Here is a 144,179-nt window from a genome sequence, read left to right as displayed (position 1 = left end):
ACGAGGAAAATTGAAAGACAAATACATCTCGATCTCGAATAGAAAGATTTTTGAGCAAGGGAGAAAGAGAGCTGAGATAGGAAACAAAGATAAGGCTGAAAGAAAGCCTCCTACGTATATATAAGCCTCCCTAACGGCTCTATCATCGCTATCGAGAAAGGCAATTATAACCTAGTCTACGCCCTAGCGGCGACTAAAGTAGCCGTTACCGATTAAAATAATAATAAAAGAAAGCGTGCCGACAAACGGTTCTTTTCGAAAATGATCATTAAAATCGAACCCGAATGATTTCAACTATTTAACCACAAAATCCAGACCAAAGGATAACCGCCCCTTTTTCCTTATCGATCAAATCAAAAAAGGCTGGGGGACAAATGTTGGACCCAATTTTGGTTAAGACCAAAATGGGCCCCGATCAGAGACATGGGCCGAGACATGCCGAGGCCCACAACCAGAATCGAGCTCGTAGAAGGAGTCACAGAGGTCGCAATGATCGCACAACAAGAAGCTGAGATCGCGGAGCTGGCACGGAGATCTCGGAGTCGACTCTCTATAATGGAAGGAAAAGAAACAAGGAGGAAGAGACGTTGAAAACCCTAGAGAGAGCCTTACATTCATATAAATGTTATTGTCTTGCCACTTTTAGATTCTTTCTTGATCGAACTTGTGTGTATCATTCGATCTAGTTCAACTCATTGTATTTGATCCCATATATCAATAAAGTCTATTTTTGCCTACTGGAAACTATTTAACATCGTTGTGTTCTGAAGATATCGTTGTCCACATCATTTATCTTCCCTAGATCAACCCCGATCACTATCAAATACTTTGTGTCGAATTTAGGTTCTACACTTCTTTTTGTCGGAATCCTTGAACTACAAGCCTAGATTTGTATTTTCCACCAGGTTTTCATGCCATTATCCATCTATTCCCTAATGCTTTGCAGCCAGGTGGTAAATCCGTTATGTACCATGTATAATTTTGTATGATAGAATCAAATTCACTTCTGACATCTTCGTTCCAAGATGGAGCTTCTGGTGAAGCCATGGCTTCTGCCAAAGTTTTTGGAATATTTTCTACTAAAAATGCCATTAGGAAATCTTCACCAAAAGATTTTTCCTTTCAAGCTCTTTTGCTACTTCGAGGTTCATTTTTTTTTTAATTTTCTTAAATATCATTTATAGAAATCTCGACGTTTGTCTCAGTTTCTGAGTCCTTGTCGTTGTCTCTTTCTTCTCGAGTTTGTTTTGAACCTTGTTTTTCCTTACATGGAAAAATATTTTCGAAGAAAAATGCATTCTTAATTCCATGACTGTATTGACATGAATGTCTGATATTTCAGATTTATGTACCAGAAATCGATAAGCACTACTGTTATGTGCATATCCGATGAAGGTCCAATCCACTATTTTAGGTCCAATAGTGACCTTCTTTGATGACGGTACCGCAACTTTTGCTAAGCACCCCCACACTTTGAGGTATTTATACGAAAGTTAAATTACCTTTCCATAATTCATATGAAGTTTTGCGAGTTACTTTGTGTGGACTTTTGTTGAGGATATAATTAGTGGTAAGCAACGCTTTCCCCCCTCCCCCCCTCCCCCCTCCACATGTTCTGGGGGGTAACCCAGATTCCTGCAACATTGCATTAATCATCTCTTTAAGAGTTCAGTTTTTGCGTTCAACAACTCCATTAGATTCTGGTGAGTAAGAAGTTGTAGTTTGATGGATTATTCCATGTTCTTTATAGAATGCATTAAATGAACCATCATACTCGCCTCCTCAGTCGTTTCTAACTACTTTAATAGTTGTTTTAAGATGATTTTCGACCTCGAGTTTAAGGTTTCATCTTTGCTATGTAATAAATATACATAACAATATTTTGTGCAGTCATTATGAAGGGCACAAAGTACTTTTTCCCCCCTCAAGTTTGTATGTATTTTAAATCACATAAATCAGTGTGAATTAAATCTAGTGGTTTATTAATTCTTTCAACATGAGGTGAAGGCGTTTTTGTGAGCTTAATCTGTACACATACTTCGCATTTTTGTTTACATGTTTTGCATTTAGGACTTAGATTTAAATTCATTAATCTTTGTATCGATTTGTAGTTTATATGGCCTAATCTTTCATACCATATATTAAAAGACTCAACCAAATAAACAACTAGCTCTTTCTTATTCATTGAAACTTTTGGAGCTACAACTTTCGGATTGATTGTCATTACATTCATCTAGACAAGTCCATCTTTAACATACCCTTTTTTCCAAATACATCCCATTCTTCTTAATCACGAGTTTGTCCGCCTCAAGACTTGTGGTGAATCCATTCTTGTTGAGCAAGGTTCCCAAGACCAGGTTCTTCTTCATGTCAGGCACATGCTTCACATTCGTCAAAGTGACTCCACGTCCAGATGTCATCTTCAAAACCACATTGCCGCGGCCTTCAATCTTGGAGACTTCAGTGTTCCCCATGAACAGCTTCTCCTGAGTCTTAATTTTCTGATAAGTGTAGCGTCTTCGTAGCTCTCTCCTTCAAGATCGGATCGAACTTGCTCTTGTTTCATCTCGGTCATAGTCACCATTGGAATTTTACGATTTAAAAACCGCAAGAACTTGTTATCTCGTATGAAATTCGAATTGATCGTATAAAACGACAACGGTTAACTAAACACATTGAACTGCCTCCACTATACAAGAAATTCAAACTTTCTTCGGAATCGACGTCGTTTCGGAAGCGCTCTTTCGATAAATCGTAAAAACGGTTATGTCGGAAACGGCCTGAAAGGGTCCAGAACGCGGCTAAAAGCCCACTCACTATTTTATACGAAATCAAGCCCAATAGTTATGACGGTTTATCTTTTATTTTGCTGGAGAAGATAAATGTCAAGTTCGGAGGATAATTGTGAAGTTTCCAAAGATAAACACGAAGATCGAAGGAAAATGGAATATTTCCGTGAAGCAATAAACTCGACCGAAAGCAGAAAGGGAAAGAGCAAATCGCCTCTAGGATGAGTATATAAGGACGTCGAGGTTGAAGAGGAAGGAAGACAAATCTTTTTACTCTTAGAACTCTCTGCACTTAGAAACTCTAGGCATTATTCTCGACATGTTCTGTTTCGATGACTGGCACTCGATTACTAGACGAACTCGCAAAGGCGGTTCGATCTCTTGTTCTACTCTTTCAATCGAACTACGTTCGGCTTGATCCTCAAAATGGGTACGTAGGTAGCCTTTCATAAGGTTCAGTCCAAAATCAATTAAACTTTTTCGTATCTTTTTTGTTTTATGTTATCGAGCTGCAACTCAACTTGGTTTAAGGTTTTAGGTTGCTAGAACTAGGTAATTCGCTGACAAGTCTTGCGGACGAAGCTTTTATAATCTCTTGTAATGATCGTAACGCTCTTACGCGGATTCGAAATAAGATCTATTTTTTCTATAAATTCGTTTTGTTATCTTTTTATATTTTCCGCATTTATTCGGTCACTTGTCGTTGTCTCTCGCATAGAATTCGGGACCTTAGGGAAAGTTAGAATTTCTTGACTTTCTTCCAATTACGGAAATCGACGGTGCGAATTTTGGTTCGCACAAAAATTAATTTATCAAACAAAGTTTATGATAAAATTAACACAAACTAGAATAAGTATTTTAGTTAAATTATGAAAATAAGAAAATGTGCTGTTGTCAAAAAAAAAAAAAGTGCTATTCATTTCAAATGTGTCTCTTTTTATAGGTAAATTATTTTACAATAGTTTATATTTATCTTTTGTGATGATTACAGATAGTGTAATATAATTATCTTTTCAAAGAAATTGTGCTATTTTTCGAGAAGTTTTCTGTCCCTAAATTTACAAACTGTTTTCAAATTTTTTTAAAACTCTGCTAATACGTTACAGTTTATCAAACTTTTTCATAAAATCTCATAATCATGAATTTCCCTTACATTCCTAAAACTTTTTTAAGAGAGACTGTTAGTGCATAATTTCTTGGTAGATGTCTTAACGAAGTCTCTTACATCTAAACTCGGAAATTAGTTAATTGAACTATATAACAATAAATATTTTATTAAACATATAATCAACTAATAAAATGATTAATATATACAAAAGTTCACACTTGTATATCAATTTATAGTTTTTTTTAAAATTATTCAAAATTCCAAAATCTAACTATGAAATACTAAAATTACTTGAATAGATGTTTCCAAATCCTAACTTAATAGACAAGCAAGACATATAACATATATTCTTTTTTTTTTTTTTTTTGACATCAAACATTTACAGACTCATATTGACTCTGTAAACCAAAGTGGTAACTCTGCATCCATGTGCACGACAAAAGACGGTTGGTTTCTAGCACTGCGTGCTAAGCTATCCGCCTTGAGGTTCGCCGTCCGAGGAACATGAATGATATCTGAATTGAGGAAACTGCTTCTGAGAAGCTTAATCTCTTCCAGGTAGCTTTCAAATGCTGGCCATTCTTCAGGTTCTGAAACCATCTTTACCAATTGAGAACAATCCGTAGCAAAAGTAACCTGAAACTGTCTTAAATTCTTCATACATTCCATTGCCCAAATTAATGCCTCAATCTCCGAATGGAGAGGGGAGAGACATGCCCGTACATTCCTTGCCCCTAGCAAACTATCAAAACCCGGGAGAGTACTACACCAGCCTTGCCCTGAAAATAGGTCTTTATCCTTCCATGAACCGTCTGTAAAACACCATCTTCCTACATTTTCCCGAGTGGGTCTGGTCTGTGCTTCTTGTATCAAACTCTGATTCCTTAATACCTGCGCTTCAGCCCAAAGTGTAGATTCCAGCTCCGCTAGTTTGAGAGTATCCCTCGGATCAGTATCAATGTTACTAAACACTTTGTTATTCCGACTTTTCCATATATACCATATTATCCATGCAAACTGATGATCCTCCATCTTAGGGTTAACTCTCCAAAAGAGATGGTCCATATTAGCAAAAAAAGAGCTTATAGGAAAGAGATTCGGATTCGATGGTATCTTTGATAGCGCCCACACTTGTCGTGCTGGGGGACATTCAAAGAAAACATGATTAATTGATTCTTACTGGTCTCCACACCGTACATAACAAGTGTCTCCTTGTATACCTCTTGCCTTTAAATTTTTCATCACCGCTATACAACCTGAAAGTAATTGCCACAAGAAATGCTTTATCTTTGGAGGACACCTTATTTTCCAGCAATAGGCTTTAAGTATATCCACTGTTGGTCCATAAAATTCCGGTGGTTTTTCCTTGTCTGGATAGACTCGTTCCACTTGATACCCAGATTGTACAGTATATTTCCCGTTGCTAGTGAAGTGCCAACCATTTCTATCTTCCATCTGATTCCTACTTAAAGGAATACTTTCAATAATTTTGACATCATCAGGGTCCACCAAAGTCCTAATTACCGATGATTTCCATGTTCGGGATTCCCAATTAATGAGAGAATCCACTGTAAGATCCGGGTAACAGTGAAGAGGGTTTTTGTTTGCTGGTCTCGGGGAGGTGGCTGGGATCCAGAGGTCATTCCACACAGAAATAGTTGACCATGTTCCCACCCTTTTAATTAGTCCTTTACAAACCAGAGATCTAGCAGAGATAATACTCCTCCAGCCATATGACGGAGAGTATGATCGGATCGGTTCCAGGGGTGAAGCATTCCTGAAGTACAGTCCTTTGAAAACTCGAGAAAAAAGAGTATTCGGCTTCTCGATCATCTGTATAAAAACCAATTGAGTTCTATTAAATTCAAATTTATACGATTTAGAATTTTTATGTGTACATGATTTCAATTTACTTTTCAGTAAAAATATTTTTCAAAATAATATAAATTAATTTAAGTTTAAATATGAGTAGATAGACTTATTTTTTGAATTGGAATTTCCAAATATGTAATGATATTATTTCAAGTTTTTTTTTGTCATAAAGAAAGATATATTTGCAGTTTAATTTCATTATTATATTAGATTATTTTTACATTTGATTGAATTTGAGGTATAATTTATTTTCAAACTTTGGATATTTTCTAGCAAAATAACTCGATATAAATGAAAATTTTAATCATATTTTTCATTATATGATTTATTATCAATATCAATGTATTAAGAAAATTTGTGGATATTTTAGTAATAGTTTTACTTGTGAAGTTTTAACGTTATCCATACATTTTTATTGGCAAAAAGTATTGATTAGATGAATTGTTATTATTTTTACCTTGAATTTTTAATTGACAAAGGATTTTAGTAAAATTATATTTTAGAGAAAAATAAAAAATCATAAAAGGGGATTCTAATTTTTTTTCTAATATATCTAATTCCTAATACTTATTTCTAATGTTATTTTCTTATTTTATTTAAATTATCAGTATTGTTGCTATATATGGGCATTTTGCAAATATGACTTAAAACTTGAAATCAAACATAAAACTAATCCATATTTTTTTTTGGAACTTTGACTTGTCTCTTTCACCCCCAAAGTTCAGATTATTCATGATAATACCAACACTTTTTTTTTCGAAAATACATATTTTACTCTATCACTCTCATCTTCCTCAAGTATTCACAATATTGTTATTGCCATCAATATACCAACCACCATGAATAACCAATTTCAAGCTCTTAATACACCTAAAAATCGATTTACACTCTTTCTTTCTCAATTCTTATGAACTAAAAACAACATCTTTTTCACTTTCTCTCCATATTCATCCAAAAAAACTCAAGATTTTGATTCTAAATTTTTTTATGGTTCATAGAGCCATTGAAACTTACGATTCTTGGTGGATCACTTTTGTTTGAGATTTTGGGTGATTGGAGAAGACTTATGTGTGCTAAACAAGTTATCTCACTGGTTGAAACTATGAAATCAGTTTTTTTTTCCCAGATCTGTTCGTCCAGACAACTTACATGTAAGTCGTCTGGCTGTAGACGACTTACATGGAAGTCTTTTGGTTAATGCAGATGTTAGTTTTGCAATTGACTTTTAAATGTGTTTTTATAGTGGACTTTCATGGAAGTCGTCCATCGTTGTTTGTTAAAAAAAAAATTCAAGACGACTTCTATGTAAGTCGTCTAGGGTAAACGAGCTAGTTTTGCATTTGACCGCATTGTGTGAGAAATTTGACTTTTTCTGGACGACTTACACGTAAGTTGTCCTGTAGTAAATTAAAAATCAATATTTTGTTATACCTAGACGACTTCCATATAAGTCGTCTCAGGTTAGTTTTGCAATTGAAAAATAAAACAAAAAAAATATTTTTTCTAGACGATTTACACGGAAGTCGGACCGACTTACATTGAAGTCGGACCGACGACTTACATTGAAGTTGTCATGATTTTATTCTGAGATTCTGGTCAAACCTTGCTTATCTTGGACGGCTTCCATGTAAGTTGTCGGACGGACGACTTCCGTGTAAGTCGTCTACAAAAAAATATTGTTTTTTGTTTTATTTTTCCATTGCAAAACTAACCCATGTAACTCGTCTAGGTAAAACAAAATATTGATTTTTTAATTTTCTATTGGACGACTTACACGTAAGTCGTCCAGGAAAAGTCAAATTTCTGACAGAGTCCAGTCAAATGCAAAACTAACATGTTTTCCCTAGACGACTTACATGTAAATCGTCTAGGTTAAAATCAATTGCAAAACTAACCTAAATGGACGACTTTTTAGAAGTCTGCCAAATGACCTCCGTGGAAGTCGTCTGCGTCAATGTTTAATAAACTTTCATTCTATTTAAAACTATAAAGAATTTTTAACATTTTTTTGTTAATTCATGTATATTAATCAATATTTTGGCTACTGAATGAAAAACCAACATATCCAAATCCAGATCTGAAAAACATGCATATCCAAAAACGTTGAAATGACTTAAAAACAAAGAAAATGAGTGGAAGATTAGATAGATCTACCTCTATAGAACATACAAAAATACATATCTAATATTAATAGATCTACCTTTAAATGAGTGGAAGATGAGAACCATGTGATGAGAACCATGTGATGAAAAACCTGCAAAACAAGATAAACTAGTGAGAAAGACATGAGACAAAAACAATAAATTGATATAAAGTTTGGTGTTTATAAGTTCAAAGAGATTACATAGAGGTTGGAGAGTTTTAAAATGAGGAACATACCATTTTTGTTGAAGCCTTTTGAGAGGAGGAGAGAGAATATGTAAATTTTTCTTTATATATGGAGACAAAAATTCCAATATGATTAAATATTTTCGATTCAGAAGACTTTCAAGTAAGTTATCTAATAAAATGCTTACTAGACGACTTACTTGTAAGTCGCCCAAAAGACTTCAATATTTTTAGCGGGAAACTAATATATTTTTAGCGGAAAATTAAAATATTTTTAGCGGGAGTTAGAAGACTTTCAGAGAAGTCTTCAAATCGCCAGACGACTTACATGTTAGTCATCGAGACCCTAAACATAACCCCTAAACTAAATTAACTAACTAAATATTTCATAAAATCAAACTAAACTTAAAAAGTGTTTACTATACACAGAAATAAACACATGTAGGTAAAAATTTAATTATTCAAAAAAAAAAACATTTAATCCAAAATCTAACTCTAAGAATACATACAATACTACAACATTTGTTGTCAAACCCTAAGCCAAAGAATATCATGATTAACTACTTTCACTCATCTATGTTGAAAACTATTCAATATTATTATATCTTAATTTATATTATTAAAAACTGTTTATAATTACATGATTTTAATTTTTCACTTGTCAAAATATTTTTTAAAAAAATTATAAATTATTTTTAAGATCGAGTACACCAGAAGACTTCACTGGAAGTCGTCTAGACGACTTACAGTATCTCAGAAGACTCATTCGACTTTTTGGGAATATATTCGTAAAAATGAGTTCTGTTTTTTTGTTTGGTCACAAGGGGCTGGCTGTAATTTCACAGTGCTTTTGGGTTAGTTTTGCATTTGATTCAAGTTTGGGTATAGTTTTGTATTTAAAATCAAGTGTTGAGTCATATTTGGAAAATCCTCATATATATATATATAAGTTATTTTTTAAAATATTTATTTAGAAACTCGGAAAAGGAATTGTAATTTTGATGAATAATTATACAACATTCTTCTATAGTTAAGTGTTCATAATAAACTATTATAATATTTTAATAGGTTAATTTGGTGAAGTTATTTTATAAATTGTTTTATTTCAAAACTCTATTTTACAAATTAAAGATTATTATATATGATTTTTTTTTTTTGCAATTCCATCCTTTTTATATATATATAAAGATTATTTAGTTTTTGCAAGTCCATCTTTTATGATTATTATATACTCCGTCCGTTCCTAAAAGTATAGATTTTCTAGAATTTTAAAGTAGTTTTAAGTAGTTAATGTTGATAAATTGTATACTTTTAAAAAACATTAATCGAAAATATTTGAATTGATTAAATACTATTGACTGATAGTTATTGGAAAATGTATAGTGAAATAAATAATAAATTTAACTATAAATATTTATTATGTTTTTAATATGCGTGAATATTCTATAAAATCTTTGTTTCGGGAACAGAGAGAGTATAATATTGAGATATTAAGTAAACATATGAAAAACATATTCTTATAAGAAAACTATAGAACATTTAAGATATTGGATCAGCGTTCTAAATAAGATGGAATGGATCAAACGGGATACAAATATTTTGTTTAATTTCTTACAAGACACAGCGTTAACACATGGGACTACAAAGAGGTACACAGCTTATAAGACAAAAGATAATTATCCAATCTATGGCTGCTAAGATTAGAGACTGTGATTAGGCCAAAAGCCAGAAATTCTTCTGCCATCGTGTGTTGATCAAATAGCCACTAACACCGTTGCTTTGTTTCCTCACACCAATCGTCAAACAATCTGCACCGTTGATGCATCGATTCACGAGCTCCTCAGATCTACTGGGTCCACGTAAGCTACGTACAAAACGACAAGAAAATGAAAGTAATTATTAGAACGAGAGTATCATGATGATGAGGAACGAGAGTATCATGATGATGAGGAAAGAGATCTGACGGTTGAGATGACGCACCAGGAGATGAATGGTGCAGATTTCTTCTGACCCAAAACAAGAACAGTGACGTCAAGTTTCTTCACTTGGCTGAGTATAGTTGCTAACTTTGGTCCTTGAACCACCAACGCCTCCACATCCACCTTAAAAGATAATTACCATAAAATCTTTGTCAAATCCACTATAATACATTTGTTGATGCAAAAAAGAGATAAGTATTAGCACTTCTTACTTCTCCAAAGTACTATAAAAATCTCAAGGAATCTTTAGGTAACTAATTACGATTAAGCCAAGGCAAATTATAAAATTAGAAATATCTCGAGAATGCAATTAAAATATCAAAATTTACGAAAAACTATACCTGATTACATGTTGGATGTTTTCGAAAAACTTTCCTTCCGAAATCCTATTTAAGATAATTTAAAATGGGTAAGTACCCTTTTTAAGTAACAACTGTTTATGTACCAACAATACCAGTCTATACTTCAACTAAGATATAAAACCATTTTCTTAACCATTAGATCTGAACTAGGAAAATAAGTTGGATCTTTAACTGAAAAAAGCTTACAATCAGAAATGATGAAAATACTTTTCACATCCATTTTCTTTTAAAAATATAAAAAAGGGGAGGAGCCAGTGGAATCAATTAGAAACTTTGCAGAGACCAGTTCTCTGCATTTTTTTCTCATCTCCAACACTAACGCATGCACTACTCAAGTAGTTCAACACATTTTTTTTGTCAGCCAACACATCTTACATTATAGTATAAAAACAAAAAATTGAAACCCAAATGTGCATTGCTAGACTTTTAATTTAAATTCTTGGCTTTTGTTATTAAAACTTACCAATCAACCAATCAAGATTTTAAGAATTTATTTATTCAAAAATCTTACAGAAAATACGTTACAGTAAGTTACCTCGGGTTTACAAGCTTTGCAAAGAGAACCAAGTGATTGAACCAAAGAAGGAGAAGCTTCATCATGAGGAGACACAACGTGGAGAAGAGTCATCAAATCTCCCTTATTAGTCAAATGCGTCAAAGCCCACATCATGGCATGTTTCGACCTCGAAGTCTCATCCACCACAACCATCACCCTCTTGCTTCTGGTTGCTGTATCTCCATTTGAGTAGACCCCATAAAGACCCTCCATTGAAGAGTAACCACCACCACAGCTTGTTGCGTCGGTGAAGGCCGTTGAACTATCTCCGGATGTCCACCTTTTAGAAGCCGACCTCCAACCTTCTTTTCTGCTTCGTTGTCTAAGTATTGAGTTTCTTGAAAATTGCATTTTGTAAGTAGTGTGGATCAAGAGCGAGAAAGTGTAGGTAGTAGGAGACTATTATAGGGTAAAAGTGAAGAGGCTTTGGTTTAAACTTGACACAGCGAAATGGAAAGAGAAAGAAGCGAGAGAGAGTAATTGCTGCTGTTAATAAATAGTGAGCGACAGGGCATTAAGGCTGAGTCACATGCCCATAATAAAATAGAGAAAATTACATTCTAAGGCAGTTTACAAGTTTCTAATAACACTTTGGATCACTTTCAGCTACTGGGGCAGTTTCTTCTAACAAGCTCTCTTTTCTCCACTTGTTTCTAACTAACTTAGTGCGTCTGTAACTACTAGTCAAAAAGACCCAACAAGTAGAAGGGCGGGAACCGCTCACCACCGCACATCTCCCTCACCATCCGACGGCCCATAATGTTTCTGCTATATATGACAAGACATATATCTATCAAAATTTTCAACCTTTAGATTAACAATTTGACTTTTCATTTGTGCGGTCCAGATTTTACCAAGTTCCCAACATCTTCATCTTCCGCTCACCACCGCACATCTTCCTCGTTTTCTTTCTATTTTTCTTCACACCAAATCAACCTAACACAAAGATCAATACGAAAGTCAGTTCATACATTAATTTTACTTTAAGTACACGTTTACAAGTTATAGTGTTCACACTAACGTCAAACGGTTCCTCCCACGCATCCACATAAAGGAGCGCTTGTGTACATGTGTACCTACGATGTACACATGTACACATATATTGTTCCCAACTCGTACGTACACCTGTACACCTCAGTCGTTTCTAACTCGCACAAATACATCCTCCGCCTCCACCTAACACACATGTCGCACATTTCAATACATTGTCCACATGTACTCTTCCGAGAGTCAGTTCATACATTAAATTTACTTTAAGTACACGTTTACAAGTTATAGTGTTCACACTAACGCCAAACGGTTCCTCCTACGCATCCACATACAAGAGCGCTTCTGTACATGCGTACATACGCCAGGTGTACATCGCATACTATAGGTGTACATGGGTGCACTCGTTTTTCATACAGCCCCAAATGTACATTCTTTAACATACAGACTTACTAAATCTAAATGTATACCAACTTGAATCGTGTACATACGCCAGGTGTACATCGCATACTATAAGTGTACATGTGTGCACTCGTTTTTCATACAATCCCAAATGTACATTCTATAACATACAGTCTTACTAAATCTAAATGTATACCAACTTGCTTGCGTTCGACAACCAAAAATGCAACAATAACTACATAAATAAGATTTGGTTTCCTAAACGTCCAACCATAGGTGATAATACAAAAAACTTGCTGACATAACATGTTTTGCAACACAGAGAGCCGATAGTAAATGAAACATCCAACACAACAAGGGCCCTAACCAAAAACAACCTCCAACCCTTTCTGCAATGTCACAACAAAATAAACCCTCCCTACGCAATCATCACAAGTACAAAGGCACTACGCAACAAAATAAACCCTCCTTTCTTCGTTAGCACCTGCCTTGTCAGCATCCCGTGTATCACTTTGCCCATCAGCACCCCACGGACAGGAAACCTAAATAGGGTTCCAAAGCAAGATCTCAGGAGCATCGCCATCTCCTCGGTGCCGTTTAGTGCGTCTCTAACGCACAGCAGAAAATCTATAGTAGAGTACATGTTGATTTTCTCGCAGGGGAAACGATCTGTTGTAAATAACCTCTCCGGTAGACTGGCCGGTACAACCTCTACCTCGTCTGTTCCAATAAAAAAAAACCACTCGTTTGAGGGACAAATCGACAGCAAAACTAAATCAAACTAAGAGGGGGGGGGGGGTGCGCATTACTAACCAACGGCAATCTCTTTACCACGCAGACTCCGCCGTCGAGACATCTTGTTTATCGTCGCCGAAACTCGCCGTCGTTTTTTTGGCTCGCTATCGCCGCTTCGGTTTCTCCCTCTCCGGTCTCGGTAAAAGCGAAGTTGAAAGTGAATAATTATCCTTACAGTTCCGTCTATAATATCCGTCCGTGGGTCCACCACCTAGATTTTAAATTTTGAAATTTGAACAATCGAACTAAGAAAAAAGAAAAGGAACGGGCCGGTTAGGATTTTCTGAGGGCAAGTTGGGTCTTTTCACATGAAAACTGCCCCAGTAGCGGGAAGTGCCTTTTTATGACATAGAAACACGTAAACTGCCCTAGAGTGAAAATAACTCAATAAAATATGTTATTTAATTTCTTCTGTGAATACTTTTTAGATTGGGTTTAGTTCTGTTTATTTTCGATATTGGAATTTACAATTCAAGAGCGTTAAGATAAACCGTTTACTTGTTTTCAAGTGTTTTGGATTCCATTGGTTTTGTTTGGGCTAAGAAACACTTGTTAGAAACTAATAAATATGCCTGTCTTCAACAATTATTGGCGTTAAAACATTTTTTAGCGACCAAATAATACAAATGTTGGGGGTTCAAATTGGGCCAATTTCGTAAAAAATTTATTGTTTTTTGATGACCCGTAGTGATTTATGATAATAATATATAACAGTTATGATATCTTCAGTCTGTCGTGACATTGTGATGTATTGCACTATATGTTCGTATTTGTATTCACTGGACCGTTTAAACTTCTTTATCGTGGGGTAACATTGTGTTATCAGGTGTTTGAACCGAGTACTATCGATAAACTAGTAAAGAAAAAAAGACGAGTTCTTGTCAGTGGATCGAGAAAAAAATGTTTTATTAGATCAAGGAATCGTTTGATTGTGTTACAAAAGAGGAAATTAACAGTGGAAACAAGCCGGCGAAAGCTGGTTCGTCGCAGAGCCGTGCTTACAGCTTATTGAAAAATGCATTTGCCTAAGACCTCCAAATTTTGTAAAATTTTAAGGATCGCTAATTACAAAAAAAATTTATATAGTAGTTAATGTATTCTTTTAGTTAGATTTTTATTTGATTCTAAATTCGACTTCTGTTTAAAAAAAAACCTAATTTATGATCAATTTTACTATATTTTATGTAAACTAAAAAGATTCTACTTCTAATTAACTGTAAATATTTGATCCACATTTTTCATCTTTGTATATGTTATGATTTAGATTTAATTTATATATTTATAGAATTTGATTAACAAATTATAATATTTTGAATATATAATGTATTGTATTTAATTTAAACGCTAGGATTTAGGTTTTTAACAGCAACCAACATTTCAATTCAAAATTTGTATTTTTGTTTTTATATTACTAATTCCTACTTTTGATCATTATTTTATTTTTTAGTTTATAAAAGTCTGGTGCAGAAAATTTAGAAAATGTTTAGGTAATAAATCAAAACTTTTTAGTGTTATATTTATATGTTTTTTCAAAAAAAAAATATTTTATATAATTTGAATTTAAATAGAGCTATTTTCAAAAAAGATATCATGTAAAAATTTTTTAACTCGCCTCGGGCACCCAAAAACCTTCGCACGGCACTGGTTCGCCGGAGGGTACAAGTCGGCGAGAATAAATATGTAAAACCCTAGTTTCTAGCCAAAAGTAAGTGTGTAGTGATTTGCGGCTTTCCCTTTTATAGGCGGTTAACCTAATTTGTCTTGACTTAATGGGCATTTTGTCAATTGGGCCGAGCTGTCGGGCTACTGTTTCGAGTCGACTGCTTTCAGTCGCTCGATCGGTCGGCTAAAAGCAGTCTCGAGTCGAGCCGATTAATCGCTCACGAGTCGGCGAGCCGAGTCTCTACTACATAGTCATGTGTTAGGACAACTATCATGTGGGCTTTTTGGGAGGATCAGGCCCATACTCAACATTAGATTCTATGCGAATCTAAAGTAGACGATTTTGCAGCAGGACAGTGAGCCTAACTTGGTAATTCACTCGGTACATTTCGGTCCTCTCATGCGGATGCCTGCTGAAAATGCTTCTTTCTAAGACAATAACATGGTCAAAATGACATCTCAAAATACAAGAATGGATTTGTAGATTTCGATGATTCTCTGATACACAAATCTGAAACTAATTCTTTAATGGATAGACGTCCTTCATGGTATGAAAGCATCTACATGATCGGATTTTAAGGGATGGTGACTGTGAATCACATATCATGAACAAAGAAATTTGTACACTGTGATCAAAGTCTATTTATAAGCGCAAGGAGCCCTTGGTTTTTCACTACACTTCTATGTTCGACATTTACAACTTTTAGAGGTGCTAAAATAATTTAGAAGTCACCGATTCTTGTATAACAAGACAAAAGAGTTATTGTCACCACCAATCGTCATAGTTAATGTTTGATGAGCTCTCTATAGAGAGAGCATACCCTCCAAGATTTCAAAGAGAAACACGCGCAACCATATAAGTTTTTAGATAGAGAAATTGGTTTATCATATTTTAGACTTTTGCAGTTGCAGTGTAGTTAAAATCAAGAACTCTGCGTTTTACAGTCACCTTTCTTTTCCACTCGACTGATCTCTTGATATCACACTTATCCTCACCAACGTATTATGAATGCAATTATTAATTGGTACACTGTGTGATATATTTTCTTAAATGTTATTGCAGTTTATTTATATGGTAAAGAAACACTAGTACCATCTTTAGTCTATACTAGGTTAAGATCCGCGCCTTGCGCGGAATAAACATTATATATATAAATTATTTTATATATTATATGTTTATAATATATTATGAAATAATAAATTTAGATTGAATAATTAAAAAGTTATTATCTACTACTTATATAGTTAAATTGGTGCAAGCATATAAATAAATTTTATAAATCAAAAAAATATTTTTTCTATTTGATATGATATATAATTAAATTTAAATGATAGTAACATATATATGGTATATTTTAATATTAATATTTATTAGATGATGCTTTTTGCTCATATTTTTTTTTTATCATTTGTATCTGTTATAGTAAAAAGTCTAAATTAGTGATAACAAAATTTTCACTGTGAAATTAATGGTTTAAGTAATATATAATATTTTAAAAAATTAAGTTGTTAATATTTTTTCAAATTTTTTATCAAAAAATTGTTCAAAGTAAATTTCAAAATTAAGATATTTTTATATTTTTATATGGCATATAGTTTAATTTAAAATGATACATATATTTATATATCTTTTATTTTTGGTATTTATTAAATGAGACTTTCAACTTATATTATTTTTTAATTATTTGTGTCATGTCATAACAAAAGTTTTAAATCATAGATCACAAAATTTGAATGTGAAACTTTTAACAGTTTTAGTAATTTATACTCGTTTTTAAAAATTCAAAACATTATATAAATAATTTTTTTAATTTTTATTATATAGTTACTAATGATTGTTTAATTTATTTTAATAGCTTAAAATTAAACAAATATAATTATAATACACACTTATTTTTATCAAATCTTTATTATTCAAAATCATTAATTGTCATATATACTTTAGCCACGTTAGGCAATTCTGTAATCTTATTTAAGGAAATAATGATGCACATTTAATAATGTATTTATTGTGGTTTAATAAAAAGCTTATTATATATTTAGATGGACCAACCTATTTTTCTAAGGATTCTAAAAATCATTCTAGTGATGACATGTGGCTACAAAAAAAAGTTGTAATGCTTCTCAAATAATATATAGGGGATATCACATTAAAGCATTCATATACAGACAGCTAATTCATATCTTTAGTCTACTGTGGTCCATACAATGTGAAAAAAAAGAAACGTATTTATCTCTTCCCCCTTTCATTCTAAATTAGAATTTAGAGTAAAAATATTCCAATGATACTATATTTTTCACTTTATAATAGAATGAAAAATAAGTTTATTTCAAATATAGAGTAACTTATTTATTTTTTGTTTATCACTCTATTTTTTACTCTAAAATAAAATACTATTAGAACAAACTCTAACTCTATTATAGAATTACTCTATTCTAGAATAAAAAATAGAGTAAATCATTGGAGATAGTGTCAAACAAACTTATGGGTTTCATATGTGTCAGGTGATCTCATTCATATTTGCTTTCATATCTTCCCTTGTCCTCTTCTCCCCTATCATTTCCACACAGTTTCTTTTTGTTTTGGAATTTTTTGCCGTTGTTGTATCCTCAAATTTATAGTGTTTAAACAAGCTAAGCACACATAGACAGACAGATAAGATCGAAGGGCTCAAAGATTACATTAATAACCTTCTTATGAAAACAAACGAGGGGCTAACTGTATGTATACATATGAGCATCATGATACAAAACTAGAAGATTGGACAGCAATGTATTTGAATAATAAAGATTCAACCATGTAATGAGATGGTCAAATAATTAATCCAATTAAAACACGCGGACTTCTATGAAATTCCTTTGACACAAGGGTTTTCTTCTAAACTACTTCAGGAAATCGTATGTTCAGTCCTTTAAACATTAAACGACTAATTAATTTAATAATGATCAGAAATGTTTTAGGGGAAAACAGAAAATGGTGAAAAGAAAAGGAAAATAGATTTGTAACATGGACACATCGTGAAGGGTAAAAATTCCTTCATTCAATTGTCAGAATAAGAAAACAGTAAAGAATCATTTATCCTGACACAACTTCCCACTGCACAAAATTTCTTCATTGATTTTATAACATTTTGAAAAATGTTAGATAAAACACAAACTGTACAATCAGTACATGTACACAATCTCATCACATTCGTCTCTGAATGGGGGGAGGTGTGCATTACTATATGAACTTATATAAATTTTAAAACCAAATTTCACTTGAAGAATAATATTTTTGCTAATGTTAATCAGTTACCTTTACGTATTTAAAAAATAATAATGTACCCGAAAGTTGTATATATAGTTTCTATGTGTCTAAAATAGAAAGGCCTTTGTGTATCTTTATATTTATATACCTTTTATTACTTCAAATTTAAAATGTTTTATATTTATATACCTTTTATTACTTAAAATTTTAAAATATTTTTCGAAAAACATCAACAAAGTTTTTTTATTATGTTATGTAATTTTATTATTTTACTATAACAATTTTGTTTTGTAGATTCAAAAAATATGGAAAAGAGACGTTCACTAAGAAATTTGTCGGTTCTATTTCATCGGGAAAAATAATTGTGAGAATTTTCTCAGGCTATTTGATGAATTTAACACACAAAAAGCTAAAATAAATAAATATAGTGAAAAATGAAGTATTACCGATTTTGGTAATCTACAATGAAGTATGCTAATAAAATGTGATATATGTCCACAGATCTGAAAGCATGTATATACGACAACGTAAAATATCTTCAAACTAAAGAAAAAAAAATTAAAAATAGAGATTTTACCGCTAAAATAATAAGAAAACAATTAGATTCAGTTCAAGCTATAGTTTTATTGAATCTATGAGACAAATAACTAAAATAAACATCTAAAATCTATGAGAAATTGTCAAAACTACCACATTCCTAATACCACTTTTCATGTTTAATTTAACCACATTTACTTTCAATTTTAAAGAGGTCAATAGATACTTATAACCCTATAGTTAACTAATCTAGATTTAGGGTTTAAAGTTAAGGGGTAGGGTTTAGAATTTTAATTAATATATAAATAAATACCTAAACATTTTTTAAAAATAGATTCAAAAGGAACTTTAAAATTTCGAAAATAATTTTTTTTTTAAGTTCAAAAAATTATAAAAAAGTTTGAACTTGAAAAGGTATAACGCGAAAAATATAAAAAGAAATTTTAAATTTATCTTTTTTATTTTTTATTTAAATAATTATTTATATTTATATCAATACAATACTAAAAGGCAAATATAAGCCATGGAGATGGTGTCCACGTAGGATAGGAAAATCAACCAATCAGAGAGTCCGAAGTTGCCACATCATCTCATTTAACTTTTCATAAAAAATTAAAAAAATAAATGCGAAAGAAAGGATCGAACCGAGGTTAGTATGACATACATATAAGGCAGTTACCACTAAGCCATTGAAACTTTCTTGGACACATATACAAGAATCACTAAGTATGTAATCACAAACTCTTATGTACAGTTACAATAATATGAATTCAACTTTTAAGACTCCGATACTTTGTTTTGTAAAAAAAAAAAATGACTAAGCTAATATATTCTTTGAAAGTGTGAGAACATTGACAAATATGAAAAAACATATTATAAGGCAAATATAAGCCATGGATAGGGTGTCCACGTAGAATAGGAAAATGAATCAATCAGAGAGTCCGAAGTTACCACGTCATCTCATTTATTTTTCGTAAAAAAATGAAAAAAAAAAAGCGAAGGAAAGGATCTATGACATAAATATAGAGCAGTTACTACTAAGCCATTAAAAATTTATTGGACACATATACAAGAATCACTAAGTATGTAATCACAAACTCTTATGTACAGTTACAATAATATGAATTTAACTTTTAAGACTCTGATACTTTGTTTTGTAAAAAAAATAAGTAAGTGACTAAGCTAATATATTCTTTGAAAGTGTGAGAACATTGACAAATATAGAAAATCATAGATTTTTGTTTTCGTGACAAAGTTAATAATTTTGTAAAAGTAAGTTTAATATATAAATTTTCGTGACAAATATGAGAAAACATAGATTTTTGTACAATTTTGACAAAACAACTCAAAACATAGTTCTCTAATGTCTTAATAAAATATTATTTAAGGGTGCAATAATTAAATATATCAATTCAATAAATTTTTTAATTTATAGACAAAACAATAACACAACAAATTTTGAAACATTTGTTTAACCTATCGATTTCTTTTCATGAGAATCCAACTAAACAAGATAAAAAAATAATTAGATTTACAAATATTTAATTACCATTTTCTTCAATTCTGATTAATTTCATATTGTAATAATGTATCTTTTTGAAGTTACAAAAAATAATGTTTTTTCTTTATTACACTAGCATTATATATATATATATATATATATATTCTATATACATAAATAAATATAATATAACAACATAAGCTTGGTTTCCTCGATTCATATGAAACTTTTAAGTTATCCACCAAAGCAAATTAATTAAATCAATCAAATTGTTAGAATACAGCAAGTTAATATATAATTTTATTTTAAATTAAATTATTTAAAAATTGTATTTTCATTAAAAACAAAATAATAAATAAGCAAAACTGATTTGATGGTAATTTTTATGACATATATATATATTAATTCTGAGAAAGAAATAGAAGCTTAATATGAAAAAAATCTTAAATACAAAAAACACTAAAAATTAACAAAACAAACTAATAAAAATTAAACTATGATATCACTTGAAATCTTCTTAGAGAATATTAATAAAATATATAAGTGATAATTTGACAAATTTGATTTTTTTTGGCCAGCCAAAAGTTTATTATTAATTAGCATCAGTTATTTTAAGATGTTTAAAAAAGGATGGACAAAAAAATAGGATGAACATAAATGATATATGAACTATGAATAGTACTTTGTAAAGCTGACTTAGATAACACATCTGCACATTCATTTCCAGTCTTTTTTTATGCCTAAATTCAATTTCTTCAGAGCAGTTATTCCACAAAGAGATCGTATGAGATATTGTTTTGATATTCAGATTTATTTCTTGACTGTTAAAAAGATTGATAACTGCAAAAATGTCTCATTCGAATATGATATGTCTATAACCGAGTCCCCAACATGAGACAGATTTATTTAAAAAATAAATAATTTCATTTTTCTTATATTATATAATAAATATATATTATTTACTGATAATAAAAATATAGTTATTCATCTATCACAAATATCAATGTAAATATGTGAATCAAGTACAACAATCAAACAACATAATGATTTTTACAAAGAAAATTTAAAAAATATATTTATGTTATGTAGTCTTATTTTATATTATTTAAATAATGTAATACAATATTATACATTAATTTTATAGAATTGAGAAATACATATAATATCTTATCCGCACGTAGCGCGGTTAAAAAATCTAGTATATATAGAGCAAGAGTATAAGAATTGTTTGCCTCTTTAATGAATAAAGTAGTTTTGAAAATATATTTTTTAAAAGGTAAACATGAATAATAGTATTAATAATGAGGTAAAAGTAAATCTTCCCCAAAATCTATAGATCTACCTAGGAAGGAAATATGAAAATTCTATAATGAAAATTTTTCAAAAATAAGATATAATCGTAAGAAAGAAACTACAGAGTTTTCTAGAAAAAACATTAGACTTTTGTTGTAGCAACTAGTGATACATGATATGTAAATGTTTTTATATATAACTAGATAAAAAATTCGGATGAATAAATTTCTTAAGTAAATTTCACATGAAGTCTTCGGCATCATAAAGGAGAGTTGCTCCACAGCCCTCTACATCATATCTTAGCATGAGGCTTTTTTTTTGACAAGTGGCACTATATATTTAATTTATAAACGTTTTTAGTTATGTTTCGATCCTGCAGAGTTTTATTTTCAATCGCCACCTCCTCTCTTGAAATGGGCCCTAAATGATTCTTATGTATAGATTTAGCTCAATTCTCTTAGTCCAACAACTCCAATCATCCAGCTTCATCCTAAACCCTAATTTCCACCGTGTACCATAGCCAGCAACGTTACGTCTCACATCAACATTAAACCATATCATAAAGCTTCACCATTACTTTCTTCAACTCATTCCTCCCACGACGTCATATTTAATTTTCCGTTCCTATATCTCCTTTAAACTTCTGAGGAATTTATACTATTAATTAATAGTGAGTATACACCAGTTCAAAATGTTCTTTGTAAACCCGTTCATTATCTTACAACAACTCTGAAAAAGAACAAAAGTAGTTTGAAGTGTGTTTTCCTTTCCAATTCATTTGCTACTCTCTGATTAATTTCAGTTTTACATTGTAGGCAAGTGGTTCAGACGAGGCTCCCCCGTAATTAGGAGGCTCAGAATGTCAAGAAAGGGGATCAATTGATGGGGTAGATATGGTGCTGCTTGATGCAAAGGTATTTTGATTACATGTTTTTTAAAAAAATTGTTCTTTATTAATAAGTTGATATCATAAGTGATGATGATGATAGGTACCTGTTTTCCATTAATTTCTACCTATTGCAGTTGCAGTTCATTTTTTGTGCTTTAAATTTGGCTAAAGATTATTTGCTAGCGGTGTACTCAAGGCTTTTCATCAGGCCATGGGTTTTGGGAATATGCAATTGCTTCGGTGCTATCCTTTTGGAGAGTTTTTGATGACCTATGTCAACTGAGAGTCATAATTCCCTTCAAGTCATCTTACGACCTGGTTGTCTTTGTTAGTGATGTTGAAAGTGACGATGATGAGTGTTGGGGTCAAAATCGGTTACGACGGAATCAATGTCTGAAAGTCCGTAAAAAATCAGCATAAACGTTTTTACGAAAAAGTAATCTTCGTAAGGATATCTTTACGAAGAGCCTTGCGGTAAAATCTCGTCCAAATCTCAATCGAACCACTAAATACCGATTGTCCGAAGGCAACGGACATGTATCCAAATCGGCCGCGGACAAGCTCGAGTATGGAAATCAGACCGCGGACAAGCCAAGCTCGATCGATACGCGGCGACCCAGCATGCACACAGCTCAATCGCTACGTAGCGACCGAGCTCGAGCTAAGCTCGGTCGCTACATAGCAACCGAGCGTCCGTCCCGCTCGGTCGCTACGTAGCGACCGAGCTCGAAGCCAAGCTCGGTCGCTACGTAGCGACCGAGCGTCCATCCCGCTCGGTCGCTACGTAGCGATCGAGCTCGATCCAAGCTCGGTCGCTACGTAGCGACCGAGCGTCCGTCCCGCTCGGTCGCTACGTAGCGACCGAGCGTGCGTTCTGTTCGGTCGTTACGTAGCGACCGAACTCTTCCGAAACGTCGATACGACACCAGTTCATGCATTATCCTACGATGCTATCTCCCGAAGACCGTAGCAAACTCAGTTCATGTCTTTCGACCATTCTAAAGACATCTATCAAAGTTTGCAGTAAAAACCGCGGAAAGTTCCTTCTTTATCGAAAGAAGTCGTAGTAAACGTTTCGAGTCGTAAGACGGTCTAAAGGGACCTAAGACACGACTCGAGGCCCAACTTACGATTTCTTAACCAAAGCCCATAAACCGTATGACGGTTTACGCTTGGCGCGCAAGAAAGGATAAATGTCAAGTTTCCGCGGATAAATACTTAATTTTGAGGATAATTATGAAGATCGGAAAAAATGGAATATCTCCATTTTATGCTATGACGGCTTAAGGGCAGAAGAGTAAAAGCGTAAACCGACCTTGGAGCTAGTATATAAGGAGTCCTAGGCGAGAGGCATGAAAAAGAACTTTTTAGACTCGGAATTCTCTGCACTTAGAAACTTTAGGCTTTATTCTCGACAAGTTAGGTTTCTATGACTGGCACTCAATTACTAGACGAACTCGCCCAGGCAGTTCGGTCTCTTGTCCAGCTCTATCAATTGAACTACGTTCGGCTTGATCCTCGAAAGGGGTACATAGGCAGCCTTTAACAAGGTTCAGTCCGAAATCAATCAAAAACTTTTTATGTATCTTTTTCGTCTTTTGTTATCGAGCTGCGACTCAACTAGGTTTGAGCTTTTAGGCCGCTACAACTAAGTAACTCGCTGACAGCCTTTGCGGCCAAAGCTTTTATGATCTCTTGTAATGATCGCAACGCTCTTATGCGGACTCGAAATAAGATCTACTGTTTTCTCTAAACTCGTTTGTTATCTTTTTATGATTTCCGCATATATGCGGTCACTTGTCGTTGGCTCTCGCATAGATCCGGGACCTCTGAGAAATTAGGGTTTTCCTAGTTTCCTTATTTAAACGAAAATCGACAGTGCGAATTTCGGTTCCCACAATGAGGATGACACTGAAGCTCTTAGGCTGAACTCGACCAGATAAAAAAAAAAAGAAAGAGTGGAGGAGAGGCTCAAGAAGGTATGTGTTCTTGTCTGTGTTTTTGTTAGACGGCGTCATCTTATTGAAGCGTTTTTCTCTCATTCTACAATGATTCAGGCTTCACTTAGTGTGCACCGTCCCAACACGTTCAAAAAGTTATTGAGTGAAGACTCGGTTTATGAGCATAATACTCGGGATTACAAACAACGTATGGTATTATCCAACACGACTACTGATTTACCAGGTTTGAATTCAATTCCCTCTTAAAACTTTTGCATATATTTATTTCACATATCACACTTGCTAGCTTAGCACATGTATTCATTTTGTAGATGTTGTTCGGCAAGTAAGGGGATTAGAACTACTTACAGACATAAAGTACACAATGCAAGATGATCACCATAAGCATTGAAAGGTATATATATCTACTCAAAAAAGATCATTTTGGTTTAAAGGTGAGCACACATAAGGTTTTACAGTCTGGACATGTCTAATCGTTAGCCTTCCTGTCTTTGCAGTCACTCAAATTTTTGCCTAAATTTTTTTGCCGATCTAGATAGGCTCATTGATGCAAATTTGCTTTGGAGTTGTGATGAACCAAAGGTGGTTATTAGAGAAAGTGGATAATCTCTTAATTTCTCATTAAAAGTAATGATTACATTAATCACACCTCTTATAGAGCTGAGTGTGTGTAACAAACTATTAAACCAGATAACATAACATTAAACCGGTCGGTTCAGCATACTAAACCGACTAATCTATTTACATACTCTGTTATTCCCCCTCAAGATGAGCCATATATCGAAAGTAGACTCATCTTGCCAATAAGAAAGTTGAACTGAGTCGGGAACAAAGCCTTTGTGAAGACGTCTGCAACTTGAGCCGAAGTCCGTACGTGCATTGTCTTGATCATGCCAGATTCAATCTTTTCTCGTGTAGTATGACAATCATTCTCGACGTGTTTAGTACGCTCGTGAAACACATCATTATTCGCAATTTGTATTGCTGCAGTGGAATCACAGAACAATGGAACCGGCTGAGAAGAAGGTACTTGAAACTCTGCAAGTAACTTGACTAACCAAGCAATCTCACAGGTTGCAAGAGCCATGGCGCGGTACTCAGATTCAGCAGAAGAACGAGACACAACATCCTGTTTCTTAGATTTCCAGGAAATAACAGACCCACCTAGAAATGTACACAAACCAGATGTTGAACGCCTTGTATCTTGACATGAATTCCAATCAGCATCAGTGAAAACCTTAAGACGCAGGTCGGAGTTAGAAGGATAAAACAAACCCAATCCGACTGTCCCTTTAAGATACTGAAGAACCTTGTGAGCAGCCTTAAGATGAGACTTTGTTGGTGCAGAAGAAAACTGACGAAGTTTATTGACCGCAAAAGTAATGTCCAGACGAGTAATAGTCAAGTACATTAATTTCCCAACCAAGCGTCTGTAGACCTCAGGACGATCAAGTACCGGTTCACCATTATGAAGAGCTAGCTTGATACTAGGTTCCATAGGAATGCTAGAAGGCCTGCAACCAATGAAACTAGTCTCTTCAAGCAACTCCAAAACATATTTGCGTTGGCAAACCGAGATTCCCTTTTGTGATCTTGCGATTTCCAAACCAAGAAAATACTTCAGAGGACCCAAATCCCTGAGTTTAAAAGCCGCTGATAAATCTTTCTTTAACTGAATCACTGCGTCATCGTTGTTAGAAGCAATGACAATGTCATCAACATAAACGATCAATGCCACATAAACACCACCAGACATTCGAATGAAAAGAGCTTGATCAGAATGAGATTTTCTGAAACCGAGACCAACCAGTGTAGAGCTGAACTTCAAGAACCATTGCCTAGATTCTTGTTTAAGACCATAAAGAGATTTTTGAAGCTTAAGAACAGCATTAGGAGGCAATGTTTCCCCCTTTCTGGCAGCGTATCCTGGTGGTAAGATCATGTAAATCTCCTCATCCAAGTCCCCATTAAGGAAAGCATTGGAAATATCAAGTTGATGTAAACTCCAATTCTTGGCTGCAGAGACTGAGAGTAAAGTTCGTACTGTCGTCATCTTAGCCACAGGAGAAAAAGTGTCAACAAAATCCAAGCCTTCTCTTTGAGTATAACCCTTGGCTACCAAGCGTGCCTTGAAGCGCTCAACAGTGCCGTCAGCATTAAGCTTGACCTTGAACACCCAACGACAGCCAATAGGAGTTTTACCAGGTGGTAAAGAACAGATAATCCAAGTTCCGGTACTCTCCAAAGCAACCTCTTCTACCTCCATTGCATCATTCCAGCTTTTGAGCTTCTTAGCCTGAGAATAAGACTGTGGCTCTGGATATTTATCAATGGTACCAATGAAAGCTTGATGTTCATCAGATAATCTTGTAAGATTGATGTAAGCAGAGATAGGATAACGTTCATCAACCAAGGTATTACAATAATAATCTTAAAGATGTTCAGGTTGTTTATGTTTTCGTTTTGAAGACTCTGCAACCTTAAGGTTTACAACAGGGGGCCTCTGAGAAGAAACATCATCGTTGATAATATCAGGAGACTTCTGAACACTAATGTCTGGAGCAGGGGCTTCAAATATATCATCAGTAGTAGAGTCAGCCGTAGCAAATGGAAATATCGTTTCAAAGAAAACGACATGTCTTGAAATAGAGATTGCATTAGTTTCCAAATCAAGAAGCTTATATCCTTTGTAGCCAGCAGGATAACCCAAAAACACAAGCTTTGGATCGAGGTTGAAACTTGTGACGTTGATGTGGTGATGTAGACTGATAACATAAGCAGCCGAAGGACCTAAGCATTGAGTAATCTGGAGCTTTAGAATGTAACAACTCAAATGGTGACTTGTTATCAAGAACCGGAGATGGTAATCTGTTGATCAAGAATACCGCAGAAAGAATACAATCTCCCCAATAATTAATGGGAACTTTAGACTGAAACATCAAAGATCTTGCAACATTCAAAATATGTTGATGTTTTCTCTTCACTACTGAGTTTTGTTCAGGTGTTTCTGGACAAGAGTGATAAGAAAGAATCCCTTTAGCCTTGAAAAGATCACTGAACTTAAGCTCTGGAGCGTTGTCTGATCTCACAGACTTGACTGGTAACTGAAATTGTGTAGCTACCATCTTGACAAAGTTTGGAAAGATCTGTATAGCTTCATCTTTACGCTTCATCAAGAATGTCCAAGTGGCTCTAGAGTAATCATCCACCACAGTTAAGAAATACTTGTAGCCTTCATTAGTAGGGATAGAAAATGGTCCCCATGTGTCGGTATGGACTAACTCAAAAGCCACTAAGGATCGGTTCTGTTGTGGGTTAAAGGGGAGATGCTTTTGTTTAGCTAAATGACAAGTAGAACAATGTAAGGAATCATCTTTATTTCTTTTATTGAAACCAAGTACATTTTTCAAAAGGTCCACTCTATCATAAGAGGGATGACCAAGTCTACTATGCCATAAAGCAGCATCAACCACAACAGAAGAACAGGAAGGAATCATATTAAAAGAAACAGTAGATGACATAGAGGTTGAATCAAGTACATAAAGCCCAGCCACTTGTCTACCCTGTCCAATCATCTTCCCCTTGGTACGATCCTGAATCACACAAGAAACAGCATCAAATACTACTTGTGAATTCAAATCCTTCATTAAATGACTGATACTGAGAAGATTCAGTCGAAAGTCAGGAATGTATAACACATTCTTGATGATAATATCATCATTTAATCGAATACTCCCAACACCGGCAATCTTGACTGTAATTCCTGTAGGAAGAGTGACAGAACTACCAAGATCATAAGACAATTGCACAAATAACTATTTGTCATGAGAGACATGGTGAGTAGCACCACCATCAATAATCCATGTCTGTGCAGTTAAAGCAGTTTTAGTAGATGTCAAGACGCCAATGAAACAAAGTGTTGAAAAAGAAAAGGATATACCATTCAACACTGAGTCTACCACCTCATCTGGTGAAAGAGATTCAACGGAATGATTCATTGTGGAAGGTATTTGAAGCTGCGTACTGAAATAAGCAATCACATCTTGTATCTGGTTCTTAGACAATCCTCCAATCAATGTTGCGATGTCTTTAGATTCAATACCAGATTTTGATGTAGAAGCAGAGCTAGCTTTTTCCATAGAAAGATTGGCAACTACTGGCTTAGGAGAAGCAGACGCCTTTTCTGAAGTAGATGGCTTATCAGTAGCAGTCTTGTATTTATGCTTGAATCCAGGAGGATAACCATGGCTTTTGTAACATCCATCAACTGAGTGTCCCAAATAGCCGCAATGAGAACATTGAACCTTTTTCTGTTTAGGATTGTTGTTATAGGATGAACGAGAAGCGTTGATAGATGGTTGATCTGATGAGGAAACATTGAACGCTGAAGCATTGTTGTTAGGCACAGGAGCGAAGCTGCGTTGATTGTGGTCTTGATCCAAGAGATTGTAGATCTCTGCAAGGTCTGGAAAGTCTTCTTCATGATGATTTGACTACGAATGGTCGCGTAAGACTCATTCAAACCTGCGAGAAACTTGATGACCTTAGTCTGTTCAGCCTTCGTATCTGTAGCCTTGCAACAATCACAATTGTGACAAATATTAACACAATCAGCACCATCAAGATCATCCCAAAGAGTTTTCAAAGCAGTATAATACTCAGAGAGATTCATAGTGCCCTATTGTAAAGACCAGATCTTTTAAGTAAGCTGATAAGATCGAGGAAGGTTAGTGATATGAAAGCGAACCATCAGATCTTTCCAGATCTCAGCAGCGTCATTGAAACGAAGAATGCTCTTATAGATCTGCTTTGTAACGGAGTTCAATAGCCAAGACTTTACCATACTGTTACATCGTGACCAGATCCGAAAGCTAGGATGAGATTCTGATGGTCTAGGAAGAGATCCATCAATGAAAGCTAGTTTGTTCTTCGCATCAAGAGCAACAGACATAGCAATCTTCCAGGAATTAAAATTAGTGCCATCGAGTACCTCAGAGACGATAACATGACCCGGACTATCACCATTTGTAAGAGTGTAAGGTGAGTAGTTGATATCCGAGAAATCGATCGGAGGGAACATCGAAGGTTTTGGAGCTGAAGGAAACGCCGGAGGAACGGAAGGAAACACCGGGGGCTGTTGGATCGGAACATTCGACCCGATCGGAGAAGAACCAGAAGCAGAATCTTCGCGTCGTGGAGTTTTCTCAGCTGACGCCACCGATTTACCTACGCGATGCCGTAAACGTCGTACGGAGACCATCGCGAGAGTCGATGACGAAGAACTGACGTGAAACGAAGAAGAACGATCAACCGGAGGATGATCGGAATGAGAACGCCGGAGCAAAATGCTCTGATACCATATTAGAGAAAGTGGATAATCTCTTAATTTCTAATTAAAAGTAATGATTACATTAATCACACCTCTTATAGATCTGAGTGTGTGTAACAAACTATTAAACAAGATAACAAAATATTAAACCGGTCGGTTCAGCATATTAAACCGACTAATATATTTACATACTCTGTTAGTGGTGGTTGCCACAAACATCAATCCCAAGTTAGTTAGTGGCATAAGTGGACCACCATTTCTAAAACATGTTATTCAAGTGTCTTATAACATGTTAATTGATTGTTTTAAGTATTATTTCAGGGCTGATGCCATCTCTGCTACTAATTTCTATTTTGGTATGAGTATGATGCTAGGAAAAGTTTTCTTGAGTGAAAACTTTTCGTGAATCATGGTAACTGTGTTGTTAATGGTGATGTCGTCGGTGGGGGAAGTGAGACAATTGATCCAAGTAACAGCTCTATCGCTGGAAGCACAGACGAGGATACACCTGTGAAGCAAGTTGGGTGCACTGGAAAGAAGCCACGCATTAACCAAGTCAAAAAACTGGATGACCTGTTTAATGAAATTTCCCAAATCCTTTTTTTTTTGGTCTAATTGTTAAAAGAGTACTTCAAATCTTTTCCATATTTTGTTTTGTCGCTATAATTTGTAAGATATTTGCACCGTCACAGACCTTTGAAATCAATAAATTAAAAATTCATGCTACACCACCCTTTTTCTTTTCCTAACTAAGCATCATTAATATATAAAAAAATCAAATAAATCTGGTTTACTACAATCTCGTAATAAATGAATTCACATTATAATAGATACGTGGCAGCTCACAACAATTTGATAATAAGTATGCAAATGCGTTTACACTATATTCATAAATGTTTTCACACTATATATTTTGTATTTTTTTTAATATAAAACTCACATGCATGGTTCCAATAAAACTTTGGAATTTTCTATTAGAATCAAAACAAATAACGAATTAAAAGCTAAACTATACATACATATATATATAGTTTACATATAAAGTTGGGCAAAATATTTATAAATTTTGATTTGATTCGTTATCCGTTTTGATTTGAACCAAAAAATATGGATATCCGTAACTCTACGAAGCAAATCAAATACTAAAATACAATATAAAAAAAAAGCAAATCACAAATACCAATATTTTTAGGAACGAATATCTAATTTGATCTGTTATATACACATATATACATATATGTACAGAATTATATATATATATATATATATATATATATATATTTATATGTTATATATATATTTTATAGTTTATATAAGTTTTACAATATTTTTATGAATTAAATTTATTATACTAGGTATTAAAATTTAAAATTTAAATACTATTTTATTTTTGTAATAAAATGTTATTATTAAAATTTCAATTATTTTTAAAATTTTATTTTATCTGTGGATCAAATCAGATATTCTTTAAAAATTCTAAATCATTTCGGATATCAGAGTCACCGACTATCCAGGTGGCTAAAGATAGAATCGACATGAATGTCTCCAAATACCCGGATATTCGATATGTGCCCACCTCTATTTACGAATACAATTTATTTTTCTGTATATGAAAAACATTCACTAATGTCAACGCCTTTTTAATTTTTAATTAATTTTAATTTTATCTTTCATGTATTATTTTGAATAAAATGTTATTTAATATTAATTAACAATATCTTTATATATTTGTCAACTATTTTTGTATACTTTTATATACATATACATGCGCACCTTGATGTGAGCACTTTGTAAGTAAGTATTTATCACAACTGAAGTATCAAATTTTTTTTGGAAGTTGAAATATTTTTTTCTTAATGCTTCTTTCACCGACCAAATTGTAGTGAAATGATTTGTCTTAATAATAACTTTTCTTTTTCTTATCCATTTACAAACTATGATATGAAACAATTGGTTCGACATGATGATTATCTAAAATTCATAACATGAAAATAAACAAATAATAGTATTTTTTGATTTTTACCAAAAAAACTAAAAAAATCAAACATTCTAACCGAATAAACCAACATAAATATTAGTTTAAAATAATAGTTATATTTTAAGAGACTAAAAACCAAAAAAATAACTTAACACCGAACCGATATCCAGATTAATAATGTGTTTTTATTAAAAAATAACAAAAGTAATAATCACATCCAGCGCAAAGCGCGAGTTATTACCTAATTTGCATATTAACGACTACTAACATGGTATTTCGAAACAATAACCTTGAAATAAAGAAAACAATAAACCCTATCACACACCGTCTAATTCAACCATCTACGTCTCGGGCTCTCGGTGTTGCTCTCTCTCCGCACGACAGCAAAATGTTTGAGTTACACCCAAATTATTACACTACGTTAATTTTATTCCACTACGTGATTTTTAGGAGTTAGGACTTGCGTGTTCCTTAATAAAAAAAAGGTTTTCAGGAGACTTAAGTTAATATGTTCAAACTGTTTAAAAAGAACTTCCAATACTCTTTAAGGTATTCTACCCAAAAAAATACTCTTTAATGTAATTTCACTAAATCAATATATTATTTAAGAAATTAAAGCAAAGGTTCCTCGGTGTTGTCTTCATTCAATTATATAAAAAGTCAAACTTCTCATGAAGAACATCCACCCTATTATCACTATCTAGTGGCGTCCCAAATAATTATGAGGCTTAAAACAAATTAAATATATGTGGCCTTACGGTTTTTTACCGAAATAATTTGATTTATGAGTTATATATTATAATAAACTAAATAACAAAAAATTATTTTATCCTATATTTTCAGTATTTAGAAACAGGAATTAACCTATTTTAACAGTTTTTCTCAATTATTTCAAGTTAATAAGAAAAAAATATTAGACTACTACATGGATTTTCATTGCAAGACTATTGTTTTATTTCAACAAATTATCTTAAAATCATGTAAAAATTATGAAGATTTTACAAAATGATAAAATAAAAAGTTTAAATAACCAATTTAATTAAAGATGTCTTATTATTGCAGAAATTTTTAATGATAAAATTGTAAAACAAGATAATAAATAACTAATAAACTCAACTGAAAAAAAGAAATAATTAATAAATGATTAGAATTTAAAAATAAAATAGAGCATAGACCATGATATTAACTGAAAATATAAGTGAAATTTAATAGCACTTCACTATATTTCAAAATGTGGCCCTTAAATTACTAAAAGAATTGGGGCTTAAACCACATGCTCTACGTGTTTTAAGAGTGGAACTAGTAGAACAGGCGTGTCACTAGAGATGTCACTAAAATAAAACTTCAAATGCCATTTCTTCTATATACTATTCACATGGTACTTAACAGTAGTACGTTCTCTAAATAAAACATCAACTTTACATTATGTTTAAATTCTAATTAAATTGACTTTTTGTTATGACAATCGGTTTTTATTCTACTTTTATCGAATCGATTAGTCACAACCACTTATGATATTCTACTTTGAATTAATCAACTTCAAAATAAAACAATACACTACGGTCGCTAATCACTATCAAATGGATATCATTCTCTTTCAACGTATTTTCATATTTATGAACATATTTTCTTTAGTAAGACCATAGATGAATTGTAAATTTATTTAAGATAAAACATACAAACCCGGCGCGTAGCGCCGGAATACCACTAGTATTAAGTATATTAAAGTTTGGTTAAATTTTATTGGTTTAATTTTGGTTATATTGTGGTTCAAAAAAAATCGGTTATATTTAAACAAAAGGTAAAATTCTTGGTTAAGTAAATAATTACTGATTGGCAGATTTATTAATGAAGTCTCTTTAACCTTAAAAAGTTTCTATGTTCACAAAGACTTCACATGAAACCTGCTAGTGAATAACTCTTTGACAAATTTCTTTACGAAGTCTACTAACTCTAAATTTATCTTATTACACAAATTTTTTATTTGAAGTCTATTAATTCATAATTGTTTGACAGATTTTTACGAAATATCCTAACCTAAATTGATGTAAAAAAAAAAAAAATCCTAACCTAAATTATCATATAGTACACAAAGACCTCACCTAAAGTATCTAATATTCTAATGTATAACTACTTGACATATTTCTTTACGAACTATTCTAAGTCTAACTCTAGATTTTAAGTAACTTAATTAATAGCAGAAAAAATAATTAAATATACAATTAAATTTTAAAATGCTTAGTATATACATAATTTGACACATTTATGTAAATAAACATTTCAAAAATAATTGGAGTATCTGAAATCTAATCTTAAATATATAAATGTATGTTACGGAGCATAACTAATGGGAAAATATGATTTACAATATATATTCTCTAATTTATTTCATAACAGTTTAATTTAAAAAGTCTAATAATTTTATTTCGTAACTAATGATATATTCTTTAATAAATTTTTAACTAATGAAAAATTCTTTATTGACAAAAAGTCTAATAATTTTAACCATATAGTATTAGTTATAGACGTAGTAGTAAATCACTAATCACCAATTAGGCGATAATGATATTTATAAAAGAATGAAAACTAAAACGTCAGCATTTTTTTGAATATATGTAAAATTCATTCAGAAGAAAAAGTAACTTTTGTACATAGAGTTTATCTAGTTTGATCTTACTAATTTGCTAGAAATTAAGAGATCGAGAATTTAAAAACAGAGCCTACATCCTTGAAGCCAACCAGCGTTGCAGCAGGGCTTCATAATACAAATGACCCGTAGCAGAGACCATAAAGCGCCAGTTTCGGACCCCTTTATCTACCATCTTGGCCAAAGAGCTTGCAACCATAGGTGTTGCTCCATGACGTCTACCGTTACGTTTCCTTCAAATAGAGTGAAGAGTGATCTGAAAAGTATAGCGTAACAGAAACTTAGACTTTTGGTCCAATGTTGTGTCCACCATAAGCTGAATAAGATCACCCCAAGTCGTGCTATATCGAGGACCGAGGATCCCTCTTGTCAATAGCGACCATACTGCAGAAGAAAAAAACACAATCAAAGAAGATGTGCTCTCGAGTTTCAGTCTCCTGTTGGCAGAAAATGCACAAAGAGCTTATCCAGCTATTCCATGTGGCCATACGATCACCTGTGGACAGTCGGTTGTGGATAGCTAACCAAGTGCAGAAAGAATATTTTGGAGTTGAATACTGAAACCAAATCCCAGAATACCAATACTCTGTCGGGTGCTCTTGCCTAATGAGGCTCCAGGTTCTTTTGGTACTAAATTGTGGTCGAAATGTCTCCTCCTTTTGCTTCCATAGAGGGACATCAGCCGCATCAGACATCTTAGATTTTTGATTCTCCAAGACTGCTTCAATCATATTATAAATCTCCACCCGATGAGTTTTCTTACGTCGCGCCACAGCAGATGCCACTGTTGCTGTAGCTCTAATACCCACCTCAATAGAGCCTCCTGCTCCTATCAAGTCAGATAGGCATCCCATGTCTGTCCAAGTATCATGCGAAAAAGAAGTAGATAGACCATCTCGAATCTCCATGCGGTGAATTTTTTTCGCTTTGTCTCTATACTTTAGCAGTTTGCGCCACATCCAAGACCCCAAAGATGTGGTACTATAACAGTCCAGAAGTTCCCATCTTGGATCAAGTTTAAATGAACCCACTTAACCCATAGAGACGGTTTCAGTGATGTTAATCGCCACACCAATTTGAGGCAGCTCACCATGTTTGCTTCTTTAAGTGGTTTTAGTCCCAACCCTCCTTCTTTCTTTGGCCGACAGACTATAATACCCCACGATATTTTAGCCTTCCTAGGATTTAATGCAGGGCCGGACCACAGAAAAGCTGAACAGAGGCTATCTATTTCTCTGAGACATTCGCCTTGTTATCGAAAAGAGGACATCCAAAAGTTTATTATACTCATAAGAACATAGCATATTAGTTGAAGCCGACCAGCCATTGACAAGAAAAGATTTGTCCATAGATTGATGTGTTTCCTGATCTGTTCAAGTAGAGGATGATAGTCTTGAGTTCCCATTCTTTTGGTGAGGAGTGGAAGCCCGAGATAACGGACCGGAAGTTGACCTGATTCAAACTGATACTGCGCTTGAACTACCTGGTGTGTTGAGTCCTGAACTCCCTAATAGTATATAGTTGATTTCTCCATGCTAATGCGCAGGCCTGACATCCTGGCAAAGCTATCAAAGACTTCAACAATACTATCTGTGCACCGAACATTCCCATCAGTGAAAACCAAAATATCATCAGGAAAGCGTAGATGGGTTAATCTAAGATTCTTGCACTTTGGATGGTACCCAATCTTACGTTCCTTAGCTGATTTATCCAGGAGTTGGGAAAGAACATTCATACTGATGACGAAAAGGTATGGCGAGAGAGCACAGCCTTGACGTAATCCTCTATCACTTTTGAAAAAACCTGCAAGTTCTCCATTCACCTGAACTCAGAAAGATGCAGTAGTTATGCACAGCGAGATCCAGTGAATAAATTTCGGAGGAAAGCTCATAGCCCCAAGTGTGTTAAGGAGAAAGGACCATTGCACCAGAGTCGAAAGCTTTCGAGATATCAATCTTGATCGCACATCTCTTAAAGACTGAATCTTTGTGATAATCTTTAACCAGCTCTGTTGCAAGAAGGAGATTTTCAATGAGCAATCGATCCTTAACAAAAGCATACTGGTTGAGGCTAATGAAATCTGGTAAAGTTACTTTCAGCCGATTAGCAATAATCTTCGAAATGACTTTATAGATAACATTGCAGCAGGAGATCAGTCTATAATCTTTCATGTGCCGAGCCTCCAACTTCTTTGGTATGAGTGCCAGGATGATTGTGTTCACTCCTTTTGGGAAAAAACCTTTTATGAAAAACGACTGAACTGCGGTGGTGAACTCAGTACCGATAACATCCTAAGCCGCTTTGAAGAATTCTGAAGTATACCCGTCTAGACCCGGAGATTTCTCATTTGGCATTGTGAATAAGACATTTGTGATCTCCTCTGCTGTCACTTCTCTTATCAGTTGAGTCTGCTCTGCATCACTACAACGATAAGGCAGTAACTCTCTCAGACCCTCCACTGTAATTCCAAAGTAATCTTGCGGTTTATGCTGCAAAAATTCACGAAAAAACTGTTCTGCTTCATTCTTGATATCTGCTGCATTTGATAGGATACTACCATCAGCACACTGAATCTCTTTGATAGAGTTTCTGATGTCACGGATTGTGGCTGCCCTATGAAATGATTTGTTTTTTTTATCACCCTTCTTCAACCAATGCATTTTTGATTTCTGCTTCAAAAAATCTTCCTCCAAGTCAGAAACAAAATCCCATCTCTTATAAGCTTTGTTTTCTTCTTCCATGTTCTGAGGAGTTGGATTTGCCAGATTCAAATTCTGTTTGTCACAGAGAACGGCAAGAGCTTCTTTGGATTTCAACGTTAAGTTACCTAATCCATCTTTAGCTACTTGTCGAATAATCGGCTTTAAGCCTTTCAGTTTCTTTGAGAAACAAAACAGTGATAAAGTCGAGAGATGTATTGGTTCCGAGTCTCTCCAGTACTGATCCACTGCCGGCTTAAATCCCTCTTAGCTCGTTGTGGCATTCACAAACTTGAAAGGCCGGTTAGGCCGAGGTACTACAGAGTGCAGCTGGATTCTGCACCTCGAGTGGTCAGAACATCCAACTCCCTCAAAGACAATGTATGAATGACGAAACATACTAAGCCAGTGGTCATTGAACAAGACTCGGTCTAACTTCTTTGATATCAGACCCTCATCTTGTTTATTGCTCCATGTAAACAGCGGACCATGCGAGGCTAGGTCCATCAAGGAGCAGTATTGGGCAACCTCTTGGAAATCTTTCATTCCCTGAGTTACCATTGGGGAATCCTGATAAGAGGAATGTTCCTCCATAGCAGGGTCTCATTAAAATCACCAGCTATAAGCCATGATTTGTTGCGAACTATTGGAGAATCCTGGTGTGCTTTCAGATCTCTCCATAACTATGTACGCTCAGAACTTGTGTTGTATGCATAGACGATAGAGAGAAAGAAATCATCTCCCCACATGTCTAGTTGCACTGAAACTGTGATCAGTTAATCACTCTTAAAAAGTGGAGTAAATCGCATGTCAGGTCGCCACACCAACCAAATCCTACCCAGCGTGTTGTACTCATAATTTGTTAACATCGACCAGTCCGAGAAGACCTTTGATGCAATACTCTGACTTTTTCCTTACTTGACTCTAGTTTCCAGCAAAGCTCCAAAACTAAATTCCTTCTCCATAACCTATTTCTTCACTACGGAATGCTTTTTTTGTTTTGTTAAAACCTCTAACATTCCAGAAGAAACCCGACATAATTATTTCTTCTTATGGTAACGTCTTTTACTCGCAGCGCTAGGAAAAGGTTCCTTGGTGCTTTGAGCGAAAGATTCAGCTGAATTCTTATTGATTCCCTTAGATGATCTTACAGAGGTGCGTCGAGTACTCAGCCCTTCATTGGCTTGATCATCTTCGCAAGTATCTGTACGCAAGGTAGCATGGATGGATTAGTTCTCTATGATCTCCCCCTCCTCACTCTCGCCATCATCTTTCTGAGAGATAGTGCCTGTCTCTGCCTCTGCTTTTCCAGGTGTCTCACCTTTTTCCTGAGAATAATTTATGTCCTCCTCTTTATCCTCGGACTCTTCATTCAGAACAGCAAAATGGGATGGAGAGATGACGTTGTTTTCAACCGGCTTTACCGGTGACCAGCCCCTTTTGGATGGAGACACATTTAACCAGCTTAACTCTTCGGTGACAGGTGCTGGGAGGTCCGTAGTAGTCTCTGTTACTGAGCTTGCTAAGTCAGTTCCCTCCGTCAGTTCGACTAAGACGTTTTTATCAAGCCTTACCAACCCGTCCTTCGCAAGACTTGGTTCCTCAACTCCCATCTCTGCAATGTTTCCCAATGCATCAGTCTCATTCTCATTTGCCTCGACACTAGCTGAGTTCTTATCAACAACCGTGTCAACAGCTTCCACAGCACTCTCTACGCTGGTCTCAACTTCCTTTTCTACAATGCTAGTTGTACTCTTGCCTGGAGCAGTATTATTAACTTGATCCTGCTGGTTGGCCTTTCCTTTTTTCTTCTTCTTTCCACAAGCGTTTTCCTCATGTCCCCATTTCAAGCAAAGATTGCATTTGTTTGGTAGCCATGGGTACTTGAATTGTACATCAAAATCCACTCCCAGCTTTGACTTAAAGTGATGAGATGTAGGCAGTTCTTTTGTCATATCAGCCTCGACAAATACTTTTGCTTCAACGAAACTCTTACATAACAGTGTATCTGGATGGAGGTGTTTTTGATGGCCCACAGCACTTGCGATAAACCCTAAACCCTCCCACGAGAACATCTGTTTTGGAACATTCTTCATCACTACCCACATCGGGATGAGTTTTATTTCTTGCTCCTCTTCCTCTTCCTCCTCTTCTGGTGCCCACTTAGAGACAACCATAGGGATATTGGAAATATACCACATCCCCCTACGAAGGATTTGACTCCTAGTATTTGCATCTTTAATACGGAACTTCACAGTCATCACGTCTATGACGAATACGTCAATAAGAATCATTTTGTCACCAAGCGGCCAGATCTTGTTCACAAGAGCGTGAATCTTTGCAACGTGTGGAACAGTCACAAAAACCTTCCTTCAATTAGGTCATCCCATAATTGAACTGATCGTTGGATTACCGCATCCGGAACCTCAACCATTTCCTTTCCATCAACTGTGTTAACAGCAACAATATGAGCAGAGAGCCCAGCATCGTTCTGACCAACCTGAACCCACGACGTTTTCTTTACATCCTTTCCGATCACCACCTTGCTATTCTCCTTCTCCTGCCCTGGAGGGGCCATATTCTCCGGCGCCGTAATCGGCCCCACAACCTTACCGTGCGGCAAAATCTTCAAAACCCTAATCACCAAAATAATCTCCTTGCCACGTCAGCAGAGACGTTAAATCGTCACCATTTCCAAAAGAAATGAAAAGAAAAAAAGGTCACGGGTTGGGTTATACATATTGATGTTCTTGTACGTATATTATCCTATATTTTACAAGGTTTGGCTGTAAGTCCGAAGTGTAAGAATAGAAACGAATTAAAGGTCATGTAATGGTGTTGTATTCTAATGTGTCAGCCTTCTTTGCAACCCGTGATGCTCGGAATCTAACTCATCATTGTCACTTATGCAATGTTTGTATTTCTCGATAATTATTTTTTTTTGGCCTTTTCCAAATACATATGTGTAAAGTTTTTTATTTAATACAGAATTTGTATTCTTGAAATATTAAAAGAATCGTTCTTGGGTTCACTCCCTAAGGTGAACCTCTAGGTTCACCAACCAATAGGATTTCATTATTTCAAATTCGATATCTTTAAAAAAAGGAAACCAAATATTCTCAAATTATATTATGTTTTTAAAATAAAAAAAGATAATAGTTACAGAAAAAAGAATTAAAAAAAAAATATTTTTGATGTTCTCAACAAAATACTAAACCCTAAATCCTAATCCCTAAACCCTAAATCCTAAACCCTAAACCCTTGGATAAACCCTAAACCCTTGGGTAAATCCTAAACCCTTGGATAAATCCTAAACCCTTGGGTAAACCCTAAACCATTGGGTAAACCCTAAACCCTTGGATAAATCCTAAACTCTAAATAAAAAACACTAAAACCCTAAACGTTTGAATGTTTTAGTGTATAGTAATTTTGATTTAGAGTTTTGGATTTATCCTAGAGTTTAGGGTTTATCCAAGGGTTTAGGGTTTAGGATTAAGGGTTTAGGGATTAGAATTTAGGGTTTAGGGTTTAATGTTATGCTGACGACGTAAAATATTTTTTTTTGTAATTATTACTATTTTTTTTTACTTTTTAATTTTAAAAACATAATATAATTTGACAATATTTTGTTTCCTTTTTTAAAAGATATCGAATATAAAATAAAAGAATCCTATTGGTTGGTGAACCTAGAGGTTCACCCTAAGGGGTGGACATAAGAATAAGTCATATTAAAATACATATTTTTCTTTGTGTTTAATATATTGCTAAGTATTTATATAATTAGAAAGTTGAAAATTGAAAAAGGAAAAAAGAAGGGAAAACATTTCTTATCAAATATTATCATAGTAACTTAAGTACTTTTAAACTATTATTCCTTTGATAGATTTTGAATGTTTACAAACCGCACTGCAGCGCACAACAGTTAATTGTAACCAAAAATCTCTACATATATCTATGTATTTATATATTTTGTTGCTATTAAAAATGTACCGTAATTGTTTCATAGTTTTTCTGTATGTTACCATTCGAACCTTTAGTTATACACAATTTATATTATTAATTTATTATCATATGTACTAGACTCTTCAGGAAGAAACTATTTAAATAACAATGCTATAGATTTTTTTTTGGTTGAAATGTTAAAAACAATGCTTTCGATTTTCTGTGAATGCCGTATGTTTAGTCAATGAAGTTGCTTATGATTAATATGATATTCTAGTTTTCAAAAACATGCATTGAGTTTGCTGCAAGGTAAAAGTCTTCACTTGTTTGCATTTCGTGTATAGCTTAAATTAGGCTTGCGCGTGGGGGTACCATTTGGTTTGGGTCGTGATTTTTAGGTTCAGTCGGATATTACTTTAGTTCCGATCGAGTTCGGTTAGTAACAGTTTAGATTCTAATACATTTCAAAACTTGTTTTGTAACTATACTTTTCGTGTTTGGGTAAATTTGGTTCAAGTATACTTTTAGATGTCATATGAAAACAAACAAAAATATAGATATTATATTAAAATAAACATGAAACTGAGAATATGGAATTTTGTCATGATATTTTATTAAAAATACTATAAATTACTAAAAATGGTAAAAATCCCACACTGAAAATTTTGTGATAAATTGTTGAACTTTTTTCTTTTTCAAGCAAGATACAAATGATCGTAGATCGTATGAATATGAAATCTCATTAGTAGATATTTATATATATATTAAATTATATACTATATAACAATATTTAAAAATGTTAGTTTTAAAATTTGCATTGAAAAAATTATTGAGATCTTAGTATTTTAATTTTGAAATTTGTATTGAAAAATCTCACATTAAAATTTTTTTGAGTAACAATTTAAATTTTTTCAACAGCATATATAGAAATGTTAATAAAATCATATGACTAGGAAGCGTCAATAATAAATATTTATATTAAAATATACTATATATATATGTCTATTTCAATATCACTAAATTTTAATTATATACCAGATAAAGTAAATAAAAATGATTGTTTGGATTTATTTTACCAAAAACATGATTGTAAATAAAAAAAGATATCTTTTTTTATTTATTTGCTTACTCTAATGTATATAGTTTTATGTATACAAATTATTTTTTAAATAGGTGGTTTCTAATATGTTATTAGATCTTGACAATCCTAGAAATACACTTCTTTAAATCAAAGTGATTTTTAATATTGGAAGCATTATATATATATATATATATATATATATATATATATATTATTTCATTCAGATTAAATAATTTAGTCTTGATTATTATTCCTGAAAAGCTTTTAATGAAATATCATGACAAGATTCCAATCACCTCATTTTGATTTTGTTCGAATGAGAGATTTGATCAATTGTCTAATATTTTTTTCCATAATACCATATCTACCTATTATAATTGTAAAAATGGTAGATTTAAACAATTTATTATAAGTTTTTTTGGTTTTTCATATAATAAATCAAACAGTTCTTATTTTATACATATTTTACATATACTACAATGGTAAAATAATATTATATATATATATATATATATTTTATCGGTATAAGTCTTAAGTAACTAAACATTAAAATCGTAGGTTAATAAAATAAGTAATTTGTTTTGTCGTTCTAGAAGATGATTTTTAGACCGACTGGTGAACATATACTAGACATACATTTATATTTTGAGTATGCACTTATATTCTATAACAGTTTGACATATTAGATATGAAAACTAATCTGTGAATAGTGATTTTCTTCAAAATTTTGATTTTTATATATGTATTTGGAGTGGAAATAATTTTTACAGATGCCCATCTTATTAATTTGACACTTATGTAATTTACCGAATTCACAAAAAAGTTAAAAAAAAAGAAACAAAACTCATACAAGTGAAAAAGAAACGAGAACAAAAGCACAATTTTATAGATGTAAAAAATGAAATCACTTATGTAGAGTCAATAGTAAATAAATCGAGAGAAGAAAACCTAATCCCTTTCGTCATTTTACAATCGATGTTGCCTATCTGGTTTTGGTGATTTGTTTCAGCCGCAAAACTTAATTTCTTTTTGTGCATATGAAGTCTTAGAAATAATTAAAATGAGTTGTACCATGTTAACTCTTCAAAAACGATGATATATTTAATAGACCAACATTTTTATTCGTCATTTTACAATCGATAAAGATTGTAGTGTTGCAAAATGTTAAAACCATTTAATGAACAAACATTTGTATAAAAAACTCACTCTGAGCATTTGTGCGGGTTATCATCTAGTATATTCAACTCATACCCATCACTAATGGTATAACTTTGTATAGCTTGGTAAAACTACATTGGTACAACTAATATAACTTAGTATTAGTTGAACCGTAAAAATGTAAAATTTAGTGTAATTAGGTTAGTAGAACTTGGTAAAACTATAGTGGTAAACTTTAAAACTTGTTAAAACTGTAAAACTTGGTATAACTATTGTGGTATAACTATTATTTTAACCCACCCAAATGTGTTTACCTTGTGTGCCTTTCAAGTATCTCGAGAGTCTCTCAACCATATGACAATGGTGTTTAGTTTGAACTTGCATGTGTTAGCTTACTTGATTCATAAAAAAAGATATGTCTAGTCTCGTGATAGTCAAGTAGATCAACTTCCCAACAAATCTTTAATACTACTTAACTTCCATAAGCGGATCCCTCTTAGGTAAGGCCTTGTAGCTATCTTCAATAGGAGTTTTGCAGGATTTGTCCATTCTTCCATGAATCTGATAACAAGGGTATACTTTCTTTAACCAGTCATTAAATTTACATATTTCAATCAAAAGAAAGTACTTTATGTCTTTTAGGTCATTTATCTCAGATGAGGCTTTGAAAATTCTTAATTTTCTTAACTTCATTAACATCATCACCATTGATGATATTATTATCCACATATATGTGAGCATAACGACAATCCCAGTTTCCATGGATGGTGAATAATGTGTTGTCAACTTTTTCTAATATGCAAAAACCATTTTCAATAAGATAACTACTTAGCCTATGGTACCAATCTCTTGGAGATTACTTGGAACCATAGATTGCTTTGTTAAATTTACAAAACCTTGATGCTATTGGAAATCTCATGAAAGCCCTCATAATGAACTATAGAAATTTGTTATTTCATGTCTTCTTGAAGAAAAATATTTTTGACATCTATTTGCCAAATATCCCAAGATAAATTGGTGGCAATGGAGAGAAAAATCCGTACTGAGTGAAATTTTACTATTGGGAAAATGTTGTTGTGTTATCTACTACATAATTCTTATTGTATTAGCTGGTCGCTAATCACGCCTTGTACTTTTCTATCTCTCCTGAGCTTGTATACTTGATAGTATAGATTGCTCATGGAAGTAATTTTGTACGCCATAGCTTGAACCCACACTTAAAATAAACAACCCTATTAATAGCTTGTGGGTATCATGTATTGGTGCTCTTGTGGAATATGAAAAATTGTGCAATGACTCAGAATAGGAAGATCAAATGTTAATGTCTGAATAGAAAGACCAGCTGCAATGTCTCTGAATAAGATGAGCAACAACTTGATTGTCATTAAACATGATCATCATGTACTTCTTCCTAGAAAAGTTGGAGATTCTTCATCAGACTCAGTCTCCTCTTAATCTTCCACTACAACATTCTCCAATGAACTTTTACATAACACTCATTTCTTTGCAAATTTGTCATCAATGTTGTCTCTCTCTTTTTGAGATTTAATATGCCTATAATCATTGGCTAAAGCCTATTGATATGTTTCTTCACACACAATGAGTTGATATTCCGAACCCACCAATGTACTTAACCCATATAAATAAGTAATAGATCGGAGGATCTGTTAATAGAGGATGTCAAATTGTTCAATGTGTCACTAAATAACCACGACTCGCCTTTATCAAACTTGAACTTACGGCAGAAGATTCTTTGAAGTATGGATTATAACATTTGTACCCTTTCTTAACTGATAAAATGAACATACACTTTGTACTCTTAGGTTTTAAAATTTTTATGTGTGATTTTGATGAAAAAACATAGCAAACTCAACCACAAACTCTAAGATTATCAAATTTTGGTTTTACTGTGTTCTATACTTCATATGAAAACACATTCTAAGGTCAATGGTTGTTAAAATTTTGATGAGATAACAGGAAGTCATCATCGCATCTTACCAATTTTGCTTTGGAACACTTTAACCAAACATCATTATTCTAGAAACCTCTATCATATGTCTATTGTAGATGCACAAGATGTTTGATGTACAATCCCGTGCTTCCCCAACAAATCATTAAATGCATTTCACATGTACTCTCCTCTATTATCACTCATAAAGAACTTAATATTAACCCAAACTGAGTGAGAACATACTTATAAACTTGGAAAATGCCTCAATGGCTTGACTCTTTAGTGGCATGAGACTAAGCGATGTGTATTTGGACTTCTTATCAATTAAGAAAACACAATATTTAATTGATTAGGAGTACATAAGGTGTTGTCCATACATCAAAGTGAACCATATCAAAGCAATCATCAAACAATGTTTCCTGAGAATACATTCTTCAAAATTTTGATGATGTGTTAGAGAGCTTTATGTGAGAATGCATGAGTTTAGTGCAGTGATTAGCAACAACATCTACTACAAGTTTATTTTTTTTCTAAAAACTCCAAAATATAGAGACCACCTTTGGAGCAACCTTTCCCAATGGTATTCCATACGTTATTATCCTAAAACCCCAAATCATTGGACTAACAATAGTCAAGAATCAAGGCCCTTGGTCGCTTTGTTATCATATAGTAGATTAGAAGTGAAATCTAGCATAAATAAAACTATGGTGTTCTTCTTAAACATTTCTAAATATAAAATTCCTCTAATCAACACATATGTCCATTTGCTATTATAAAATTTCCCAATTTATGTTTTAACATTTACGAACAACTTCGTATCACTAATCATGTGATATGAGGCGCTAGAGTCTACTATAACCTGCTTTTGAGTCTTAGAGATTTTAAAACTCTTTCCATATTCACCAAGTTTGACTATTTTCTTGATTAGAGCCTCAAAGTCAAATCTTCTCATGACCTTATCATTAAGAGTTGTGGGGAGACTCACAGTATATCTATCTGCTCTTCTATAGGTATGAGCCATTACTTTATGTTCCTTTACTTTAATGTGGATGGAGAATCCAACAACTGTACATAGTGTCTCTTCTCCTTGTAGTGGCCACACAACCATGCACTTCTCCTTTGTTATAGCTAAGGAAACTCATGGATTACATAAGCTATTTCATTTTTTCATTGAAAGAATTCCATTGATCCCTTTTCTTATTGGATCATTATGCATAATTCATTTAAGTTTTGCAGTTTCTCAAACCTTATAATTTTATTGAATCATTCCTTTGAATGATCTATTAATAGTGAGGAGGAGTCCAAATACATGGTTCAGCTCCCACGTTTCCATTATCTCATGCACATAAGTTGTAGGAGGTCTGAACATATCTAGCTCAAGCAACAGATTTTTGTCTCCCAAAAAGTTCTTAATTGATTCTTCTTGGAGTCATTGAAAGCCTTCTTCACATCAAAAATTCTGCTCAAATTAGAGGTGTGTTCACATACACACTCAACAGTGTGTCCCATAGCTCCTTTGCAATTTCAACATATGAGTAAGTTGCAATGATATAATGCTCCAATGAACTCTGCAGAACATAGAACCAGCTGGTCCTCGATCCGTTTGAAGTCTTATTGAGAAGTTTTGGAACCAATGGGAGACTTTACTTCTCTTTCATCAGATATTGCTTTTCTTCTGAGATCTTGAGGACCTTTTATGTGCTCCCACGACCCACATATTTTCGGAGTTATTTTGTAGTTTTTGATCACAAGATATGGCTACCTTCTTGAGACAAACCGTTGAAGTGATTTTCTTAAAAATTTAATTTTTCACCGTTAAAATTTTGAGAGAAATATAGATACAACAAAAAATAAAAACATTGTATTGTAGGAATGATTTTAATGGATCTGATCACTCTGAGACAATATAAAAGCTAAAGATAACAACTTTGAATCAAACAGAAAAACAGAAATTGCATAGCAAAGAGGATAGTTTGAGCAATTTTTCTGTCTAAATTTTTGCTATTACTTTTTCCAAAGTACAAGAGATATTTTTGTCAAATCGTGGCAAATATTATGGCCATATTTTGTTTATGACATTTCATGACCAGAAAGCCACAAACAAGCCAGTTTTTGTGGGCTTGTACTGGTCCTTTCTAGTGCTCCGTCTTCTTTTTCACTTTCAGGTGGCCTTGGCGGTCCTAGCTTTTTGGCGAGTGCGTGTTTCCGACGGCAAATATGTTTCAAGTGGAAGCTAAGGGTTTGGAGGTTAATTGATTTGGACCTTTTCATATATACAAAATAAAAAAAAATCAAATGATTATTTTCATATATACAAAAAAAATCAAAAATATTTAAATACGAAAACCTTTTAGTAAAAGAAATATCCAAATTTTGACACTAGATTCTTGGATTCTATAGGATTTGACAATTGTTTTTTGGGTAACATTTTGACAATTGTTTTTGTTTTAGGCGCAAATTTTACCAAATGATTCATTCATTATTTTCCTTGAAATTTCAAAATACAAGAAGTAAAAGCAGAGAAAACATAAAAATATGTAAAGATACTAAACTTAAGAGGGTTTGCAGGTGTGGGCTTGTACTGGTCCTTTCTAGTGCTCCGTCTTCTTTTCACTTTCAGGTGGCCTTGGCGGTCCTAGCTTTTTGGCGAGTGCGTGTTTCCGACGGCAAATATGATTCAAGTGGAAGCTAAGGGTTTGGAGGTTAATTGATTTGGACCTTTTTGTGGGTTTTCCAGTTTAGATCTGTTTTTTTTTGAGCCCATTAGAAGCTTATGAGCTTTTATATTGTTTTAAAAAAAAATAAAATTATTTTCATATATACAAAAAAATCAAAAATATTTAAATACGAAAACCTTTTAGTAAAAGAAATATCCAAATTTTGACACTAGATTCTTGGATTCTATAGGATTTGACAATTGTTTTTTGGGTAACATTTTGACAATTGTTTTTGTTTTAGGCGCAAATTTTGCCAAATGATTCATTCATTATTTTCCTTGAAATTTCAAAATACAAGAAGTAAAAGCAGAGAAAACATAAAAATATGTAAAGATACTAAAGTTAAGGGCGTTTGCAGGTGTGGGCTTGTACTGGTCCTTTCTAGTGCTCCGTCTTCTTTTTCTCTTCGGGGCTGATTTAGGTATTTGCAGACCCACCGTTAGTTGGTGCACTCGAGACATCAAGACCGTTCGGTTGAGCTCCCGAGAGATCATGACCGTGCTGTTTGACTACATTAGTGATCGGAAGCTCTTGAGCTACTATTTTCTCATCCAAGGGATTCACTGCATCTTTGCTTTTTCCCCAGACCACACTATATAGTCCAATGACGATGAAAACTGCTCCAATTATACTGCATAGTCACAACAGTACCCTCTAAAACGTTAATTACTTGTTAATTATACTTATCTTAGTTATTAACATAATAGAAAGAAATCTTAATTACCTTCCGAGGTGGATTTTCTCAGCCAAAACAAGGGCACCGAGGAATGAAGTAATAACCATACACATAGGACTAAACGACGTGGTAAACACAGGGCCACGTTGCTTTATCACAATGCTTTGTATGTAATACGCGATGCCTGAACAAACCACTCCCTGAAATATCCCACATAATAATAAGTATTTTTTAATCAAATAATAAGGTTTATTATACAGAATTGATTAAAATTAACCAGTGACTAATAGATGATTAACTTACGGAGTAAACGGCTGCGAGTGTCCCGGAATCCATGCCGATTTTCCAGGCGCTTAAGTCACGGACAAATATCATCGAAACGGCAAAATTTAGGATCGTTCCGATCCCACATATCAACGTCACTAGGGATAGCTCAGCCGGGTAAAGTTTCAACGTGAACGACTGAAAACAGAAAATTATTTTGATAATTTATAAAACCGTATAATGCATGTTTGTTGATTTCTTTTTTATTTAAACATTAATTAACTAGTTTTTTTTTTGCTAAAAAATAAAAATTAACTAGTTATACCTGTAAAATGAAGAAAGCAGCCCATGTGGAGATACTTCCCATGATGGCTAAGGTTCCGGTGACCCAGTGCTGGCCAGTGGCTGTGGTTGAGCCGCCGTGGAAGGAAGAATGTGCAGCTTTCACGATTTCGATCGCCGGACCTTTGTACAAAGTCATTACCATAGCTCCTCCCAACGTTATTACCGTTCCTACAACTTTTGCAATACTGTGTATCTTCCTAAAGTTCACTGTCTCAAGCCTGATTTATAAGGAAATTTGGCGTTAGACAATTATAAATGGTTAAAACGCCAAAACAAAAACCATAATGATTTTGACAAATTAATCTTAATCATTGTACACAGATTTTTAGACATTTTATTTTAAAACTTAATTAGATATATCAATATTTCAAAATAATAAATTGCATATTTAATCTCTCTAAGACAATTTACCGAAGTTTTAAGGTACCTGAAAATGAGGGCGAGAATGAATGTGACGGCGGGAAGTGCATTGGTAAACGCAGATGTGTACGATGCTGACGTAGACTTCAATCCTATGTAGTAGAAGTTCTGGTCCATAAGGGGTCTGGAATCATATAACCAAACATTTACTTTATTATTATGATAGCCCTTTCACATCATCTTTTGGTTTATATAATTGAGTAGTTTTATTTTCCAAAGATGAAAAAGGAAAACGTTTACGTAGGATAGCACAAATCAGTTTTAACATTAGAGATGTTTGTTGTGGATGATGATCTCATTTCCAATATCCAAGACAATACATATTTCATCACTTTCACGTTTCTACAATATCACGTTAGAAGTCTGGATTCGAATAGTAAATTTTGATACGCTTATATTTATTTCTAGTGGATATTTAAAATAAAAATGCTAATTAATTTGTTAGTCAGTTTTTGAAATAATAAAAAAGAATTGTGAGTATTTCTTCTCTCTATGTAAGTTGTAACGTGCCCGAACTAGCGGCCAGAAAAAGAATGTAACGTACCGAAACTCATGAATTTGCATCACAACTACTAATCCATAAGTATCTTCCGATTTTTCTAACCATATTTATAAGATTTATTTAAGAACTTGTATATAAATAAACAAAATAGTACTCTCTAGGCCTGATATTTCTTTTTTCAGAAACCGAACCGAACCAAAATTTTTTATTTTCGGTTAACCATTTAAAAAAAAAAAAAATTCAAAAATTGACCGAATAAAATTTCGGTTCGGTTTGGTTACCCGTTAATTTTGGTTTTCAATTTCAGAACAGAAATTAACTGGAATTCGTTTACCTCGGTTACGTTTAATTGATTATTGGTTAACATCAGTCCAATTCTGATATAAATTGATTTATTTTCTTAATAATAATTTGGATAACCACTCGGTTAATCAGAACCGAACCGGAAACCAAATTAATTTTGAAAGGACTTTCGAGCCAAATCTAAAAATGAAAAACTAAAAGTGAACCAAAAACCAAAACTTTGGGTTCGGCTTGATTCAATTCGTCCTGTTTGGTTCGGTTGGAATCCACGTAGCTCGTAATTTCTATAATGAAAGCCTTACTTGGTTGATACCATATGTTTTCGTCAGAGTGTGTGTTTTATTTGATAAAATTTAAAACACAGTTCGGTCGGAATCCACATGGCTAGTAACATATATTTTTTGTACATATGTATCTCTTAAATATATATATATATATATATATATATATATATATATATATATATATGTTAAATATCACAATCACTGGAAATATTCAAAGTTATAAACCAGACTTTCTAATTGTGGAGAAAAAGATGGCTTCTTAATGAAAGAGACTTACTCTAGTATTCCAAGAGCAAGAAGCCTATAGAAAATTGGTAGTGTCATCTTAGGCCTAATTTTCCTGAAAACACACAATGATTAAGAGAATTATTCATCTATGCAGTTATATTCGATCTGTAGTTGCCTAGATATATTCTTGTACTCATTGATACGATACCTCTCGAAAACTAGAGCAAATGGAGCCATGACTAGCGTTGCAACTATATGACGGTATGTTGCAAGGACCCAATGGTCCATGCCATGCTTGAAAGAGACCATGGTGATGATGTACATGCCTGCATACCCAAATTGCAATGATATTATCGCTAATATCGGCTTCAATTTCTCCATGCTTCCACTTCCACCTTTCATCTTTGTTTGTTGATTCGTATTTTAACACTCAATAAAACGATACTTTATCTCTAGTTATATAACATGTATAGAGGATCTCTGCCTTACTCCCTTTATATAGAGGAGAGATATAATGTTTAGTGAGTGATGAGATAAGCTCAAAATTTGCTTGAGGCAGGCAAAACCTAATGGAGAATGACTCCTTTTTATAGTCGAGCAAAAGTTGGATTAAAAGATACACTCATTATTTTGTTCACTCAATAATACGTCTACGTATCTTTTGGAATATTTTAATGCACTACAGTTAGAGATATGAATAAGTAACAGAGAAATATGTGTCTTACATATTTTACTTTTACATATGCATGTCAGCATATCGTTATGAGAATTCATTTTGGAATTTTTTTTGTATCTGTCCTTTTTCTTTAAATGACTTCAGAATTAAGAAATTTAAGCTATTTTATTTAAAGAACGATGTATATATAAATGCGCGTAGTTATTTGTATTATTCCTTTCAATGCGTAACACGTGTTTGCATTATATTAAAGTTGATATATCACATAGTTTTCTCTATGTATATATATCAGAAGTAGTAGGTGGTAGGCTGATTGTGTGTGCATAACAATAGAGTACACACAAATATTTGTAATTATCTCCTTCGGGTGATTATTTTAATTTTTGTTCATATAAATATGTAATTTACATGATTAGTGGTATATAATTTTAATATTTACTATATTACTAAGTTAAATATAATATTTTCAAATACAACAATTTTACAGTTTGCATGCAAAAATTTAATTTATTGTTTCAAATTATTAATTATGTATTTATACTATTAAAGCAGAATACCTAATAGGATTCTGCCCTTGCCTTTTCAAGTTATTTACAAGTCTCTGCCATTGCCTTTTTTCGTTTAAAAAAATTAAATGTCGACAATAATTTTAAACTAATCACAAGTCTTCGATTTTTTAAGCATATTTAATTCGTTTTAATAGTTGCGTAAATGTTGGAGTATCCTTTTGTCTTAGTATGCATATTGATCATTTAGATTAGCATTTAGGCACCATTAGTTGCATTTCCATGCATATATTCTTTCTAGGTGGTGGAGTATCCTTTTGGAGTTTTTGGAGGTGTTTGGAGCCATCTTGAGTCAAAAGAAGTGAAAGTAGAGATTGGACGAACCGCAGACACGTACGGCAGACGAAGGCAGTCCGTGGAATGCGGGCAGTGTGGTCGAATTTTTACAAGGACGAGAGCTGTCCGCAGATTCCAGGCAGATAGCTTGGATCGATTTGTGCTCGACCGCGGACCACGTCCCCGAGCCCGTCCGCGGTCGATACCGAGATTGCTTATTCATTTGTTTTTGGGTCAAACACGGGTTTGTCGGGTTGACCATGTTCGAGTTTTTAAGCTAGCATAAATAGTTTCAGTAGTCAAATTCAAACAAAGTCTTGTAAAAATTAATAAAAGATAATACTCCTCACACAATAAAGAAATGAAATGATAAAGAAAAACAAGTGAAGATATAAAGAACCCATAGATAAAAAAGCCTTCCCATATATGTTCTTAGATTAAAGTGTTCTGAGGTATTTAAAATATTCAAAATTAAAAATAACAAACAACATTAAAAAGGCCGCATACAATCTATTCTTCTGCTTCATCATTAGCAGTCGAAGGCTTTTCGACATGAGCAGCTGAATTATCATCAAAGGATAGGAGCAGAAGGTTTGAACAGAACTGATTGATAACCAAAGGTTCCTCGGTGACCGCCCCATAAACCGGCCCTTCGTCTCCAACATGATCGAATCCACAGGGAGCAGGGGCACACAATAGATTAGATGAATAATAGGATCAAGCTAGACAAATAAATATTAAGAAAATAAATATTAAATAAGCAGTAAATAAGATAGATGAGATGTGTGTTTACAGAGAAGATAAAAGCTAGACTTTCAGGTAAGGTAATCCAAATTATGATATAGTTGCTAATTGTATGTGATAATCAATCCTAGAACTCGAATACTAATATAAGATTGTCCAACTCTTGCTGCGATTCTACGTGTTGTAATTCTATGTCCATGTTCTCGGGTATCACACGGAACCGGTGTCTATCGATGCACTTATAGGGTGTCGATCAATACTCTTAGAAACAAGCTTTAAGCTTTGATCGATAAGTTAACTAAATCGGCTAGACCAGCTAGCTACAGCTTGTATCTAACAACTTAGCTCAACAGAATTGCTATTAGGTATGAGCCTAGTCTCGTAGTTGACAACTCCTAAATCACGATTCTAGTTAGCTACTCTAGAATGCAAGCAATTAATACTAACTCTGTGAAGGATGTCAATTTATCAACTTAGCAGTTTTAATATCACTATTAATTCTTCATGACCATATAAACCCTAATTATAACCAGGTAACTGAGATATAATCAAACAAGACATAAAGATAAACTTAATGAATTGCATAATTAGATAGAGATAAGAAAACCGGAGTTCCAATACAAGACTCTGAATGAGTTCTTGGATCTTCTCTCCAAAACCTTAAGCTTAGAAAACTATAAAATCTTAGTATGTATTGTTTTTGCCCAAACAATGGCACAACTTATATATTCTAGGTCAAAACTCGTCAGGGGTATTCTTTTAAATTGTGTAGACTTATGGGCTCAATTCTTGATCTTGGCCCGCAAAGCTTCTCGCATCGGGTGTCGATCGACACCAAGGATGTGTGTCGACCGACATTTCCTCTAGGTATCGACTCTGCTGCCTCTTTCTTTGCACAGTTACGGGTTTGGCTCCATTTAAGCTCCATTTAGCTGCATAAAGTCCATAATGTTCCAGAACGTACCTAAACCTGTAAATACACTAGAATAGACTCCAAACTTAACATAAAGACTATAAATAAGATATATACTATGGCATAAAAATTGGTAAAATCCATAGTATATCACTCGAGTTCTTTCATCCACCCTTTGTTTGACTTACTCAAAACCAACTGATGAGATAGATTTCAAAGTTTGTATATATTATTTATGTACTATTAAAACTTTTGATATGGATTTTTTTTTGTTTCTAGCAAAGTTTAGAAGCAACCAGTATGGCTAACACTAATATATCCAGGTAAGTTTCTTGATAGATTGAATATCAAATATCTCGACGCAAACTGCGTATTCATGTCTGTTTACTAGCAGGTCCAATTCGTACATAAAATATTTTCCAAAATAAATAGACAAAAGAAGAGATTCCCTTATCCAATATTTTTTCAACAACGAACGGCTATTCTATTACTCAAACTTGAGGTGGTCTGGATAACCAGATCGAAATAGAACAACCAATGTAACAAAGTTCTCTATGAAATAATCTCGCAATCTTACCTAAAGAGTCCGAAATTCCATTTTGTGCTCTTGGAATATGAGACATCTTGAACTCCGGGAAGCATATCTTCAATGTCTTTATCGCCTCCAACTCAGTTGCAAGACTTGGCCAAGCTTGAGACTCCTTTATCATCGTGATCAAATCCTTACAATCTGTCTTAATGCTCTGACATGACAAATATTGTAGCATTCTCTCCATTACCCGTCACAGTGCTTCCACTTCAAAATGTAAATTAGTCGTTCGCCTTCTTATATTTTGCGTTCCCATAAGTTGAATTTTTTCCATGTCATTCTTCTAAACTCAACCACAACCATTGAATTGTATTGTCGAATTTTATGAACCATCCACCATATATATATTATCCAAGCTTATGTCTTGGGGTTCCTCGCTACTATACTTCTGTAAATTGGGAGGTACCATTTCATTTGTATTAAACCAGACATGCCATTCAATTTCCGCATATAGAACTAATTCCGATGGATCCTTTCTATCCCTTGAAACACGAAACACCAACACTTATACATGTATTTTGGCTACAACTATATATATCGTCTCTTGCGAACTAGGATCCTCAATTTATTCTAGAATTACAGTTTAAAATATGTTTATGCTACAATTAAATGATTATAATAACAACTTGCTTATACGAATATATACTGTATATAAACAATTAATAAGTTAGGGACTAGGAGTAAACCTTAATTTAAGTCACCGGATTCTGCCTTAGTTTCATCAATAATTATAACTAGGTGGACCGCCCGCACGCATGCACGCATGTGCGGGCATTAACATTAATATTAAATCCCCTATATATTATTTGAAAAGCATTACAACATTTTTTTGTAGCCACATGTCATCACTAGAATGATTCTTAGAATCCTTAGAGAAATAAGTTGGTCCATCTAAATATATAATAAGCTTTTTATTAAACCACAATAAATACATTATTAATGTGCTTCATTATTTCCTTAAAAAAAATTACGAAATTGCCTAATGTGGCTAAAGTATATATGACACTTAATAATTTTGAATAATAAAGATTTGATAAAAATAAGTGTGTATTATAATTATATTTGTTTAATTTTAAGCTATTAAAATAATTAAACAATCATAGTAACCATATAATAAAAATAAAAAAAAAATTACTGATATATTATAATTTAATTTTTTAAAACGAGTATAAATTACTAAAACTGTTAAAAGTTTCACATTCAAATTTTATGATCTATCATTTAAAACTTTTGTTATGACATGATACAAATAATTAAAAAATAATATAAGTTGAAAGTCTCATTTAATAAGTATCAAAAATAAAAGATATATAAATATATGTATCATTTTAAATTAAATTATATCCCATATAAAAATACATAAAAATCTTAATTTTGAAATTTACTTTGAACATTTTTTTGATAAAAAATTTGAAAAAATATTGAAAACTTAATTTTTTAAAATATTATAAATTACTTAAACCATTAATTAATCCACAGTGAAAATTTTGTTATCACTAATTTAGACTTTTTACTATAACAGATACAAATGATAAAAAAAAATATGAGCAAAAAGCATCATCTAATAAATATTAATATTAAAATATACTATATATATGTTACTATCATTTAAATTCAATTATATATCATATCAAATAGAAAAAATATTTTTTCGATTTATAAAATTTATTTATATGTTCGCACCAATTTAATTATATAAGTAGTAGATAATAAATTTTTAATTATTCAATAGATATTTATTATTTCATAATATGTTATAAACATATAATATATAAAATAATTTATATATATAATGTTCATTTCGCGCAAGGCGCGGGTCTTAACCTAGTTGATATTATATTTACAGCTATATAATACTTATGTTACATATATATAGTTAATATGAAAGATTCGATGTTACATATTGATATTTATACTATGTTCATATGAACAAAGAATACATTAGAACGTTTAGAAAACGATCACATTTAACACTAATCTTAAAACATCAGAAAAAAATATAATTGAGAAAAAACAAATATTTCACGCATAATCCCAATAAAAAAAGCAACCATGAAATATAAAAGAGATATTTGAATTACCTGAGAGTTATTATCATTGGTCTCATTGTAACAGCAGAGATGATTTACGGTTTCCTTCTCTAAGCCTTGAGTCAGAAAAGAGGTAATTAAAACAAAAATATTTAAAGATGTAAACAATCCCAAAAGATAACAAATTACATAATTGATAGGACAACGTCAATGAGTTTCAAAGTTTTTAAAAATCTTTGAGATTACCTTTGGCTCTCAGACGTACCGAAGAGGATCACGCACATTAAATAAATTGCACTTGATTAGCGATTTAACTTTCTAAAAAAAAAGAATTATCTTTTTTTGAAATGGATGATCAGTTCCTGGATAAACAGAGTCATCTCTTTTTGTCAGTTGAATCACTACTGATGCAAAAATATAGATAGAGATACAACATGGAGAGGAAGAGAACAAAAATAAACGGAGAAGAAGAATCTCACATAAAATTACCAGTAATGGTGTTCCCGTCTATGAGTTACTTATTGACTATCATACACATGTGCAAGATCACAAAAGTAGAATTTAAATTATAACGATCAAAAACATATGAAAACTTAAAAGATAGATGCGTGAAACTAATGGGGGTGGTGTGATATTTATATAGCAAATTAGTTTAAGTTTCTAAATAACCTAGTTTTCAAGAGAAGCTATGAGATAGAATATCTTATAAAAATTTTTTAAAGATATTATGGTTATAATATATACATAATTTTGGTAACTAAAATCTTGCTATATATATATTTAAATATTAAATGCATGATATTAGGAAAGAAGATATCTCGTCAGTTGATTATAGCTGGTTTTTGATAAAACAAATACCACTATAAGGATTTAAATAATATATAATAAGGAAAGAATAAGGAATTTTAACGTTAAAACCCTCCAACTAAGTTTGTTTTGGGTAAAAAAATCTCCAAACTAAGTATTTAATGAAAATCTCCCTAAACTAACTTCATTTAATAAATTACTCTGATAGATCATAATTACTATTACTACCAGTAAATCTTTAGTTTAGGGGTTTCTACACTAAGTAAACATAGTTGAGGAATTTTACCATTAAAATGAAAAACAATTCAAAATATTGTAATAGGAGGATAAATTTTCAAAATACATTTTATAAATTAATGTATAAGCTTCTATAAATGACTTAGAATCTCTTATAATAATTTAAAAGGTCTGATTTTTATAAATGTATTTATAATTTTATTAATGATTTATAAAGCATGCACTGAATTATTAGACATTAATAGTTATTATGATAGTTTATATACAATATAATTCTTTCTATACGAATATAACATAATTATATCAATTCAAATAAACACTTTTGTTTATTATTTTATGTAATTTATAAATATATAAAAAAATTGATCGCATTATTACTCTTTCATAGTTTCAACAATTAGTTACCATAAATAATTATTTCTAATATTATGTAGATTATTTGGAAAGTGGTAATTGAATTATACTTTTCTTTTTGATATAATTATAATAAATGAAATTAAAAATCACCGGTCAATCAAATTATAACAATTTGAAGAGTTCATTTATGATCAACACGTAATAAAAAATCACTTATGTGACTTCTCAATTAATATATAGTAGGATTTATATTTTTATAAATAATTTTAAAATTCTGATAAATTTATTCCGTAAACAACGATAAATAATTTAAAAATCATATTAATAAAAATGTTTGGATTTTGTAATATTTAAAATAGTTATTATATAATTATATTCGAATATAATTCATCAAGTATAGTATAAAACTATTATAATTATCTTATATAAAAATTCGTTCATTATATTTTATAGTTTATAAATATTAAAAGTAATAAATATAACATCATTAATCTTTTTATAATTTCGAGATTTAGTTGCCATAAATTGTTATTTGTAATACTCTTTAGATTATATGGCAAGTGATGTTAAATTTTTTTAGACTTACCATAAATTTTTAAATCTAATTTAAATAAATAAAAATTAAAAACAATCGACCAATCAAATTATAACAATTTTTTTGAAACTTCACCTATGAGCGACACGTTACCAGAACTCACTAAAGTGACTTCTCTTTTAATATATAGGAATATATTTTGCTTGAGGAAGAAAATATTATAATTATACTCTATTTCGGAATTAGTCACACTTTTATTCTATAATATGCTTAAAAGGAAGGAATATAATAAAAACTTTAACAAGAGGGCGAAAGAAGACAGAGAGGGGAAGTGTTGAGTTCAAGTGGATCTCTCGCTAAACAATCATGCAAATACCCTCAAATATTTTATTGTAATTTGTGAGAGTGTGTGTTTGTTGTTATTTTCCTCTTTATAATTTGTATAAAAGAAGTGGGCTTTTGACACATTGATCACCGAATGCTTTTTAGTGCTCCTCCGTGACGCAATTAATTTCCTTTTCATTCTCATAAGAACTTTCGTTTATTATTCCAACTTTGATTTTCCTATATAATCTTTTTCAAACCATATAAAGAAAGGATATGATTTCACAAATAAAAAATAATCTAAATTTATCTTTTTATATTTGAGTGAAAACGTGAATAGGAGAACTGTGTCTAGAATTAAAGCAGAAGCCTAACTGCAAAATAATTCTACTTTAAAAAAAATATTCAGAGAGATATTTTTGATTCGGCAACTATATTATTTTAGGTTAAGCAAAAGAGTAATAGAAGACAACGTTTGGTGGTGAGAGGAGTGGATTCCATACTGTCTATGCTAAAGGGGTTTAATCATTGTCTTGTTGGACGAATTTTAAATTGATTTATATTATTTTGCTTTTTACAGTTTTAGTCACTTATTAGTTATTATTGATATATATATTACTCCCCGATAAGAATACGACAATCAAAATTCGCTAGATTTGCAGATATGCTCTACTGTAGGTGGATTTCGTTATCTACTCCAAGTTTACCAAATGACAAAAATTAGTCTGATATATTTAGTGCCCGATAACGAAGAAAAAAATCGGCTTAACGAGTAAAAGAAGACAGCGTAAAAATGAAAAAAATTATAGCTGATTTACTTTCATATAAAAATGATTGATAGATCGTAAATTTAAAAGATATTTCTAATAGACGAAACCAGCAATAAAGTTTCTTTTACGATTTTAGCAATTATCGTTTCGTAACCTAAAAATGTATTTTGACAATCTAGTGATCTTTCAGCCGATTTCAATACTTTTGTGATTGGCAATTTTTCCTGAACAAAAAATATTTTAAAGAACACATCATTGTGGTATTGAACGTTAATTTAATTTAGGATCCATACAATTTTTCTTATTTCATGGATGTTTAATTACGATCAACATCGATAAAAATAAAATAAAATTATAGATTCAGACATTCGGTACCACCCTTGTTCGGGAATGCGCTACGCGTAACGCGAACGGTCGGTCCGAACCTAGCGAGTTGAGAAAAAATCGGAGATTAATATCGGAGATTAATTATAAGGGTTTATATATATATATATATATATATATATATATATATATATTAGTATTCGTAAAAGAAAGCAATGAGTGTAACGTAGTCTAGTGGTTAGTGCGCTTGACCAAGATTTGGGGGTTGCGGGTTTGATCACCAATATGGTTGTTTTGCTTTATTTTTTTCAGTTTTGTCTTTAATGAGTATGTAATTACACAAATACCCTCTACTTCATATTCTCCAATTTCGACCTGCAAACCCTAAATTTTGAATCTCACCATTTTTTCACGATTCACCACGATTTCAACCTCTTTTCTTATGGTTTTGTTCAATTGTAATGGGATTTCAACCATAACTATGATTCTAACCTTAAAATGTTGTTAAATTTTATTTTATTTTGAAAAATCCGAGTTTTAGGACGAATTGGTCCAATCCGCCACGGTGCACAGCCGAATAACGTTTAAGCGTTGATTCAACGGCCGATTTGCCCGCGTTTTAGAACAGGGGGTACCACTAAAGATGACGGTAGTTGTATGTAACAGTTCTTTATACAATAGTATAATCAGTACCAGCCCTGGGTACAAGCTGGACAAGCACCAGCTTCCAACCCTAGATAAAATAACTAAAATTTCAGCCCTAAATTTAACAAAATCTCCAATACTTCTGGTGGTTTAACTAGAAACTGATACTCGTTGATATGAAAAATTCAAATCACTCTGAGCGGTTTTTTTATAAAAATTATTAAATTATAGACCCACAATTTTTTTTTGCTTCCAGTCTTTAATTTCTCTGGACCGGGCCTGAGTATAATTTGTATAAATCCAGAAATTCAAACTTTCACTTGCATTACATAAATTATATTTTGTTTATAGTCTATTACTTATATATATATACACACATATATATATATATATATTTGAATAATAGGATGTTCCGGACTGAAGCCCATAGTCCCCAAAGATTGAATTCACATCATGTAATATATATGAATGGTGTTGTCTATATAAAAAGATTTCACTAATATTATATAAACTATCTATTTTTTTATTATTGAAATAATATCTGTCATTGAATATCACTAGTAGATTTCACGCACGGCTCAACTTTCTCTCTCAAATATATTTTGCGTTCACCTAGGATGGAGTTGAGTCTTTGTCATGAAGTCGACATCTTTAGCTGCGGAGACGACTCTGATGGTGACTCGGAAGGCATATGGTGGCGGATCTAGGATTGGAATCGGAAACCCTAACTTATTCACAGCACCGGTCTTGACTTTCAGAAGGCTGGAAGCAAAAATATAAAAAATAGGCTGCCACCATGGTTTGAACCTAGCCCCCTACACAAATGCAATGTGACCTGTTAATGAAATCAGGGCCGATATTTATTAATAATATGGAAGGCTAGAAGCTAATGCTTCTTTGGCTTCCCCTCAAAGTCGCCGGTGACCGGAGGTTAGGAGGCTTGCCTCATTAGTCTTTTTTTTCGAGGATCAAATCTTTTCTTATGATTTATGTTTGTAGATCTAGTTTCTGAATCTGTAACCTACAACAAGTTGTTTCTCCAGTGTACCGGAAGTTATTGTTTTGATCCTCATTTTTGGGTTGAAGTAATTAATGTATTTATAATTAAAAAAATCTATTTTTTGATAAAATGAAGTAATAAATTTGTTTTAACTATGGGAATGATGTACCCACCTGCACAATTAAAACCTCTTAGGCTACTTGTCATTGGTCGTTGGCAATTTTTTTTTGTCTTAGTTAAATCTATACTATTAAAGCAGGATCCTATTGTCATAATTACTTTAGCCTGCCATTTCTTTTACTAACATTGCATGTTTCATTAAGGGCAATTAAGTAGTATTAATAACAAATCTATATTGGATCATTATTTTTGGATCCAGCCCACATTAAATCTCTCTTGGGCCATTTGGGCCTATTAAAAAATCAGATTCAATCCTCACTTTTTTTTTTCCTTTGGGCCATTGAGTCCAAGTTCAAATAATTTTTTTTTCAACTATTCTTAATTATTATTTTTTTCTTTTCTTATTATAATTTAAGCATTCATAAAAATAATTGAATTTTTTATTGAAAAGTATAAATCTTTATTAAAAGTATATAATTTTTTAATTAAAATATTAACCCCATAATAAAATTAATTTATCAGAGTTATACCAATTTAATTCATTAAAAAAATAAAGTTTAATTTTTTAAATATAAATAGTCATTTAAAATGAAATACGATAAATAAAGATAAAATTTTTAAGTCCTTTATAAAATAAAACACAAATATATCAAAATGTGACATTTACTAAATATTTGTCAATTGAAAAAAAAACAAAAATAAATCCGCGCTTTGAAAGCGCGGGTCAAAATCTAGTTTTCATTAATACTACTGTGAGGATTAAGAGTTTTAATGTAAAACATTAGTTACTACGTACATCTTGAGTATAGAAGTGAAAGCATAAAAGAACATTAAACGGTATTGAATGTTTTCATAACACTGCCGCCACCTTATTTACACCCCTACTAATCCATTCAAACTATCAGTCCCTTTATTTATGTCCAAAAGTTATACATATATATATATATATATACTTATACAACAATATGGATTTTTTACGACAAAAAGTTATTTAATTACTCATATTTGAGGTGATTTATAGAATACTATGGTTATATACTAATCACAAGCGTTTGTGTATATACTTTCAATTGAACGCAGCCATAGAATTTCGTTCATAAACTTAAAAAATTGGAATAAAAGTTGGTTACTAAAAGAGAAAACACTATCAGGGCCTTCCCTGAATTTTTTTTTTCTTTTTTTAGACGTCAAACGACCATTATATTACTCAAGCTTGAGGTGGACTGGGTAACCAAACCGGAATAGAACAACTAATAAAATGTAACATCCTATGGAAGGATTTAACAGTAGCTAAAAATTCTGAAAACTGATTGCGCGCTCGTGAAACATGAATGATGTTGAAATCCGAAAAGCAAATCAGCAGCGTCTTTATCCTTTCCAATTCTGTCGCAAAGCTAGGCCAAGGATGAGGATCCTTTATCAAGGGCCTTCCCTGGATTAAAGTGGGTAAAGCGGTTGCTTTAGGCACCAGAATATCTTATGTATTTTAGGGACAATAAATTTGTTAAAATTGATAGTTGTTTAGTAGTTTGAACCATCACTTATAACGTACGAAGTGCACTCTCAATTCCTATATATTTACCCACATTAGTTTTTGATAGATAGGTTTATAGCTTTTGGACTTTAGGCGCCAAATGGAACTGCCGGACCTGAGCACTATGATTGATTCTTAAGATATGATTAACTCTGTTATTACCAGAGGCTTCGCTTGAAGTGATGTCTCATAGTCATAGTGAGGTAAAGACACGCAACTTCTATGATGCTGTTTGAAAAGGTCAGTGGAAATATCATCACTACCAGAGGTGTGCCTATAGTGTATTAAAAAAAATATTCGCCTCAGGCCCTCGATTAATATGACTGTTTTTAAGGTCTCAAAATTTATAATAATTTTTAGTCTAGTGGTTTAGACTTATTTAAGAAAAAAACATTCCTACGAAAATTAATTAACTCACTTTCCGAATTCATGTATTTTTTTCCTATATGACATAATATAACATATTTACGTAATAAACTTATTTTTTTACAGTATTAGACTTGTGTATTTGGTGAAAATAATATATCATATTAGAAATTGTTTTTATTACAGTTGTAAATAAGTTTATTTTTAAAACTTGTCTAATGTCCCTAAAACTCTTCGCACGGCACTGGTCACTACTAGTTGCTGGAGCAGTTGCAACAAAACAGATTTAAGTAAAAATCTCTGAAGCTGATTGTATTTTCACAAAAAAATAATTATGTGTAATTATCGTTGTTTTCGCTTCTGGATTAGTTGAACGTTTGGCAACCGATTGAAAGATCCAGTAAATAAAAAAATCCAAGTAAAAAAACTCAAAGGACAAAAGATCAAGGATATTTATAAATGGGGGGTTTTATATACTCTAAGGGAATATGATCTCTAGACAGAGATATGCAGATTTGACATGTCTATTTTTCGATACATGTGTACTGAGGATACGATACGATGGCTCTTATATGTAAGATGTGATATCTCACATATTTTTGTGTCAATAATTGTTCTTATTCTAATTCTCTGCTTTGTGTAGAAGTGATTGATTATGTTGTTGTCTTACATTCCCTTTAATGTCAACTTAAATTCCGTCTTAATAAATAGACAACATTCATAAAGATACGTATTTACAAAATGCGATTAGAGTGGAAATTATGCTATTTTGCTCCTTAATTTCACATAATAGGACACAAAACCTAATACAATACATTGACTTTTAGGTGTGAATGTTGGATTAGAAAACCTATATACAAAACATTTATGATATCTCATATTTAAATAACGTATAAAAGTAAGATTCAAAAATAAATATGGTCCATTATATACATTTTCCTTTGTAGAGTTAAGTTTTAAGATACAAATATCGAATTTTTTAGGTAGCAATTAGCAAAACACGTGTGTTGGCCATAATTATTCCCTTTCATTGTTTTGGGAAGGATATAATAAAAAGGAGAGAAGAGAGGGGCATGGGAGAATTGACTAGTAGTTAGAGGAGGTGGTGCTCTCGAATTAGGATTCCAACAGAGCTAAGTGGGATACCCAAATCTGGGAACCATCTTGTTGGCTTCTTTATTTTATACTTTTCACAAAAACCTATTCCCATTTCTTTCTCTTTTAAAAAAAAAATAATTACGTAAGTGAAACTCTATTGTTCCTCAGTTGATTTTTATCAGTCACACTATGTCGGCATATCAATATGTGTGAGTTGTGATGATTTTTTTTTATATTCTCTAAGCATTGGAGCCCTTTTCATAGTGAACTTTAGCTTTAATGTCAGATCTCAATTACAACTAAAATAAGGGGTGAAAGTGAAACCAGTTAGAGAAATCATTTACCATATTTATATAATGTTGGACCCGGATCCCGAATTCATTTGGAGCGACGCATGAAGGAGCGAGATGATAAGAGCTCGGCCTCGATTTCAAACTAAACAGACTTGCAAGCCGATAGTTGTCAAGGCCGCAGAAAAATGATAATACTTGGTCAAAATAATTATGTTTTGCGAGTTCCCAACAATCGCTAAATCTACTGCCCCACGATTGTTGGGATCGCAACAAAAAATTGAGGAGAATATGTCGGAACAAACAAGAGTATAAAAGGAGAAGGAAGGCGGACCAAAAGGGATATTTACGCATGCACATTCTGGCTTACACACACATATACATCGGCCTCGATCTCTCATTCTCTAAACAGCCCGACCTTGTTTTGTACCTTGTTCTTCACTAGTTTAGTCTTATTTGTGTTCATCAACACTTGTAAATCCTTTTGATTTTAGTATATAATCCATTTTCATCAACTTGAGCCTGATTACATCATTGCTGTTCTAAAGATATTGCTGTCCACAAATTCTTTCTTCCCTAATTTACAAACAAAATATTATCAAATTCGCTCGATTCCTCGACGAGGATACGTAAGCAGCTCAAGCTCAACCACATTCACTTCTTAACATTCTAATTCCCATTTGATAATTCCCAAAAACAAAAAAAAAATCAAAAACACCTGAAAAAGCCTTACCTTTAATGTGTCTTAACATTCTCCTTGATAATCAACTCACTACCCCTATATGCCTTTGAGAATGGAGAGTCGTCATCTACATACAAAATACCCATGAGTTCATCCGGTTCTTCATCACATCCATATAACCTTATGATCGAGACACCCAAGCCTCTGGCTTCACCGTCTCTCACGCTACCACCTCCTCTTCCACTTATTGATTTCAACGGTCTATTGACTGCTGAAGAGAAAAAGACATATGACAAATTGCCACCTTGTGTGAAGATAATATCAGACTACATTCTCTATTTGCATAGGTGACGGCCTCGGGCTATAAGAGCCCCTTATGGATCAAATTCACGACTACCTCAACAATAAACCGGAGGTTGTGAAACCTTTCTTCTCACCTGAGACGTTTTGATGTAACCCGAATCAACAGCATTAACAAATGAAATGACGGCTGGGCTTATGGGTTGTATGCTGAAAATTTGGGCTTTTAAATGAGGATTTGGGCTCGTGTTTGATCAGGATAATGGGCTAAGAAGAGTGAAGAAGAAGTCTGGTAGAAATTTATGAAGAGAATGCGGCAACCACCATTGTATCAACCACCACCTACTTTATTTAAGTCTTTTCTTTTATGTTTTAATATATTTCCAAGGTTGTCATACAAGCCTTGTGTTGTTTCCAAGGTAGACATGCAAGCCTTATTTGTTTCCTATTTAAATCCATTGTATGTTTCATTTCAGATTATTCAACCTTTTTAAATAAAATCATCTTTTATATTGTTAAATACTTTGTTCGTATGAACATCGTATTTCTGTTACGAGGTGTGTGAACCCGAGCAACAAATCCTCATAGGTCTTTTGGTGCGGCATATCCTCGGGCTTAGAAGCGGGTAAATCAAAGGCATTCTGCAACCTTTGCGTGACCCTTCGTTCCACCTTCCTTTGATCGAGTATTCGATTTTAAAGCCTATCCATTTTCCAACCTTCAAGTGTCGATTCCAGGAGGGGTTTCACGTCACTGATATACCATGGATTTTACCACATTAAGACTACTGTATATTTTCTTTATTGAGTCTATTATATGTTTTTAGAGTCTGTTTTAGAGAATTTCTAGGTCCATATACTTTGGTGAATATAGAGCTTTTTAAGGTGCATAACTGCACATATGCGTCAAAATTTTAGCTATGGATGGAGTCCTTTAAACGGTGATATTGAGCACATATTTTGACACATAATAGAGCTTTGAGTTAGATTTCCAATTCCACCGGTTTGAGGTCAATCAGCATCCTATAGAAGACGTTATGCTCATTCTATTGAAGAGTGGTACGTCTACCTTGCTAGAGGAAGCTGTCAAAGATAAGAAGGAGTGTCGATCGACAACATGACCTTGGTGTCGCTCAACACTGATGCCAGAAGAAGGGCCGAGCCTATTTAATGACCGACTTGGGCCCAAAAGTCACCACATATTATCAGAATGCCACTGGCCAACCTAAAATCCTATTTATGTGTTTACTAAGCCATTGTTGAGGAATACGCTTTCTTTACTTTATTTTATTTATATATTTTAGGTTAGGAGAGAAAAGAGGAACTCCTTCAGAGTCCTCTTGGAATTCCTTGGGTTTAATTATTGATTTCTATTTATTCTTGGCATATATTAATTCTATGATTTTCTGTGACGACAATCATGTTTGAGTAGATCCCCTGCTAGGTTTAGGGACTAATTAGGATTTGATAGATTAGCCAAAACTATAGAAATGCTAGGGTGAATTCATAATATATCTTTCGTTAGAATTGTTACTAATGCTTGTATTCTAAAGTAGCTAACTAGAACCCTGAACTTAGGATCGTGGACAACTACGACGATAGTTATGCACCAAAATAAATTCTTTTAAGCAAGGATTCTAGAAATAAGTGAAAGCTGATTTAGTAAGACTAGTGAACAAATCAATAAGATCGATAACACTTGCCTAAGGCAGTGTCGATCGACGCTCATATCATCACATCGATCGACACTCAAACTGTGTTGACATGCGACAGCTGAAATACTGGACTAGGTAACGATAAGACTCGCATGTGAAAGCTGGATATCTTGGTATTAGACATCCAATTATAGGATTGTCATTCACATACCCTTAGCATCTATATCTCTATAATCTTGATTGCCTGAAACCTTAGATCTAGCTATTTTTTCATTTTGCTTACAACAACCCAATCAATCAAACTGCTTTACTTGTTTACGGCTGTATAATCTATTTGTCTAGCTTAATCATTGACTGCATTTGTGTTCATTGTGTGCCTACGCTCCACGTGGATTCAATCCCTAAGTACTACAACTGAACCTCTTATTTGAGAAAGTAAAGCTACTCATAGGATAATGTGAGTGATATCATCTACTAGACGAAAGACGTTCAATAACAATGTCGACATCTTGATAATAACTTGAAATTTAATAAAATTTCCCTATTCACAAAATATTCTTCTACAAAACAACACGATTTTCTACTAAACCGGGACCCTGATCAAGCCTACCTATGTATTCAATCTCATAAAATTGCGATAAGCATGTCAAATAGCTTTCTATCAAAACCAACTTTGACCTTATATCAGGATAGTATCAACTAAAATGCTAAACTAAGATATAAACATCGTGCTTAATATAGACCACGTCAAACAATGTTTGTTAAGCATCAACCTCTTATCAAAATAGTATTAACTACATAAATTAAATACCCGAATGTACATATCATACTTGATTAATGGAACACTTCAAATGAGGATAATAAGCGACCTTTTACTATGATGATCTCAGATAAAGATAGTAACGAGTCAGGGCAGATCCCCAAACGAAACAAATGATTAATATAAATAAAAAATTCAACAAAACATAAATTCAGTATATAATGGCTAAATGCATTTATTCATTAAAAAACGTGGCCGCCTTCATCGTGCCTCAGCCGCCCGAGCCTGCCCTTGCTCTAGTGCCATCCCAAAAATTTTTGAGGCTTAAAGCATGTAAAAAGTAGTTTGGCCTTTATAGTAAGTTAGCAAAACAATTATAGCAAAATGAGTTATGGCCTAGCTCGAACCATAGGAAAGAAGATCATTAACTTCTTCTATGTAACCATTAGAGCTACGTTTAATTTTGAAAAATGTGGCATATATTTTATTTTTCTAATATGTGGCCTAAAGCCATTGCTTCACCTGCTTTGATGTAGGGACGGGCCTGCCTTGCTCTCTGAATTAATCATCGATTTCTACCTGTAGCACCATCTCCAAGGAACCGATGAACCGAGGTTGCTTCCAAAATTTTCAACTCCGAAAGGCACCTTCAGCAAAGAATCTTCAAGAGAAAACTCCTCAGGAAGATCGAGCTTCCCAATAGAAAGATCTGACACTACAGAGATATCCCGCTCAGACCCAAGCTCGATTTATTTTTCTCAAATGTGAAAGAACTTGTCTGATAGCAGCAGATAATTTCACATAATTTCTTTGGTGAGATCGATGTTGGAAAACGTTTTGTTGAAGACGAACTTTGCAATCTAATTTAAGATTTCTCTTCTCCCATATCTCCTTTAAGGAGCTGAACAAGTTCAAGTAGCTGGTGGCAAGAATCATCTTGGTCTCGTTAAAGGCTGGGCGCAAACCTATGGCGTTTTTTGTCGTTCAACCCTCAATACGTGCCTCCATTTTAGAAACCCTCTCGGGATTAGCCTTCCTTTTATTTCCAACCACCAGAAGTTGGGCCTCGAGAGCTGTCTTGTTCCCCTAGATTTTCTACAGATGCCAATTGAACCATGTTAGCACACTCTTTTTTCCTAAGCTACTTTCAAACTGAGGATCAGCTTCCTAACAACCTTTTTGACCTCATTATGCTCGGCAGCGCAGGAGATTTCCCTCAAATACTGGTCTAACATTGCAGCGATTTTTTATTCGCCTCCATAGCTTGAAACTGAATTCTTTTGGAAAGATAAAAAGCAACAATGAGTCTGTAAGATAGTTTCTCATACTTCAGCATGCACGACCGTCATATTTACGTACATGCTCGGCATATTAAAAAGAGACGGAACTTACCCTGCCGGTTTGAAGTGCCCTATCAGGTGGGCGACATTGTATGGATCCTCAGAGATCGGGAAGCCTTTGGCATGGGTGAACCACCAGTGGAAGGGTTTACTCCTAGAACCTAGCTCGATGAGCTCGAACGCAAGTCGGCAACCCTCGGTCTTGGCCTTTTTGGCGGTAGATTTTGTTTGTTAGAACCTGCCATACTTAAAAGTTCCGCGCCATGAATTTTGGTTGATAGAATCTCCTTACGAATAACAGCATTGACGCGGTTACTAGTTGTTTGAGAGTCGACAGGAACACAAGTCTCCTCTCGGAGGACTTTGGAAGCATCACTAACGTCAACAGAAAAGATTCTGTCCCCCCTGCCCCCCCCCCCCCCCCCCCCCCCCCCCCCCCCCCCCCCCCCCCCCCACCTTCCCCCCGGTGCTACTATTCCGACTCTTCGCGAAATTGTGGAACATAGGTGTTATCCTAGTAGATATTGTTCGCGAATTAACTGAAGAAATAAGGGGAGAGGTGATAAAACTGAGTCTTCGACGTCCGAATTTATAGTCAAGGCTTAAAAGACAACATACAAAGGCTTTCACACACTACTACAGGCCTCAAACCTAGCTTTCACAAAATATAGGTTATGAGGGTTATTGAAAGCACACTAAATAAGGCTCCTAAACTAAGGATCAGCCATGCTTAGCCTCTTAACATGACAGCTTATACTCTCTCACATTTTAAGCGTTTTTTTCCTAAATATCCGGAAGGGAAACTCTAAGAACGAAGGAGAGAAGACATTAGAGAGTGGAATGGTATAAAATGTTCATCCTTAAAGTTCTATTTATAACCATAGTTTTCATGGATACCCTTTGACATGTATCTGACGAGGTGTTTTCACTGAATACTCTCAAATCATTCAGTAACGGACATGAGTATGGACAACATCATTTTGCTTTATATTATGATCTCAGACTCAGCAACTCTAGTAAGTTAAGTGCATAAAGTTTGGTTAAATAACTTGCATGGTAAGTAACTTTTCCACCTAACCCCATTTAAAGCCTTTGAACCAATCATGCTAAAGACAAGTGTTGAAGTAGACTCTAGGCTTCCTCTCCTAGTTCGTTGTAGATTCCCAAAAGTGTAGAATGTGGTTTCACTTATTCGTAACCTTGCATGACATGTTTCCACCAAATCTCTTATGCATTTCCCTACCTTCACTATGGCTCCACACTAACAAAAGAGTGTATACAGGATGTAATTTAGCCATAAAATTTGTGTGTTACTTAGTGGAAAACTTCTACTTAATCATTATGTTTTATATCACATATGCTTCCCATTAGGTAAACCAAAATAATTTTAATTTCCAAGCTATACTTACACCTTGTCCTCTTCATTTATCAAACCTTAATAATCCTTATTATATTCCACATACTATCCTGGTTAGAATGGATTTGTCGCTCAATCTGAACCATTGACTATAGTTGAAGTTTTCTACACTTGTGTTGACTTACTTCCTTCAGCCAATTATTGTGTAAAACAATTCTTTATTCTTTAGAACACGATTGCACATTTTCATTTGGCCATCAACTCATCCGATAAGCCAATTTCACCCATATCAACCAAAATCTGGTTCCTACACACCATCCTTATTTTACATTGGGAAATTTGTATAGGTTGATATCCATACTCATTTCTTTTTTTTTGAATGAATGTTAAATTTTATTCAAACAAAAAACTCCTTTGGTTTACATTTACATGCTTCATATGAAAGAAATATTTCTCCTATACATTTCTATAGACTTCCTATGTACTTTGACCATTATAGTTAACTTCCATTGAACATTTCTCATTCTGCTTGTCCAGTCATAATTCTTCTTCGACCATTCCTATTTAATTTCTCTATCACGATGACCCTTAATGATTTCCCTCTGGACCTGATGTCTTTGATTTACCTTCATTCCTTTACCTGGCCCATTCTATTCTATATCGCTCGTTATCAAACAACTCCCAATTTACTCAAGCCAATTGGATTCTGGCTTGACTAAAAGTCTTCTTTTAAACAATAATATTGGTTTGGATTGAATCTTACTTGATTTTGGTGATTTTGAATATCCTTACATGCTCGAACTTAACCATACTACGTCTTCAGGTCCTCATCTTGACCAAATAGACTTCCAGTCGTTTCATAGTAAATATTTTTCGACCGAGTCTTCATTCTTCTCCTCTAGTAGTATTTTTCTCCCAATGTTGATCATTCCTCAATTGTTCACTTGTCGTTGATTTCCTACTCAAGGTCAGCGGTATTACATTATTCTCTCCTTAAAATGAATTCCTCTTAAAGTCATGCACCATGATTCTGCAGTGTTACTCTGGCATCACAATTTACTTATGCCTTACATCTAACTAACCATTTTGCTAACCACTTTGCCTTCTCCATAACTGCTTGAACTCAAACTCTCATTGTATAGTCTACAACCTCCAACTTTCTTCTTTGCTGAATACTTCAGCACATTATTCTGCTTATCATTATTCTGCACATTATTTACGATCTTTTCTCGTTAAGCTTATTTTTGTTTCTAAATTTTGCAGTGTTTCTCTCCTCCCTAAAGTTATACTTATTGATTTCCCCAGATATATCTTTACTTCGCTACTCCTCTTGCAAGCCCTCCTTTCCAAGCACTTCTTCTTTACTTATCCAATTTTTATTAATCTGTTTACCTACTTCCCACCACCATTTCTTATCATCATTTTACAGCGTCACAAAAAAAAATTCACCCAATCAAAACTCCTTTTTATCATCCTATGATCTTCATGAAATGTATATACCCTTTTTGAAAAAAACCTCTACTCATATTTCATAGACTACTAAGATACCACCATTTTCTAGTTGACTTAATCATGTTGTGACATCTCTTTGTCCTCAACTCAAACTTGCATTTTCATCACACCATTTTCGATTTCATTAACATCCTCCTGATGTATTTGACTGGTCTCACACTTTCCTTGCCTCTTCATTTACTTCTTCAGTATGTGCATTCTCTTTGAAATCTTCAAAGATGCTAACAAGTATTCTCCTTGCTTTCCTTGAAAATTAATCCCTACTCCTTTGAGTATCACAAGTCAATTTCCACACAAAAAATGCCTCTAACTCCTCTGACTTCTGCACTCACATCCTTGAAAACCACTAATGTCTCTGACACTTCACACACTTCTTCACTCACAACCACTGATAACCACTGAATCTTCATGTTTCTCCACTCAAACCAATGATGACCACTAACTCTGAACACTTCTTCATTCACTTCCAACCTACCATAACCAATGCATTTTCACTATGAAGGACTAAATCTTGCTCGATTTCGGGAGCCAGCTATGTCAACAAATCGCGAGTACTTGCATTTTGTAGCTGATCGGCTCCTATAGCTGATGCCATGTTCGCTAAGATCGATGGCCCATTTTGATAATCGGTGGAACTGGTTCGTGTTTTTCATGACAGTGCGTAGGGGCTGGTTGTTCAGGATGAGGACACTGCTTATAGAGAGCTATGAGACTGCAGTGTAGAGGTAGATCGTATCCCCTTTGTTGGGTTTAACTATTACTGGTGGTGTTGTATGATACTGTTTGACCTGGCCGAAAGCTTCCTCACATTTTTTGTCCCAGGTAAATTTGCGTTGCCCTGAAGGAAGTCACAGAAGGAGAGACATTTATCCATGTACCTTGAGATGAATCGGTTAAGGGGTGCGACTCGGCCTGTCAAACATTGTACTTCTTGGCTGTTCTTTTTTTTTCAGAAGGTCAAGGATTCATATATAAGATCTGTTTCGGATTTGCCTCAATTCCCCTTTAACTGATGATATATCCTAGGAATTCGCTAGACCAACCCAAAATATGCACTTTGTCGGGTTCAACTACATGTCGTATTCACTTAGGGTGCAAAAACATTCCTTCAAACGTTTGAGATGATAGGCGGCGATCAATGATTTGACCAACATATCGTCGATATATACTTCCATTGCAACGCCGAGCTTATCGGTAAACATTCACAATTCTTTGTCAGGTTTCTCCCGCATCTTTAATTTTGGGTTTTCAGTTTTTAATTGTATATTTACTTATTCTAATTTTCTTGCTTTTAAATATCAAATTATAATATTATGATAGATGTTTAATTTAATATTTATATTTCATATATTGTATATTTACTTATTATTTATTTATCTTTATATTGTATATTTACTTATTATTGTTTAATATAATATTTTTATTTCTTATATTGTATATTTACTTATTATTTATTTTTCCTTATATTGTATATTTACTTATTATTTATTATTTATTTTTTAGTAACAATGTCACATGGCTTCTTTCAGAAAAAAATATTTTTTCGTAGGAATTTCATGTTTACCACTTTCATGGTACCATTATTCATCTTTACCACTACTAAATAGACATTTTTCAAAAATATTTTCTTCATTACGTGGCAAAAGACTATTATTTCCTTGTTATCTATATATATAATAAATAAATACTTAAATTAAAAACAATAATAAAAAAAATTATGTTTCTGAATTATATTTTTTTCAAATTCGAAATTTTTTATAATTTTTTTTTAAAATGTTTTTTCTAATTCTTGTTTTTTCAAAATTTCTTTTCGAAAATAAAAAATTATGGTTGAAACTATTTTTTTAATTTTTTATTTATTTTTTAAGTATTTATTTATATATTTATTAGAATCCTAAATTTCACATTCCAAAAACCATACCTCACCTCTCAACTCTATACCCTAAGTCTAGATTTGTTAACCCTAGGGGTATAAATATATTTTATCATTCATTAAAAGTGAGGGTTAACATGAAAAGTAGTATTATGAATGTGGTATTTGTGGCAATTTTCATATTTTTTTCTCTGATGTGAATGCTTTATGGAGTCTTAAAAGGTTCTTTTTATTAGTATATACTAGGGTTAAACCCGCCCTACGGGTGGGTGAGCAATTTCAAAAACAAACAAAAATATTTCAAATTTATTATATATTTGAATATAGTTTTTGTATATAAGTGTTTTGTAATCTTTTGCATTAATATTTAATGCTGCAAAATATTATAATAATTAGATATTATGTTTTACATTGTGTAAGGAGATACAAATGAATATTTGATAGTGATATCTCATTCAATTCATTATACACTTTTCAAAACTAAAAAGTGATTTTTTTGTTACTTTAAATCTCTAAATAGATAATAAACCAAATGATTATTAAAGATATAATTAAATTAAGTTCGGGTTTATAACTCTAATTTTTATTAATGATTAATTTGATTGCTAAATTATAAATATTTAATGAAGTTACATAATTTTTGTGTTTGTGAAAATATAATTTTAATCTACTTTGTTTATATTTAAAATCACACATTTGAAAAATGTAACTGTAACTATCATAATTACCAGAGTCTAAAAAATAAGAATGAAAGGTTAAACTCAACGAAACACCAGATCATTGGAGCTTAATATAGAAAATAACATAATATCATGTTTTACTGATAAATTTTATTGGATAAATTTCAAAATGTGATAAATTTCTTCACTTGATGATGTGTTTTCATGAAAACAAAAACAAAATTCTACTTTATTAATAGAAATTTATTTATTATATTTTATTATTTTTGATACGATAGAGATAAACAAAAGTTTGTCACTGAGATTTAAACGTATATAGTAATCAAGAGAAAGAAGCTAAGGCATGGGTAAATCAACTCCATGTGATACATATGTAAAACCATGAGAACGAGACACAAACTACATAGTGCATTTCAGAGTTGATTGTTTGCGCTATGGTGTAGTAATTCTACTTTTCCAAGTCATCCCTCGGTATTTGTCTGTCCTGAACCGAGAAAATGTAAAAACTCATGTTGTAATGCTGAGATCAACTTCTAGATCTATGTAGATGTAAAATTTTAAGGATTGTATGGATTCAGAAGTGGTTAGATAGCTGTCTGGCAGTAGTTCACACTTATAAAGATGATAAAGGCAGTGATCATAGCCTACTTATCTTACGAAGAGAAAAACCAACCCTTACTTGCAGCTGTACTGGTGGTTTTTGTACGATGATGGGTGGAGGATTTCACCTTGATTGGCACTAGGACCCAACATTGTTTTCTGTTTAGAAAGCTAAATGGAAAAAATCAAGAAAGATGATATGATTCAAAGCGAGAAATGTAAGAGGGGACAATTGACTTAAGAGTTAGATTTATAGTGAGGCCCTGTTCGTTTATTAAACGCAGCGACTTAGATGAGATTTGGTATTACTTAGAACCGCGTATTTCAAATTTCTCTCTCAGGCACGAAACCCAATGACCGGCTACCTACCCCAGAAACATTAACTTTCCTCCGCAACCACCCTTTTCCCACCGTAGAAAAAGAAGAATCCCGCCGCAGCTTCTCCGTCCGATGTCAGAAACTCAGTAGATTCATCTTCTCTTCGGTCAAGTTGTAGATCTCCACATGGCTAGCCGATCCCTGAGACCCTGTATCCGAGGAAACCACTCCTTCTATGCTCTCTCAGGATCTAAAAAAACCGGCAGCCAGGTCAAATCTATAGAGATCTAAAGCTTCGAGCCTCAACGCCTTTACCTCCTAGTGAGGATAGTCACCTATTTACCTTTGTTTTAAGGAGTCCTGCAAACCAGAAGAAGAAAGGCTAACGAAAAATGTCTCATAGATACACAAGGGAGGAGAAAGGGAAAGGAAAAAAAGAGAAGTCAAGAGCTGAGCGCCGTCGTCCGATTCAGATACCCCAGAGCGACAACTCCGCTTTGATTGAAGAAAACAAACTTACCCTTATTGGGAGAGTGACTAACCCAACAATCCAAAAGACGCAATGGGTGGTAGAATGGCCTCTACAGTACTGGAATGTGGATGGAGAACTCACGGGAAGAGAGTTCGGCCCAGAACTCTTCCAGATCCGGTTCTCTTCGGAGGAAGCCCTTCAATCAGTTCTCAGGAAAGGGCCCTATCATTACAAGAGATGGATGATTCTACTACAGAGGTGGGAACCTGTAGTTTCTAACTCTTTCCCAAGAATGATCGACTTCTGGATCAGAATTCATGGACTACCTCTACATTACTGGACAGAAGATACCCTGGAAGCAATAGGAAAGGAGTTAGGTCCTCGCTTGGGTAAGGACGTGACTCACGGGAGAATCAGGGTACTCATAGATGGGCTAAAAAATCTGGAGATGCAGCTCCCTCTCCAACTACCCTCAGGGGAGGTTATATCAGTTAATCTGGAGTATGAAAAGTTAGAGAAACACTGTTTTCTCTGCTATTCTCTTTGTCATGAAAAAGATAACTGCCCACAATACAAGGATGACACAGGAGAGCGGTCTCCGCAAGGAATCAGCCAGAAGAATACGCTGCGTAAGTTGGAAGAACATCGCCGTATTCACGATAACAAACGTTCAATCTCGCTGAGCTCGAGAGACAGGGTCTCAGACCCTAGGGAGCAAAGATCCAGCCAGAGGTCAGTCTACTCAAGACTGCAGGAACCCGTAAGAGGTCGCACCTACCAGACAGAACTCTCAAGACCTCACATTGCCAGAGAAAGAGATAGAAGAAGGTATGGAGAGAACATGGAAGAAAGGACTAGATCTTTTGACCGAGAAATATCCTCTCACCACAGCTATCCAACTCAGCGCAATCAGTCACCATCCAAAAGGGTATGGAGAGAAAGATCTCCAGGGAACAGAAGCAAGGAACATAGGAGACCTATATCTTCAGGACACAATACACAAAGCTCAAGAACCCCGCCGTCTAGACCTGCTAGAGAACCAATGAACTTACCGGCTGCTCCGGACCAAGAGGAAGTCATTAGTGGGTCGAGATACCGAGTCCCTACATTGGAAAGAAGAGAGGAAGAACTTATCCAAGGGGCAGAAAGAATCTCTGCCCTCGAAAGGTTGGAAGAACCCCCCTTGCATCAAGAGAGGATCTCGGCCTTAGAGAGAATTGAAGAAGTCCCTAATCAGACACCGGAGAGGATCTCAGCGTTAGAGAGGATCGAGGACCCAATGGAAGTAGAACCTCGACCATCAGGCCTGTCAAGCTCCCTGCTAGCACGTCTTCAGGATGTTGAAATCACCTATGAAGCTGAAGAGAATCAAAGCCCACAGGTAGGAGTTGGAGGGGAAAGAAGAATCGGAAGCACCTCCAGCCCCCAAACTCACCAGGAAAGTCCAAGAATCCCGGCTAGCCTCAGGTTGGGATCATCGTCGGGCTCCAGGAAGAGGAGTAATACACAGGCCACAGCCCCAGCAAAGAAGGCCACTAGAGCAAAGCAACCTCCTAAAAAGAAACCACCAGGGAGGATAACGGGAGCTACAAACACTCGAGCTATCAGAAGCCCCATTCAAGGAACCCGACTCTCTAAGCAACTTACAGCAAAAGCAAGGCCTGCGGCTCGCAAGAAGCTTTGTGTGGACAAAAATGGGCAGGGTCAGAATTTACCTTTGAATAAGGATAATATTGTAGCAGGAACCAGTGGGACTAGGGTGGATTTTCAAAATCCGCCTCCCCAAATTCCTTAGCTGTTCTGAGTTGGAACTGTCAGGGTCTAGGGGGTGACCTGACAGTTCCAAGAATCCGGGAGCTGAAACGTGTTCATGCACCGGATATTTTGTATTTCATGGAGACTAAAAATCATGATGATTTCGTTTTAAAAACTCTTCAATCTCCAGAATATCAGCACCACTTCCTAGTTCCACCAGCGGGTCTCAGCGGAGGCCTTGCTCTCTTGTGGAAAAAAGATTTAGATCTCGAGGTGTTGAGAGCCACGACAAATTACATAGACACAAGAATTATATTCCAGAGGAACAATTTCTTTGTCACCTTCATCTACGGCTCCCCTCAGCAAGAGAATCGAGCGGCTTTTTGGGAAGAAATCTCGCTTCTGGGCCAAGGAAGAGACTCAGCTTGGGCTCTAACTGGTGATTTTAATGATATCTTGGACAACTCAGAGAAGAGTGGAGGCCCGCCACGTGCTGAAGGCTCATTCATAGCGTTTCGAAGCTTTGTATCTATCAACGGTCTATGGGACGTAAAACATACGGGAAACCAACTGTCTTGGAGGGGAAAAAGGCATACTCATGATATAAAATCAAGACTAGATCGAACGCTAGCGAATGTTGCTTGGTTTGATATGTTCCCCTCAGGAAGCTGTAATTACCTCAGATATGAGGGTTCGGACCACAGGCCACTCATGACCTACTGTGGGACGCAAGAGGTTAAGCAAAAGAGACCGTTCAGATATGATAGAAGACTCAATGACAATGCTGAAGCTAGGAAAATCATTGAGGAGGCGTGGAAGGCAGATCAGCAGGAGGCCTTAGAGGTGAAAATATCAAGATGCAGAAGGGAGATCATCAAGTGGGCAAGAGAGCAGAAGGAGATTAATGCGAGGGTGATTCTTCATAAGCAATCTGAGCTGGAGAAGGAGTTAACAGCTACAATCCCGGATATTGTCAAAATTACAGCGCTCACTGAGGACCTTGTGGAAGCTTACAAAGCAGAAGAACTGTTCTGGAGGCAAAGGAGCAGAATCCTATGGCTGCAAGGAGGGGACAAGAACAGCGCGTACTTCCACGCAGTCACCAAAGGGAGAAAGGCGATCAATAGACTCTCAACGATAGAGAATGCTGAAGGAGTTCCGGTTTATGAAGAAGAAGAGATAGGCCGCGTTTTTGCAGAGTTTTATAAGAAACTCTTCACTTCAAACGGCAACTCTTCGTTCCATACGGTGGAGGAGACAATCTCAAGATGCATCACCGAATAGATGAATGATAAACTTTGTCAACTGCCAGACATGTAAGAAGTAAGGATAGCAACGTTTGCGATACACAGCGACAAAGCGCCTGGGCCAGACGGCTTCTCTTCAAGTTTTTATCAAGCGTTTTGGAGCACAGTGGGTCAAGACCTTTACCGAGATATTCGGACCTTCTTTGTCACGGGGGTTATGAGTAGAAGCATCAATGAGACTCATGTCTGCTTAATTCCCAAGACGACAGCACCTAAGACAGCATCGGAGTATCGGCCAATAGCTCTCTGTAACGTCAGGTACAAGGTTATTGCAAAGATTCTGACCTCGCGACTGCAGCACTGGCTCCCGACATTAATATCTCAGCACCAGACAGCCTTTGTCCCGGGAAGGGCCATCTCAGATAATGTCCTTATTACCCACGAGACCCTACATTATCTGAAAGTGTCAGGGGCTTCAAAGAGATGTTCGATGGCGGTCAAGACAGACATGAGCAAAGCCTACGACAGGATAGAGTGGAGCTTCCTAGAAGCGGTGTTAAAAAAGATGGGGTTCAGAGACACTTGGATCGGATGGGTTATGGAATGTGTTACTTCGGTGACATATTCCTTTCTAATTAATGGGTCACCTTTGGAGAGAGTCACCCCCTAGAGGACTTAGACAAGGAGACCTGATCTCTCCGTACCTCTTTATTCTGTGTACTGAGGTGCTGTCGGGCTTATGTAAGAACGCTCAGTCGCAAGGAAAGCTTAGAGGCCTGCAGGTGTCGCAGAAGAGCCCGTATGTCAATCACCTGTTGTTCGCGGATGATACGATGCTATTCTGCAAGACAAACGTGAGGAACTGCAGAGAATTAAGCTCTATTCTCCGCCGGTATGAGCAGAGTTCGGGACAGAGCATTAATTTGGATAAATCAACAGTTACGTTCTCAGGAAAAACACCAGACAGCGTTAAGGATAGAGTGAAGAATGTGCTGGGTATTTTGAAGGAAGGGGGTATGGGGAAGTATCTGGGGCTCCCAGAGTCGTTTGGACGGAGCAAGCGAGATGTCTTCACCGGAGTGGTGGATAAAATCAGGCAGAGAGCGCACTCATGGACAACCAAGTTCCTGTCGGGAGCAGGGAAACACGTTATGCTGCAGTCTGTGCTGACGGCATTACCCACCTTCTCTATGTCAAGCTTCAAAATCCCAATCTCACTTTGTAGAAGAATCCAATCTATCCTTACGAGATTTTGGTGGGACAGTGCACCTGATAAAAGAAAGATCTCATGGGTTGCGTGGAGTATTATGGCGCAGCCTAAATGTAGGGGAGGATTGGGGTTCAAGAATATTGAAGAGTACAACGACTCCCTGTTGGGAAAGCTTAGCTGGAGGATCTTGAGCAACCCAAACTCTCTCCTCTCTCGAATCCTCAAAGGCAAATATTTCCCTGATTGCGATTTCATGGAAAGTCGAGACAAAACAGGTTCTTCGCATGGCTGGACCGGGATCATGGCGGGGAAAGCAGTACTTGAAAAAGGCCTAGGATTCCTAGTGGGAGAAGGTAAAAACATAAGAGTCTGGTCTGATCAATGGCTGTCCCCGTTGAGACCTCTAGCTCCAATTGGCCCCCCAACTCTGGCTAATAAAGACCTACTGGTGGCTGACCTGTTGGATCATCAGACCAACGAGTGGGACCTGGCCAAAATTCGACTTCATTTGCCTCAGTATGAGGATTTAATCAGACTGATCATACCAGGGAATTCAAAACCGATGGATAAGCTAGTCTGGTTACCTGATCCTTCAGGAGTGTACTCAACAAAATCAGGTTACAAAAAGATCTGTGAAGTGGAAGAACCTCCTCCCCCAGAGGCGTTTGATTGGATTAAAAATGTGTGGAAGCTGCGTACTTCGCCCAAGATTCAACACTTTCTGTGGAGGATGCTTAATAATGCCCTTCCAGTGGGCTCTCTGTTGGCAATTAGAGGAATTCAGACAGAACTAAGTTGCAAAAGGTGTGGTGCCCAAGAATCCATAGAGCACCTCTTCACCAACTGCCCTTTTGCAGCAGAGTTCTGGACCAAAGCTCCTCTAATGTCTACTCCAGGAATCACCACTGAAATGGTCTCCCTGAAGAACTGGTTATCTATCAACGCTAGCATGAGAGCTCTTCCTCCTGTCGGTGTAGCTGATACAGTCCTTGTACCCTGGTTGCTTTGGAACCTTTGGAAAGCGAGAAATGGGTTGGTCTTTGAAGGAAAAAGCGTCCAGGTGGAAGACATCATCACCAAGGCTGTTGCGGAGGCTCGAGCATGGGAAGCAGCTAATGTTCTCACCAGCACGAAGGAAAAGAAGACCCCAAGCTCCAGACCTCCCTTAACAGGTCCGGTGTGCTGGACTGATGGAGCTTGGAGAGAACCATCAAAGTTAGGAGGTATGGGCTGGATCATAAAGAGTAGAGAGGGAGAAGTGATCTGTCGGGGCTCCTCTAATAGAACTCACGTTGGCTCAGCACTTATGGCCGAAGCTTTGGCGGTACGCGAAGCTCTCAGAAAGGCAAAGGAGTTAAATCTCCAAAGCCTCCAAATCTTTTCGGACTCTCAGGTCCTTGTTTCTGCCCTGTGTCAAGGGTTGGATTTGAACGAGATTGCAGGTGTCCAGCAGGATATCAAAAGCCTTGCCACTCTCTTCTGTCCTTTATCTTTTTCTGTCATCTCTCGTTTAGAAAACTCTCAAGCTGATTCCTTGGCAAAATCAGGTCTTGATCGTCTTATGTTAGCCTAAACTCTTCATCTTGCGTAATAGAAGTAGTAGTTTGACAAAAAAAAAAGATGAGATTTGGTATGGCGCATATAGCATTATATTGTTTATTTGAATAGAGCTTGATTTTGTTGTAACATTGAATTCATTTTCTCAATTTATGTAAGATACGAAAAGGAAACTGCTTGCCTAAATTATTCAAGCGATTAAGAGGGCAACTGGTTTTCCCGCTACCACCAGCAAACGCAGCTTTTGTGGTTGGTAGCAGTTGTCGGCGGTTTGCAACAATCGCTCAAATCGCTCTAAACCGCTTCAAACCGCTCTGAATCTCATAAATTCAAAAGCTGGCTCCAGCTAGCGTTTGCGGTTGCAAGCGGTTGCGGGAGGGCAAAAAAAATTTCTTTTTTTTTAAAACAATATATATACAAAAGTAAAAATGTTTAATAAAAAAATTAAAATATATCTATTATATTTTGATTAATATTATAAAATTTTATAATAAAAACAATTTCAATAAATTTTCAAAAATTAAAATTATAACTTTCTAAATATAAATTTTATATTTATTATAATTTTATGATTTTTGATATTTTTATAATTATATTAAATGTAAATATTGTTAATTTATTATTTGACTGTTACTGCATTTAGTAGTTAACCAGTCAGAAGTCACCCGCAAACGCACCAATTTTTAACTATAGTACCAGTCGCACAAATCTCTTAAAACCGCTAGAAACCGCAACCGCCCGCATCCACAAACTCCCGCAACCGCAACCGCAACCGCTGTGTTTGAACCAGTCAGGCCCTAGTCCAAATTTTTATATAATATATATAATGTCATGTTTAAGACCAAACAAAAAAAGGATTATAAAGTAAAGTAAATTTAAATATGTTTGAATGTGATTATACTATGGGCAATTCTCCTAAATAGACTATTTTGAAGTTTTGGTCATAAAAATAGACTACAAGAACGAAAATGAGTAAAATGTTTCATTTAATAGGTAAAAAGACCCTAAATGAAACAAAGTATCTTTTATCAGCAATCATGAACTGAAAATGGTCTATTTAGGAGAATGACCAAAATGTTTCATTTAATAGTCTCAAACAAAGTATCTTTTATCAGCAATCATGTTAAGATCATGCTTCGAAGTTTACTTGAGTTTTTCAGAGAGTTTGATGACTTTCTCGAAACTCTTCCTAGCTTCCTTTTTCCTATGGATACTGCTAAAATCCAAACCTTCTTCAACAAACAGAACATAGAACTCTCGCCTCCCAACAGAGAGTGCAGCTGACACTGGACTTACTCTGTAAACCAGATTACCAACCATCCTAGGCACGCTTGACTTGGTTGCTTCTTGCCATGTTTTCTTTAACCGCAGAGTATGCTTCATCTTGTGTCACCCAACGTTCTTGTCCATTATCAGTGCAATCTGGGTCCCACACGACGAAAGAAATGGTATACAATTCTATCCGAAAGTAAACAAAAAATTGTGTTAAGTACCTATTGAGTCATTGTAATTGAATCCAGAATATGATTCATATTGAAAATCATTGGTCTGTTGTAATAATAGCTGGAAGCATTGTCAAGCATCCAATCTGTCACAACAGTATTAACAACACCACGTCAAATTATTTATAACTATGAAATGAAAAGTCAAAAAAAATTGTGAAACAAAAAGGTGAAAGAACCTGAGAGTGACCCAAAAGAGGCTCTGTTTGGCTCACTGGTGATGATACTTTATAGAGTTATAGGCATCAAAACTTAGAAGTCAGAAGTCTTCTGCAAACTGTGTAATCCGACAAAACTTGCTGATGGGAGACATAACTATAACAGGAGAAATCTTAAGATAATGGTGGAGAAATACTTACCGCGTGTACAATACTCTGGTGCGCCGTTTGTTTTGGCTCCTTGCTGAGAAGTTGTTATATCTCTCTGAAAGCTAGAAGCATGCATATCATACTGCATGCTTGCATGTGCTAACTGTAATGTCAGACACATAAAAAAAATTAGACCTACTCTAAAATATGGTAGGCAAGGTTGAATAAATACTCGTACCAGTTCCCAAAGGAGTGAGATCCCACAACAACAAATGGTTGTCTGTGCCACCTGTAACCAGTCTGCATTTTCTTCTAAGCAGAGCCGATGTTAAAACTTGAGAGTTTTTCTTTATCTGCTCTATGTAAGCTTTGTTCTCTTGAATGGCTACTTGTTTCAAGGCAATGGCAAGAGCTGCGATATGGATGTTGTGAGGACCTCCTTGTAGCGACGGGAAAAACAACAAAGTTGATATTGCACCGATCACATTCACAATCTATGTCTTACAAACAAAAAAGGTATCCCTTGACTTTTTCATTTCCTTAGTCAAATTCTTACTTTTTTGGCAAAACTTATCCGCCACTACCCCAAGATATCAAAATTTGGAATTGGACCTGTTTAAGTTGTTGGTGACCTCCACATGCTTGAATCTAAGTCTATTGTGCTCTGAACCACAACCCATCTATTTCTAGCATTCTCTTGTTCCTCATGCTTCGATAAAGTTACGCAACAGCGTGTTATAAGACATCAAACAGGCACTTTATACTCTATACAAAACATTAACAATTTCTATTGACTTATTACAGCTTACCTTGGAGCTTCGATCTGCACTTGGAAATATAGACTCCGGTGTCTTAAATATCACAGCTCTACAATCATAATATAACAGTAATTTAAGATTTCAGAGGAAGAAGAGGAATGTTAGGCTTTTTAAATCCCATGTCCAACTCTGCGTTGTCCGATTAGTACGATATTGTCCGGCCCAGAGGCAAAGCCCGCATGGATTTGGTTTTGGGCTCCTTCCCAAAAGGCCTCGTACTAATCAGAGTTGGACATCCTTTTATATACTAGACATTATTTGTCTAGACTTCTCATGTGGGACTTTGTTTGCATTCACAACAAACCTCCTCTCAAACCAAGTACCACATTGAACCCTTGGTTTCCAACCTTTAGCAAAACCTGGTACACATCTTGTACCGCCGTAATCACTAACGGGACTCTTCATCTAACCCTTGTTACAATATTAGGATTTATCCACCTAAACTTTGCAGCACCATTAGGACATTCACCACCTAATCCTTGCTGCACCATTAAGAATATCCACCTAATCTTGTATCGTCGTTAGAGAGAGACTTTCGGCACAAGTCTCTGGTACCCTTAATCGCGAAGTCACCTTGAGGATATTCCTCCCACAACCGAAGCTTCCAGGATCTTTTTGTTTGGCTTCTGCTACGTACCCTCCCTTCCCATCGAATGAAGCACTACTTCGAACTTGAAGGGTATTTTGGTCTTCTTGCAGATTTTTCTTCAACCTGGCTCTGATACCATTTGTTAGGCTTTTTCAAGCCCATGTCCAACTCTGCGTTGTCCGATTAGTACGATATTGTCTACTTTGGGCCCGGAGGCAAAGCCCGCATGGATTTGGTTTTGGGCTCCTTCCCAAAAGGCCTCGTACTAATCAGAGTTGGACATCCTTTTATATACTAGACATTATTTGTCTAGACTTCCCATGTGGGACTTTGTTTGCATTCACAACAAACCTCCTCTCAAACCAAGTACCACATTGAACCCTTGGTTTCCAACCTTTAGCGAAACCTGGTACACATCTTGTACCGCCGTAATCACTAACGGGACTCTTCATCTAACCCTAGTTACAATAATAGGATTTATCCACCTAACCTTTGCAGCACCATTAGGACATTCACCACCTAATCCTTGCTGCACCATTAAGAATATCCACCTAATCTTGTATCGTCGTTAGAGAGAGACTTTCGGCACAAGTCCCTGGTACCCTTAATCGCGAAGTCACCTTGAGGATATTCCTCCCACAACCGAAGCTTCCAGGATCTTTTTGTTTGGCTTCTGCTACGTACCCTCCCTTCCCATCGAAGGAAGCACTACTTCGAACTTGAAGGGTATTTTGGTCTTCTTGCAGATTTTTCGTCAACCTGGCTATGATACCATTTGTTAGGCTTTTTCAAGCCCATGTCCAACTCTGCGTTGTCCGATTAGTACAATATTGTCTACTTTGGGCCTGGAGGCAAAGCCCGCATGGATTTGGTTTTGAGCTCCTTCCCAAAAGGCCTCGTACTAATCAGAGTTGGACATCCTTTTATATACTAGACATTATTTGTCTAGACTTCCCATGTGGGACTTTGTTTGCATTCACAACAAGGAAGAAGAGACAGAATGGTTGAACGTACCATGACTCGAGCAGCCGGGGAAAAATATATCGCGTAGGAAGGGAAATCAATGGTGTTGCTGGCTCTAAAGTTGTAAGCTAAATTAACATCTAAAGAGAATTTTGTGGAGATGAAGCTATAAGGTATAGTTGAATCCTAAATCCGGTAACAGGGATTAAAGACTAAACAAAACTTGTGTGAGATTAAGAAAGGGTCAAAGGTTTCGTTTATTGAAGTGTAACAAAAGCCGAAAGGAAAAGTACAAAGAAGAACTTGTCGTCATAAAGACGAGTTCAGTTTATAACTCTTTCTATTTTACCTCTCTAGCTCTGATCTCTCTCTCCTTTTGATGCATCTATTCATTGAATGCTATCCTCTATTTATATTAGTGTTGATGCACCTTTCTGCTTCGTAGTGGTTGTGTGTCAGAGAGTTGGTGCGTTCATTATCGCCCTATTACTTGCGTAGGTTTCTTGTCTACGATCGGTGGTTGGTGCAGCCTACGCATCGTAGGCTCCTGTTCCTTGCGTGTCACCGCAGAGGTTCGTTTCTTGAGATGGGCCTTTCTGGGGTTTCCTCCATTTTATCCAACTCGCGAATGGGCCGACGGCCCATCCTCCAACAATAGCGCCCCCCCCCCCCCCAAGAGTCTGGCGCGTGGATTTGCGTCAGGCGTTTTCATTACAGTTTTTGAGCGAGTTGGGTAGGTGCACACGCTTCAAACACATGTTGGACTTGGAACGGTTTTCTTTTCTCGTGGGTTGGGTCCGTTTTAGTGAACTGCCGATTTCATTATCTGGAAACCCTTCAGTTACATCGATAGACATCGGAGCCTGTCATTCTGTCGTCCTGCTCTCCCTATTGTCTCCTTCTCCCCATTCATTGCTTCGTTGCTCCGATTTTGCTGCCTTCTTTGCTTTTAAAAAGGTACCCTCTTCTCCTTACTTCTCTAGTCTCATTGTTTCTCTTTGTTCATAGCGTTTCTGTTTTTCTTGCTCGTTCATTCTCATCACCGTTTCGCCGTTCTCTTGGATCTACTTTCTCGCGATGGATGATAGTCTCGAGTCGCTAGTTAGGACCCCCTAAATGGCGGATGTTGAGGATCTTCTTCGTACTGCATCGGCTCCTGCTCCTCCAGCGATGGCTTCTGCTTCTTAGGCGACAACTTCTTCAGTCGTGGAACCTGATGGCCAGGTTGATTCCGCTGGTGATCCGTTGTCCCCTACCCTCGATGGTAATTCTGGGGACGACTCTGACAAGGAAGACTCCGCTGATGATCCTGCTGAGGGTAATCAAAGGTTTGTGGGGTCTTCATTACTAACTGAAGACGCCTTAAGGCGTATGTGGAAGAAATGCGGCTTTTCTCAAGAGATCGAAGCTCAGGTTCTGCTGGAAAAGGAGAGACCATGGTCAGCGCCTCCGGGTTGGGTGTGTTTGTATAGTTTATATTTTCTTCAATCGCGGTTGTGGTTTCCTCTTCCTCGTTTGCTGACTTCGTACGCTGTGAAGCGTGATGTGGCTATCTCTCAAATGTCTCCGGCTGATATTCGTAATATGGTGATTGCCTTGGTTCTTGGTGCGGAAGTTGATGTCGATGTTGACGTCGAGTTCTTCAAGATGATTTCCCAGATGAACTTTATTACGGATGAGACGTTTTCTGTTAGTATCAAGGCCCGCTGTCGCCTTATGGATGGTCGGGGACCGTCTAAAGTCGATGGCTGGCAGCGGAAGTATTTCTTTATACATATTAGTCCTGCTTCCGTGCTTAATTCTTCTGCGGTCTTTAGGACCGAGTGGAATCCTCAGCCTGGTAATTTTTTATTTATCTTCTGGCTCTTTTTGTTTCTGACGTCTATCTTGCTGATATGTTGTTGTTGTCTTTTTAGTGGCACACGGGAAGCATTGGCCTCTTCCATCATGGGGGAACAATCGTTTACAACGGGTTCTTGGCTCTGGGAGGATTTCTTGGGGTGATTTCAGCGTCGAGCGGGTTTGTCGGAGCATTCCTCGTATTAACTCTGGTTAGTTCGGTGATTTCTGTAACGATTTGTTTAGTCTTGATTCGTTCGGCATCTTAATATCTTTGATCACTTTTTAGTTTCCCGGGGAGCTGGTCCTGGTCCTTCCACAGCTGCTGGGCCTTCGAAGAGGAAGAGAGACGCTTCGCCCGGTAGGAGGATGGGAAAGGTTAAGAGGGATATTCCTGTGTACTCCGGCCGCTGTCATCAAGGGGCCGGCTTCCGGTCTTTCTCTGGTGAACCCAAAAGGGGGCACGTCTTCTTTTCCTTCGATTCCAACCCCGATTGTCACCATCTCTGCCGCTCCTTTTGTTGATCCTTCTACCTCCGTTGTTCATCCATCTCCTGACAAAGCGATGGGTGATCGCGAGCTAGTACCGGTGGTCGATTCTTCTCATCTCGGTGTTCCGGCGTCGTCTTTACTTGCAGCTTCCTCTTGTCCTGATGTCTTAGTTGGTGGGAATTCGGGCGCCATTTAGCGGGCTGCACGCGGTGTTTCCAAGAAAATAAAAGAAGGAAGGCCGTTTACTTTTTGACAATCCTGATTCTTCTTCGGTGACACCTGAAGATTGTGCACAGTTTCTTCGTAGCTTCCGTTTGTCGTCCAGTTCTATGCCGGCTCTGGAAAATTTTGTTTTTTCCTGGGAATACGTTGAATGGGCTTCATATGAGGCTCAGGTATTTCCTGTTGCTCTCTTCTTTCTTTGTTCCTCTGTTCGTTTCTTACTGCGGGTTTTCCTTTTGTAGTCAAAAATTCGGGGGAATCATCTGCTGGGGCTGTACGAACGGAAATACAAGCGTCTTTTTGACGATCTTAAGCTGGAGCGCCGCCTCTTGGTCGAAGAAAAGGACAAATCATCTAGTATTTCTTTGTCTTTGAAGGCTTCAGAAGAGGGTTCGTCAAAGTTTGAAGCCGAGAATCGGGACCTGAGAGTCGAGGTTGAATGCCTTAAAGGTGATGCCGCTGAGCGGGATCGCCATGAGAAGGGGTTGTTATCCCAGAAGTCAGCTTTGGAGGTGGAGGTCGCGCGTCTGAACGAATCCCGTACAGAGCTGATAGAATCGGAGAGACGTCGCGTTGAATCGGTTATGTCTGCTCGCTTCGGCGATTTTGTGAAGAAGGTGAGGAAGTACTTGTCTGATCGGGATGTTGTTCTTCCTCAGGTTTTGGACGAGACTCAACTATTGGATGTCATCAGTTGCCTTAAGTTGTTTATCGAAGAGGGAATTCCTATTCCCGCAGAGAAGCTGGCTGAGAATGAGCAAGCCTTGTTGGTACAGTCGGCTGCCTTGGATCAGATGGACGTGCTTGACTTGGAGCTGACTGACCTTCCGTCCTTTTCTTTGGATGAAGACTTGACGGTCGACTGATCTTTGTTGTCTTTCTCTTTTTGAATTAGTATATGTAAGACTTTAAAAGATTCTGAAGAAGTTTCTTATCTTTGATTGCTTCCGGGTTGTTCGACTTTTTCATGCCTCTAGCTGTATGACTTGCTTCGAAGAGGTGCGTGATTTTTCTACGCCTTGAGTCGTTACGCTTCTGATTGTGTTGGGTCATTGTTTCTTTTCGACCGTTGATGATTCTTTATCTTCTATTAACGCATGTTAAATGTTTAGAGTTTGAAGGATAAAAAGTCTCTTTTCTTTGCTTTGGCCGCGTCCTTTTCTGTTTTTTTTTGGGGTGTGTTCCTGCGGCCTTCTTCGTACGACATGGATTTGTGTTCCTATTTTACGGGCGAGGTTTGATTTTAAATCTTTTCGATCATTGATTCGTGCGAGTCTACTCTCGGCTTTTGTTTTTCCTTCCAGGCGGGGGAGGGGGGGGACTTGGCCTGGCTTACCCCATGCAAGGTAGGACCGAGATAAGTCCGTGAGCAAGCTCGACGCGGCTTATCCGATCGCCGACCCGTGCGAGTATGGCCTCGGCTTCTCTGTTGGGTCGGGGTTTTTAGGCCCTTCACAGAGAGTGTTTCTTCTTTAGGCGGAGGGCGGGACTTGGACCAGCTTACCCCCTGTAAGGTAGGACCGAGATAAGTGCTTGAGCAAGCTCGACGCGGCTTATCCGATCGCTGACCCGTGCGAGTCTAGCCTCGGCTTCGTTGTTGGGTAGGGGTTTTTATGCCCTTCGCCGAGAGCGTTTCTTCTTTAGGTGGTATTGTGACTGCACCCTTTTCGTGGGTTGCCTACGGTACCCCGGGGGGATAAAGCTATACGTAGTTCATATGAAATTTTTTTTTTAGCTTCCTTTTGAGCTCGGGGGCTAAGCGTTTTCGTTGGTGATTCTTATTCCGCGAGCTCGGGTCGAGCTTGTTTTGGCGCCTTTATAGTTGGTGGTGTTGGAAGCTTCTTTCGTTGAGTCTTTCTTTGATGGTGATGCGGTTTTTTAGTTCTTTGTGTCTGAGAGATGTTTCCCTCTTCTTTCTCTGTTGGGGATTTTATCTCGTTCTAGGGTTTTCAGTTATTTTTTCCGATTGTGACGTGTTTGATTTCGGTACCTTTTTCGGATGCTTTCTTTCGTCATCAGAGTTTCTTCTTTAGTTTTCTTTCGTGATCGTCTGGTCGTCCCTTTGGTTCCCTTGTCTCCCATTCCGTTACGAAGCACACTCTAGATGCGCTCTGGCTCCCTTTTACCGTGCATACCCCGTCTGGCAGCGGGATCTTTATGCACTGGTGGTAAGTCGATGGTATTTCCTTCATGGAGTGAATCCAAGGTGTTCCGAAGATCGCGTTGTAGATGGTTGGTGTATATATTATCGTGAATTTTACCGTTTTGCGCATGTTTCCCACGGACACTGGAAGCTTGACAGTTCCTTCTGACATGGTGGTGTCTCACACGTAGCTGACCAAGGGTTTCTTTTGCTTTCATCTACTTCCATCTTTCTCAGCGTTTTTCTGAAGATTACGTCGATGGAGCTTCCGGTGTCCACTAGAATTCGAGATACTTCGCAGTCGGCGATAGTTAGTGTGAAAACCACGGGGTCGTTGTGCGGGGCGTCTAATCCCGTGGAATCTTGGTTATTGAAGGTGATCGGGAGGTGCTTGATTTGGCTGTTGGTGGTATTGTCCCCAGCCGCTCTTGATCCTTCAGTAGTTACGGCTACTCTCGGTAGTTGGGGGGATCCTCTCATTATTATGTTGATTCGTCTTCTTGGCGGAGGGGGGAGGTTGTCTTCTCTTCGTTCCTCTGCTCGTTCCCTTTTTGGAGATTTTATCTCCGTGCGGTTTTCATTTTTTATTTCGCGCTCCGTACGGGTTGGTTCTCTCTTAGGTGACGTCCTTCGGTAATTATCCCTTCGATTTTCAGCGTCGGCTATGGTTCCCTCGTTGTCTGATGATTTGATTTCGCCCCTCTGGTATTTCCTGAGTAGGTACTCTTGCAAATGCCTACACTCCATCGTTGAGTGTTCGTTTCTTTTGTGGAACTCGCAGTACCTTGTTGGGTCGTCTTATCTGGACCAATTATTCCACGGTTGCCTTGATGGTCGTTGTGCATCGCTTACATGGAAATTTTGCGCCTTTCGATCTCCTTCTTCCTTCTTTCGTTTGCCTTCTGATCGATGTCGCGACTCACGGCATTCTTCTTTCGCCTTGTCTTTTGTTACAATTGTTTTGATGGTCGAGTGTTTTTTGGCCATGGCCTCCTTATCTTCCTCTAGTTCGATGAACAGGTTCGATCAGTGCAGTGCGTCTGTGTTTGTTTATTTTGAGGTCCTCACGCAACTTTGACTCGTACCATAACGCTTTGATCAGGGCCGAGATAACTATTTTATCTGGTACCTTCATGCGGGATACTATTGTTTTGAATCTTCCAATGAAGCTTCTGAGGGATTCGGTTCGTTCTTGGGAGAGGGTATAGAGATCTGCCTCTGATGCCCCGTTTTCGATGTATATCGAATAGTGTTTGAGGAAGGCTATAGATAATTCCTGGTAGCTATCGATTGAGCCCGATTCAAGTCTTGAAAACCAACTTAGGGCCTGCCCGCTGAGGTTCTCCACGAAGAGCTGGCAATATACGGCGTCCTTTTCTTCTGGGGTGAAGTTGGTTCGTCTCATAGCTATGGTGAACGCGATTGGCTTGTTGTATATTATGCTTTATTGGTGAACGGGATCTGAGTTTCCATCGTAAGTTGGGAATCTTATTTTTCCTACGTGCTTTATTGGCTTGTTGTATTTTTACGGTGAATTGGGAGTTTTGGGTTTCTTTTAGCACGCGGTCTATCCGTGGAGCTGCGCTTGTGGCATGATGTACGTGGGAATTTATGTCCTTCAGGGTCGCTTGTAATTCCTTTATTGCATTGTCTCGATCTGCATCCTCCAGGCTGTTTTGGTCTTGGTCAGGGGCCGGCATCGTTTGCTTCTGCGCTGGTGTTTCTGAGTCTCTGAAGAGGTTTCTTTGAATTTGGGCTGCAAGTTCCGCGAGTATGCGTCTGGTGCGTCGCTGATCGGCTTGTTCTTCTTCTTGCTCTTGAGCGAGGTCCGAGTCGTGATTGTCACTTTTTGCCTTTGCGCGGGTGAGGTCGTCTACTTTCTCAACCAGAGACTGGAGTATTGCCGCCAGATCGGCGTTTGGTGCGTTTCTTTCTTCCGGATGTTGGGGGTTCCAGCGGACGTTTGGTCGTTTGGATATGGAGTGCTGAATCTTGTGTTTGCTCAGCGGGATGATTCGTTCGCGCCGTGGAGGGTGTCATCGCCGAGGCGTTTTTGCGGTTGAAAGCATGGCGTCGATGGCGGTGTTAGTAGGGGGACGCGTACTTCCGGGGTTCGTTTGGCTGCTTTTCCCGGTCTCGGTTGAGCCGTCGGTCGTCGTGTTTGAGGGCTGTCGCTCGCCAGTTTTTGAGGGTGGACCCCCGGATGTAGAGGACATTGCGTTAGTTGTTCGGGCGTTTTGCGCACTTCGTGCGTCATAAGCCTTTTAAGCCTCACAGTGGGCACCAATTGTTGAATCGTAAATTCGGTAACAGGGATTAAAGACTAAACAAAACTTGAGTGAGATTAAGAAAGGGCCAAAGGTTTCGTTTATTGAAGTGTTTAACAAAAGCCGAAAGGAAAAGTACAAAGAAGAACTCGTCGTCGTAAAGACGAGTTCAGTTTATAACTCTTTCTATTTTATCTCTCTAGCTCTGATCTCTCTCTCCTTTTTTTACCTCTCTTCATTGAATGTTCTCCTCTATTTATAATAGTTTTGATTCACCTTTCCGCTTCATAGTGGTTGTGTGTCAGAGAGTTGGTGCGGCGCTCATTATCGCCTATTACTTGCGTAGGTTTCTTGTCTACGATCGGTGGTTGGTGCAGCCTACGCATCGTAGGCTCCTGTTCCTTGCGTGTCACCGCAGAGGTTCGTTTCTTGAGATGGGCCTTTCTGGGGCTTCCTCCATTTTATCCAACTCGCGAATAGGCCGACAGCCCATCCTCCAACAGTATAGGGGATAAATCGTCGAATTTTGTGAGTCTCAATAGAATTGATTTTAAAGATCTTCAATTGTGGGAACCGAAATTCGCACTGTCGATTTACGTTTAAATTAGGAAACTAAGAAAAACCCTAATTTCCCAGAGGTCCCGGATCTCTGCGAGAGCCAACGACAAGTGACCAAATATATGCAAAAATCGTGAAAAGATAACAAACGAGTTTAGAGAAAACAGTAGATCTTATTTCGAGTCTGCGTAAGAGCGTTGCGATCATTACAAGAGATCATAAAAGCTTTGGCCGCAAAGGCTGTCAGTGAGTTACCTAGTTCTGGCAGCCTAAAAGCTCAAACCTAGTTAAGTCGCAGCTCGATAACAAAAGACGAAAAAGATACAGAAAAGGTTTTTGATTGATTTCGGACTGAACCTTGTTAAAGGCTGCCTACGTACCCCTTTCGAAGATCAAGCCGAACGTAGTTCAATTGATAGAGCTGGACAAGAGATCGAACTGCATGGGCGAGTTCGTCTAGTAATTGAGTGCCAAACATAGAAACCGAACTTGTCAAGAATAAAGCCTAAAGTTTCTAAGTGCAAAGAATTCCGAATCTAAAAAGTTCTCTCCCATGCTCCTTGACTAGGACTCCTTATATACTAGCTCCAAGGTCAGTTTACGCTTTTACTCTTCTGCCCTTAAGCCGTCATAGCATAAAAATGGAGATATTCCATTTTTCCCGATTTTCACAATTATCTTCAAAACTTTCGTATTTATCCGCGGAAACTTGACATTTATCCTTCCTTGTGGACCAAACGTAAACCGTGATGTGGTTTACGGGCTTTTGGTTAAGAAATCGCAGGATGGGCCTCGAGTCGTGTTTTAGGTCCCTTTGGGCAGTCTTCCGACTCGAAGCGTTTACTACGATTTCTTTCGACAAAGAACGAACTTTCCGCGGTTTCTAATCCGCGAAGTTTGATCGATGATTTAGAATAGCGGAAAACATAGACTGAGCTCGCTACGGTCTTCGGGAGATAGCATTTGAAGGTTTGACGAGAATGCATGGACTGGTGTCGTACCGATGTTCGGAAGAGCTCGGTCGCAACGCAGCGACCAAACTTTGGCTCGAGCCCGGTCGCTACGTAGCGACCGAGCAGAACGAGCGCTCGGTCGCTACGTAGCGACCGGGCTTGGCCGAGCTCGGTCGCTATGTAGCGACCGAGCTTGGCTTGAGCTTGGTCGCCGCGTATCGATCGAGCTTGGCTTGTCGGCGGTCTGATTTCCATACTCGAGCTTGTCCGCCGCCGATTTGGATACATGTCCGTTGCCTTCGGACAATCGGTATTTAGCGGTTCAATTGAGATTTGGACGAGATTTTACTGCAAGGCTCTTCGTAAAGATATCTTTACGAATGTTACTTTTCGTAAAAACGTTTATGTTGATTTTTACGGACTTTCAGACATTGATTCCGTCGTGACCGATTTTGACCCCAACAGTTAGCCCCCCAGCTCGTTAGAACCATGAGCTTCTAGCGAGTGGCTTGGCAAGTTAGGCAAGTTAGGTGAGTTAGGCGGAATTAATGGTTGAAAAGGTCTGTGGTAAGTGATCTTCTCGCCCTCCTAAAAGTAGAAAACGCGATAAGATTGGGGCTGCGCCTTATGACGGCTGCCTACATACCCTTGTTGAAGGGATCAAGCCTTTCGTAGTTCGTCTTGGAGTTAAGGTTCTTATGACTAGTTTTCCAGTGGGACCTTATGGTCTAGTTTTTATGTAGCGGTTATAAGGCGTGTTGCTGCCGATATCATTTTGTATGGGTGTAGAGGGAAGACTACGAGTTGTCATCTCGTAATCTAACTCTGTGTGAACTGCTATATTTGTGATCTGTTTCGAGAGTTTTCCGCAGTGTGTATTCTTGCGGGATTTTCTGAAGACGTTCGAATATTGGGAAAGAGACAAATTTTAGGATCTCGTATCAGGGTGTTTGATACTATGCCTAGAGATGTTAGAGACCAGTGCGCTGGGTTTAGGGCAAGACCTAGGTTTACTCCTGGTTTTAGAGGGTGCGATGACTAATTCGACTTACGTATCCCGTTTCAGTTTCATCCTGATTCCATACCGATTTAAAGTCCGCGATAGGTTCTCGGCTTATACAACTTGTATGGTAGGAACCGAGCATCTCTCCAAGGACAATTTTTAAGCCTCCTGGAAGTGCTGACCAAAAATTTTGGGTTTCTTTTATAGCGCTATTATCCTTGTGTCGGATGTACGAGAGTCATCTCTACGAGATGGCTAAGTCTGTTTAGGACGTTGAGAGTTTGTTGTTATCAGCAACAAACTTAATGGTAAAAAATACCATTTCGAGTCTTCGCGAAGAATATTTTTTGAGAAGATGTTAGTGCGTATGACTATCTGGTCTTCCATGAAGGTGTTTTTATCGAGGAAGGAAATTTCGTCGAAGAACTAATCTTCAGGCGTCTGCGACGTCTCGCGATGCTGAAGATTTGTTATTCTTTCGTATGCCACGTTTCGTGCTTGAAATGTTCGCGGGCTTGAAGATATTTCGCGATGTTGCAAGGGTTTAGTCTTAGCCATGCGTTTGAAAAACATTCTAGTTTGACTACGAATGTTCGCAGCCAAAATTGTTGTTCATGTTTGGATGCTAATAGTTTTATTTGTGATCGAGGAATTATGACTGAGGTGTCGTGTAAATTTGTCCATGGGAACAAGCGTTTTCCTTCATAGTGCTTTGTGAAGTGTTGGCCTTCCGAGATGTATTTCGTGCATTTTTTAGGATGTTTCGTATAGCCCTAGAAGCTTTGTTACGAATTTTTCCTTACATGCCGCGTATTATGGTTAAAACGTTGCGGGCTTAAAGTGAATTGTGGAGCGTATTGAACTTGGTCAATTTTCAAAAAGTTTAGATTTTCCGTTAACCGTTTGGTTGTTAGGACTTAGTTTCGTTACGAAGAATTTATCATATGATTTCCGAGTGTGGGATATACGATAATTTATCATATCATATAACCGATTTTACGAAGGTCGTAAATCAGTGATATGTATACATACGTCAAAGTAGCATTATTTCTACGGGTTTTAATAGAAACGTTCTCGCTGTGATTTTGATCTTAGGTGAAAGTTGCTTGGAGTTACTCATGGAGTGTTACCGAAGTTTATTTCAATACGATCTAGTCGCAGAACGTTTTTCATAGGTTTTTCGAGAGGATTCTCATGACACATTCGTTTCTTGAATGAATTGGTCAACCAGAGGTGGATCTAGCTAACCATCGGGAGGAAAGTGCTCTTTTTAATGTGCACGATGCTACATCTATTCTCGAGTTTTCTTCGTCGCAAATGTTTTTGATGCTTTTCCGTGACTTACTTGGTACAACGGAAACTGAAATAAATGTTTTGATGATTGAAGATTTCTCGTAGAAGTTTTTAAAACGAAACTGGCTTTCTGAAGCCGGAAAAGGCTTCAATACTTTGGCTAATCGTCGAGTTTCAGTTTGATATTGGTACAAGTTTTCTGTACGCATGATTGCTACAAGAAATGATGTATAGTTTTTGAGATTATGTTCATGATCGTCTGGATATGTTGCTAGCGTTTAGGCGAATATTAAGATTGTCGTTTGCCTATTCTTGACGATTTGCAGAAGTTTTTGAAGTTTGGGAGTATACGAGTATAGTATATGTACCTACTCCCCTTTTTTTTTTTTTTACGAAAGAAAAAGGTTGAACCGATACTTTGAAGGGTTGTGTACGTTTCCTCTTCTGATGTTTGGAATGATCGATAATTCAGGACGATTTATAGATGACGCTTGGACTGTGATTTGGTAGTTTCCACGTTGACGACTTGGGATATGTCGGTTCCGAGAAAATTGCCAGAAATGAATCGGTTTTAAGACGACGTTCATGTCTCTAACTTTTTCTCTCTTTAGGAAGCGAGCTTGATATGCGTGGCGATCGTTTCTCGACTTTCGGAGAGTTTAGATCGGTTTGCAAGATCTGGATGAACAATTATGGAACAATATATCGAGACAGGAAAAATCGCTTTAAAACTTAGTTCGCTAGACTATCCGCCTAGGTTTTACGTTCCCTAAAGTTCTATGGCAGCCTCAAAGTAATTTCCTACGAAAATTCCAAGTCTGATTTGAAAAATTTCAAGTCAGAAATACCTTAGTTCTCTCGAAGATGCAGTTTTGTCTCTTCTCAGTTTTGCTTGCTCATTTCCCTTTCCTCTTCTCGTGTATGTTCGCCATTTCCGATATTGGTGTTTATCCTTTGAAACTTGACATTTATCTTCCGAACTTGACTGTTATCTTCTCCTTAGATAAGACGTCGACTTTTGTAAAAAGGTTCAATGTAATCGTATAGTTAAGGCGGCTAAGATGTTAAGTTAACCGCTGCCGTTTTATACGATTAATCTGAATCCATGCGAGAAAACAAGTCTTTGCGGGTTTTTTTATCGTAAAGTTTCAATGGTAACTTCGATAGAAACAAGAGACGTTTCGATCGAGATTTGAAGGAGAATACAAAGCTGGAGGTAAGGGCGAGTAGGAGCAAGCGAAGGAGTTTAGACGAGTCTTATTTGTTTTTGTCGTAAAATCTCGATGGAAACTCCGATTGAGGCGAAACGAAAAGCGTTTCGATCGGGATTCAAAAGAGAACATAAAGGAGGAGCTTTTTGAAGCCTGAAAGGTCGCAATTTAGCGAGCTGGGGTCTGACAGGTCGCTACGTAGCGAGTGGAAGCAAGCCAGGAAGAGTCCTACTTGTTTTCGTCGTAAAATCTCAACAGAAACTCCGATTGAGACGAAACGAAAAGAGTTTCGATGAGAATTCAAAAGAGAAACCAAAGGAGGTCCTTTCTGAGGCCTAACAGGTCGCTACGTAGCGACTGACGGTCTGACAGGTCGCTACGTAGCGAGTGGAAGCAAGCCAAGAAGAGTCCTACTTGTTTTCGTCGTAAAACCTCAATGGAAACTCCGATTGAGACGAAACGAAAAGCGTTTCGATGAGGATTCAAAAGAGAACCCAAAGGAGGACCTTTCTGAGGCCTTACAGATCGCTACACAGCGACTGACGGCCTGACAGGTCGCTACGTAGCGAGTGGAAGCAAGCCAAGAAGAGTCCTACTTGTTTTCGTCGTAAAATCTCAACGGAAACTCCGATTGAGACGAAACGAAAAGCGTCTCGATGAGGATTCAAAAGAGAACTCAAAGTAGGACCTTTCTGAGGTCTTACAGATCGCTACGTAGCGACTGACGGCCTGACAGGTCGCTACGTAGCGAGTGGAAGCAAGCCAAGAAGAGTCCTACATGTTTTCGTCGTAAAATCTCCACGGAAACTCCGATTGAGACGAAACGAAAAGCGTTTCGATGAGGATTCAAAAGAGAACCCAAAGGAGGACCTTTCTGAGGCCTTACAGGTCGCTATGTGGCGACTGACGGTCTGACAGGTTGCTACGTAGCGAGTGGAAGCAAGCCAAGAAGAGTCCTACTTGTTTTCGTCGTAAAATCTCAACGGAAACTCCGATTGAGACGAAACGAAAAGCGTGGCGATGAGGATTCACAAGAGAACCCAGAGGAGGCCTTACCGGTCGCTACGTAGCGAGTGGAGAGTTGGCTTGAGCTCGGTCGCTACGTAGCGACCGAGCAGTGTGTGTGCTCGGTCGCTACTTAGCGACCGAGCAGTGTGTGTGCTCGGTCGCACACGTTGCTCGGTCGCTATGTAGCGACCTAGCAGTGTGCGTGCTCGGTCGCTACGTAGCGACCGAGCAGTGTGCGTTGTCGGTCGCTACGTAGCGACCGAGCAGTGTGCGTGCTCGGTCGCTACGTAGCGACCGAGCAGTGTGCGTGCTCGGTCTCTACGTAGCGACCGAGCAGTGTGCGTGCTCGGTCGCTACATAGCGACCGAGCAGTGTGCGTGCTCGGTCGTTACGTAGCGACCGAGCAGTGTGCGTGCTCGGTCGCTACGTAGCGACCGAGCAGTGTGCATGCTCGGTCGCTACGTAGCGACCGAGCCGTGTGCGTGCTCGGTCGCTACGTAGCGACCGAGCAGCGTGTGCGTGCTCGATCGCTACGTAGCGACCGAGCAGTGTGTATGCTCGGTCGCTACGTAGCGACCGAGCTGTGTAATCGTTTTGTTGTGTTTCCTTTTTCTGCGATTAACCTAGGGGTTTTTCAGCGGTTTTTGGGAGAACAAGTTTTATCTTTCCGAAATGTTTTCGGAAAACGTGTTTTGGTAAAACCCTTACGCATCGACATTTATTTTGTTCGGTAATGAGCCAAACTTACGGGGTTTGATAAGATTTATCGTTTCCCTTTATGTTTAGAAAGAGAAATCGCGAGCTTGTTTTAGTGCTCTTCCTGTGGCGGAAGGTCGCAGCAAGGCTTTCAATTTTGTTGAACACTACGGCGTTTGTGTAAACGTTGGCCATAGGAGCAGTCAGTGCTGCGAGCTTGTCTTTCATATGTCCAGAAATAGTTTTGATCACACGTTTTGTGGCCATGAGTAAGAGTAATCCGTAACCCCCCCTCCTTCTAGCGCCAAACTGTGGGAACCGAAATTCGCACTGTCGATTTACGTTTAAATTAGGAAAGTAAGAAAAACCTTAATTTCCCAGAGGTCCCGGATCTCTGCGAGAGTCAACGACAAGTGGCCAAATATATGCGGAAATCGTGAAAAGATAACAAACGAGTTTAGAGAAAACAGTAGATCTTATTTCGAGTCTGCGTAAGAGCGTTGCGATCATTACAAGAGATCATAAAAGCTTTGGCCGCATAGGCTGTCAGCGAGTTACCTAGTTCTGGCAGCCTAAAAGCTCAAACCTAGTTGAGTCGCAGCTCGATAACAAAAGACGAAAAAGATACAGAAAATGTTTTTGATTGATTTCGGACTGAACCTTGTTAAAGGCTGCCTACATACCCCTTTCGAGGATCAAGCCGAACGTAGTTCAATTGATAGAGTTGGACAAGAGATCGAACTGCCTGGGCGAGTTCGTCTAGTAATTGAGTGCCAAACATAGAAACCGATCTTGTCAAGAATAAAGCCTAAAGTTTCTAAGTGCAAAGAATTCTGAATCTAAAAAGTTCTCCCCCATGCTCCTCGACTAGGACTCCTTATATACTAGCTCCAATGTCAGTTTACGCTTTTACTCTTCTGCCCTTAAGCCGTCATAGCATAAAAATGGAGATATTCCATTTTTCCCGATTTTCACAATTATCTTCAAAACTTCTGTATTTATCCGCGGAAACTTGACATTTATCCTTCCTTGTGGACCAAACGTAAACCGTGCTGTGGTTTACGGGCTTTTGGTTAAGAAATCGCAGGATGGGCCTCAAGTCGTGTTTTAGGTCCCTTTGGGCCGTCTTCCGACTCGAAGCGTTTACTACGATTTCTTTCGACAAAGAACGAACTTTCCGCGGTTTCTAATCCGCGGAGTTTGATCGATGATTTAGAATAGCGGAAAACATAGACTGAGCTCGCTACGGTCTTCGGGAGATAGCATTTGAAGGTTTGACGAGAATGCATGGACTGGTGTCGTAAGTGTCGTACTGATGTTCGGAAGAGCTCGGTCGCTACGCAGCGACCAAACTTTTGCTCGAGCTTGGTCGCCGCGTATCGATCGAGCTTGGCTTGTCCGCGGTCTGATTTCCATACTCGAGCTTGTCCGCGGCCGATTTGGATACATGTCCGTTGCCTTCGGACAATCGGTATTTAGTGGTTCAATTGAGATTTGGACGAGATTTTACTGCAAGGCTCTTCGTAAAGATATCTTTACGAAGATTACTTTTCGTAAAAACGTTTATGCTGATTTTTACGGACTTTCAGACATTGATTCCGTCGTGACCGATTTTGACCCCAACATCAATTAATTTGTGAAACTCAATCGAATGAATCAACAATTTGCAAGGATTTGTAACGATGAAGACCAAGGGGAAAAACTGGAGACACGACAGATTGCCTGAAAATTAGGTTTGAAGGAGGTAATTCAGAAGCTAGGCTGACGTGGCAAAACGACATTATATGATTGGCAGATTTAATGAGCCACGTGGCATCTTTTGGAAGAAGTATTTTTCTATGATGTGGATGCTCTATGGAGCTTTAAAAGTTTCATTTTATTAGTATATATTTGTTTTTTTAATGGCAAAGCTGTAAATATATGTATTTTTAGAGATTGCATAGACTTGTAGAACACTTTTGCATACGATCAAAAACGTAGGTGGTCCTCTTTGCAAATTAAAACTTAACATGACCTATATCCCTAATTGATAACTTATTCACGATCCATTCTCCAATTTTTTCCCCGTATAGCTGGTTATACCTAGTTACTAGATGATAATATGCGCTCTACGCGGAGTGAATTTTTTTAAAAAAATATTATATTTAAAATTATAAACAATATACATTTTGTTATCAATAACTTTTTTTACATTTGATTAAAGCTGGACATTCGACTACCATTTGGTTTAATTAGGATTCTTGAGGGTTTGGTTAGGTTTGGATCTTTGCGGTTTTGGTTCGGATAACCTATTTAAACTTTTTTCAAAAATTAAAGTTCATATATACTTTAAAGTTTTCAAAATCTAAAAATAAAAATAATAAATAACATTTAAATTTTGAATAATGTATTCAAAAATACTTAAACTTAACAAAAAATTGGTTTAGCTTTAATATTTGGATAGAAATTTGATATATATTTTAAGTATTTTAGGTATTATAAATATCGTTTAGCTATTCTAAACATGTGCTTATAACTATTTGTATATATATCCAAATATTTGGGACAACTTAAAAACAACTTATATATTTTGTATATTCTTTTAGAGATTAGATTTAATAATAATTAATGTATTTAAGTATATAAATCTTGTTCGGATATATTCGGATACCTAAAATATTACGGTTTGGATCGATTTCGATTCTGGTTCTCTATATACAAAAAATTTGAACCCATTCGGATATCTAACCAATTTTAGTTAAGTTCAATACTATTCTTTGGATCGGTCTTGATTCGGTTTTTTGGATTCAGATTTTTTTGCCCAGCCCTATATTTTATTGTGACAAAATTTTAAACGAAAATAATGATGGTTCATATTGATTTCGGGTATGCAACAACTTTTAAACCAAAACACGTTTTGCTATGTATGTGGCCCATTTAGTTAATCATTAAAAAATATTTTAGGCCTATTTAAGAAAAATAATGGGCTGAACGTAAAAAACTTTATCATTTCAGATTGTCAATAGACACTTCCAAATATTCTTTGTTGGTGTTGTGACGAATAGAAAGGGGGTTAGAGTTAGGAAAAAAAATTTGTTGTGCAATCCATGTTCTCGCTAGGTGATTTCAATAACTTCTAAATAAATCTTAGTTGTATCGATCTCTTGTAAGATTTTTGAACAATATTAATTCATAAAATCTTACACTTCCTAGAGTAATCAATTGTTTCTCAATAATATATAGGATATTATAGTATTCACATAAATCAAAACAATACTCTTGTTTATTTACAATATATTTATGGTAAACAAATCAAAATAATCATTTTATTTATTTTATATGGTATATAATTATATTTGAAAGATATTGACATAAATATATAGTATATTTTAATATAAAGATTATTATTGAGACTTCCTACTTATATGGTTTTATTAACATTTGTATATTTGATGTAACAAAAAAAATTAAACCATTAATCTCAAAAAATTTGATGTAGTATTTTTCAATAAAATTTTCAAAATTAAAATATTATGGTCTCAATACTCTTTTTATGCAGATTTGAAAATTAACATATTTATGTATTTTTAAATGGTACATAGTTTAATTTTGATGATATTAATATATATATATTTATTATATTTGACGAATATTTATTAAATGAAAATTCATATTAATTGTATGATCATTTGTATTTTATTATAACAAAAAAAATATGTCATTGATCACAAAATTTACAAAGGGATTTTTAACATTTTTGTAATTTAAAATCGTTTTAAAAAATTCAAAAAATCTATTTTTTTATTATATGGTTAATGTGATTGTTTAATTTCTTTTAATAATATAAAATTAAACAAAAATGAGAAAGTACGCAAAAATTATTATCAAAATTTTATTATTCATAATCATTAATTGTCATATATATGTTAATCATATTATGTAACTCCCTAGTTTTTATTTAAGAAAATAATACATGTTTCTTAAATTTTGGGTTAATATAATGTTTCTTATTAATTTGATTTTTAACCAACATTTTATTCAATTTGATTCTTAAGCTGTCACGTAAGACAAATTGTCATCTTAATTAAGTGACACCTAACCATAGTTTTTTTAGTTGATACAACTTTTTAAATGATCCTTAATTAATATACATAAATTAATTTATGAGGGATATTAGAGTGGCCAGTTTGAAGTCCTCTAATCGACTCAGAAGGTTCAAGATTTTGACAAAGGCAATTTTCTCAAATAGATTTTTTAAAAAGTTTTTGTAACAAAAATAGAACTCAAAAACAAAAATGACCAAAATAACATTTTTTATTTTTAAATATTTTTATTTTTTAAATTTGAAATCATATCCCCAAAACTCCACTACTCAACTCTAAATCCAAAACTCTAAACCCTAAACTCTAAACCCCCCCCCCCTTTAAATCTAAACCCTAATGTCTAGATTAATTAACCGTAGTAGTATAAATATATATTTACTTTTTTTTTGATAAAACATTTAACTATTTTGGACATTTTTATTTTTAAAATCTATATCCGTGAAAAAAAAATAATTTTAGGTGCGATTTTATCTTTTTCATTGGGCAAAGTGGAAAAAGATGTGGGCACCTCGGGAGGAGGGAGGGATTGGGTCCTGCATGATCCATGAATTCAATTTAGCTCTTTTAGCTAAACAGCTTTGGTGTCTTGTTCAGTTTCCAGACTCATTAGTAGTGAGAGTTCTTCGGGAAAAGTACTATCGACTGAGTTCGCCTTTGCGAGCAGGAGCAGTGGATTCCCCATCGTATGTTTAGACCTTTATATTATGTTAGGTAGATCACCGTAATAGAATATAGACGTTTCTTGGCAACAAAAAAAAAAAAAAAAAAACAACTAATCCAATAAGAAGAAGGAAAGGTAAACGACAAAATCTAAAAAAACCTACTTCCGGTTTCAACAATTTATCTGCAGCTCCCTTGCTCTGTCCGAAACTCTTTGATTTGTAAATTGAAAACGATCCTATGGGTTTCTCGAAAGATCACTTGCTTGCCCGACTTCAGGTTTCTCATCCTAAATCTCAGTCTCTTAATTTCAATTTCATAGATACAACAGACGAAAGTTCTTCTTTTTTATGCTTTTGTATTTGCTTCACTCGATTGATTTAGGGTTTGTAACTATCGAATAATCTTTTGGATCTTTCAGGAGCTTCAGATTGATTATTCCAAGTATGAACATCCTCCTGTTCTAACAGTCGAAGAGCAGGTGATATTACCAAAAGAAACAAACTGTAGATCTTATCAAAAAAATGTGATGCTAATCTATGGATTGATTTCCTCTCTTTATTTAAATATATCTCCAGGCTAAGTATGTAAGCAGTAGCGAGGGTGCACTAAGTAAGAACCTCTTTTTGAAGGTAATCTTCATTATGTAGTTATAACTAACTCCCTCTAGAGTTTTGCTACTTGTAAGTGACTCACATGTTTTGTTTCTGTAGGACAAGAAAAATCGATATTACATCGTTTCAGCCATGACAGATACAAAAGTTGACATGAAAGGTAAGACCTTTTTTTGTTTATTTAAAAGAAGTCACTTGGCTTGTGAAACAGTTTTGATGTTAATAATGGGTGTCCTCTGTGTCTTCCAATGCAAACAGTTTTATCTCAGAGACTCGGTCTGGGAAAAGGAGGAATAAGAATGGCTCCTGAGGAAGCACTTTCTGAGCTTTTGCAGGTATTTTTTCATTCTCTCTTCCACTCCTAGGCTAGCTACTTTTTTTTATCTTGTAATAAACCACAGTTGAAACGTGTTAGTAATTGTTTTCCTGACAAATGACATGAATAGTTTGTTTTGCTTTAGCGTAAGTTTGTAACTTTAATTTTTCGACAATCTTTTTTCTTAAAAGGTATCCCTTGGATGTGTTACTCCGTTTGCAGTTGTAAATGAGTCAGCAAGGTATCGTCTTCCTTAACATTGACTCATACATGTGCCTCTCGTGCATTTGTTGATCCGTTGGCTGACATTGTTTTTGAAACTTTTCTTTGCTAAAGAGATGTGTCGCTCTTGTTAGACCAAAAATTCAAGAACCAAACACGCTGCATCTTCCACCCATTGTCTAACGACGTCTCAGTCTGTAAGTTTGTTTTATGGTTTTATTTTTAGATTTGAACTTTAGACACTTAATTCGTTTTATTCGTATCATTTCTCAGCTCTCAACACATTGGGTCTAGACAAGTTTCTTCAGTCGATTGGGAGAGATTCTGTATACATTGATCTTGAGGTAAATGTTCTAAACCTCTAACCTGAGAATTGAGATCTCATTTTCCTTTTTTTTTTGAGGTTTTGACCTTTTAAACTATTGTTTTTACTGTTACAGGCCAACCCAGTGGTTGGTAAAGACCAGCCTCCAGATCTAGCTGTTTATGTTCCGTCTAATTCAGTTGTTGTTCCTGAGCTTCCTACCAAAACAGCTTCTATTCAAACTGCTTCAAAGAATGTGTCAGCAGAGAAAACTAAGCCTGTTGCTTCAGGTATGACTGATCTTATGAGGTGGTAAGCATTTGCTTCAAATGTCATTGCTCAATTTTTCTCAATCGGTGCAGCCAAACCGAGCAAGCTAGCCGGTAATGGGAAGAGTGCCGTGGAAGATTCAGCTCTACTAGTATTCAAGAACCCTGAGAAATTCGTGGAGGAGATTTTGGACAAAACAACGGCTCTGTTGTTGTCTGAGGTAATAACATAAATCTTAAAACTCGATTTCGTAATAGTTTTGAGCTAAATCTTAAACTGTTATATATAACAGGGGAAGGGAGAGAATGTGGAGGCTTTAGCAGAAACATTTAGGAAACGTCTTACCTCAGAGTTTACCCACCTCGCTGTGAGTAACATTCGAGAGATACATGGTTATCGTCGGTATATAGTATGACCGTTTGTACCAATGGTTGTTTTGTTTGGGTAAATTGCAGGTTATGTACAAAAACACAGCTTACAGTCAAGGTTTTTACGCCGGTACACAGTCCCAACCGAAGCGACCCTAAGAGAAGGTTCGGTTTTTATGCTGAACCGGAGATAATTGGAGAGAGAACATTTTACCGATTTTACTCGTTTTCTGCATTCTTCTTCGCTTAACAGTTTTAGTTAAGACTGAACGAGCTCGAACCATTATTGTTTCCCGATACAGTATTTTCTTTTCCCTTTACCGGATATAATTGGAGAGATACACAAATGCTTTTGCATCTCACTAAAATTGCATATTATATGGGCCTCAAGAGCATACTTCACATTGGCTACAAAAATGTCACTAACATGTTTGCAAATATGACTCGTGGAAGAATTCAGCCTGGAGAACGAGTTCACACAGGAGAATAGTTAGGTTTTGAAATTTTGATTATTGAGTTCTTTGATCACTTTTTTTTTTTGTTCTTTTGATTTTGCTTATAGGGATGAATGTTTTTGCATGGAGATTCACGCACCAGAAGAGTTCTCGTTGTGATGTTTCGTCCAACACCTTCAGTACTATATTAACGCAGACTACACCTAAACAAACTAAGAATTAAATGCTCAACAACATAGAAACCAACAAGCTAAACATAAACTAAAATCTCAGAAATAGATTGCCTAAGGTGCAAGCTGCTTCCTTGGAACTTTTCCCCCGGTGATTTTCCTAGCGATTTGCTTGGAACGAGCCATATTGAAATCAAACAATCAAATTGCTAGAATTTTCTTTCAATAACGAAGGCTGACCAATGTGCTGGTTTTTATGGAAAAAAGAAAAGAGTTATTAACACTCAAAGTCAGTTTTCATGTTTTTATTACACTATAGGGCAGTTTCAGCTACCAAAGTAATTTTTATAGGTTATTTACATATTTGTTTCTAACTAATTGTTAACAATAGTGGTTTCTAGTTTCTTTCTTTTATGTGCTGACCAATTCTTATTTTAAATGATATTAAATTTTATAATTGACAAAAAGCAGACAATTACTTTTTATTTCTAGCAATATATTCACATTTCTCAACAGTGAAAAAAAAATTTCTTTTGCGATGATCGTAATTTCAGCCGATCCCACAAAAGACGCGGTGATATCACAGTGTAGACGATTGGGTAACCGATATATAAGTATTTGGTGGAGAAGAGCTATGGCAATTTGGATATAATATGCCAAAGCTTGAAATTAAAACTTGTTTTCTGTTTTTTTTCTCTTGGTTTTGGATTCTAATCGGTTAATCTATATAATATTTGTAAGTTCTAAAGGTAAAACGCAAAACCAATGAAGATTTCATTATAAAAATCAACGGCGGTTGTGAGTTATATTTGCAGAAAACACAGAAAACCATGATATGAAAAAGATGAAATTATTACAAAATTGCCACTCATTAAAAAAAGATTTTTTTTAAGATTGGATAACCACGTAGACGTGTACATAATGTTAGTGTACACATGTTTGGGTACACAAGTACATTGGATGACCACGTGGATGTGTACATAATGTTAGTATACGCATGTACATGTTAAAGTGATAAATTTGTCTTTGTAGGTATAAGGACAAGGAAGCGTGGTTTACGTGAATAAAAAATGTTCTCGTTGTTTTGAATGAGACTTACTTTAGATCTTGATAGCATATGTGTTATATTTCTGACTTTGTTTATGTGACATATATTATGGATGTACACATGTACAATATTTGGTGTACGCATGTACAATATTATATATTCTTGATGTACATATATACTTGAATCATGTCTCACTATTGTTTGTAAAAAGAGAAATACTATGGGCCATAATGATATTTGATGTGTACATACAAAAACTACTCATGTGTACATATATGATATCTCATGTTTTTAATGACTTTTAGCATTTTGTTTTAAATATTTTAATCATTTTGATTGTATATTAGTCCAGATTGCAACATTAAAAAGTATTGAGGTAAATTTGTGAAGCAATTTGATCAGATTAGAAGTTTGAGGCATATTATGAAAGAAACAGTAAACTAGAGGACCAAAATTGCAAAAATGTGATACTCTTCCATTGATATTGCAGATCGCACTTCTTGCCAGTATCGTTGACGACAACGGAGTTGATGAACAATACACAAAATTCAATTCATCTTCATTGTGCGTGTGTGATAAGGTCTTATAGCATACATGTGTAAAGAAAATATGGTGGTGTACATGTGTACGAGAAATATGATAGTGTACATATTTAAAACAACCATAAATTAATCAAGCTAAGACCAACCATAAAGCTAGCATGAAAACACACACACTAATCAGAAGTTCTTAAACAAGGTATGAATGATGATATTTAGGTTCAGTCAGATTTCAAGGATGCTTCGACCCTGCGTGTACATGGGAAGAAAGAAAAAACTTCACATGTACATTGTGTTAGCATTATGTGAGTTCATGAAGTCGCAGAAGCTTAATTATTTAGATAGAAAACCTACAAAAAGCCAAAAATGTGTACACAATCACTTTGATGTATAATACAAAATTAAGTGTACACATGTACAGTTTGAATGTAATGTACACACGACTTTTTTTCTTTAATGTTGCAAAATTACAAAAATAATCTCATCTTCTTCCTTAGCCATTGTCGACCAGAAACCTTAATCTCTGCATATCTCGCCTATTTTCCACGATTTTTTACATTCTCAACTTGTTTTTTATGTATTTTTACCCAAATGTGATAGATTTCAATCCTAATTCATGGCAATAATGAGTCAGAGTGGCGAGAAGATGTTTATGGTATAGACGAGAGTCTCCAACGTCTCTACCGTTGATGTTGCCGTCGAATACGCATCACTACACCACCATCAGTCAAGTATCTTCATATATCTCAAAATATAGCTTAGGAAAAAAGACAATGATTAAAGATAACTTTTCTGGAAAAATGAATTTGGAAGAATCATATTTCATTTCCGAAAATTACAGAGAAGTATAAAGGGAAAGAGGAAGAAGAAGGTTACAGAGTCCCACTTTATTTTAGTTAGTGTAATGAGTATTAGCTGTCAATGTTATTTAGTTAGTTTACGAGTGAAAATGAAATTTAGTTAGAAAAAAGTGTCTGAGTAGTAATAAGTGTCTTATTGTGTTAATAAAACTCATAAACTATCTCTCAATGTAATTCTTTCAAAAGAAAATGGCAAGTGAGCTGCCAAAACAAGGATATTAGCTATCTATAGTAGACTACATCATTGTATTTGGTCGAAGTCTGTAGAGGTTAAAAGCCTTTGTACTAAGATTTGGATGAATGAACGAGATACTGAGTTAAAAAAAAAAAAAAGCTATCTATGGCTGAGACTTTCTAGATGTCAATCCGCGTGTTCTCTTATCAACCAATTAAAACAGTCCATATGAAGCATTCTACCTATCCGTGTGATTATTAAAACAGTCCACTAGGCTACCTAAAATTTTCAATTATAATTGATTCTACAAATGTAACTAAATCAGTAAAATAGCGTTTGATTAACATAAGTAGAGTTTAAAAAATCTTGTTTACCCTATATTTAAGTTTGTCAATTTTAAAAGTGGAAGATAAAAACGTAAGATTAGATACCATGATTAGGTAGTAAAATGGTGATTCACGAAAATGTGAGTTAAATCATCTGATCCACAACATCTAACTCCAGATTTAGCTTCCCAACTGCTAATAATAATAATAATCACTCATAGACAAAAACATGAAACTCTCTTTGCTTCTGAAATACCTCACAAAGATTAAACTTCAATTAATTTGCATTGTTGCTGAAAGAAGACATAAGAGAATATCGTCTTTCTTGTTCAGGTCCTGGAATTTGTTGGTTTTTGTAAGTTGTTTTTCTTTAACAGCCCATCAGTATTTTGCGTACAGTCACTTGGTTTCAATAATTTCTATGTGAAAAGCTTGCTTTTCTTTTTTTAAAGATTTTGTAAGCTCAGGAAAAGGAGCTTGACGGATCTTGAAACAGAGGATGTGTTACACGCTTTAATGGATGCATAACTTGCCGTTACAAGTTAGTTATGAGCCGATGACGTGTCGTTGTCTCATTGGTTCCAGGATATTACTTTGGCGTGAATCAAAGAAGATCTGGAAGATCTGGAAGATTTGGGCTTATCACAATATTAGGAAAATAAGATATTGTGCTAAGGGTATTTAACCTGATTACCTTGGGTAGATTTAGGTTAGCGTTGAAGAGGATAAAGAGCTAGAGCAAGAGGTTTGTTCTTGTGAGCTTAAGAAAGACGAGTGACTTGTTAGTGCAGCTCGTGCTTCCATTACGAGAGATTAGAAATTGGTCCGTCTCTAGTCGTGTGTGACTGAGAGTAATTCGGATTAAACAAATCTAAGAAGATTGTTTAACATATTTCTAATATACAATAAAGCGTTCTTGGTGTTTTGTGTTTGTGTTCCTGTTTCTGGTGATCTTTGAACTTTCATTTGGTATCAGAGCGGGAAACCTCTGTGGTATCACATACTACTAACAGGTTAAGATCCTGCGGATTTCATGGACACCATGAAGGAACTATTTGGAATTCAGAAACCTACATGCTGGACAGTGGTAACTTCGGTCATTGGAAGGCAAGAATGCGACAGTTGATCAGAGGAATTGACGAGGATGTGTGGACTGCAGTGGAAGAAGGTTGGTATGTTCCTACGATGATGACTGATGAAAAAACACTGGCTCCAAAGCCAAAGGACAGGTGGACTGATCAAGAGAGCAAACAATGATCGAGTACCTTTCATACCTTTTATGTGTAATTACAATGTAAAACAGTCACGAGTTTCTAAGGATACTAAAAGCACCCTTATCGCCAAAGTTTCTCAACTTGGTATTTTGATATCACCCAACTTATCCTAAGGAGTGACTTTTACTCTCTCAAATAAGAGGTTCAGATGTAGTACTTAGGGATCAAATCAACAAAGACTCTGGGATTACACAATAGATTTGAAGTTTTTGAAGTAATGCTAGACGGTTATGATTAAAGCAGTAAATGAAGCTAAAGTTTGGTGAACAAGGTAGTTGTTCAGATGATTGGTTTTAGGTTTTAAACAATTAAAGATGAATAGCTAGATTCAGGTGATTTCTCAGGTATGACAAGTATGTCTTCTATGAATTATTATGAGTTTATAAATATTAATTGTTCTTGAACACAAACTTAATTTATAATCTATCCACTTTCGTTTGTTCAGATTATCCACTGTCTAGATCTCTGATCTCAACTTCCATTTGTTAATCAAGAAAAAGTTTCGATCGATGATTTTATATGAATATCGATCGATACACCTTTTAAAACGTCAATCGATGTAACTGTCGTTACGCCGATTGATGTTTATTCTAGCAGACTATACAAATGGGTTTAATAGGTTCTCTAATCTCCTAGACCAACTTTCAGGTGTATCTAGTTAATTAGATCATACTAGTTTAGTTTCCGGTAATTAACCAAGCTTCCGCTTGCGCCAATTAATCCTAAGATCTAAGTTCGGGGTGATCAAGGCTAGACTGTAAGAACAACTAGATGAAGAACTATTTAATTTTCTAATTAATATTCAATTCAGCAGTACATAGATCAACCTTTGAAGAACTCTAAATCAAACAGTAAGACTACTCAGACATATTCATAAGAAACATTATGATGGTCTGAATAATACTCAATAATATAAATATGAAAAGTAAACAAACTATGAGTAATAGAACAAGGGAGTTTAAGATCTTCTATGTTTATGCAATTCATATCTCTCTCTCCAATCCTAAGCTCTCTTGCTAAGTGTAGAAAATGGCTTCCTCTCCAAAATGTATCTCTCTAAAAGTTTGTGTCTAGGTAAAACATGAAAACCCCTAATAAATAGCTTAATAGGCGGCCAGGGACTTATGGTGCAAATCATGAAACTTCTGGATAAAATTCGTAATTTCCTTAAGTTGGCTTCGCATATGGCTCGGCGTCGATCGAAATTGATGTTGATCTGTTGATCGATGTTTTCTTCAATAATCGACCTCACTTTGATGTTTTCGGCAATGCTTCCATGAAAGCTCAAAATTTCTCCAAAATCACCACTTTACTCCAATAGGTACATGAGTTTGTAAATACTCTAAAAGACTCCAAAATACATATAAAATGCTTTAAAAAATATGTAAATCATAGATAAAAATGAGTAAAATCCAAGGTCTATTAACTCTCCAAACTTATTATTTTGCTTGTCCTCAAGCAAAATATAAGACAATGGTCTGAAAAAAGGTTTTAGAAACAGCAGGGATTCACAAAATTTAAGGTTACTATTCTCAATTCTGCAAATATGATAGATGAAAATGAATCATTACTAACCTTACTTGATTCGATGTACTACACTTTAGCTTAATCACTATTACCATATATCTCACAACTCTACTAATAACGCCTGATATACCTCTCTACTAACCTTATTTATGCACAAACTAATTTCAAATGTTCTGACACTATACTAAAATTCAACTTTTTACTGCTATAGATATTTTCCTAATTTTATACTCCATCCGTTTTAAAATAGATGATGTTTTAGAAGGACTATTTTGTTTCAGTTTACATAAAGTTTTGAGAATTTAAGGTTAAATTTAATTTTATTGAAAACTGTTCAACCAATTAGATTTTACGGTATATTTAATAATTGGTCAACTGATTTTTAAATTATATATTTAAAATATTTTTTTAGAAAAAACGTAATTTTTTTAATCTTTGTGCACTATTACAAAGTATTATGAAACAGAGGGTTTTTGGCCTAATTCACTTTTATCTTTTTTTTAACACAGTTAATAATCAATACAGCTTGGCGCAACTACACAAACAACAATACAGAAAGGCCCATTGCCTTTGTAAAATTGGCGCGAGGATATCCCGCCTAAATCGAGGATACAATCTGATAACACAGAGTGTTATTGTGCCCTAAATTCCCGGCGCCGGAGAGAGAGAGAGAAAATGGCGGGAGAAGATTCAGACAATCAGCCGTCGTCGCCAGCTTCACCTTCATCCGCTGGGTTCAACACCGACCAGTTACCTTTCAGTACAAGCCAGAACTCCGAGAATTTCTCGGATGAAGAAGAAGCCGAGGTAGATCCGCAAGTCATAAGAGATGAGCCTGAGGACGAGGAAGAAGAAGAAGAAGAAGAAGGAGAAGATCTCTTCAACGATAACTTCCACCAGTAAGCACGCATTTTCACTTCGTGTTAGATTATTTTTGCCTCCTCTTCTTCTTCTTCATCTTTCTCGTCGAAATTGGCAGAGATTATGAGAAAAGAGATGAGCAAGATCAGTATGAGTCTGTTGGATTGGATGATTCCGTCGTCGACAACAGAGGTCTAGGTCAGATTGCGCTTGACCGTCGCGCCGCTGAGGCTGTCCTCGATGCTCGTGAAACTCGCCTCGCTAATCGCAAGCTTCCTCATCTCCTTCACGATAATGGTTATTGCTTTTACTTATTATTATAAACCTTAATTGCAAATTTTTACAAATTGGGATGTAATTTTATAGATTCAGATGATTCGAACTATCGACCTTCGAAGAGGGCTCGAGCTGCGGTTCCACCAAGAGGCAATGGCCGTGATCCTGATGGAAACCCAAGTTCCCCACTGCCTGATGTCTCAATGACTGATCAAACAGATGATTATCAAGATGAGGTACCAACTCTTATTCTATCTTTTTTTTAGTTTCAGAGTGTACTAATAGTGCTAATCGTGTTTGTAACTTCATACGTTTAGGATGATGAAGCAGAGTTTGAGATGTATCGTATCCAAGGAAGTCTGAGGGAATGGGTTATGAGAGACGAAGTGCGTCGTTTCATTGCCAAGAAGTTCAGAGACTTCTTGCTCACTTATGTCAAACCAAACAGTGAGAATGGAGAATATGTTCGTCTGATTAATGAAATGGTCTCAGGTACTTTTCTGCTGTAGCAGCTTCTTCATTAAGTTCTTTTTATCTTTACATCTCTGAACTGTTTTGTGATTCACCTTTGCAGCTAATAAGTGCAGTCTAGAAATTGATTACAAAGAATTCATACATGTCCACCCGAATATTGCCATCTGGCTAGCGGATGCTCCACAACCTGTTCTCGAAGTCATGGAGGAAGTTTCGGAAAAGGTCATCTTTGATCTGCATCCAAACTACAAGAATATTCACCAGAAGATTTATGTTCGTGTTACTAATCTACCAGTTAATGATCAGATTAGGAACATAAGGTAGCTAGCTAATATAGTTTATTAACCCCTTGGATAGGGATATGGGTTTGTTATCATTCACAAGATTTCGAATTAAACCTTTTTGTTTTTCTTTTTGAATTGTCAGGCAGATTCATCTTAACACAATGATCCGCATTGGTGGAGTTGTCACGAGGCGTTCTGGTGTCTTTCCTCAGCTTCAGCAGGTGAAATATGATTGTAACAAGTGTGGAGCGATATTGGGACCTTTCTTCCAAAACTCGTATTCAGAAGTCAAAGTTGGTTCTTGTTCTGAATGCCAGTCAAAAGGACCGTTTACTGTCAATGTCGAACAGGTAAGGATTCTACAGTCTCTCTATCAATGAGCTTGAGTGTAAGCTAGCTTTCGATTGGAATGAGAAGTACCACACTGTTAATTACTCTCTTTATTTCAGACGATATACAGGAACTATCAGAAGCTTACCATCCAAGAGTCTCCAGGAACAGTGCCTGCTGGACGACTTCCAAGACACAAGGAAGTTATCTTGCTGAATGACCTTATTGATTGTGCTCGTCCTGGGGAAGAAATTGTACGTTCTATCATACATTACTCTATTAGAATACGTGCACACCTGTATATTATATATGATTGATTTTATCTTGCATGACATGTTTTGCAGGAGGTTACTGGCATATATACCAACAATTTTGACCTGTCTTTGAACACAAAGAATGGGTTTCCTGTCTTTGCCACTGTGGTCGAGGCAAATTATGTTACAAAGAAGCAAGACCTCTTCTCTGCATACAAGCTAACACAGGAAGACAAGACTCAAATCGAAGAGCTATCCAAGGATCCACGTATAGTTGAACGTGTAAGTTGGGTAGGAATCGTTTGAATTTGTTCAAGTTTTAAGTTCATCCCACGCTTAATTTTATTTCAATATCTCTCGCAGATCATTAAGTCAATTGCTCCGTCAATATATGGCCACGAAGATATCAAGACAGCTATAGCTCTTGCGATGTTTGGAGGCCAAGAGAAAAACATTAAAGGGAAGCACAGACTGCGTGGAGACATTAATGTACTTCTACTAGGAGATCCAGGAACAGCAAAATCACAATTTCTGAAGTAAGTATATTTTCTTCTCTGACTTCCTGTAACGAGCATTCCACTAACAGCAAATATTTTCTTCTAGATATGTTGAGAAAACGGGCCAGAGAGCTGTCTACACGACTGGGAAGGGAGCTTCTGCTGTTGGTCTGACTGCAGCAGTACACAAGGATCCAGTTACAAGGGAGTGGACTCTTGAAGGAGGGGCTCTTGTACTTGCTGACCGAGGAATCTGTCTTATCGATGAGTTTGATAAGATGAATGATCAGGACAGGTAACAAAATACAACTAATTTTAATTTACCTTTGCTGGAGAACATGATGCTTATGGTCTATGTTTTATTACCAGGGTGAGCATCCATGAAGCCATGGAACAGCAGAGTATTAGTATATCGAAGGCAGGAATTGTTACTTCTCTGCAAGCTCGTTGCTCTGTTATTGCTGCAGCTAATCCAGTTGGTGGAAGGTACAAAAATATCAAAGGCTACCAATCCACTGACTAATCTCTCTTATGAGTGTTGTTATATATGTTTGTGATATTACAATTTCAGGTACGATTCATCCAAATCATTTGCACAGAATGTGGAGTTGACAGATCCGATCCTTTCTCGTTTTGATATCCTTTGTGTTGTCAAGGTCTTTTTTCTATACATGTGCTTCTCATTCTTGTGATCACTGATTACGTTAAACTTTTTTTGGTTATTGACATGAGTTACACCCATTATATGGCTGCAGGATGTGGTTGACCCAGTGACAGATGACATGCTTGCTGAATTTGTTGTCAATAGTCACTTCAAATCACAACCTAAAGGTGGTAAAATGGATGATAGCGAGCCCCAAGATGACAATCATGGATCTAGCGGTTCTTCTGATCCCGAGGTTTGTGATTTTCAAATGTAGCTGCTTCATTGATGTTTCCATGTCTTGACAGCAGTGTTATTTTCTTGTATTCTCTGCAGGTTCTTCCCCAGAACTTGCTTAGGAAATACTTAACATACTCGAAGTTGTATGTATTCCCTAAACTGAGTGAAATTGATGCCAAGAAGTTGGAAACTGTTTATGCTAATCTAAGAAGAGAATCAATGGTAAGGGTTCATGATTTTAATTGGTACTGATGGTTACCGTCTTTCTCAAAACATCATCCCGGCATAATCTCTTCGCCTGCTTAATCTTTTGTTCAGAACGGACAAGGGGTCTCTATTGCGACAAGGCACCTGGAGTCAATGATCCGAATGTCTGAAGCAAATGCTAGGATGCACCTTAGACAGTATGTCACAGAAGATGATGTTAACATGGCCATTCGTGTCCTGCTTGACTCTTTCATATCAACTCAGAAATTCGGTGTTCAGAGAACCCTGAGAGAGGTATGCACAAACTTTTCAGTGAGCTTCTTCGGATTCTGATATCTGCGTTGATGAAAACTCGGTTAATCCTGTGCAGAGTTTTAAACGATACATTACATACAAAAAGGACTACAACTCACTGCTGCTCGTTCTTCTGAAAGAGCTAGTGAAGAATGCTTTGAAGTTTGAAGAAATCATTACGGGATCAAACTCGGGACTATCTTCTTCGATCGAAGTTAAGATAGAGGAGCTGCAGACGAAGGTAAAGTTCATGCTATTCTAAAAGCCATATGGGGTTGGTTATACAGATAGAAGTATGGTTCTTATAACTGTTTGTGTCTACAATTGCAGGCCAACGAATACGACCTCGCAGATTTACGGCCGTTCTTTTCGAGCACAGATTTTGCCAATGCTCATTTCGAGTTGGATCATGGTCTAGGAGTGATCAAATTTCCTAGAAGGCTAGTCACTTGGTAAACAAGGCAAAAGCTTCTGGCTACTAAAAACCTACTTGAGTTTTCACTAGACATTCGAATATTGTTGGATTTTTAGAAGATTGTTTCGTTTCAAGTGAAGATCATAAGTTGTTCTAAGATTTTAACTCGGTTTGTCTACCTTGAAATCTAAACTTTGAGCCTTAGGCACCTCTGTGACGAATTAGAACCGGCTTTGAGTTGGTCACAGAAATCTTATAGATTTTGGTATTTTAAGATATACAAAAATTTTATTTTCGAGAAGATTGCCAAAAGTTCCAATGTTTTAAAATAGCCAAAATGCTCAATGTTCGTCACTTATATTTTTAATACCAAATTTCAAGAGACCCAACAGAAAAGCAAATATAAATTTTAAAAATGTTTGTAATGAAACACAGTTTTTATTTTAAAATAATATAAAAAGTTACTATTAAAAAATAAAATTATTTTAATCAGAATATTATAATATGATTTATGATTTTAGTCATTTTTTATTGTACAAAACAAATATTCTTAACTAAAATAAAAATGTATAATTTATGATTTTAGTAAAAAAATTATTGTATAAAACAAATATTCTTAAGAACAAAATAAATACAAATAGTCTTAACTAAAATAAAAAGATGTATGATTTATGATTTTAGTAAATTTTTTATGGGGTTATTTGTGAAATAACCAATAAAATAAACATAATTAGTTTTCTGGAGAGAGAGTAGAGAGAGATAGGAAGATAAAAGGGGAGAGAGAGTGTGTTTTTAGTTATTTAGTTAATTTTGTTTTTTTTCTTAGTCACTGGGTGCAATTTCCCATTTTTTATTGTAATAACCTTGGACTTTGTTCTGACAAAAAAGAACTTGGACTTTGGTGTTTATAATAAACAAAGAAACATGTTGATTTTATAATCAACAAACTAGATTTTGATCTACGCGCTTGGAAAATACAGATTTTTATGAAATAAAATATTTTTAAAAAATGAATTTCTATAAGATCTGATTATATTTATGGAGAACTTAATCGTACCAAACTGGTAAATGAAACCAACATTGATCTGGATTTCATAATAACCGAGCAGATCCTATATTTTTAAAACAAAATCTCAAATGGTAACCAGATTTTTTGAAATATAAATTATATACCTACAAATATTAATTATATTTATTTTGCTACGGAACCTAACCAAAACCCGAAATAGCCTAACAAATGATTTAACTCTTTAGTAGGAGAACATATGTGGTTTAAAACCGAACCAAAGAAGAAGTAGTGTTTTAATATTCGGACCTACAGTCAAACCGGTAAACCCGTTGGCCGTATATATTCTAGATTAACTTATGTTCAACACATAGCATTTTATTAGAGGTCCTACTAACTGATATACTTCTATAAAATTTAGATTTAATGAAAATCTATTAATTAAAATTCGATAAAACCTAGTAAAAAAACTAAAAACCCATAGTAACTGATATTATTTTGATTAAAATTCTCATATACTTTATAATAGTATATAAACTATTTGATTTGTCATATAAAATATGTGCATTGTATTTATGTTATGTATTTTAATTTATAAGTTTGTAATCATCAATACTATTACAATTTTATATAGATAATATATTACTTTGTTTAAAAACAAACAATGGATTTAGGTTTATCAATTAAAATAAAATTATGATTGTTGGAATGAGATTTTCAATAGATCATAGATACAATGAATTAAATTAATGGATATAAAAAATTATTTCGTGAGAATTAAATTTTTTTTATAAATTCAGCGATTTTTTTGGGAATTTTGACATTTTCATTAAAAAAATATTTATGTACTAATAGTATAAATTTGTAAGAACTTATTATTTTAAAAAGAGTACCGAAATTGTTATGGGTGTTTATGTTTTTAAATGCTGTGAAATTATATGGGAAAATAATAAATATTAAGGGTGTTTAAATATGTGATGTTGATTTTTTATTTACCTTATATAGTATACTGTGTGGATCAAAATTCAAAATAACAAATGAATTGTTTCTGTAATTGACATACAAATCATATATATATAATATTCCTAACAAAGTACAATATATTCTAAAAATATATTCTAACAATCAACTTCCTTTAAAATGATACGCAATAACATGATTAAATTTTTGAATTTTAACAACCACGTTTTCAGTATTTTATTTGAATGAAACGTCTCAAATATTAACATATTTTAAAGAGAAATTTTTTCTCTTTTAACAGTATTAAAATAGTTTCATATAATGATGGATTGATGTTAAAGGGTTGGTGCACCAAGGAACACTCGTTTTTGTAGTGGGATTCAATAGTCACGTTTTGGTTTTGGGATTTTATCATTCACATTTTGGTATTGGGATTAATAAGTGACGTGTTGGTAAGAAGTGTTTTAATAAATTTGGACTATGAATAATATTGGCTGTATCAATTGCTAAAGCTCATAAACATCAACTAGAGATTGACCCACACGCCCGTGCGGGTGTTAATTTTTACGATTTTATAAAATTTTATTCGTTATTTTATAATTAATGTTATATATTTAAGATGTGTCGTCGTATAACTAATTATATTCAAAAAATTTGGACTGAATTGGGTAATAAGATTATTTTTGGTACAATTATACTAACCCCTTTCAGATAGATGGGTTATTTAGATATTTTAATGTTTCTACACATCATAATCAAAATCATTCAGACCCGGGATGACCCAACTCAAACCTCATACATAAATTTATAATATCCAAGTGGCGCCTAATTTCAAAAACCAAAAAAGAAAATCTCGAAATAAACAACTTGTACTTCAATGAGTATTCAAATGTCCATACTTAACTGATTCTGCAAATAAATTAAAAAAAAAAAACTCTTTTTATATTTTAGGCAAAAATAAGAAAAATAGAAAGAATTTTTTTATTTAGTAAAATAGTTACACGAAGTGAAACATTAAGTGAAACATTAAGTGACAATAAATGTAAAACTTTTTAATTATTTTGATTTAAATTATTATTTTGTTCACATAAACTATGTATTTGAATTATGTGTTTGGCTATGTAGTTTTTCACCAATTGGAACTAAGACAAAAGAAAGTTTTAGTAAAACAAATTAAACCAAACTATTAACCATATGCAAAACTCGGTTATCTTACATTTTTTTCTTTATAATTGCACAAAGTTAATAATTATTACCTAATAAATAAAAAATCTGCATTATTACTTTTATGGTATATATAATTAAAGATTTGATGTATTGTTACGGTAAATATAATTAATGATGTGATATATTGTTAAAGTACTATAATTAATAAAATTACTAAAATAACACTATATTTATATATGTTTTTCATAATTAGTGTTTTATATTTTAGATATGTCGTAATATAACTAATTTTATTCAAAAGACCTGGATCGAATCGGATAATATGGTTATTTTTTGGTAAAATATCCAAACCCGTTTCAAATACATTGGTTATTTAAATATTTTTAGGGTCATATACATCAGAACCGAACTCATCGAGACTCAAAATGATCCAACTCAAAACCTACACATAAATTTATAATATTCAAGGATGTAGTAATTTTAAAACAAAAAAAAACGATACCCGAAAGGAACAACTCGTACCTAAGTGGATATCTAGTGTTCATGTCTAACTGGTTTTATAAACTAATAAAAGGACATTTTCTATGTGTTTTGCTAAATTAAGTGAAACATAAAGAGTTTTATATTTAGTAAGACAATTATATTGAGTGAAAAATTAAGTGACAATAAATGTAATTTATTTTTATTATTTCGATTTAAGTTATGATTTTATTCACAAAACATGTCTTTGAATTATGTTTTTGGCTACGTAGTTTTCCACCGATTGAAATTAAAAAAAAATGTTTTTGTAAAACAAATTAAACCAAACATTTAACCTTATGCAAAACTCAATTATTTTACTTTTTTTAATTTTATAATTAGCACAAAATTAATATTGAATAACTACTAAATAGAAATCTACACTATTATTATTATGGAAATATAATTAATGATGTGAAATATTTTTTAGGTAATATATTTAATAAATTTGTTAATATGAGTGAAATATGGAAATACAATTAATGTAATACTATTATCCTCATTTCCAAATAATTCTCAGTTATACTACTATTCATGTTTCCAAACAGTACTAAAGTGTACTTCAGTTTTAATAAATCTACTTAAAAAGATTATTTGGACCATTTCATTAACTAATAATATTTTGGTTTTATTTTGATTTGGACAAACAATATGTTACCTTAAATTTCTCTAACAATCATTTAGTCAAAGATTTTATTTATTGGACCCATATTTTTTTATTATACCATATTATATATACGACCACATAAATTTGGTTCACGAAAATATAATATCACGTACACTTTATTATACTCTTCTCTAAATAGGTCTCAATAACTTCATAATTAAGATAAGTTTAAAAATTATATATTAGGTTAACTTTATTTTATTGATAAATAACAATTTAGTATTTAAGATAAGTTTAAGATTATCAAAACACACAATAAATCTTTTTTTACTGTTCAACAAAAAACCTACAAATCTTTTTTTTTTGACAGCAAGAATTTACAGACTCATGTTGACTCTGTAAACCAAATTGGCAACTCCGCATCCATGTGAACGATGAAGGACGTTTGAAAAAAAAACTACTAATCTATACTATTAAATTAGTCAAAAACCTCTCAAATAAATCTTAAGTTTCACCAATTGAACAAATGTAACTCTTATAAAATTTACAAAATATAATGAAATGTTAGATTTGGGCATTCGGGTGTTCGGGTCAAATATAAATCGGTTTCTTTCAGGTCCAAGTTTTTTGGATATTGGGCATTTATATCCAACTAGGTATTTGAATTTTTTTTGTTCAGATCAGTTCCTTTTAGTTCCAGGTCAATTTGAGTCAATAATTCAAGTATCTGTAAAATTTACTATGTAATTTGGATATGTAATGAGTCTTGCTCGGTTCGAGTATTTTGGACAAAAAGATCTAAAGAATCCGAAAAGCCAAAAAATCAAAACACGAAAATACCCAAAATAAAAAAAATACCAGAAATAAATAAATATGTAAAAGACCAAAATCTTACCCGATAACCAAAAAAATCCAATATTTTAAATATATTTTTAAAATTTGAAATTTTACCCAAAACCTGAAACTATAACAGAAAATGCGAATCCAAATTTTACAATAATATTTTTATACTGAGAACATATATGAATTACTCAAATATACATAATATGAACCAAAAAATTCTGGGTACTTTGGGTACCTGGAATCCAACATAGACCCGCAGATCCAAAAAAATCTAATAGGTATTTTTTTCCCAATCCCGAACCTCAACCTGTATTACGTATTGGTTTAGTTCGTTTATCAAATTTGGGTAAAATTTTCATACTTAAGAAAGATTTACATAAGAGTGTATATAAAAATCTCGAATAAACTTATACATAAGTTATATAATTTTAAACAAATTTATGTATTCAATATAATACGACTTTATAACATAATAATACACAATATACTCAAAATACTATCTCATATCTAACTTCGTATACCCATAAAACCCGCGCTATCGAAACGCAAATCAAAATCTAGTATTACATTACTTAAGATTTTCTAAGGTTTCCATAAGATTAGTATTGAGTATATTACTGTTAGAAAAATATATGGTAATATATTGTTAGTCTAAATTTAAGGTAAAACAAAACTATTAATAGTCTAATGAAATGGTCTAACAATATTATGTAAGTAGATTTTTTAAGATTTATTCTATTTTAATAATATAGATAACTAAGTTTCAGTTTATCATAAATTATTTATATTATATTATAAGTTTTTGGTTTTTTAACTTTATTTTTCATCTGCTACATTTTAATTTAAAATATATAAACGATGTATATAAATACAAAAGAAGAAAGAAAACAATTGTATGAATCAACTTTTGCGTCTCTGCCTAGGTAGCCTTTTTGTTTGACTTTGGCTTCTTAAATAGTTTATATCTCATCATCCCAAAGATTTTATAGAACCAAAATATACTCACGAGTTGTAATCCGGATCCCATTGCCTGTAAGAAAATAAGAAAAGCTTATGAGTAGAGTAACACATCCTAGTTAATTTTTTTTTAACTAAGATCGATATAACTAACATCATATAATTTTCTGTTATTTATTAAAGCTAGTTGTCTTTCACATGTTAATCCAAATGAAGAATAAATTTTTGAAATCAAAATATGTAAAACCAAAACGAAATATATAATATATAAATATATATCAGGCTGTATTTTTAAATATAAGTTATTTTGTATTTTCACACATTAAAAATACATTCTAGTTTAAACTAATAATACATCATTTTATGATTGATTATTAGAATAATTTTAAACCATTCTGTTTTGAAATTTACTATATATAATACTATTTAAAAAAAAATTATAAAATTAAAATTTCATTTTAAGAAAAATTCTTAACAAAATTTAAATATATTGTTGAGAATGAAAATGAATAAAAATAAAATTCTGGGTAGTTTTTTTTCTTTTTTTTTAAAAAAAAATTCTGGGTAGTTGGGAAAGACAAAAGAGAATACCTTGATGAAGATGGGATTATCAGCCGTTAGACTTACGTAAACGAGAAAGGGTCCACACACAATTCTCGCCAATGTGAAAATAGTGGCAAAACACACCTATCATCAATTAATGTAAGTAATAACTTTTTTTTTCTGTCAAGAACTTTTTTTTAGAAGCTTAACACAAAAGTAGATTTAAAAGGACTGAAATGCTGACAGAACAAATAAGTAGATTTGGGTTTTACAGAAGGACCTTACCTAACAATGAAATCTTCAACAACTAACCATCTATTTATTAATAATTGTAACTGAATGTTGCTTCCCAATTTTAAGTATAAGAATACTACATGCTTCAAGAATTTATATGGGTTTCAATAAAAAACTAACACCAAAAAAATATTTTCACACTTTTGTTTACTGTATCTCATAATTGTATAGGAGTTATACACCTAACCGATTCTAACATGTATTCGGTTTTCTGAAAGAATAGGATCTATTTGCTTGCAGTTAGCCTTGAACTGGTGACGGTAGATAAGTACATTAACCTGCTCTAGTTCCTGATTTAGTCCCTTCTCTAACGAATTTCCTTGAAAAATATCAATACTTCATTATGCTTTTGTATGGTCTTTTAAATTTTGTCTTAATAATAATTTATCGTTTAGAAATTGTAAGAACACAAAATTAAAAGTGTAGCAAATACTCACATCGGCTGCTAGATTGACGCTGGTGTCTCTGTATCCAATCTCTTTAAGAATCTCCCTTAAATGGTAAAAAGGACTCGATATCTCTGCTATCCACAGTGTAGCTATGATCTCAGATCCAGACTTCCAAATTAATTTTATACTAAAATTAGTAATCCAAATCTCATATAGTATCTGGTAGATAACAATAAAAAGAAGATAAAAAAGAGCAATGATACCTTTTGGTAGGCAAATCCAGCAACAAAACCAAGAATGCTGACAAAATGATGAACCGCATTGTCCATGCTGATCACTTGATCGAACTGACAACATATGAGATCGTATATCATGTACGACAATGAAAACGCCATTGTATCCATCTGCTTGTATTTCATTTCACAGTTTGTGTTACACGTGCAAAACGAGTTACTATAATAATTTAAAAATAATTAAGAACATATAATGTAGTTAAGAAACCTGTTGGGGAGATGGCTTAGAAGCACGAGGACAAACAGGGCAAGACCAATCTTGAACAGAGAGAGTTGCTAAAGTGACAGCGACTGTCGCGTGAACAGTTGAGAGAAGACGGTTGCTGAAGTCGAAGGAGTAGCTTGAGAAGATTCTTCTGGTAAGAATAAAGCTCACACCCCATAATATTACTCCAATAACTATTATCTTTACGACTCTTATTTGTTCTTCCTCCATGTTATCTTCTTTCTTTCAATCCAAAAACTATATTGGTTATTTTGTAATGACGAAAGAAATATAGAGAGGATGAAGACCGGTGTGAGTGTTGTTAATATGCTGACATTATTGGTTGTATGTTAGTTGGGAACTTGAGGATTCAATGTAGTGGATCCCAGGAACATTAATTTTTTTGGTGAAAATGTCATAATTCACCTAAAATTATTCGATCCAAATTTTTTGGAAGTGTTTCCTCTAGCTCACAATCAGCCAATCAAAGAGGCTTAAACACCCATATAGCTGATGGTGTCCAAATACTCTGCAAACTAAATTAGAGAACAAGTATAAATTTTGTAAAATATAAGAATACAAACAGCAAGAGACAAACCATTCATATACTTAGTACATTTGTTTATAAGAAACTGACAAATCTATACCGAACATTAATTTGTTTTTAAAAATTAAATTTTATAAATCAACCCGAAACGGGAATAAAGATTCGATTATAAACAGACTCGAACAAAAAAAATCCAATTTTCCGGTCCTAAACTAATTTCCTCGGATGCTGGGACTTTCAAGACGCTTCCACAGTAGTTTACCCCCGATGAACTTATCGAGCTTGTTACCATCACCGTCAATTAAGCTCTTGAGAAATGAAGATCATAGAGATCCAAGATTATCACCTGAGAGATACACCGAGAGCTCGCCTATACAACCATCTCCACAGCCAATCGAAAAGCAAAAAGCGGGTCATTTCACCGCCATCACCAAACCAGAAAGTCTCCAAACTTGTAAGAAAAGTCAATCAACTGTTGAAAGTTCTCAAATGCAATAAATAAAGTTATAGCTGAAGATATATCCTAAGTCAAATTAAATATTGTTTTTGTCACAGCTACACATGAAAAGATAATTTTTAAAAATTCACGATTCAATAATGTATAGGGATGATCATATTGTTTGACAAAACGTGCTATGGGAATGGGCAATGAATATGGTTGACTAAAGAGCCCCTTCAAACCTTGCCGATCGGATCTTTCTCTATGGAGGCAGCTTGTCAACTTGAAATATTGACGCGGTGGTGAGACTAATCTGAGAATCGCAGTTATCCGGCAGAGTAAATTATCTGTTGGGTGGAAATGGCGGCTTCATCTGCGACGTTATACTTTGGGTTTCTAATTGCTTCCATCACTTTGTGGATGATCTTCAGGTGAGTCCTCTTTGGTTCTTGTTTTTAAATAAAATTTTTGTTCTAGCTTGAACTACGGGGTTAATCCTAACTCTACTATGAATCAAGTCCAAATCAGTTCAATATGTTACTACACTAGATTGGTGATAACTGAATTGACTTATCCATCTTTATCTTATATATTGAAACTTTATCTCTGATAGATTTTTCGAGATGATGGCTCTTTGAACATCAATATCAAAATGGATCAGATTAGACTATATAAATATATGTTAAATTAGATGAGTTTTTAACCTTAACTCAATTGGTGATACTGATAACTAGAGTGATACATATATCACTTAAGATTCTTTTTAACTTTTCAATGTGGGAGACTTTGTCTCCTAAACAAACAACATGGATCCACATTTTTGATTCAATAGTTTTTCTTCCTATTGCTTCTTGTCCAAATTGATGATTACGTGTGTTTACTTTAATTATATGTTATATGCTGCACTTTTCTTTTTCTTCTTTATGTAATCTATTTGATCTAGTAGTACGGTGGTAGCTTATATTTAAATCTTATTCCAGCCTTTGTTCCAGGTTGTTTACATGGATGCTCAGTCGAGTGCTTGGAATGTCTGTTAGGTTCCGTGTTAGCAGTAGGAAATGCCTGCGGGATGTCGTGGTGATGTCTGAAACGGTGAGAACATTCTACAAACTTCTTACTGCTTAGTCGTCAATGGAGAAAAGATTGTACAAAGCTTTTAGTGGCAAGTCGTTTGTCCTTTTTGTACACTATCTACAGTAAAATGCTAATAACTTATTAAACAATCTTGTTACATCGTTTTTTTTAAATTGTTTGCATTTCTACTGGGACAATAGTTCTTTGCTATTTTGATATTATTTTTTTGATGAAAAGGTATATTATCAGAACTTGATTTGCTGCTGGTTTGAGCGTTTTACAGGGTGCCTTTGAGTCATCGTCCGCTGATGAAATTAAATTTGGTGTTGCTTTTCTTTCTGGAGAGCTATGTATTAAAGTGATGATATATGATCTTGATGTTGTGATGAGATCCTCTGGTGCTTTATCTTGTGACAAACTCACTCTCTGTTTCCAACTTGGATATGACAGGTACTGTCATTTGCATCTAATCCTAACATGAAATAAATCCTTCTTAATGGATTTGTTCGTATATTATGTTTGGAAGCTTGCACTGTCAAAAAAAAAAAAAAACTTGCACTGTCTAGAGTCCTCTGTGACCTATATCATGGATGTTCCTATATGTTACAAATTAAAGAAAAATCTTGTATTCAGTTAGTCGATTGCTCACAGGCGGCATTTTTTGTTGTTGTTGCTTCTCCTGGATATAGGGCAGTAGGTATTGTGGTTATACGAACCATGGAAATTGTATCTGGAGATGTAACTATGAAACTGGACAATGATTTCTTTTCCCAAATCAATCCATCATCAGCTACTGCCCTGTCTACCAAAAAACCTCATAAAGAGTATCAGCTGTCAGCACTTGCAAAATATTCTATGTATTTTCCTGAAAAGGTCAGGATGCTTAGTAAGAAATGGATTAGCTGATTGTGTGCTTAGATATGTGAGAGTAGTAATTCTTGAGTCTTATCAACCTTTAGTCAACGCTTCGTTTTCAGTTGTTTGCTGGAGATAAATACAATCTATGATTACTGTTCATTCTCTTTCACTGGGTGTTATACTGACAGTTTAGCCATATTAACAGGTTTCCTTCAGCTTACCCAAACTAGATGTCAGATGTGTGAATCGAAAACATGATCTGTTTGCTGTGAATAACGTCACGGCAATTATCTTGAGGAGCATTAAATCGAAGTCTGTTGAAGATTCAGGGGATATTACACGTCTTAACGTTCAGATGGAACTCAATGAGATTCATGTGTGATGGTGTTACGGAAGTTTTTTTTAGATATTCGACACAAATTATTTACTATTGTTTCACTGATGATATGCTTCCTTGTTCCTTTGCAGCTCTTTAGAGAAGCTGAATCCTCTATATTAGAGATTATTAAAGTTGATGTGGTGTCTTTGATCGAGATCCCTTTTCAGGTTTGGCACCACTAACGTTATAGTTTTTAATATAATGTGCAGATTGCATTTCAATTTAGATAAGTAATCTCTGATACTTAGATTTCCCTTTGTAGTTTTACTCTTTAATTCGCCTATGAGATCATTGGCTCTTTAAGGTCTTGCATGAACATTGCTTAATTTATCCCGATCTCCAAAATATTGATTAATCCAGTTAATATACCTGAAAATCTCTTCCTATATACATAAAGAAAGGGCACCTTATTCTTGTGTCATATAAATTTCTGTAGAAGAGTTACTGTGTTAAGTAAAGTTGGCAATATAAGTTTGAATTATAAACTTTTAAAACCACGTAAGTTTGTGATGGCTACTTCTTTTTTCAGCCGGTTCTGCCTATTAATGCTAACCTTGAAATAGAGCTAGGAGGTACCCAATGCAATCTATTCATTTCTAGGCTGGAGCCATGGTTGAGCCTTCTTTTCCCGGAGAAGAGAACCCTCGTGGTTCAAGAGGAAATCTGCACTCGAGAGAAATTGAAAGCTGCCGATATGAAAACAATTATGTGGACATGCACATTTTCAGCCCCTGAGATGACTATGTTATGTGGTATCGATGATTTGCCTTTGTATCATGTAAGCATCTCTAACTTACCTCTAATTTTTATACTCTATTTTTTTAGTAAAAATTGCTCTAATTTATCCATGTTTTCACTATTAAGGGCGTTTCTACCACCTCTATTTTTTTCTTCAAAAAATATAGGTTTGTTTATGAACTTTTAAAGCGTAATTATTTCAATTGAACATAATCATACATACCAAAATAAATATAGATATTAGTGGAATTTGTTTTAAAAAAATTTATGGATATTAATTTACAAATATATTTAATCATTAAAATTGTAGAAATAAAATACTTTATGAACATTTTACAATTAAAATATATTCATAATTAAATTAAAATTTATGGAAATATATTATAAATCAATTAAATTTTTAAATAAATTAATAAAAATGATTTGACTATATTATGCTTAATCAATGTCAGAAAATCAAAAATAAATCGCACAATTTGTGAATAACACGTCATGTAAATGTTGGTTCTATGTAATTTCTTAAATGTATATATTTTCTCTAATTCATTTCAATTTTCTTTAACAAAAAAATTATCTCTAGTTTTCAACTATAAAATAGTAAATATTATTTTCATCTACTGCATAATCATAGAAACCCGATTTTTCCTTTATAAATAGAGTTAATCTTTTTTTTACTTGTAAAAAATTCATTAAACATTTAATTTTTTTCACTATGACTAAAACAAATAAAATCAGTTCAATAATCATTAATATTGTAATATAATTCTTATATTAAATTAGTAATATTTTTTTTTTAGTTTCATTTTATATTTGTCGTTTAGGTTTATGTACAAAAATTAATAAAACATTAAAATTTAAAATTTTCATGATAAAAACATCATTGACATCTACCTAACTAAAATTCAAACAATAAAAACAAATTGTAAAATATAAAGACATACAACATAAATGTTAAAAAATTAGATTAAAATTGAAAACAAGTAAATTGAAACAAAAAAAAATTCTAAAACTTCAACTATTAGAAAAGGAGAAAATATTATTTATTTAATCTTAAAGTGTAAAAAAAATCAAAATTTATGGTTGTGAAAAATATATATTGACCATATTTAGATAAAAGTATATCAATATTGATGGTTAAATCCAATTTTATTAAGTTTTATATTTTTTGCATGATACAAATTATTTATATGGGGTTTTAGATTATAGAGCGATTTGTAAGAAAAATAGGCAATAAATGAAAAATTTGCAAAAATGGAAAAGCACTAGAAAACATGGTAGTCACTTGTCAGAAACATCTGTGGGGAATGTTTTACCATAAGCCAATTCCTTTCACTAGGTATAGAAAACCAACATATATTATTATTATTATTATATATATATATATACACGTAATGACATATGTTTAAATTTAGAAGATATTTACTATAAGCGAAAAAATTACATATATTTTTAATAGATCTTCATTAATGCCCCAATCACATTCATCCTACTCCTCCTCTCCTGCTCCACCAAGACCCCAGCGACAGATTTAAGAATGACCCATAAATCGCAAACAGAGAAGGTTGGGTCGAGACAAAGTGTAAGACCCGATCCCGGCCGACTAGACCGCGGTCGATGCCTCACGTCGCTTGGTCCATATTCTGACCGAACCTCTCAAAAGTTTTGCCCTTTATTTAAAACATCGCCCATAGGCGAGGGCTAATTCAGATCTTAGCTCAAGACTACCATAGTCTTTCCTAGCTTACATCAATACAACACATACGCAGTGGAATAATATTATCATCCATTGGTCTATAACCAATCTAATACTCGTCCGGTCGAATCACTTCAGCTAATGGTTAGTACTATCAACTACCAGCTAGCTCAAAGGTCGATACTAGACCCGAATCAAGTCATACGAATCTGAGGTTCCATTCCCCTAGTCCATTCTATCTGGAACTAAGCAAGAGTTACTAGATCATACCTTAGCCACATCCACGGAGCTTGTTAGCTCATCGGCCCAGCTGCTCTAGCTGAATGAACTCGTAAACCAGCTGATCGAGCTGTCACACTCGAACTGAGCTAAGTCCGAGCTATGGCCAGCTGCCATATACTGCGTCCAGCTTCTTTACACATAAAACAACCCCCTTAGGTACTTAGACATTCAGCCAACCATCCGCACTGACTTAAGTAACCCTTGAGAAGTCTTCAAACAGCTAAGGACATGCATTTGGCCCTTCCCGGCTCATGCTTCATTCAACATCCTTTAGCTTATCAGCTTATAATACCAAGTCCATCTTATGGACTAACAATTCCCATCAGATCCTAAGTCAATCAACCAACCACCCCACATGAACCAGAACTGATGAATCTTCACACATACCTAACCGGACATGGAACCATGTCCCAACGAAGCCGAACACTACTACTCTGACAATTGGTGCATCCTTCGATCAATCCGATCAGACACCTTGACCCATCATCTATGGATCAGGTCGTCCATCCCTACCCATGATCAGATCACACACGGCCTTCCTTGAATAATAACACCCAAGCTCAGTACTTATGGGCCACGCCACCAAGTACTAGCTAGACTCTTCTTTATGGCTCTTAGCCAATGCTTTGCACATAGTTTACCAACCCAAGGTTGATAACTAACATTCCTTATGATCAATAATCATAAGTGACAAACCTTTCACAATACACAAGCATATGATCCGATAACCTGACACAAGGATCTATCATTGCATGGCTGGTTCCATAACTAATCAATCAATTTCTCATTAAACCCAAATCTGGCCGATTTCAAATGTGATCCAAAAACTAAATAAAATTCATGTAAATTCATGATAATTCCCAACTAAGAGAATGCCATAATCAGAATTTGCAGAACCGGCCTCGATCCTAAAGATCTCGGCCAATATCAGCCAAACCGGCCCAAAGTGGACATCATCAAATCAATTCCTAAAAACTGATTAAAATTCATGAAAACTCATGATAATTCATAACTAAGAGATTTCCATAATTAGATTCCAAAGAACCGATCCATAACATATAGATCTCGATCAAGAACAACCCGGCTAAGGCCATGAACATCATTCCTGAGCCGGCCAAGGCCATGGCTCAGTGCCATCAAGTCTGATTCAAAACGGAAAAACAAGAAATAGACTTACAATTGTATAAATCCTAAAGAATCCGGTGAGACTGAAGAATAGAAACCGGAGAGTTTGGGATTATTTTGGAACAAAGGCTCCGACAGAGAACACAAAGAGATTGAAAGAGATGGGAGATGGTAACGACGGAGAAACCAAAGATAATGAGAGAGATAGTTGATTTTGAAAAGAAGAGTGCATCAATTGTAGACGGGTGATGTGTTTTGCAAATAGGCATAAGGACAAAATAGACATAAAAAAACACATCATCTGAAAAGTCAAAATTCCATCTACGCAAATATACAAGTTATCGGTGTATAGGACTGCAATTTCTAAGATCATAAATAAAAATATTTGTATTTATCTATTTTTTGTTAAAAATATAATTTTAAATTTCATAAATAAGCAAAAAACTAAAATATCACAAATAAATACTATGAAATTTGATTTTAAGCTTTTATTATGGTCTCTGAAATATTAAAAAACATTTTTTGTATTACTTGAATTAATAAAACATCTATTAGAGCATCATTATTAAAGAGAAATTCTCAAGAATCTCTTATATATTTTACTTATATTTTTTATTTTGTCTTTTGAAAATTTATAAGCATAATATGCTGCGCTAATAAAGAAGGAACACATAAAGAATGATTATTTAAGAAAAGTGTTGGGATTTGTTTTTTTTTTTAAGTCCAAACTTTCTGTTTCCTAAATTTAGGGATTTTATTAATGAAGAAACGTCTCTCATGTTTTTGATCCTTCTCCTCTTTCTTCACTAAATTTCATTATTATAGTGTGAGAGACTCCTTCTCATACCCTCATTAATCATGCTCTTAATTGTTTTACTAAATGCTAAGCAATATTTTGTTCTTTGTGTTTTACAGTTTTATTCGCAGTCATCACATGTGTTTGCAAATAACATTTCAAGTATGGACACAGCCATCGATGTTGAACTTGGTGAACTGAATTTGCATTTGGCAGATGAGTGCCAACAATGCTATAAAGAAAACATTCTCGGAACAGAGCCAAACTCTGGTTTGTTGATGCATATAGAAAAGATTAGCTTGAACTGGGCAAGACGAGATTGCAGAAACGACTTAGTGCTCTCTGTAAACGTGACCACAATGAGCATCTATTTATCATACAAGCGCGTCGAATCTCTTATAACAAATGCTGTCTCCTTGGAAGCTCGCTTTAAGAAGTTAACTGTTTCAGGCGAAAAGACGAATAAGACTGGAGGAGTGGAACTATCCCATGCAACTGAGAAAGAAACTAGGCTTGCGAACCTTACTCTTACACGTTTCATTGTAAATTTCTGTGATGCTACAGGATTGGATAATACAGTTACAGACTCGGTCTCTCTTGAAGTAACAGGGTTTAGCTATTCTCTCAACAAGGATAAACACTCAACCGAAATGGAATTTTTAGGAGGGAAAGCCATCTACCAGCTCTATATACCTTGTTCGAAGGTAACATTGTTTGATATGCACAACGCCAAGCTTACACGTCTATCTGGTGGGCTTGACATTAATTTTCTTTTAAGTGCGGCTGATATAACGCTGGGTTGGGAACCGGACGTGCATCTATATTTATATGGACTGTATCTGCGTTTGAGTTCATTGGCATATGCACAAAATGCTGAAGAACATGAATGCGCGGCCGGTTCGGTTGACGTGGAGACGACGGAAAGGAAATCGATCTTTGCTATTGATGTGGAAATGTTGGCGATATCAGCTGCGCTAGGAGATGGTGTGGAGGTCAAATTTAATGCTCTATCAATTTTTACTGAGAATGCTTTCATAGGAATGCTTGTTGAAGAGCTTATGCTTGCTTTGAACGGATCTCGAGTACTGAAAACAACAAGAATGCAACTATCAAGAATCCCTACCGTCTCTTTGGATTTGTCTGATGATATAGTCCCTGTGAGGAGGACAAGTGGTCCTTGGGACTGGGTAGTACAAGGACTCGATGTCAATATTTGCATGCCATGCAAACTACAGTTGCGCGTCATAGCTGATTCCATTGAAGAGAAGTTGCGAGACTTGAAGCTTATAACTGAACCTGAAGAAGAAAGCTTGGAGCCTAAGAATTCAAGTTCAGGTTTTGGCCGGTTAAGATTTTGCATAGGAAGGCTAAACGCATATATTGAGGAAGAACCTATCCAGGGTTGGCTTGATGAACACTATCTGCTGCTGAAGAAAGAAGCATGTGAGTTGGCTGTAAGATTGAAGTTTCTTGAAGATTTTATACACAAAGCAAGTCATAAAGGTGCAGAAACAAGTGAAAGAAAAATAGTTTTTGATGGGGATGAAATTGATGTCCATGATCCTTTAGCTATTAGCAAAGTCAAGGAAGAGATTCAGAAACGGTCGTTTCGATCATATTATCAAGCATGCCAGGGTTTAGTTCCCTCGGAGGGTTCAGGTGCTTGTAGGGAGGGATTCCAGGCAGGTTTTAAGTCAAGTGCTGCTAGAAACTCTCTTCTTTCGGTTTGCGCCACAGACTTTGATTTAAACTTGACGGCAGTTCGTGGCGGTGATAGTGATGCTGGGTTGATGCAAATCTTGAGAAAGCTTGATCCTAGTTGTAAAGAAATAAGTGGAAGCAAGGTTAATCTGAAAACTGGAAGCTTGGTGGTTAAGTTAAGAAATTACACACTTCCTCTTCTCTCTGCCAGTTCTTGCAAATGTGAAGGTCCCATTGTTCAACAGGTATCATTGTTTTCTTGTTATGATTGATCTTTGTTATTATCTCTCACTTGACTGGTTATTGACTTCTTGAAATTGTTCTCTTAAACTAGGCGATGAGTTCTCAGCCAGAAATGAAGACACACTCGGATTTGAGCATTTGCTTTGAACAAGGAGAAGTTTCTTTTGGAGTTGGATATGAACCAGCTTTTGCAGACATTAGCTATGCCTTCACAGTGGCTCTTAGTCCAAGGAGTCCATGTGCCCCACAGGTTTCCAACGAGGAACAAAGCTTACCTTGGTGGGATAATATGAGAAACAACGTTCATTGCAATATCACTTTATCTTTTTCTGAATCGTCCAAGTGGAATGTTCTTGCTACATCAGATCCATATGAGAGTCAAGATGAACTCCAAATAGTTACCGGTCCTATCGAATTTAAGCAGTCAGATGGTCGTGTGGTTGTTAATGCTAAAGACTTTAAGATAAAGTTGAGGAGTCGACACTCTCTAAATGTTCCAGCTGGCGGCAACTCTGGAGCTGCGTTTTTCGAAGCCCCGCTGTTTAATATCCAAGTTACAATGGACTGGGAATGCGAGCCTGGGAGTTCTTTGAATGTTCTTGATCCGCTGAGATCAGCATCGCTCTCGCTTCGATGCAATTTATCCCTTAGAGCCAGTGACAAGAATGAGAGCATGTCTCCTTCATCACCAACAATTAATCTTGGAGCACAAGATTTGGCATGGATACTCAAGTGCTGCAGTTTGTATAGTGATCCTCCGCACATGTTACGTTCTTTCTCCGGAAGGACTAGGTTTGGAGTCCCAAGAGTTGTCCTAGTAGCTGAAGACTTATCTCTAGATCAGGTGATCACGGAGTTTATGGTCCGTGTAGATGCCACTCCTTTTCTAATAAACTACGTGCCTAGTGACCTTGATGACCCTGCCAAAGGATTGAACTTTGATATTAAAGAGCTAAAATACGAATTATGCTACAGTCGCGGGAAGCAAAATTATACATTAGAGTGCAAGCGGGATGCACTTGACCTTGTATATCAAGGTCTTGATGTTCATGTGCCTAAGGTTTTTATTAACAAAGATGGGCACAAGGGGGATGAAAAGAATCGTGATACAGGGTTTCTATTGTCTTGTGATTATTGTACTATTAGAAGACAGGCTCCAAAAGCTGATATTGAAAGACTATCCGCATGGCAGGAGGCTGGAAGAAAAAATCTTGAGGTTACAAATAGAAACGAGAGTGATGAAGATCTACAATCAGATCCTAGTGATGATGATGGATACAATATAGTCCTTTCTGACAACTGTCAGCGGGTCTTTGTTTATGGTCTCAAACTCTTGTGGACGATAGAGAATAGGGATGCTGTTTTCTCTTTTGTTAGCGGAATATCGAAGGGGTTCGAACCTTCTCCTTCTCGTCAGTATACGCAGAGCAAGATTCTTGAAGGAAACCAAAAAAATCAAGAGGAAACTTCAACATCTTCTGCAAGCTCAGGAGAAAGCCGAACAATTGGTATGTGTTCAATTCATTTAGTAACTGCCATTTGTTTCAGAATTTTTCTCTTCTTACACAATTTTTTTTTCACGAGGTGGAGTTTCTAAATATAATGTAACTCCGCTAAGAACATTATTAACTTTTTACACTGATCTATATGAAGATAAAGTTGAGACCAGCGGATCTCATGAAGAAGGCATTAGTCACTTCATGGTGAATGTCATTGAGCCACAGTTTAATCTTCACTCAGAGGAGGGTAAAGTAAGTAATCATATGCGTGAGAATGTGCATTCAACAGCTTTACCTGTTTTAGTGCGTGGCAACATAGTTAACCAACCAAATTGGCGCTGTTATTGTTTTGGGTGTAAGGAGTTTGTTTACTCGTTGATACACCTTACTTTGATGGATACCAGGGTCGCTTTCTGCTGGCTGCCGCTAGTGGTCGTGTTATAGCACGATCATTTAAATCTATTATGCGTGTTGACGAAGAAGTAATCGTGCAGTTTCTTGGCACAACAAGTTTACAGAGTCCAAAACGTATTCCTGAAATGACATGGACACGATTGGAAATTTCTGTGATGTTAGAGCATGTGCAGGCCCATGTTGCTCTCACTGATGTTGACCCAGGTGCTGGGGTGCAGTGGCTCCCAAATATTCGAAGAAACTCACCAAAACTGAAGCGTACTGGGGCTCTACTTGAAAAGGTTTTCATGCCTTGTGACATGTACTTGCGGTATACCAAACACGAAGGTCTATCCTCGGATCTGAAGGTAACACCATCTAGTTATAGTTTTTGCTAGAAAACTAGTAGGTTTCTTAAATCTCTTCTCTGTTTTAACGATCTAGTCCAAATTCAAAGCAACATCCAAAAAGTAGGCAAGTAAAGATCTAAATGATAATATAGCACCAAATGAAAGGAATTGCATTGCCGGTTAGGAGTAGTTCAGTTGAAGTACACGTAAAACAAATGCCCTCGTGTAACTAAACATAATGGGTTTCCTTTTCGATTCTAATTGTCTTTCTAGACAAGCAACCTAATTATTATCTCCTTTGTAACTACATTCTTTTTTTTTTTTTTTGGGTTAAATTTTGTAACTACATTCTTTTATGCCATTTTGCAGATAAAACCATTCGAAGAGATTACTTTTAATTCGCGGAATATAAAAGCTACAATGACATCTCGACAGTTCCAAGTTATGATGGACGTTTTGACCATCCTTCTCTTTCCTCCAAAGCAAGTAACGAAAACCTGAATAAAATTAAAGGAACGACCATTTTCATTTGTTCTTCTGTGTAGTTAATTATTAGCTTGAAATAGGCACAAGTAAATTTTATAATCCATATTTATTCTAAAGCCACCATTTCAACTAAATGATTCGTATGGGTAAACTTCAAAAACTTGTTTTCTGTTTGTTTTGCAAGCATTTTCTTGCATTATAATGGAGTTCTTTTTATGAATCAGGCCTCGCAAAAGTAGTCTCCATTTTCCAACTGAAGATGATGACGCTGTTGATGAAGTAATTCCGTACGGAAATGAAGAAGTAGAAATTGCAAAAATCAACCTTAAAGAGAAAGAATGGGAGCAAAAGTTGCTTCTTGTTGATATTCAAATATTGTCTCATTATTCCGGTAATATGGAAGACACGCATGTGGAGAAAGAAGGTGACTCGTGGATGATTAGTTCCAGAAAATCCATACTGGTAAGTATCTACGTACGGAATAATGTTTGTTTTTTTGAATGAATGAATAATGTTTATTTAGATTTCCAAACTAAATAAAAGTACAGATTTTCTTTTATTGAAAGACTATCGGCATGTTTGCGGAATAATGAAGAAAATGTGTATAAAAGTCCTTTATGTGAAATATTTAGGGCTAAATAAAAGTACACATTTTCTTCATTTCAGCCCTTAATATTTCACATAACCACCACTCAAACTATTGTCCAAACTTTATTTTTTGAATTGGCATAGGTTTTTCTTCATAATTCTTTGTTCCTGCTTCAACTTATTTCGTTACTAAGTGATGTGCATGCAACCATTATATTAGGCCTGGGCATTCGGGGTCCCAAACGGGTTTCGGTTTTATCCAATCGGGTTTCAGTTTTTCGGATTTATCAAAATCAGCCCCATTCGGATTATATGAAAGTTCGATTCGGGACCGGTTCGGGTTCTATCGGGTTCGGGTCGGGGTTAGTAAATCTTCAAAGAACCGGTATAATCCAATATACTTTCGGGTTCGAGTCCCAATCGGTTTTTCGGTTTAAAAGTACCTGATTTTTACCTATTTTATAACCAAAACATGAGTAAAATCTGTTCTTCAGTTTTAAAATACCTGATTTGTACCTATTTTGTAACCAAAACTTAAGTAAAAATCGATTCAAAAATAAGGAACATCAACCGTGATCATTCAAAATCAAACGAAAAGTAAACATATTTACTGATAAAAAGAAAACCAAATAAATAAAAGCATAAAATGAAAACCAAGTTCGCATGAAATGAGAAACAATGTTTAACGAAAACAAAATCAAAATCTAAATACTTCAAGATTCAACGGCCATCTTCAACCATCAGCCTTCATGCAATAGAACCACCAACCTTCATGTAATAGATAAGTATTTTAGATGTTCAATATTTCTTAGTGTATTTTGGATACATATTAGGAATTGAGATCATGTTTGGTACAAGATCTTTTCGAGGTTTTGAATGTTTCAGGTTTTATCGGATATCCATTTAGATTCGGGTTCGGTACGGATAATACTCATAACCCGAAATACCACAAAACAAGATCCATTCGGTATTTACGTCGGGTTCGGATCGGTTTGGATTCATTTTTATCGGATCGGATTCGGTTCGGGTTTTCGGGTTCGGTTTATTTGCCCAGCCCTACATTATATTATATACCAATCTGTTTCTTTTGTATGGGCTTTACTTATATTCTTGAGAGTAATTACGCCAAATTATAATGTTGTGACGATATAAAGTTGATATTGCTATTCTTGTTGGTCTGATTTAGGTGGAAAGACTAAAGAAAGAGCTCTTATATGTACAGAAGTCTAGAAAGATGGCTTCTGCATCTTTAAGAAGTGCGCAGCAGAAGTCTGCAAATCTGCAACTGATGGAGAAGAACAAAAGTGCACCATATGCTATGCGCATTTCCTTGGAAATTAATAGGGTTGTTTGGTGCATGGTTGTAGATGGTAGAGCCTTTGCTGAAGCAGATATAAATAACATGGTAAGTTTATGCATCATGTTTAAGTATTCACAATCATAAATATCCTGACTACTCTTTATACAAATGGAATGTTTGAGAGATAACATCAATTTACTTCGAAACTTTCTCAGTCTTCTTAGTTGATTGCTTAGTTCGTTGCATTATGTAAAAAAAATAGTATATATTTAATTGGATTTATACATGCAGATTTATGACTTTGAACGAGATTACAAAGGCATTGGTGTTGCTCGATTCACCACCAAGTTCTTTGTTGTTAGGAACTGTCTGTGTAATGCAACTTCGGATATGATTTTATCAGCATGGAATCCTCCATCCGAGTGGGGAAAGTACGTTTTCCTTGCTTGCTTATCTACCATGCCTGTATTTTTTTCCATATGTCACATGATTTGCAAGACATTTATTATGGTTTCTTGATATTTTTCTTTATAAATGATGGTTTTATAGTTGCCTTTGGAAAAAGTAGTGATTGTTTAAGAGATATGAAAGGAACCATAAAAAAATAACTATGAACTGTATGAAGTGTGCTTCATCTTTCTTACCACATATGAAGTGAAATGTAATTTTGTTTGCAGGCAATTCATGCTACGTGTGGATGCAAAGCAGGGAACACCAAAAGATGGAAATCATCTTGAACTTTTTCATGTAAGTATCTTCGGTTGCTTTGCATCATTTGATTCTGGATTTGCTAATGTGACAGACAGAAACATGCTAATACTTGTAACTCTTTTTTTTTATTTTATGACTTTGTTTGATCTTTTTAAATGAACTGTTCTTGCTTGTTGTGTAAGTTTCGATATCCCTTTGATAATACCTGTAAATCTTGTAGGTGGAGATTTACCCTCTCAGAATCCATTTGTCAGAGACAATGTACAAAATGATGTGGGAGTACTTCTTCCCAGAGGAAGAGCAGAATTCACAAAGGCGACAGGTCAGAACTAGCATCACAATTTAGCATGTAGATGAAAATCTGATAAACAAAATTACGTATATATAAATCCTTTTTGATTAACTTTGTGTCTTGCAGGAAGTTTTGAAAGTTTCGACAACAGCTGGTTCAAAACGTGTAAAGAGACAGTTAGCAAGTCATGAATCTTCTAGCTCTTCTGCTGCAGTACAGTCACAAAGCAATGTTGACTGTGCTCAAGTAGGCTTTCATCATAGTTTATAAGTCAAAAAGTTTTGAATGAATTTTCACCATTCGTTTTCAGAATTTACTTGCATTCTATTTGCAGAAATCCAATATTCTAGACGTTAGGTCTACCGCTGGTGTTTCAGCTGATCAGGAATTGAGACGAACGTCTTCTTTCGACAGAACTTGGGAAGAAAGTGTGGCAGAATCTGTAGCTAATGAACTTCTTCTACACTCTTATAATAGCCCTGTCTCATCTTCCAATGACCAAAAAGGGGAGTCCTCTAGACAGATGAATCTCAAAAACGCAAAAACTGACAAGCCTCGCAGCTCTTCTAGCAGAGAAAAGAAGGCTAGAAAAAAACAAGTGGAGATGATAAAGATTTCCAATATTAAAATAAGACAGGTGAGTTGACTAGTTTCTACAACTACATTGTAAATTTAAGATCATAATTTGTCTAACTTCAATCGGTTTTACCTCAGGTGGAACTTCTAGTTACCTATGAGGGATCAAGACTGGTTGTAAACGAGCTGAGACTGTTGATGGATACATTTGCTCGTGATGAATTTGCTGGGACCTGGAGGGGACTTTTTGCTCGTGTTAAAAAACACATAACATGTGGAGTACTGAAGTCTGTTATTGGAATACAGGTGACATTTATCAATTGTGTATTTTTGCTTTATTAAAGTCATTATGAGTCCAGTTTTCTGAAACACTAAGCTTCTGAATGATGATTAGTTTCTTCCAAATCAAATTTTCAGGGGAAGAAATTTTCATACAAATCACAAAAGAATGCCCAGTTTACTGACGATGACCTTAAACTAAGTAACAATGATGAAAGTGTTACATGGATAAAAAAAGATGAAAGCGGTGGAGCTGGGGATAATTTTGTAACTTCTGTTCGAGGACTCTTCAATACCCAGAGACGCAAGGCGAAAGCATTTGTCATAAGAACTATGAGGGCTGAAGCAGAAAATGACTTCAACGGGGAGTGGAGTGACAGTGATGTTGAATTTTCTCCTTTTGCCAGGCAGTTAACTGTAACAAAAGCGAAGAGCTCATCAGACGGCATACTAAGAAATTTCGTCCAAGTTCTAAAAGAGGTTAGTAGAAACTATTAGGGATAAATGTCCCACATCGGATATTGGAAGGAATCCTTATCAATATATAAGATGGATGGACCACTCCACTTATCACCAATTGGTTTTAGGTTGGAAGCCCATCTAGCTTAACAGAAACCATCAACCCTTCTCACATATCTTGAAATATTCCAAGCCTTTTATCTATTTTCAGTCAATCAGAACTAAGTCGTATACATCTTATGGATATAAGGTGATCATTTAATTTTAAAGATAAGGACCCTAGTGGTAGTGGATTTGTGGTATAAGTTCAGTGTAATTTTGTTCTCAGTCTGTTCATTTCCTCCTCGACTCTGCTTTCTGACTTGTTTTCCTTCTTAGGTTTAACGTCCCAACAAAGAGAGGCACTTCCATTATCTGTAAAAGATTTTGAGACCGATGCATCTGAAAGTTCTTATTCAAGCGAATCTTCACCGTACGAAGAATTTTCCGGATAAAAATCATTTTGTCCAGACATTGAAAAGAATAGATGTACCCTAAGCCAGTGCTGCCAAGTGACAAGTTTCATTTGTAACAAAATATTATAAAAGAGAAGATTTAGACAACAAAAGAAGGGAAAGTTGCTTGGATATCTTGTGCATATGACTTAGTTTTGGTTTCTGATCATGCTTTGTCATTGGTTTCTTTTGCTTTGTTTTGTGCGGAGAAAGCTTTCGTTTCTTTCAGCTGATGTCTCAAGGGGAAGTTATTGTGGGAGCCAAACAACCAAATTTGTAAAAAGTAACTTTTCGGGGAAACAAAGTTTCTAAGTTTAATCATATACAAACACGAAAAAGAAAAACAACAAAGATGAATAAGTTGCTAGATGCATGTTTGTTGATTACGTTATAAAAAAGTTGTACAATATCACATTGATTTATAAAAACATGTCATGGTCTATTGGTGTTTGATGTTGTTAATGATGTATAAGGTACAGCGATCGATCTTCCGTTAGGTCATATTTTGTCTTACAAGTACCGTATCCTACTGGTTAAGGTTTAATGGCTTCTATTAAGTCTGGGCATTTCAGGTTCAGTTCGGTTTGGTTCGGGTATTTCGAGTATTGGATAGTTCGGGTAGGAGATTAGAGGATCCATTTACTACTTGACATATTTTCGGTTCGGTTCGGATAATGATACGCCTAAATTAGGGAATGTTCACTTAACCAAGCTGTTGATATTCCCGAACTTCGATTGTTGCTTGATATGACGCACAAGTTCAACAAAAGAAGGCTTTTACTTGGATATTAAGCACCAAAAAACTAAAAAATGTTCTTTTTTTAAATAACACTGATAATCAAAGGAATAAGGACAAGTATGATGTTCACAGAGGGAAATCCCAAATTAAAGCAACCAGGCTGAAAATAAGGATGACAGTAGACATCCAAGA

General features: G+C 35.2%; 8 protein-coding genes across 12 annotated transcripts in view; 4 read left to right on the top strand and 4 right to left on the bottom strand.

Moving 5' to 3' along the window:
- Positions 1–2,474, bottom strand: part of LOC106369810 — a 4,283-nt gene extending 1,809 nt beyond the window's left edge. The window contains exon 1 of the mRNA XM_013809921.2: positions 2,259–2,474. Coding sequence (XP_013665375.2) covers positions 2,259–2,474 — 216 coding nt within the window. The remainder of the gene's footprint in view (positions 1–2,258) is intronic.
- A 7,118-nt stretch (positions 2,475–9,592) lies between these two features.
- LOC106370489 lies at positions 9,593–12,196 on the bottom strand. Of its 4 annotated transcripts, none has more exons than XM_013810491.3 (4): positions 10,974–12,196; positions 10,418–10,462; positions 10,062–10,199; positions 9,593–9,961 (listed from the first exon to the last, which is right to left on the bottom strand). In XM_013810491.3, the coding sequence occupies exons 1-4, from the start codon at positions 11,343–11,345 to the stop codon at positions 9,944–9,946; spliced, it is 573 nt and encodes a 190-aa protein (XP_013665945.1). In that variant the 5' UTR covers positions 11,346–12,196; the 3' UTR covers positions 9,593–9,943. The 4 variants fall into 4 exon arrangements, with proteins under 4 accessions (XP_013665945.1, XP_013665943.1, XP_048593605.1 ...); XM_013810489.3 differs by having other exon boundaries at positions 10,078–10,199; positions 10,974–11,512; XM_048737648.1 differs by lacking the exon at positions 10,418–10,462 and having other exon boundaries at positions 10,974–11,512.
- A 35,825-nt stretch (positions 12,197–48,021) lies between these two features.
- Positions 48,022–51,362, bottom strand: LOC106371892 (WAT1-related protein At1g44800). Its single transcript, XM_022689790.2, has 7 exons — positions 51,004–51,362; positions 50,845–50,907; positions 49,486–49,602; positions 49,039–49,276; positions 48,753–48,911; positions 48,498–48,649; positions 48,022–48,404 (listed from the first exon to the last, which is right to left on the bottom strand). Exons 1-7 carry the CDS (start codon positions 51,195–51,197, stop codon positions 48,191–48,193), a joined length of 1,137 nt encoding a protein of 378 aa, XP_022545511.2. The 5' UTR covers positions 51,198–51,362; the 3' UTR covers positions 48,022–48,190.
- Positions 51,363–87,609: 36,247 nt separating this feature from the next.
- LOC106369807 (meiosis-specific protein ASY2-like) lies at positions 87,610–89,912 on the top strand. Its single transcript, XM_048737390.1, has 6 exons — positions 87,610–87,666; positions 87,718–88,333; positions 88,410–88,513; positions 88,622–88,997; positions 89,110–89,219; positions 89,289–89,912. Exons 1-6 carry the CDS (start codon positions 87,610–87,612, stop codon positions 89,910–89,912), a joined length of 1,887 nt encoding a protein of 628 aa, XP_048593347.1.
- Positions 89,913–104,864: 14,952 nt separating this feature from the next.
- Positions 104,865–107,404, top strand: LOC106371890 (prolyl-tRNA editing protein ProX). The gene is made up of 12 exons (XM_013811988.3): positions 104,865–105,199; positions 105,342–105,401; positions 105,499–105,552; positions 105,634–105,694; positions 105,793–105,869; positions 106,042–106,091; positions 106,187–106,269; positions 106,346–106,416; positions 106,513–106,666; positions 106,739–106,866; positions 106,939–107,013; positions 107,102–107,404. Exons 1-12 carry the CDS (start codon positions 105,161–105,163, stop codon positions 107,171–107,173), a joined length of 924 nt encoding a protein of 307 aa, XP_013667442.2. The 5' UTR covers positions 104,865–105,160; the 3' UTR covers positions 107,174–107,404.
- Positions 107,405–113,956: 6,552 nt separating this feature from the next.
- Positions 113,957–118,466, top strand: LOC106371887 (DNA replication licensing factor MCM2-like). 2 transcript variants are annotated; one of them, XM_013811987.3, is made up of 17 exons: positions 113,957–114,287; positions 114,368–114,546; positions 114,622–114,761; positions 114,843–115,017; positions 115,100–115,319; positions 115,426–115,633; positions 115,733–115,867; positions 115,958–116,149; positions 116,231–116,403; positions 116,471–116,659; positions 116,734–116,850; positions 116,936–117,020; positions 117,120–117,263; positions 117,344–117,469; positions 117,566–117,748; positions 117,825–117,989; positions 118,079–118,466. In XM_013811987.3, the coding sequence occupies exons 1-17, from the start codon at positions 114,064–114,066 to the stop codon at positions 118,202–118,204; spliced, it is 2,781 nt and encodes a 926-aa protein (XP_013667441.2). In that variant the 5' UTR covers positions 113,957–114,063; the 3' UTR covers positions 118,205–118,466. The 2 variants fall into 2 exon arrangements, with proteins under 2 accessions (XP_013667441.2, XP_013667440.2); XM_013811986.3 differs by having other exon boundaries at positions 113,958–114,287; positions 114,616–114,761.
- Positions 118,467–124,032: 5,566 nt separating this feature from the next.
- Positions 124,033–126,259, bottom strand: LOC106371886 (TLC domain-containing protein 5). The gene is made up of 5 exons (XM_013811985.3): positions 125,950–126,259; positions 125,712–125,852; positions 125,497–125,616; positions 124,814–124,909; positions 124,033–124,295 (listed from the first exon to the last, which is right to left on the bottom strand). Exons 1-5 carry the CDS (start codon positions 126,175–126,177, stop codon positions 124,185–124,187), a joined length of 696 nt encoding a protein of 231 aa, XP_013667439.1. The 5' UTR covers positions 126,178–126,259; the 3' UTR covers positions 124,033–124,184.
- Positions 126,260–126,466: 207 nt separating this feature from the next.
- LOC106371885 (protein SABRE) lies at positions 126,467–143,569 on the top strand. The gene is given in 24 exon segments (XM_048737647.1): positions 126,467–126,947; positions 127,099–127,363; positions 127,925–128,024; positions 128,290–128,456; positions 128,696–128,879; positions 129,070–129,240; positions 129,333–129,410; positions 129,773–130,021; positions 133,997–135,823; positions 135,913–137,329; positions 137,475–137,572; positions 137,725–138,081; positions 138,433–138,545; positions 138,774–139,011; positions 140,324–140,542; positions 140,729–140,868; positions 141,115–141,184; positions 141,369–141,470; positions 141,567–141,686; positions 141,775–142,077; positions 142,155–142,322; positions 142,434–142,725; positions 142,728–142,775; positions 143,133–143,569. Coding segments are annotated over 23 exon segments (6,648 nt in total). The 5' UTR covers positions 126,467–126,947; positions 127,099–127,292; the 3' UTR covers positions 143,249–143,569.
- The last annotated feature ends 610 nt before the right edge of the window (positions 143,570–144,179 follow it).

Source organism: Brassica napus, chromosome A8, assembly GCF_020379485.1.
Source record: "Brassica napus cultivar Da-Ae chromosome A8, Da-Ae, whole genome shotgun sequence".
Taxonomy (NCBI): Eukaryota; Viridiplantae; Streptophyta; class Magnoliopsida; order Brassicales; family Brassicaceae; genus Brassica; species Brassica napus.
Note: the sequence above shows the minus strand (reverse complement) of the source record. Positions and strands in the feature narration are given on the sequence as shown.

Excerpts from the sequence above, each read along its gene's own strand:
- LOC106370489 (XM_013810489.3), bottom strand. The coding sequence starts at position 11,345 with ATGCAATTTTCAAGAAACTCAATACTTAGACAACGAAGCAGAAAAGAA. Across the intron at positions 10,200-10,417 it reads AACATCCAACATGTAATCAG|GTGGATGTGGAGGCGTTGGT; the intron begins GTATAGTTTTTC and ends TTATCTTTTAAG. Across the intron at positions 9,962-10,077 it reads TCTGCACCATTCATCTCCTG|CTTACGTGGACCCAGTAGAT; the intron begins GTGCGTCATCTC and ends TTTTGTACGTAG.
- LOC106371892 (XM_022689790.2), bottom strand. The coding sequence starts at position 51,197 with ATGAAAGGTGGAAGTGGAAGCATGGAGAAATTGAAGCCGATATTAGCG. Across the intron at positions 49,603-50,844 it reads CTTGCTCTTGGAATACTAGA|ACCCCTTATGGACCAGAACT; the intron begins GTAAGTCTCTTT and ends ATATGATTCCAG. Across the intron at positions 48,912-49,038 it reads CTGCTTTCTTCATTTTACAG|TCGTTCACGTTGAAACTTTA; the intron begins GTATAACTAGTT and ends TTCTGTTTTCAG.
- LOC106369807 (XM_048737390.1), top strand. The coding sequence starts at position 87,610 with ATGGCGGATGTTGAGGATCTTCTTCGTACTGCATCGGCTCCTGCTCCT. Across the intron at positions 87,667-87,717 it reads CTCCTGCTCCTCCAGCGATG|GTTGATTCCGCTGGTGATCC; the intron begins GCTTCTGCTTCT and ends CCTGATGGCCAG. Across the intron at positions 88,334-88,409 it reads CGAGTGGAATCCTCAGCCTG|TGGCACACGGGAAGCATTGG; the intron begins GTAATTTTTTAT and ends TTGTCTTTTTAG.
- LOC106371890 (XM_013811988.3), top strand. The coding sequence starts at position 105,161 with ATGGGTTTCTCGAAAGATCACTTGCTTGCCCGACTTCAG. Across the intron at positions 105,200-105,341 it reads ACTTGCTTGCCCGACTTCAG|GAGCTTCAGATTGATTATTC; the intron begins GTTTCTCATCCT and ends TGGATCTTTCAG. Across the intron at positions 106,667-106,738 it reads AACTAAGCCTGTTGCTTCAG|CCAAACCGAGCAAGCTAGCC; the intron begins GTATGACTGATC and ends CAATCGGTGCAG.
- LOC106371887 (XM_013811986.3), top strand. The coding sequence starts at position 114,064 with ATGGCGGGAGAAGATTCAGACAATCAGCCGTCGTCGCCAGCTTCACCT. Across the intron at positions 115,634-115,732 it reads TTACTGTCAATGTCGAACAG|ACGATATACAGGAACTATCA; the intron begins GTAAGGATTCTA and ends TCTTTATTTCAG. Across the intron at positions 116,150-116,230 it reads ATCCACGTATAGTTGAACGT|ATCATTAAGTCAATTGCTCC; the intron begins GTAAGTTGGGTA and ends TATCTCTCGCAG.
- LOC106371886 (XM_013811985.3), bottom strand. The coding sequence starts at position 126,177 with ATGGAGGAAGAACAAATAAGAGTCGTAAAGATAATAGTTATTGGAGTA. Across the intron at positions 125,853-125,949 it reads CTAAGCCATCTCCCCAACAG|ATGGATACAATGGCGTTTTC; the intron begins GTTTCTTAACTA and ends AAATACAAGCAG. Across the intron at positions 125,617-125,711 it reads CTGGATTTGCCTACCAAAAG|TCTGGATCTGAGATCATAGC; the intron begins GTATCATTGCTC and ends TTAATTTGGAAG.